Source organism: Hesperophylax consimilis, chromosome 10 (assembly GCF_061612785.1).
Source record: "Hesperophylax consimilis isolate HC1 chromosome 10, BYU_Hcon_1.0, whole genome shotgun sequence".
NCBI lineage: Eukaryota > Metazoa > Arthropoda > Insecta > Trichoptera > Limnephilidae > Hesperophylax > Hesperophylax consimilis.
In genome coordinates this window covers 2,566,187-2,710,365 of record NC_142845.1, presented here as the reverse complement: position 1 = coordinate 2,710,365, position 144,179 = coordinate 2,566,187, and the positions used below count along the sequence as shown (strand labels likewise).

Below are 144,179 nucleotides of genomic sequence, written 5' to 3'. Positions count from 1 at the left end.
AAAAGCGTATTTTAATAAAATAATTAAATCAGCGCCATCTATGAACACGTATATTATAAAGAACGTCGCTTTCAAGCTTAAGAGTGATTTTGGTCATAAAAAGATTACATTGAAAAAAACATATTTATAGTTAAATGAAATAGCTGCTAATTTGACACCTGTAATAAGAGAGGAAAGGTTTTAGAGGGTACTCTTACTCTTTCTAAATCCAAACTGGGAACGGGGGAAGAAGTTGATTTATTCTGAAAACCAGTTTAACCTATTATTAATCACAGTTTTAGCTACTTTGAAAAGTGTTGAAGGGAGAACTCTCGGTCTGTAGCTTAAACCTAGACTTAGATCTTTGCTACTTTTGTAAATGTGAATAATATTTTTAATTTTCCAGTCCGGGGGAATAATACCAGAGTCCAGGAAGATATTAAAGAGAAATTGTTAGTTAAACGGACGATACAGTGTTACTATTAAAATCTAAAGATTGGACTGAGGTGTACAATGTAGCAGAATTAGGAATCACTCAAGTGAAAACATGGTTCGACAGAACTTACCCACACTAAACATATCGAAAACAAAATTCACAACGTACAGCATACATACCAGAGGACAACCAAAAAATTCACAACATACAGCATACATACCAGAGGACAGCGAAGAAAAATCACAAATTCACAACATACAGCATACATACGAGAGGACAGCCAAAAAAGTCACAAAATTCACAACATACAGCATACATACAAGAGGAAAGCCAAGAAAAATCACAAATTCACAACATACAGCATACATACTAGATGATGCGAAAAAATAGACAAAATTTATCATACATACCAGAGGACAGCCAAGAAAATTACGGAATATAGCATACATACCAGACGACAGCCAAAAAATAAGACAAACACCATAAGAACACATGAATGAAAAACCTGACCAATTAAAATTAAAATATCCAGAAAATAAGATAGACACATCATATCAAATACATCACAAATAAACTCCTCAAAACAATACATTTTTTTCCTGAACATAGGAAACATAATGAAAACAATATGTTATGCACTTTGCAAATCCATTATATGTAGAATACTGTATTATTTCTTGGGGAGGAGCAACAAACTCAGCTATCGGACATGTGGAAATAACACATACAGATAAAGATATTCCTTAAAAAACATAGAATGACTGACAGTGACCAAATATTCAAAATGTTTGACGTACTAGACACACGACAAATAAACATAAAAAACACTACTAAAGTACATTTTTGACCAAAATGATAAATTTTAATAAACAAATACTAACAATAATGACCAGTTAAACCAGCGTACATATAACATATAAAAAAAACTCCCTCGCTTTGGAAAAATATCAGGCAGTGAAAGCGTTCAACAATCTGACACTCGACACAAAAAAATGAGGGAAACAAAAAACATTTAAGAAACAAAATTAAGATATGGATTAAATAACAAAAAAGGCTACCAATACTACAAAATAAATGCATCCTAAAAGAATAATAATAATAATATCTTATTTGAAAAATGAAAAAAAAGGAAAGTTTACACATTACAACTATACATACATATTATGGTGTACATTGATTTGTAACTTTTATATTTGAGGTTATAAAATTAACAGAAAAATACATATTGTGAAGGTAAAAAAAAAAAAAGATTTAAATATATTTAAGATAAACATACCTACGTATTATACACAATCGGTCATCAATTATATACATATCGCTTAGTTGTTATAACTGCCTTAATTATTTTATTAAATTCGTTTCATTAGAATATTTTCAATACGGTACATTTTTATTTACGTATATAATTTGTCACATAAAATAGCGCCTTGCCAGCAAAAATACCTCAGCACAACTAAAGCACCCAGTGAGTCTCACATTACCAAATCATCAATATATTAGTATATTATAAAAGTAAGTGGACCCGGTACGATCAAGGGTTTTATATGGTGTGGTAGCCCTCTGTCCCCCATTCACGGAGAAGGTTCCTGTTTTTACCTGAAGGGCGTGCTTTTGAAGATATAAGGGCTGGAAGTTTCGCCCTCTAGATATTTCTAGAAAAGTTCAGACATTCGAGATCATTCCACAACATTCCAGAACATCCCGGAACATTCTGGAATGTTGTGGGATGTTCTGGGATAGTCTGAAACATTCTGGAATGTTGTGGGATGTTCGGGGATAGTCTGAAACATTCTGGAATGTTGTGGGATGTTCGGGGATAGTCTGAAACATTCTGGAATGTTGTGGGATGTTCGGGGATAGTCTGAAACATTCTGGAATGTTGTGGGATGTTCGGGGATAGTCTGAAACATTCTGGAATGTTGTGGGATGTTCGGGGATAGTCTGAAACATTCTGGAATGTTGTGGGATGTTCGGGGATAGTCTGAAACATTCTGGAATGTTGTGGGATGTTCGGGGATAGTCTGAAACATTCTGGAATGTTGTGGGATGTTCGGGGATAGTCTGAAACATTCTGGAATGTTGTGGGATGTTCGGGGATAGTCTGAAACATTCTGGAATGTTGTGGGATGTTCGGGGATAGTCTGAAACATTCTGGAATGTTGTGGGATGTTCGGGGATAGTCTGAAACATTCTGGAATGTTGTGGGATGTTCGGGGATAGTCTGAAACATTCTGGAATGTTGTGGGATGTTCGGGGATAGTCTGAAACATTCTGGAATGTTGTGGGATGTTCGGGGATAGTCTGAAACATTCTGGAATGTTGTGGGATGTTCGGGGATAGTCTGAAACATTCTGGAATGTTGTGGGATGTTCGGGGATAGTCTGAAACATTCTGGAATGTTGTGGGATGTTCGGGGATAGTCTGAAACATTCTGGAATGTTGTGGGATGTTCGGGGATAGTCTGAAACATTCTGGAATGTTGTGGGATGTTCGGGGATAGTCTGAAACATTCTGGAATGTTGTGGGATGTTCGGGGATAGTCTGAAACATTCTGGAATGTTGTGGGATGTTCGGGGATAGTCTGAAACATTCTGGAATGTTGTGGGATGTTCGGGGATAGTCTGAAACATTCTGGAATGTTGTGGGATGTTCGGGGATAGTCTGAAACATTCTGGAATGTTGTGGGATGTTCGGGGATAGTCTGAAACATTCTGGAATGTTGTGGGATGTTCGGGGATAGTCTGAAACATTCTGGAATGTTGTGGGATGTTCGGGGATAGTCTGAAACATTCTGGAATGTTGTGGGATGTTCGGGGATAGTCTGAAACATTCTGGAATGTTGTGGGATGTTCGGGGATAGTCTGAAACATTCTGGAATGTTGTGGGATGTTCGGGGATAGTCTGAAACATTCTGGAATGTTGTGGGATGTTCGGGGATAGTCTGAAACATTCTGGAATGTTGTGGGATGTTCGGGGATAGTCTGAAACATTCTGGAATGTTGTGGGATGTTCGGGGATAGTCTGAAACATTCTGGAATGTTGTGGGATGTTCGGGGATAGTCTGAAACATTCTGGAATGTTGTGGGATGTTCGGGGATAGTCTGAAACATTCTGGAATGTTGTGGGATGTTCGGGGATAGTCTGAAACATTCTGGAATGTTGTGGGATGTTCGGGGATAGTCTGAAACATTCTGGAATGTTGTGGGATGTTCGGGGATAGTCTGAAACATTCTGGAATGTTGTGGGATGTTCGGGGATAGTCTGAAACATTCTGGAATGTTGTGGGATGTTCGGGGATAGTCTGAAACATTCTGGAATGTTGTGGGATGTTCGGGGATAGTCTGAAACATTCTGGAATGTTGTGGGATGTTCGGGGATAGTCTGAAACATTCTGGAATGTTGTGGGATGTTCGGGGATAGTCTGAAACATTCTGGAATGTTGTGGGATGTTCGGGGATAGTCTGAAACATTCTGGAATGTTGTGGGATGTTCGGGGATAGTCTGAAACATTCTGGAATGTTGTGGGATGTTCGGGGATAGTCTGAAACATTCTGGAATGTTGTGGGATGTTCGGGGATAGTCTGAAACATTCTGGAATGTTGTGGGATGTTCGGGGATAGTCTGAAACATTCTGGAATGTTGTGGGATGTTCGGGGATAGTCTGAAACATTCTGGAATGTTGTGGGATGTTCGGGGATAGTCTGAAACATTCTGGAATGTTGTGGGATGTTCGGGGATAGTCTGAAACATTCTGGAATGTTGTGGGATGTTCGGGGATAGTCTGAAACATTCTGGAATGTTGTGGGATGTTCGGGGATAGTCTGAAACATTCTGGAATGTTGTGGGATGTTCGGGGATAGTCTGAAACATTCTGGAATGTTGTGGAATGTTCGAGGATAGTCTGGAACGTTCGGGAAAACACCGGAACATCCCAGATCATAATGAACTAAAAACGGGATTACAGGCCGTTTCCTGATAAACTTGTAGTAAAGTCGTAATCGTGGCAATTTTAAATAGTATAAAACAAAGTCACTATCCGCGTCTGTCTGTTTGTGCGTTTAGTTCTTCTAAACCATGCAACGGAGTTTGATAGGGATTTCACTATCATTTAGAGAATTTCTTCCGTAAGGTTAAGGTTATATTATATATATATTGAAACTAGAAAGTCGAGTAACGCCGGGTACGACAACGACAGCTAATATTTTATAAAAAAATATTCTAATGTATCTATAAAAATATTCTAATGTATCTATAAAAATATTCTAATGTATCTATAAAAATATTCTAATGTATCTATAAAAATATTCTAATGTATCTATAAAAAATATTCTAATGTATCTCTAAAAAATATTCTAATGTATCTATAAAAATATTCTTATGTATCTATAAAAATATTCTAATGTATCTATAAAAATATTCTAATGTATCTATAAAAAATATTCTAATGTATCTCTAAAAAATATTCTAATGTATCTATAAAAATATTCGTATGTATCTATAAAAAAATATTCTAATGTATTATATTCTAAATAAAGAACTACTGAGAATGACGTACTTCGCATTCTGTCAATCCATAATCCAATATGGTATAATAGGATGGGGGGGCGCCTATAAAACTCACACACAACCTCTTTACATTGCGCAAAAACTAATAATTAAAATAATATTAAAGAAATCATTTTTATATTCATCTGAACTCATTTTCAAAGAATTTAAAGTCAGAAAATTAAGTACTCTTTTCCTGTATCACGCAACATTACAAGTTTACAAAGATGATATCCTAAACAAAACCGTACCATTCAAAAACATAGCAAATCTCAGGCAAAAATACATGTTACCAATTCCGATTTGTAAAAAAACTTTGGGTCAGCAAAACTACAAATACTTAGGAACAAATTTCTTCAATAAATTGCCAGAAAATATAAGATCACTAAATGATAGTTTCAAAGAATTCAAAACACAATTAAAAAAATATACTGAAAACCTAAACTAAATTTAAAAAATAAATAAAAGAAAAACAAAAACAAAAAATTAAAAAATTAAATAAAAATCTAAGAAACTAAACAAATAATACTTCATCCCATACACACAAGCAATTGCTTTTTATGGGAGAACATTGAAAAATAATAAATATTAATCATATCATAATATCTTATCTTATTACTAGTGAAATATATATATGTTTATCACACATTGTAAATTTGTTTATTGAATAAATTGAATTTGTTAAAAAAAAAAAAATATATATTTATAAAAAATATTCTAATGTATCTATAAAAAATATTCTAATGTTTATATAAAAAATATTCTAATGTATCAATAGAAATATTCTAATGTATCTATAAAAAATATTCTAATGTATCTCTAAAAAATATACTAATGTATCTATAAAAATATTCTAATGTATCTATAAAAATATTCTAATGTATCTATAAAAAATATTCTAATGTATCTCTAAAAAATATTCTAATGTATCTATAAAAATATTCTAATGTATCTATAAAAAATATTCTAATATATTTATAAAAAATATTCTAATGTATCTATAAAAAATATTCTAATGTATATATAAAAAATATTCTAATGTATCTATAAAAAATATTCTAATGTAGGTATCTATAAAAAATATTCTAATGTATCCATAAAAAATATTCTAATGTATCCATAAAAAATATTCTAATGTATCCATAAAAAATATTCTAATGTATCTATAAAAAAGGAGAATATAGGAAAGGGAATTGCAATCAGTGTTGCGGATGAATTTTTTCAGGATTTCATTGAGTCTTTGAGGTCTTCCGTAGCTCTTTTTAACTCGTTTATGGAAAATGGAGTATCTCACCCCAAAGAAGAATTTCGGATGTAAGATAAAAGAGGTACTTCATCGAGATTAACGTTAAGTAGGAGCTATTGTACCGATTTATAACAAGTTTTTTGTTCACTCTTTAAGTTTTTAAGTTCCAAAAAAAAAAGTTATTTTTGAAAATAATTTCTATAAATTCGTTATGCCGAAACATTAATTATATGAAATTCCCTCGATAGAAAAAAATCGCAAAGTAAGCTCCGAAAATTATTAAAAACACGTTTTGTTCTGTTATTAATATGTTATAGGCATGAAAAAATTCACAGTGTATCTTTAAATGCAACTAAAGAATTTGATGAGAAATTTTTGCTCTATTTTAAACGAGTCGAGTTTTATTAAATATTTTCACCATTTTAGCTTAATTATTATCGTTTTTTAATATTAGCGCGCTCCCTCTAACATTCGTATTTACATATCTCCCTTTCAAATCATCTTTGAACGCATAAATAATTATTTCATTTGAATATGAAACAGAATAAATTATAATTTTAAAAAATAATAACAGGTGTAATAAAAAATTACAATGGCAGAAATTTACATGTACACAGAGAAATCAATAAGTCGTTAAGTTTCTCAGTAAATATTTAAACGGACACAAATCCAATTTCATTTGGTTAACGTGACTCTTGACTGATTATATCGGATGTTAACTACGTTATCCTGTCCGCTTTGATTTGACCGGACACTGATTTGTGGGGAAATGATTCAAGGTGAAACCGTGGAAAATATTTCAAGCATCGATCAGTTCTCTTTTAGATAAATGGTAATTTTATTTATGCCCTTCTGAAAGGTCAGTAAAGTTGCTATCGTTGTCCTTAATCTATATTGTAGCTTTATTGGATTGTGGTCAATTATCTAATTGGTTAATTAGTAAAAAGTGGGTAGTTGAGTGAGTAATTAGTTACTTTTTGTAAAGTGTCGCATAGCACGTTAAGGGTTAAGTGGATATTAGTTATTAAAAACTACTTTAAATCGATGCTCTTGACATTATGGGAGAGGGGTGGTGCACGGAAAAAAGAAATAGAATAATGGAGAGGGGAAAGGGTATGGGAAAACAGGAGGGGAAAATATGCATTCGAAATTCTATCCACCATCCATGAAAAAGGTACCCGTTTTTATCTAAAGGGCATTCTTTTGAAGATATGTAAGTTTCGCTCTCTAGATTTTTTTAGAACAGTCCAGAACCTTCGAGAGTGTTCGAAAGCATTTCACAACATTTCAGAACATCCCGGTATATTCTGGAACGGGATAACAGGCCGTTTCCTGATAAACTTTTAGTAAATTCGTAATCGTGACAATACATTGATATTTCTAAATAGTATAAAACAAAGTCACTATCCACGTCTGTCTGTTTGTGCGCTTAGTTCTTCTAAACTATGCAACGGAGTTTGATTTTTATTGAAAATAGAAAGTCGAGCAACGTCAGCTAGTTGTTAATAAAAGAGTAAAAATGTATTCTCATTAGATATTTATGAACGCATATAAGAAAAATTTAAAAAAAAATTTGACTAAGATTATCTGTGACAGTTTCCTTTGATTAACTTTTTCCGTTTCTTATAAAATTATTCACAAAATAAATAAAAACTTTGTGCGTTTCTCGACTCCATTTGCCAAGCAATTTTTATCTTTTTTCGTAGTGATGTAAGGCTCACTAATAAACATGTTTTAAATTTGACACAACTGATAAACTAAAAAAGTGGGTGTGTCAAGCCTACGCAAGACAGAAGTGAAACTTCTAGTATTCCTCTCTCTCTATTTTCATTTCATCATCTCTATTTTCTCTCTTAGGTTAGTTTGAAAATTAGAGGTTAAATAATTCAACGACGAAGCATGGATTTGCTTTTTCTAATATTTTCTTATAGATGAATGACGTTCGATTAATGTATAGTTCCAAAAATTTTCAATTTATTCACAAGTATACAATATTACATAAATAACAATATTACAATTAAAAATTACAAAGAAATTACAATGACAATTTACCAATCATGTGCCATTTTCATTGTCAATTTCATGAATATCATTTCCTAATGTCGTGATAATTGGGTTATGGTAACTAAAGTGCGAGATATATACATGAGCACTTAAATCCTTAATGAATCGTGCAAAAACTGCATCGATTGTTGTCCCGTGTCGGGAGAGAACGTTCGTGAGCGGCTCCCCCACCTCAACAAGCGCATATGGTGAGAGAGGGACAGTGAACGGTGAGCGGTGGTGGGGGTACCCGCATTTTCGTGTCGATCCTGACTCGGTTTTACTCCGTCCCAGAAAATTCATTACGCGCCTAAAGAAGTTTCACTTCAAAAATGCAAAATGGTTGTTTATCAGATGTGTAAAATTTAAACAACGCTTATTAGTAAGAGGGTAAGAATATTCTCATTTTTGTATTTTGTATTCCTACCAAAACAATTTGAATATTAAAAAGCATACATATATTTTAATATAACATCACAGTATCGCGTGTTGTAATTTGTAAATCAATATTCTGTAAAATAATTTCCACAAATAAATGTTCAACAAATAGCCAATATCAAATAGAACATCCTTATTATAACCACCACAAATAATACAAAAAGTATTTTTGTCTTACATTTATTATCTATATAAAATTTAAAACGTGCACAATTTATTGAAAGGTACCTATAGGTATTCTTTAATAGAAATCCTATTTGCAACAAGAATAGAATAAGTATTGAATGAATTACTCGTTTATCGATGCAGATTTCCCCATACAAAACAATTGGACTACCATTAATCCGTTCCAACCCCCAAAATGTCAATCCAGTTATTTTTGTTACGTGGTTTTGAATAATAAAAACGTATTTATAAATGACAAATATTTACTGTACAAAAAACAAAAAAGAGAATGTAAATAAATAAATTAGATATCCTTACTGGTCTTTGCCTTTTTCGCTACATTTTTCGCTTTCACCTGTAGGCCGTTTAGAAAAAAACATGTCCAAGGAGGTTTGTTTCTTCCTCCCTCTCAGAATGTTCCGGAAATGAGTTAGGCAAGTGTCATTAAAAGATCAGATGCACGACCTGCTGCAACTTTTTCTGGGTGTTTCTTTTCTACGAACTGTGAAACTCTCTCCCACATTCCTAAGATCTCCTTTATTTCACTTGTAGAAATAACCTCCTCCTCCTCTGACTCCTAGAAACCAATTTCTTGCATAACATCCGTATGCTGCTGTGACTGTAACTCTTGTATCTCCTCAGTCGTCAGTTCCTGGGTGTGGTCCTCGACGTGTTCGTTCACCTCTCTCTCTTCCACCTCTAGACACATGGATTTCCCCAGAGATGCAATCTCCTCCTCTATTGACATACCGGGTTCTAATTCTTCGTAGATCCTTTCAGCTACAGCTTACCGGCGCTACCGGCCGACCTGCTAAACCGAACTCGTATCTCGAATTTCGCTAGTAACTCAAAGCAAAAAATCACTCGCTCACCGGCTCGTATCTCGAAAAACTCGTATGTTGGGGCACTCGTATGTCGAGGTACCACTGTATAAGTAATATTCTCGTCAGAAATAATGGAACAATCATGTTACTATATTAACAAACAAAATATGAAAGCTAGCCTACATCTTCAAGACTCTCTTTCATATAATGTTGTATGTTGGTGATCTTGTCACAAAACTACCCTAGAGCCTTCAAATGTTGCACAGAAATTAGTTAAAAAAATAATCTATAAGAAAAGTTTTCTTGTATTCGTCACAGTTATTATATATTGAACTAGCTGACGTGCACTCGGCCTTGCTGGGAGTTATCTTTAGGAGATATACATATACAATCGCAGAATTTTTGTAGGCCTGTTCAAGATATACAATTCCGTAGTACATTATTTTGATGTATCTTATAAGGTGCCAGCGTTAGTAATGTAAGAAATATTTTTTTACAACTTGAATACAAAGCATCGACTTTTATATAATTTCTATAAATATAATTTACATACATTTTATATATAAATCTTCCGAAATGAATTCTCTAAAGGATAGTGAAAATCTTATCAAATCCTTTGCGTAGTTTAGAAGAACTAAGCGCACAAATATACAGACACGGTTAGCGACTTTATTTTATACTATTTAGAGAAGTAAAATTATGTCAATAAGGCAGTTGTACATAATACGAGTTTTCTGTAAATTTTTCAACAACATTGATACTGCCAAAAGAGATCACAACAAGTGCGCATCAGCCGGTGACTAACAGAAATCCCTTGGACACAAAGAGTTTTTCTTATAAAGCTCCGTTGTTTTATAATATGCTCGGTTAAAATATAAAAACTAAAAACTGGAAACTAAAAACTGGAAAAATTCTATACTGGCTGAGAGTGGTGATGTGTGTTGGATTGACCATATCGTGGAGCCCTTACTTTACCTTAGGAGCCCCATATTCGATGTGATCCATCTATTATGTGATTTACTTATTAGATCGAACATAATTGTAAAGCTGCTCATCTCGACACAGGAATTCCCTAGTGAGATAAGCAGCGGAGGAAAAAATAAAAATATATGTAAAAAATAAATAAATGTGACTTCTACCTTGAGACTTGAAAAGTTTGTGAGTCATGCTTGCGACGGCGCACACGACACACGCTGCTATGATTACATATTTGATAAAGCTGCATCCATCAAGTTAAAAAGCACAAAAATATTCCATCTAAACATAAAAGAGTACTTATAAGTAAGACGTATTAAAATTGATTTCATACAAGGTATCCGAAAACCAGTGTTACAAGTAGGGTTGCCAGATGGTCCAGATAAAAAGAGACGAGAACACTGCACACATATTATACCATTTCAACAGATTTGGTGCTGATTCATCGTTGAAAAACCTACACCATATATCAATGGATTTTCCTTCAAGTGAAAGAAAAATACTTTGAAGTGCAGCTAGTTCCTCATAAAGCTCTCCCCCGCAAGTCTTGCTACAACCCGCCAGAATCACGGCTTTTGCTCTGTAAATTCTCTCGTGAGTGCGGTAAAAAAAACCAGACATATTGTCCGGTTTTCCAAAATTTTTTAGACCAGACAACCGTTCAAAAAACCGTACTGACTGGTCCAAAACCGGACATCTGGCAACCCTAGTTACAAGCGTAAGAACGATGAATCTATATACATCATACAGAATTTTTTTTTTTTAATTTCAATCAATTTGTTTTTCTTTTTTTCCCCTTTACTTCGGCAATTTAACTTCGACTCATTAAAATAGAAGAAACAGCTCATAGTAACCCCGTAGCAACCGTTTTTTTCAAATTTGATTAAAATATTCCAACTTCGGATTGAATTTACTCGCGCATCTAATTTAGGGCCATTCACTAAGTCTTTTTCCCACAATACAACTATGTTTATTGTAAAATGTGTTTTTTTTTGTGTAGCTTGAAATATCCCTAATCCCCGACTAAAGTTTAACCATGAACCCTCAGGGTTCCAGAAGTCATACCTCCACCCGAGCTAGTCAACCGTAAGCATACGGGAAACCACCATGTTTACCCCATTTTATGTATCTGAAACTACATCTATGGCGTATCAGAGACGTATCACTGCCGCAAACCCTCTCCTGGTAATGGTGAGGGAAGAATATGGGGAAGAGGAAGGCTAGGAAGTTTCTGGCTATTCAGATCTGGTCATCAACACAGCAACAAACAAAGCCATTTGAAGCCACGTTTTAATTTGATGATACTGAGAGTATCTTCTACTCTGGAAATTTGATTAATAAAATGAGCACGATAGAAAGGTTTATAAAAAAACCAACTGTTTACAAAATCCTTTTTCCTAAAAAGGATAAATTATTCGGGAGGCACTAATCGCAATGTGTAAAGAAATTAGTTTTCTTTTTCCGTGATGCTTTTCTTAACAAAGCCGTAATGTTGGGTTAAGTGAAGCGTTTATTCATACATCATATGTCAGCACCCACTCTCTCTGACCCTTGATTAATGACATGTTAAAACAGAAGGGGAGAGGGGGGTAACTTTGAAGAGCCCATGTATAACAGACCCCACTGTTGAGTTTTGGTGACACAACAATTCACTCGGCCATTTTACTTTGGGGAAATTTGCAGACGGAATTCCATGTCGTATAAAAAAGGATTTATTTTTTAAATTAAATTTTTGAATAATTAGACTTTTCGAAATATGATGTAAGTTTGCCATTTTCCCCGCTTTTACCACTAGTTTCCGGATACCATGCATATTTAAAAAAAAGTCATTTAAAGTCTTTCAGTTTAGGTATTGAATCAATATACCTATTAAAAATGTTCTTTATTACACAGGTGAACTCGGTTCCATGAAAACTCCTCAAAATGACAATTTAACACACCTATAAAAAGTGCTATAAAGTTATGAAAAGTGATGAAACAAAAACTAGGTTAAATAGTTACATGCGTAACCTATTTAACCTAGTTTTTGTTTCATCACTTTTCATAACTTTCCTAGCGTGGAAGACAATATATGCATTATTTTGTAATAAAAAAATCTTGTCTAGTAATAAAAAATATATATAATACATGCCATATATATTACGAAAGCCAACTTTTCAGAAAAGCGATTTCAAATTTATATACTGCGAGTAACTTCTATTGGGTGATTGAGTAACAAATGCCTATTTTTAATTGAAATGTATTTTAGAGATTGTTTTTATTTTGAGATTACAAAAAATTTTGATTGAAAAAATTAAAAATTAAAAATTTCATTTCTTTGATTTATACACCTTGTACTTGGCATGTTCGTTGGTTCGCCCTAATCCTGCGTTATTTGGTCTCAACTATATGATATTCACATTAATCATATCGAATCCGTACAGAAATATCTCAATATCCCTTCCCGTAGACTGAGAAATAATGATTTGCTATTCCTCAATCAATTCAATTCAATTCAATTCAATTAGTTTATTCCTTTAAAAACATTACAAAATTACATTTTATTTCGTTTTTAAGTACATTTGTAAAATGGTATTACATAATAAGTGGTGTATAAACTATACCAGCATCAATAGAGCTTGCCTTATCAACAGTCCACAAATTATGGATACCTTTCACCAATGTCCAAAATGGCCAGACTTGTCAACAAGTCAACTCAGGACCTTGAATTTTTGGCGTAGGCCTAAATTGTCAGTCATTACGCAAGTAATATTTTGTATTGATATGGCTGAAGTCGTGAACTCCATCAAAACCTTGTTCCTGTCTTGACTTGACTGTCTCTGTAGTTTTATGCCCTATTTTTGTCATGGCATCTTTTATTGTAACACTTCTCCTTGTATTAACTTTGTGTAATATGTAATGTGTTAATTGGACTTGGTCCGTTAATTAATAAATAATAATGACAAGTAAATATTAACTTCCATTATTATTAAATATCTCGCCACACCACCTACCTAAATAAAGTCGCATCTACTCCACCTGCTACTTAACCTTTTCAATACCAGAGTTCCATCTGAGGAACACGAAAAATAAATAATAATGGGAAGTAAATATTAACTTCTATTATTATTGAACATCTCGCCACACCATCTAGCTAAATATAGTAGCATCTACTCCATCTGCCACTTAACATTTTCAATACCAGAGTTCCATAAGAGGAACATGAAAAAAAAATAATATCTCTTGATTTTGTCAAACAAATATCCCATATTTTGCGTATCGCTTTGAACAATATTTCTCTAGCGCGTCTATTTTTTATGCTAGGTTACAACTTGCAACCTTTATTCCAGCAACAAACACTGTAAATAAAGTGACAGATCCCGTTTTGGCTGTTTTTCTTGGATTAGGATCCATTATTATTTTACATTTATACATGTTACTCTGTAAATTAATATTCTTTTAAATTAAACAATTGTTTGTGCAATATTTGGTTTTTCATTAATAATAATAAAAAAATAACTCTTTGAGACCTAAAACCTTTAAAAACCAAATTAGAAAAAAATCTAAATTATTGAAGAAAAATAACAACTATATCCACCAAATTTAAAAAAAATAATTGTTTCAGGTGTTATCAAGATTAAAATATGGTCATGTGTGAATGTGCGTTGCTCAAAGGGTTAACTTGAAATAATAAAAAAAAACTATTAATGAAATACCTTGGAGTAGTAAATAACGTATCCATTTGACGTGTTGGTTCTTAACGATATAGTTTAAATCTTCAAACTTGCCTTTAATCCAAAAGAGTTTTACAAATCAATAAGAATGGAGGAATTTATATTGACCGACTGTATATTAAAGCGTAATAAAATGGTGAACAACTCGTCAAGTCTGCGGTCTTTGAATGTATGAAATCTCCTTTTGCGTATGAAAATGTGATAATAATTTTTAATTTGACGAATAAGTATTATATTAATATTGTACGGTCACGATTACGACTGCGATTAATAAAGCAATTTCTTTATTAATCGAAACATTGGTAAAATCTAAAATGTAACGTAATACAATATTTTTTTTTGTAAGAGGTGCTCGATAACTGTCTGACGGATTGATAAAACGTTTATTTATTAACTAACTTAGAGTGATAAAGTATTACTATAAAAAAATGAAAATTAACATAATTTATGATGATTTATTTAAAAAAAATATGAAGGAATTAAAAAAATGAATAGGGAAGGTTAAATTTCAACCATTTTGACTTCTTTAGTTTAAAAATGTAATTTTTGATAATCGTTCTTATAATAACATAATTGTACTTCTAATCCAAAAATAATAATTGAATAACAAGATAATAATTATAAAACTAAACGAAACATGAAACAGAACAATTTATAGAAAAAAAAAAAAAAGTAGCAGTCTCAACGGGGAATTGAACCCTGGATCAATAAAGACACAATATTTTCATGTTCTCTATTGCATGTCGGGTAAAAGTTCCCGCATTCGAAATTTACTCAGAATATTTCAAAATCTCCCTAGATCATTCAAAATTTACCCAGAATTTACCGTAATTTCGTCAACATATCAGAATCGTACCACAATATAAACACACGTACCGCATTATACAATCGTGCATACATATGATAGCACCTACAAATAATCGTACCACATTATATAATGGTGCATACATGTAATCGAACCACATCATATAATCATGCATACATATAATGAGACCACATTATAAAATCGTGCATACATATAATTACCAACAAATAATCGTAGAAATTGATATAATTTTGAATACATATAATCGAACCATATTATATAATTGTGTATTCATATAATCGTACATAAATATAATCAAACAACTATAATTAATTAATTAATTAATTACACTAATTTAACTTAACTTAAAAATGTAACTTAACCGTAAAATGTATAATATACCTCATATGCATATATGTCAGCGACATGTCATTGGTACCAATTATTGTACTAACTTTTATAATTTTGTAACTATTGTCATCTATGTAATTATGTACTGTTTGTTTATGCAATAAACAAAAATATAAATATAAATATATGTAATCGTACCTACAAATAATCGTTACCATGTAATATAATCGTGCATACATTTAGTCGTATGATCGTTCGTATAAGTTTTCTTGCATCATATAATTGAACATATAATTTGGAATAAAAGTATAAAAACAATATAGCCTTACCACCCTCCTGCCGATCTCCTGGTGTGCGTGAGAGGCGGGCTGCTTCCGGGCCCCGGCAGGCTCTCAGCCGAGCGCGACATGGGCCCCCGCAGCAGGGCCTGCGACCCCCCGGCTGGGTGCTGCGCCCCCGGGTAGCCGGACAGAGAACTGCTCTTCCAGGGCATCTTAGTGGAGCGTCGCACCTCAGGGGGGCTCAACGAACGTAGGAGGCTGAGACTCTTCAGAGGCATTTTGTAGAACCTTTATTTTGTTGATTTGTAGATTTAACACGGATCTTTCGCCATATTTTATGTATAATCGTTGAAGTTTATAGATTTGTTGAGAAAATAATCGCTGTAGTGTCGCTAAAGGTTAAAAATTTGAAGTACACCGAGAAAAAATAGTTTTGCTAATTTATTAAAAATCTCTTTAAATTTTTGGTAAAAAATAGGATTGCAGGCCGTTTCCTGACAAACTTTAAGTAAATTCCCAACAGGTGTTAATGCATCAGCCTTTTTGTTGATAATATACAACGACGAAATGCGAAAATATTAGACTTTTTATGAACACGTGTTCTGGCATCCTGATATTACATTTGCATTTGGCTAAAATTTAAATAGGAAACCTATTAAATAATTCATTCGTTGAGGGCCTGCAATCCCGTTTTTGACCGGATTACGAATAATTTGAAGAGATTCTAAATAAATTAGCAATATTCAATATTAGTAATTTTTCTTCGTGTAGGTACCTATAATGCCAGGTCGGTATATTTTGTTGTTACTGCTTGTAAAGTGATTTTTTTTTATCTATATACAAATAATATGAAATATTTGACTTTTTAGTATCAGTTACAGGTTAAAAGTTTGAAGTTCATAAACTAGATGACAGAAACTTGTTGAGTGCTATTTTGTACTGATTTTTAAACACTACAATTTTATCTATTGACATATTTTTCAGTTTTTATCGATTGTTCATTATTATCACAAACAATTTTGATCTGGTGGCAAATAAAAAATAAAACTTGGCAGGTACTTTTTGGGTTACATTTTAAAGTGCTTTTTAATTGCAGTTTTCACACTGGGAATTTAAATCTAATGACATTTATAAATTATAAATAAAGTACTTTTATGTGTCAATATTACTACTTCAATATTTAACCATGGTTTTATTAATAGTTGTAAACAATTAACACACCTTCGAAATTCGTGTTTGAATTCAGAACGTTTTAATTGTTCTATTTTTGGAAGTATTTTCGTATTTCTCGAAGTTTGCAAACGTCATGGCAGTTAACCACTAAAAAAATTATAAAAAGTATATTAATAGATGATTATACACGGTAATTTATGATTATTTTCATTCAAGTACAACAAGAAAATTGAAATTAATCCGCACTATGTTTTTTAAGTCTGTTTTGTAAACAATTTTCACTTGTTATGTTGTATACCGTGGCATTGATAAGTGCTGCCCGTAGGCTGTTTGCGGAGCCACTGAATGACTGAAGAGTTGGTGGGGGTTAGGTGGAACAAGGGTGGACTTTGTGGTCTAGGGTGGCAGGTTAGGGTGGCCCCATATGGTAGAGGGTGGTGGCAGAGTTAGACCGTGTGGTAAAGGGGGTCAGAGGGGTTGGGTTGTCACGTGCCAGGTGACGAAGCATCTATCGATAGTTAGATATCGACCAGTCATTTGTGAATACGAAAAAATGATTATTATACAGATAAGACATAATTTTGCAGAAGTCAACTTGTTCAAAGCTTCTGATGTGTTTGTTTTTAGTAGTATTTTGACAATGATGTTTACATCATTGGCAAAATACAATTATGAACATTCAGCATCATCTAAAATGCTAATTTTGATCGTCTGTATGTCTCGCGTAACTCTGGTTTAACGAACTTAAATTTGCTTTGAATTTAAGTGTCATTTTAAAAATTGGAACTGATTGTGCGAAGAATTCAGACAAGCGATAAATCACCCACGTATTACACAATATATTTAACAGAAAATTATTTCAGCTGTAATTTTCAAAAATTGGAACTGATTGGTCAAGAATTTAGACATTTCCGTGATTTTGCACGATCTAAGCCAAACTATAATAAATTTTAATCACTGGTCGTGACTATGTTTATATTCGACTTTGTGGAGCATAAAAATCATTGCCAACAGATTTAGGGAAAACTGAAAAAAATGATATCTTTTCTGAAATAGCAATTTCAAAAAAAGTTAAATATTAACTTTAAAGCTTAAAAAAGTATGTTGCGAAAAAAATTGGAAATAAGTCCTGCCACAACACTGGTTCAAATAAAAAAATCGCTTTTAGCAAAGCGATATTTGTCTCTCTACTGGAGACAGTGGGGCGCAGATATATTAAGTTTTTTCAGTTTTTCACGTTTTTGCAAAAAAACAAAATGTTATCAATTGTTATTATGAAATTCACAATGAAGTTTCACTCTTCAATCAAGTCTTTACCACAAGATTAACCCCATTTTACATTGTTCAATAGGATGAAAAGTTTTATTGAGAAAGTGAAGGTTTGATTATATCCCATGTGTTTTTTTGCTTGAGTAATGGAAAATTTTTCTAGTAAATCAAGTGTTAAGACGAAGCTTAATGCTAAATAACTATTTTGATTAATCTTTACAACAAATTGGTGTACATTTGAATACCAAAAATATGCTTTAGATAAATTGAAGGTTTTCCTATCGTTTCGCTTGAGTATAATACAAATAAAAATAAATATCTCAATAAAAAATATAAATGTAAACTACTAAAAAAAATATTTTTTAAATAGAAATGTATGAACGCGTAAAGGGAACAACTTAAAAAAGTTATAGCTAATATTATCTGTGACAGTTTCACTTGATTAACGTTTTTACATTCTTATAAAATTATTTACAAAATAAATAAAAACCAGTTTTGTGCTTGAAATCGAACATTTCTAGACTACGTTTGTCAAGCGATTTTAATGCCTATTACCTACAATATAAGGTATACAAAGAATATATACATTTTTGGCTTGTAGCTTCCTCTCAAGCCCCCGAATACCCAAGATAACATTTTGTTATGCCGAAACGTTAATGATATGAAATTCCCCCGATAGAAAAAAATCGCAAAGTAAGCTCCGGAAGTTACTAAAAAACACGTTTTGTTCCGTTATTTAATATGTTATAGGCATGAAAAAAAATCGTATGTCTTTAAATGCAACTAAAGCATTTTTCGAGAGATTTTTGCCCTATTTAAAACGATATTAAATAATTTTATTGTTATCGTTTTGTTAATATTAGCGCGCTCCCTCTAACATTCATATTTACATAATTCACTTTCAAACCATCTTTGAACGCTTACTACGGGGCCTTAAAAACTTAGAGTTAAAGAGAAACTTAATTAAGAATGCGGGGGATTAAACTGTCATAGGAATAATTCACAAGATTATAATGGTTAGGTACCCAATTCAGATCTTAGTTGTTCTTAAATAAAAATATTAACAATTTATTGTTAGTGGAAGTTTATTTTTAAACATTAGTTACACGTAGGAGGCACTGAGGAAAATAATTTCTCTCAGGGCCTAAGTCATCTTTGATCATGCTGTGTGGGTTTTTTTTAAGAAAAGGAAGTTGAGGAAAATTTGTGAAGGAAAAAGATAAATGGCGTGGGTAGGAATCTTGGGGTCAGTGTGACCAAGGCGATGTGTAGAGAGAGTCCAGCTGGAGATGTAAAAATATCTTCCTCAACCAGTCTCTCCGAATTCAGCCCGCCACACAGTAGATGGGCAGACGCATTCGCCGCCAGGCCTAGATAAACCATGAACCCGGGCTCCCCTGCTGATCACCAAACGTAGCGAACCACTTGGGGTGAACTTTGGCAGGGGTGTTGTTGATTGTTATCAAATTGATGGTTCCCTAGGCGTCTATCCTCTATTTACTAAATTCTCTATGTGACCCTGGAACCTGGTACCCTAACCTAATCAATATAAAATAATATTATATGTGCTCCGTCTAATTCCAAAGAATTTCAACGCTCCGTCATTAATGCAAATAATTGCCAAAAAAATTGGTGCGACAAAATTTTGGTGGCCGTTTTATTCTTTTTGATTTGAGAAATTTACGTCCACTAGTGACATCTATTGAAAAGTCAAAAAGTCGCACGTGATTATGGAAGACATCCCCTACTAAAAGCACTACCTACTAACTGTAACTTGATGTTTATCTAGGACCCAAACCAATTACTCCGACTGAAAAACACAGATGTCTCTATACTCATCTCCTGTACGTGAATTATCACGAAATGGATTAAAAATAAGCAATTCAACCTCCAAAGTCAGGCTTTTTATTAGTAGCGAAGCTTTAATTGTTTCATATTCAACGGATATTTATTTTATTACCTTTATTGATTCGAATGGCTTTGGATAATGGCAATTGGTGTTATCGAGAAATCCAATTAGAAATGATTGATCGCAAATTGGTCATCGAAATGAGCACATAATATAAATTAAATGCATTCAAATGAAATATTATAGACTTAATTGAAGCAAATACCGTATGGCCTATAATATTAATTACGTCCAACTCCAGTAAAATATTGACAGTATCAACAACACTGGCCGCTAGAGGCGCTGGTGACATTCCTTTCAATAGATAAAATTGATAAATTGTGTTTATTTAGTTCTTGATGTTGGTGTTTTGCGCGTTCTAATATTTATATAGATGTGTACAGTTTACGGATGTAACAATTACAAACAACAAAAACACTACAAATCGTTGATAGGTTATAGCAAAGAAATGTTTTTGATTACATAAAAAGTTGAATCTACAAAAAATTAAATTAAAGAAAATATCTCACAATTATATAAGTATTTACAACCTTTCTACACCACGTAAGACAGAGTTAATAGTCGCATTGATATTTTTTCATGTATGAGCAATTTTTTTTTCGATTTCTTTAAATTACTAACGTAAAATAAATTAAAGTGTATGAAAGAAAACCAAGGTGCACAACTCACGCCGCTAGGAGATCCTATCAGAATGTACGGGAAATGTCAGAAGTTGGAGGTATTGTTAATATTATAGGTTTATATTTGCTTGAAGGGAACGAATAGATTTAGCCTAAAAACCTGGGCCTCGATTCTCGAAGAAGTCATTTCACTCGAACAACGAGTGGTTCGACCAGCTCGTTTCTCGAGTGAAATGACTTTTGACTTTTGGCGTATGTAATTTTGTACCTTAAACGAGACTTAAGAATAAGAATGTCGACCAATGTCGACAATGTCGACACCGATTGCGAGCGGCCTGGATTGGAGAATCGATACCCAGACGTTATGCCACACTTGCAATATTTAGTTTTAATATATTGACAGCCATAGACATATGAATATTAGTAGACCTGCCCTAAGTGATTAAAAGCGTATTATCCCCACTCCCCATACCGGTTCCATTGAGCCGGCTGGGCTCGCGTACGGCCTCAAGTGATATTTGAAAACGTGACGTCATCATTCTTGTGCGAACTATGGTCGAGGCATCATCGGTTCATTTTACGAAATAACACGGCAAAATGTTTACTTGTACTATGAAAACTGGTAAAAATAGATGCGAAAAAAGAGAATAAACCCAATTGTCGTATTACATTCCATATATAAGCATTATTTTATTTTATTTTAAGCATATTCACATCGTATAATATGAATCAGTTGTTACTATCACATCGAGAAACGTCTGGACGCGAAACACAAAGCTGGTTTGGTTGCTGGGAAGTAAATTATGAACATTTATAAAAGTGTCTTAACTAAATACTCTGAAACTAACTACGACTCTGAATATAGAAGCTGCCTTACTTTGCCGAATTTGGACTTTGCAAATTTGTTCATAACGTGGCGAGTAATTTGCGCTCCCATGTAAAAATGTCTATTCATTCAAAGCAGATTTTACTTTTAAGAAGTAAATGGTGATATTATAATGCGAGATGCCTATTTACTGTCAGATTGATTTATTGACGAATCACAGTCATCTTCACTCCCTTCGTTCTTCAACAGTTGATTTTACCCCTCGCCTTTATCTTCTCGTCTATTAATTCCTATGTCTGTGTTGACAGCCCATTTTTCTTGGTATGCTTTGGCATATAGTTGCCTTAATTTTATTGACTTAACCGTCACCACGACTTGTTCATGATACCACATAGCAGAACACATCTTCTAGCACAGCATAGCATGACCAGGAGAATAGTGCCATGAATGAAATAATGATAACATATTTAATAACTCCTTAAAAACTTTTTTGTACGCCTATCTTACAGATTAAAATAATAAATCTTGTACTGAAAATGTATGAACAATATAAATGGTTAAATTTACAATAAACAATGATAAATGGTTAAATGTAAGGCAAAGAAATACAATATAGGATTGAATCACCGATACAATATTGAATAATTTATATGTCTTTCTTGAAAAAATCGATTTTTTATACGGACGAAACTATTTATTCATATTCGTATTACGTATGTACGGGCCGCAAACAAATAATTCGTCTGCATTTTTTAAAGTATAACTTGCAAAAAGTGATTTTTGATTAATATTTAAACGTTTAATTTAATGTAATTTCAACAATTTATAACATATGAAAATCAAACGGATATTCTATTATAGGATGGGTTGCTTTATGGAATTAAACAATTCATCAAATTTCAACGATAATTTGCGAGTTCTGTAAATGTACTATTCAAGTTCTGTTATTATACCATCATAGGCCAGTTACTTGACAGAAATGAAATAATAACATAACTTGACAAGAACTTTCACAGAACTTGAAAATAAAGTTTGAAATTTGAAGAATTGTTCAAATTCTCTGAAACAATCCGTCCTTAATCATAAAAAATGGATACCAGATCAGAATCTTTATTCAATCAATTAATTAATTCTTTATGCATTGAACTGGATGTTAATTTTTTTTTAAACTGGTTTAATTCCACTTGGCAGAATATAAGAAAGTCGGCCACTAGAGGCTACCCTATAATAAGTATACAGAAAGAAGGAATATTGGGAGGCAAGTGCTTTTCCTCCTTCATATATTCTTTATAATCACAACTCTTCCCAACCGGATGGTAAATATTATGTTAATAATATGACATTCATTGGGTTCTGAATGAAACAACGTGCTTGACTAGGCTAACAAAACGGAAGGGTTTATTACATACCATAGACAAGTTTATCATAGACAAGTTAAGTTTTTTATAAGTACCTAAAGACATGGTATTTTGAGTATATTATAACAATAAAGTTCCTTGTCTTTACACAGTACGGACAAGGGCGCCCTTGTGATGTATAACATACAAATAAAACATAACATACATTAAGTGCCTGAACTTTGGAGGACAAATCAGTATACAGAGGCACTAGGAATTGTTTTAACTTTTTTATGTTACGGTTTATGCCTTATAAGAGTCCCAACTACTTCTAAACGTCTGTAGTCAGTGAGACTATGGTACCCCAAATGGGGAATGAGATGAGGAGGAGGAAGAGGAGGTTGGGGGAGTACCTGGCTATTCAGAGCTGATCAGCAACCGTGGAGCCATGGAGCCTTAAAATAACATTAAAAAAATATATATAATGAAAAATTTACACTATATACTAAATGGAAAGCTTTATATTGTAGGAAACTTTTACAGCCTCCGTGGTCGAGGATTAAAGCTCTCGACTATCAGGTCGTAGGTCGCGGGTTCAAATCCCGAATTTTTTTTGCAAATTTGTGTTATTTCAAAATTTATTCATTTTAAAAATAATGTATAGTATACTTTCGGCACGTTTCAGAGTTGAAGATACTTTCAGTATCTCCCTGGTGTAAGACCACCATTCAGAATTGAAACGTTGCTTGAAATGGCTCTGGCCGTGTTGGTGACCAGGTCTGAATAGTCAGGTAATCCCACACCTTACTCTTTCCATCTCCTTCCCCTCCCGCTACCTTCAGCATCACAAAATACCCCGATTGGGGGAGCCATAGTCTTACTGGTTCCAGACGGTTGGGAGCAGTTGGGACTCTTGTGCGGTATTCGCATAAAGAAAGGCAGATGGCCGGTAGGAGTTAGTTAGGATTAAGTATTGCAGTATTCATGGTGATGACTTAAGGGGATGCCATACGTAGTAATGCAAAATCATGTGTTTTTGGTTTGAAAATTTGATCGCCTAGAAATGTTACAGATGCTTTAATTAAATACTGCGAGTAGAATACATCTTGTCCTTTGAAATAATCGAGAATTTTTTATATAAGTCTTTTTATAAGTCCAGAAAAAAATAATGTAAAGGCCTATGAAAACTGCTTTAAAATTCAAAATCTCCCACTTACGAACCCATTTTCGGTTGTGATTTTATTGTATAATGTGGCAAATTAAGTTATTTATAAAATGATCGAAAAAAAAATTTATGCCTGAACATCCACAAAATAAAATAAAAGACACTTTTTGGCCATGTTTTGCATAAATCAAAACAGGCGGATGGTGTTAAGCGGAATTTAAACCTTATCGCCATCTATGTAAGGGTTGTTATTGATAGCGGCTCAATTTAAAATATTCCACGACGTAGTGCATCGCCTTATCTGAAAACAAGGTTGTTTTAAAGCGATCGAAAAGTTTTCGGAGAGTCAAATCGATGTATATATTAATGAATTAATGACTTGCCATGAGCTCTTATAGGTGTTTGTCCAGATAACGAACGGTATCGCATTATTTATGCGTGTTATAGTTTTATGGTAGCGAACTTTCCACGTTAATTGTAGTGCAATAATTATTTATAGGGTTTGTAAATCAAGTAGGTAGCTGTTTTATTTCACATCGTAAACACCCATAATTATTCTTTGGTTCAGAATCCAACCTAGCCGCTTACCTTCAATAACTAATAACCAAACGTTTATTGATGTCAATGATAAAAGCGACTGTTTATGAGTGTAGTTGACTATTTATTAGTATTTTTCCTAGAAAAACGTTGTTTTTTAATGTCAATACTGTGTAAGAGTCTCAACAAATGTCCGAAGCGAAGTAGGACTATGCCATCAGCTAATGGGAGGTGAGACTAAAGGAAATGGGGAAGACAAGGAGATGGAAAAAAGCAATATGTAGTGTTATTAGGCTGGCCGCATACATACGTTTTCCGTATTCGGAATTCCGTGAGACTAGCGCAAACGTTCGTTTTTCTTCATTCGGAATGTATAAACGTCAGTACCAGTGTTGCCAACAAGGGCGATATATCGCCATTTAGGCTACTCAGAGCGAGAATCGGCGCCGAAAAAATCTAAAAGGCGACTGGTCGCCAATTAAGCTACTTCAAAAACATCAATTTTAAACATGTCCCGAAATTCTCTAGCCACCCCCCCCCCCATGAAATTTATTTTTCTGGGGACAAATTTTATATTTTCCTGAAATTCTCTAGCCACCCCCCCATGAATTTTTTTATTTTCTGGGGACACCATCCCCCCCCCCACGAAATTTTTATTTTCACGTAAAAACATCAAATTTAAACATGTCCCACCTAACAGCAAATTTGGCTACTTTACGCTACCTTATGTATGAGAAACGGCGATATTAGGTCAAGATCCGTTGGCAACACTGAATTACTGAACGGAACTTTCCGAACGTTTGCGTCGGCAGAAACAAAATGTATGCAAGAGCTGCGTTCCACATGACGTCATTAGGTTTTTTCCATTCGGCTTCTCCGAACGCGCCGGCTTGCATTCGGAACGTGCGTAAGGAATTTGTTCCGTTCGGAAACAAAACGAACGTGTGCGGCAGTTAATGTATTTTCTACTGATTCCGTGCATTCGGATGTCCGAATACGGAAAACGAATTCGGAAATCGAATACGGAAAACGTATGTATGCGGCCAGCCTTAAATTAATATTTTTTTACAATCTTTCAAAGTTGTACATGGAGAGAAATGAGTATTGCTAATTTATTAATAATATCTTCAAATTATTCGTAATCCGGTTAAAAATGGGATTGCAGGCCCTTAACGAATGAATTGGCGGATTTTCACGATGTCAGAACACGTCTTCATAAAAATAATAATATTTTCGCATTTCGTCAGAATCTATTTTCAAGACAAACGCAGGTGCATGAACAATGTTCCGATGTGTTAGGAATTTTGTAAAAGTTTATCAGGAAACCACCTGAAATCTCGTTTTTAACCGGATTACCAATAATTTAAAGAAGATCTTAATAAATTAGCAATACTCAGTTTTCTCCATGAAGGTCTGAAGTTTTGTAGAGTTATTCTATGTTGAAGTCTGATGATAACTCCGATGATAGCTAACCTTCAATAGAAGAGGGCACTGTAGTGCATATGATAGATAGATGCTTGCAAGCGAGACAGAATGCTTGCCGTGATCTTTACAGGGTTTGTGCATGGTTAGTTCGGTTCCTTTTGTTATTCGGATACCGACATATAATAAACAATGTTGTAACAGTAATACTCTCGCTTTCAATAAGATCACAATATTACATTGGCGCAGCCGGTAGGAGAATTTTTTTTTGTAATTTATTTATTAAACATAATATTGCTACACCAAAGCTTCCACCCCAAATGTTCGTTGTAAAATCATGAGGGTCTACATCACAGATTCTCAAACTTATCTCGACCACCGCCCACTTATATCAAGTGTCGCCATATTTTTTTAACTTACCTTGTTGCGTATCTTATAAACAGTTATTTAAAATTTAATTTTTAAACATGAATTATTATATGGATAGGATAGATACGGTGTGACCCATATTCTATTTCTGACATCAAAAAATGTTTCAATGCGTGGAAATAAAACTCCCACTTAATCATATTTAGAAGTATTTTTATTGATATTAAAAGACGGCTTTCAATTTAAGACTTATCTAATGTGGTGGATGAATCTGATGCATTTCGACGAGTTTGTTCATATCAGGCTCGAATTTACATTACAAAAACAGCCGTAGTCGCCACATTCAGTAACTTGCAGCCAATTTCTCTTTTTATTTAGCAACGTTGCTACAGCACTAAATCCACCTTCACACAAATACAATGATGAATTGAAGAACTGAAGAGGGATAGTCCGATACAGTTTTCCATACAAAACGAGGAACAATGAGGAACCAATGACGGTGATGGAAAAAATATTAATCCATTATTAGTGTTTTGCTTAATTTAAAAACTAACTAACAAAGTGGAGGACACCCAGTTTTGTTATAAGGGATCATTATTATTTAATTCAACTAGATTCCGTCGGATTTTTATAGATAGAATTTGTCTGCCGCCGCCCCTCTAGAATTTCTATTGCCTCCCTGTAAGCCTCTAGCGCCCACAAGAGGGCGTTATCGCCCACTTTGAGAAAGACTGGTCTATATGATGCATCACTGAGATATCGACTAAAAGTTATGCCTGCATTATAATTAAAATATTAGTATTTTGCAGTTTCCGGTTACTCTCAGTTTTTGTTGTAGACCAAATATAACATAAGAAAAGTATCTTATAATTTTTTTTTCGACTTTATGTCCGGGTTAAATCTTCCCCACAGAAAAAAACTAAACCCTTCCACACACTTTTCCACAAATTATCATCTAGTCAATCCACATTATGCAAGTGCATTATTTAAGCATAATAAATTCAAAATAATACAAGAACAACACGTCAACTCACCAGAGATCAAATGGGAAAATAATTCACCGACTCCAGATATTTTCATATCAGAGGGTTCGGCTCGGTATAACTTCTAATTGGACCTATGAATCCTAATGATCCCTCAATATAAATATTTAAAAAATCTTTCGTAATCCTACACATATTTAAAATAATTTAGTTTTGCATTTGTATATGTAAATTCTTTGACAGATCTAATACGCCTAAATTTTGAATGAGAGAGCCAGGTATAATGCCAGTAGCCGAAATAACAAATGGTAATATTTTTATAGTCTTAGAATGCCAAATTCTTTTAATCTCATTTCCTAGATCTGTGGATTTTCTTACATTTTCATTAAAAGATTTTTGAATATTACAGGAATTTGGAATAGCGACATCAATGATATAAGTTATTTTTTAAATTTTGTCATGTAAAACTATATCGGGTCTATTATGACTAATCGTTCGGTCTGTTAGTATAGTTTTATCATAATATATTTTATAATATTAATTTTCTAAAAATGAATTTGGTTCGTATTCATAATATGGCATAAGTTATGTTTAGTTAAAACTTGGTTGTGCCTAAATGCTTACTCGAACGGTACTAATATAGAACATCCCGATATAATATGTTCTATTGTTTCCGGAAAAGCCGAACATTTTATTAGTATTATTATTATTACTCTATTGCATTAATGTACCGATTTTGAAGTTGTTTTATACTTTATACAATTTTTAACAGTAAACAAAATTATTTTATGTATTACTTAATACTTTTTTACTAATTATTTTTTTTTAGTTATTTTATAATTTATACTTTTTACACTTCATTCTTGTAACTTTATACATATCTTTAAAACGTTATATAAAGTCATAGAATGTGATAGAACAAAAACTTTATTAACTGGGTTATGAAGGTTAGGTTAGATTAGGTTAGGTTACTTAAGTACTTATGATACATGTTTTGCCGTATGTATTAAAATAATCATAACAAATGTGCATCAGAGTTCTTCTATCCAGAGCAACGTTGAAGAATATGTGGGAGTATATACTAGTCCCAACGAGAGATAGTAGGTGATGTCGTCGTTCTAGTATCTTCTGTCCTTTTGTTTCTGCTTGATAAAGAAGAGGACGAACGTCGATGATGTCCGTACGATCTCTCGCTGGGACTAGTATAATGAGAAGTGGAGAGGAATGTTGGGAATTATTTTCTAAACGTGTTCTCGTATTCTGCAGAGATAAAGGTAGAGAAAGGTAAGTATGAAAAGAAAATCATTTTCGACATTGCAACTTTTATTTCAATACTGTAACATCAATAGGGAACTATGTTTAGTTATCATTTAGGGATTAATAAATAATTGTGTTTTATATTAGAATATGGATAATAAAATGTACAAATATATTATATTGAGAACAAAACATTGTTTTAACATCCTAGAAAGAATAATAAAATTTGAAGAAAATGTCTTATCAAAGATAAATGATATTAAAGTTATTGATTGATGTTATAAAAACTGCAATTTAAATAAAAGTTTCTTTGTAAGAATTAGATATAGGTAGGTGTGCTACGTAGAATGTTGGTAATATTAATTAGTCATAAATACGATTTTTCGTTAAAAATATTGACTTGAATATAATAATGTTATAAATTCACATTAAAATTATGTTTAAATATAATACATTTCATATATTTTACATCTTTTTATACAGAGAAAAATAATGACATTCTAGAGAGAATTGGCACATATATATTTATTCTGGATCGAGATGTATTTTAAATAGAACGTCAACCTAAATAATAGTCCAATATAATTTAAGCCAAGAATTGTAATTAATACAACAACACATTTAATCTGTTTCAGACATTAAAACATATTGGAAACTTTAAAAATCTAACAGCACACAATTATTCACAACATATATAAACTCCTTCCTGTGTGGACGACATTATATTATGCTTTTGTAAATTGGTTGGTTCACAAGCTAAGTCTAAAAATATTGTATTTGAGATCACTGCATAAAGATTGCGCGAAAAGCTTTTATTTAAAAAGATAAACTTTTAGTAAATTCGTAATAATATCGTAACACGTGTTCATGCACCTGCGTTTTTATTAATAATTTATAATGACGAAATGAGAAAATTTAAGGTTTTTTTATGAACACGTGTTCCGACATCGTGACAATACTTTGATATTTTACTAAAAGCTTAATAGGAAACCTATCAATTCATTCGTTAAGGGCATTTAATCCTGTTTTTGAAGATATTATTACAAAATTTGCAATATTTTTTATCAGCGTACCCTAACAGAATTAGAAACACTCAAATTTGAACCTAGTTTACTCAAAACTAACCAGAATTGACTTGATTCACTTAGCGTGTTGTAGGCTCAATTATAAAAATACAGAAGTTATTAATTTTAAAGGATCTGGCACAAAACTTGACCTCTGATATTGAATATTGAAATAGAATTTAAGTCAACGGTCCATTTTGTTCAACATTTGGAAAGCCTTAAAGATAGGTCGCGTCTAGTATCTGAACTGCATGACCGGCGCCTTGGCTGACTTGGCGTCGGGGGTCGCATCGCGCTTGACGAACGAGTCGAAGTTGGAGTGGTCGATCTCGTCAAAGTTCCGCTTGGCGAAGCCGACGAAGCCCGAAGAGTGATCGATCTCGTCGAAGTTGCCCCTCTTCATGGATGGCTTGGCGTAGTAGCTCATAGGAAGGTCGGCCAGACGGCGCTTCAGCCCTCCGAAGGTGATTCCGCTGAAACAAACAAAAAACACCGACATTAATTTTTAATATAAGAAGCATACACAATAACTTCTACGACTGGAGATTACGTTTTAAGAATATACCTCTCATTTTAAGATTTTTTTACATTACTTTACAAATACAGGAGGCTTGAAGAAAATAATTTATCTCAGGACCTATGCCTTTGGGTATGGAGTACAGTAAGCACGCCCAATTTCGCCTCTGAGGATGAAGCCTCCGTGCCTGAGCTTGTCAATTAAATTTACACATAGAGTATCAATGGAAGGGTTATTGGGAAGATTGCTTGATTGGTTAATTTATACAATAAGTCGGTAGTTTCAAAACAGTTAAGACGTACGACCGGATACCATTTTCTACGGCACTATCTCTTACCGCATGGTTTCTGATAAAAACACAGTAAACTAAATCATTAAAAGGTCTCTTATTGCATTTGCCTTACAATTTTATAACTTTCCTCCTCATTTCAGGGTACCTAAAGCACGAGTATGTGTTCAATTTATAATAAGTTGGAAAATATTACATGAATTATCACGACAAAAGTAGACTTTTTCTACGTGTATTTAATTAGTAACGGGTTTCAAAATACAAACTTTACAATATATATCAATCGCCCTTTTGACTTGATTTGATTTTAATAGTTTGATATTATTGTAAGAAATGGCTAACTACTATACTTGAGGTACGGTTTACATGCCTTTAAAATTGCCTGGTTAAAAAAATGTTTCATTAATTTTATTTCCATTTAATTTTCATAAATTAAAATATCACGAAAAACAATCTAATTCCTAAGAAGGGCATCAAACTCCTTTTACAATTTACGAATTTGGTACAAACATATAATCTGGTTTAAGGTTAAAAACGAGGAACGCCATTGACAGCTATAAGTAGGTAAGTTTATTAATTATAAATGTATTAGCTGACTTGTACCCGGCGTTACTCGATTTTTCTTTACATTGTATAAATATAATATCCATGTATATATATATATATATAAACCCGATCGAAATCCGTTGCATAATTTAGAAGAACTATGGGCACAAACATACAGACGCGGATAGTAAACTTGTTTTATACTAAAGGGTTTTCCAATAAGAGGTGTTATTTTGATATTCAATCGTAAAAGATCAATGGTTTCGTTGCTTGTGTGGCACGTAGCGCCATCTTGTTGAAAATAAACGTTGTCCAGATCAATACAATCCAATTCCGGCCATAAAAAAATCATTGACCATTTCTCGATAGCGCAATCCATTCACCGTAACTGTTGCTCCAGCATCATTTTTGAAAAAGTAAGGTCCAATGACTCTGCCAGACCATTAACCGCACCAAACAGTCACACAATGAGGATAGAAGGGCTTTCCAACAATAACTCTTGGGTTTTCCGAGCCCCAGATGCGACAATTTTGCTTGTTGACGAAGCCACCGAGGTGGAAATGGGCCTCATCACTCAAGATGATTTGCATTTGATTCACTCAAGTGAATTTTAATAATTTCAATGCGTTGTTGAAGCGTGTATTGTTCCATTTTTATTAATGGCGTAGTTTTTGCTTGTCAAATGTTAAAAACTGACAGCTTCAAAGTAACATCTACCGAAATAGCGGGCTATTTAAAATAACACCTCTTTTGGAAAACCCTGTATTTAGAGATTTAGTTTCGTGGAAAACAAGTCTCTGGCGTACTCGCGTGGTGTAAACTCGATGGTCCCGTGAAATCACGGGGAAACTTCAACAATCAAATTAAATTTGAGAATAATATAGCGGGTACATTATTTCCATCTAATTTGTGATAAAATAATAATAAAACTTTATCAGTTAAATGTTACAGCATGCTCCAACCACTGATTAAAACATTGCTCCAATATAGAAATTCCATTGATTAAGTAAAAATATTGTTTCAAAATGCTTGGCGTTTTGTTCCCGGCTGGCAATTCTTTAACAATAACCAGCAGGCGACTCGATATCAATCTCAAGTAGCTACATCTGAGAGGATGTTCAGGGTCTTAGAATTAACTTTTTCGTTAACTAGGAGCGACCCTAGTTCTACTCAAGGAAAAATAATTATCCTTTACCCCTTAGGCAATGTTGGGAGACATTCTTCACAGTAAGTAAATAACTGTAGTCTTTTTAGGAGATATATACCAGGAGATATATACCAGGAGATATTATACGGTCTCATAAAAGTTATCATATGTCATTTTGTCTTACGGTAAGAAATGTGATTTAAACAATGTTGGAAAGAGAGAATTCCAAGCTTTCAGTTTGAATTTAAAGAGAACACCTTTTTAAAAAAAATTATGTCATGAAATAACATTTGGCATTTTGAAAAATTAATAAATATTTTTATAGTAACGAAAAAAAGTGTTTTTTAGTTCCGTGTAAAGTACTAATGGTAGTTTACATGATAAAAAACTTATCGGTAAGCGGCTTTAAAAACTTTATCTATGTTTGCGTTCAAAAAAAAAAAAAAAAACAATTACATATTATGTCGTATCATTTGTAATCTGAGTCTTTCGTCTGCTTTAAAGAAAATAGTTTTATTCTGAAATACGCTCAAAATCAGCGGAAGTTATCTGGAATCAAATGTAATGCGAAAATATTTTCCGCGGAATCTGTATTCCGAGAGTTCTGCTGAATGATGTACGTTGCAAATATCAGGGGCTTAAGAGGTTAACCTTAAAAATTATGACAGCTAAAAAGACGTTAATTTTAAGGTTACGGACAATTTCTTATATACTTAAGGGCTGGAAAAAAACGATTAAGTTCGTCTCATGGTCACGGTGTCTTGATTTGTCCTAAGTTGGGAGAGAGAAACGAAAATCTCACTCATGTGTTGTGATGAAATGACAACCTAAAGGATTTGAATAGACGAGAACCACCAATAACGGATGATAACTGCACAGGGATAACTAGTAACTTAGTGATATATCAATAATACTACAATACTAAAACAGTAAACAAGCACAAATTTCGCTCCTACAAAAATCTAGTAAACTATATGTAAAGTGTGTTATTTGTGAAACTCGAATTAAAATATTAAATTCAACAATATACATTATCCCAATACAGTGAACAAAAGTGATAAAACTAAAATAAACATAATTTTGTGCTAATCGCCACACTCTGTTATATTTTTCGAGGTTATGTTAGTTGTCAATCCATTAATAACAACAGCAACGAAAGTTAACTGTAATTAAAACAATTTAAACTTAAACTAAACCATAATAAATTAATAATAAACCTTAACAATTATTAAATCACGCCGTAACATTGCGAAATTTTGTGAGGTTAAGTGATCATAACATAAAAAAAAAAACAAAAAACAAAACACCAAATGAACTGAATGTGAACTGTAATCAAGAAAAAATAAAATAAAAACTCCAATTAAATAACAAAAAGTTGCTGAATTACTACAATTAAAACGAACAATTTATTTAAATTCTAAATTAATAAAATTTAACAACTCTTTTAAAAACAGTTCTACAGTGACACCTCTTGGCGCAAACACAAAGCTAATAATAATAATATTATTTAGCTCCATCTTTCAATAATTCTTGGAGGTATAACAATAATATTTTCATATCATTATAATAAATTTAATATAAACTCGACATTCCAAAATGAAGAATACGAGGGCAAACAAAGGCGCTGAAGAACCTTTACAATTAAATGAAATCGTAAACCAACTTACAAAAACCATCGTTGAAAAATTTAAGGAGTTAGAAAAAAACATTATGTGTAGACTTGACACAAAATTAAAGGAATTTACGGAACAATTAGAACCCATTATAAAATCAGTAGAATTCTTATCTACGGAAGTTGAAACATTAAACGGCAAAGTACTAACTTTAACCAGTAAAATCGCTAAAATTGACCCTCTCGAATGTGGAATTATTAATTTAAAGGAGATTATTAAGGAAGTAAATACCAAAAATAATCAACGAGAACAATTTGATAGACTGAGTAATATTGAGATTCACGGAGTGCCAACTTCTAAAAGTGAAAACCTTCTTAATATCGTGGAAAATATATCCCAGAAGGTTGGATTCCAAATACAAAAAAATGACATTGATTTTATCCAAAGAGTGCGACCATGGCCAACTACAACTCCAAAAGTTGTACCAACATCCACAACTACTTCCAATATTATCGTACGTCTTCTTCGGCGGGATTGCAAGGATGCTTTATTGACAGCTGCCCGTCGCCACCGGACCCTGACCACAGCAGACATCGGCCTTCCAGGAGTAGCAAGCCGCATATTCCTCAATGACCACCTCACACCTTCTAATAAACTTTTACTGAAGAAAGCAAGGGATCAAAAGACTCAAAACCACTTCCAATATTTATGGACAAAAAACGGCAACATATTTTTAAGAAAAAATGATGGTTCCCCCGTCATGCGGATTTCTTCCGAGGCAGATCTAAAAAAAAATCTCTTGACATATTCTTTTTAAAATTTCTCCATACTTCTTACTATTTTATTATCATTACTACTTTCCTAATCACCTTTTACTGTTTCTTTATAATTTTTCTCTAAACTTATATACTATTATATTTATCAAAATTTAAAGGTACTTTACATATTATATAAAATTACGATGTTCACAATACATCCATCTCAGATTTTATTATATTACATTTATCAAAACTTAAAGGTACTATTATGTACCTAAGTTAAAAATATTACTTCTGTATTGTTTAGTATTCTCTTTTTAATCATTTTTCATACACACTATGTACTATATTACTTTTTATTAATTTATAGCTTTTATAAATGTTATAAATGGAACTTAAGTGGTTTAAATCATGTTCTATATTTTATATTCAATTATTTTTTGTATAACTGTATGTTTCCTAAATAAACTAAAATAAAAAAAAAAAAAATATATAAAATATTGAAAAATTATTAAAAATCTCTTTAATTATTATTAGTATTCCTGTTAAAAACGGTACTGCAGGCATTTAAAGAATAAATTAACAGATTTCATAATAATGTTATTATTAGTTTTATGGCGATGTAGGAACACATGTTCAAAAAAATTCAAATATTTTCGCATTTCGTTATTATATCATAACATGATAAACAAAGCTGCAAGAACACGTGTTATGTTGTGAAAGTACTAACAGTTTGTTAGGAAATGCTATCATGTTTTTAACAGGTTGTTATTTTCAATAAAATAACAATATTCGTTTTCTTCGTGTGGAATTAACTCCGAACTCTGTGAGGGATTACGCCAGAAGCTTGAAGAAGAAAAATAAAAGAAAGATCTAAATTATTGAAATAAATTACAAAGGTAGCCATTCTGGTTTCCACAATAATGCTAAGTGTACGAAATGACTTTGAACTTCAAAATTGAATCAAATTTCCTAAGGACTAATTTAGGTACTCGTATCTTATCGAATGAAGCGGTATTAATATCGGAAGGCTTGTTACACTTTGACAATTTGAATGTACAAATTAATAATCTCTGTACACTGGAGACTACATGAACCAGAGGCGTAAGGCCGACTTTAGGTGTGCGTTTTTAAGCATGCGAAAATTGTAAGAAAAGTTTAATAATTTGCGTGAATACACACTGAATTAAATAATGAATTATCATAAATTTAGTTTTTTTTCTTTAGGTGCAACATACAGACTTGATAAATGTTGTGTTAAACATGATGAAAAGCTATAAGATTGAAGAAGAAAATAATGCTAATAAATCAATCCCTTTAGGAGTTTAGGTTCGAATCCTACCGGCTGCGCCAAATGTAATGTATGGAGTATTATCGTGCCTTTATTGTAGCGTGTCGGGTAGTATGCAATAATACTCTTAGGTGATCTATATACTGGTATTTATTGGGGAGCTGTTTGTAACAAAAGAGGCACACAACTAACGTGCATCGCCTTTTATAAGATCTTGCAAGCATTTCATCTCGCTTGCACTCATTCACATTCGTACAGACATCACAAATACAGAATAAGACATAAAAAAAACAATCTCAACTGCGATTCGAACCCAGGATCTCTGCCTTATTAAAACAACGCCTCTAACCACTTGGCTAGATTATATACTCAAATCATCGTTCCTTATTTATAGCGTTGATGAGGAAATAACATCATTAAAAGTGTTATCTGAGAAAATTTCAGCATTGTTAAAATTATCCTAAAACATCAATTTTTAACTTGTGTGTTTAGTTAGTCCAAATAACCAATTTACGTGGAGTGATATTTACGGCCTCCAAGGTCTAGGGGTAAGGTTCTCGACTAGCAAACCGAAGGTCGCAGGTTAAAATATATTTGATTAGATGAATATGTGTTACTACACAATTTATTAATTTAAAATGATATATAGTATACTTGCGGCACGTTACAGATTGAAAGATACTCTCAGTATCCCCCTGATGTAAGACCACCATTCAGAATTGAAACGTTGCATTAAATTGCTTTAGCCGTGTTTGGTGATCAGGTACGCCAGATACTCCACCAACTTCCTCTTCCTCATCTCCTTCCCCTCCTCACTACCTTCAGCCCCACAACATAACCCAATTGAGGATGCCATAGTCTCACTGGCTCCAGAGGCTGGGAGCAGTTGGGATTCTTGTGCGGTATTCATATTAATAATATTGTGCAACAGGTGGAAATTACTTGCCAAAAGCATGCGAGTTACGATGTATTTCATGTTCGCATGCTATTAGCGAAGCGCGATTTTGGCATGCGCGCAATTACGCATTTAACAAAGACACACATGTTCGCAGCCTCATGTTAGAAAACCTTGGTACCTTGAGTACAAAGTATGTACTAGGTACACACGTTCTAAATTGATTTCATTGAAAGGGTAGCAAGCAAAGGTAGTTTGGTAGACAAACCCTAATTAGTTCGGAGAAGGAATTATTGAAGCACACAGTCTTCGGAAGGATTGTTAGTTACTTGTATTACATAAAATATGATTATGTTCTCCCAGAGTGGTTTCAAACGGGTGACAATATATGTGTACGTTAAATCTCACGTTAAAGATTTTTAGAAGGTTAATAAATACCTCGAGAGGGTTTCCTCTTGGGGTATGAATAACCAAGTCGAATTTAATGTTCCAAAGATACAATCATGTTTGATTACGTCTAAAAGGGATCGTAAATACAATCTAGTCTCCTTTAACGGAAACAACATGCCTTCCATTGATATGATTGGTGTAACTCCTGCTGACCCTGAACAAATAGCAAGTTCGCCCCACTGTTGAATTAGGCAGCCACCTCTGTTGTGGAGCTCCAAAATTCTACAAAAAAATCCCTACTTTGCGCAGAAACGGGCGGTCCGTTTGATGGATTCCCCTACCTTAACAAGCGGATTGCAAATTTTTGAGCACAGGCGTCAGGTAGGTATGCTGACCTTCTTCTACCGATATTACAATGGAAGATGCTCCAAGGGACTATTGTCATTGATCCCTTCGGCACCGATGAATATTAAACGCGTGCCCAACATATGTACACGGATGACATTAATGGATCTTTTCAAGACCCACATTCACTCCTTCCTCTTCTCAAAAAGACCCTCCACACAGCATCCCCAAAGATGATATAGGCTCTGAGAGAAAAAAAATTCTCTGGACCTCCTGTATAGAGGGAATGCAAAAAAAACAAATAAATCACCAGCATTGTGACTGTTATGAATTTCTTATAAAATCATGAAAAACTAAACAGCTACTTGCCGTGCACCCAAATCTAATGATTTATTTTATCCACGTCCTCTCCTTTCCTTTCTCTGGCGTATTCATTAGAATGTGATTTTTTATTAATTCCTTTTGTTAATAATAGATTCGTTTACTGCTCGATTTCTCTGTTGTTATCAAAAATATGTTTTATTACAGAGTTTTGAAACAATCAGTACGACATCTTGTCCTACTTCTTGAGAGTTAAATGGACATTTGAAAATATCACATTTCCAGATGAAGACATATCTTTTACGAGTTGAACATAGTGATTAAAAATATAACAGACAACAAAGAACAACGACGAAACCTCAGGAAGAATCATTCTATTCTAAAGTGAAATTTTATGCCAATGAAAAAGATGAGATTTGTCAGTTTTTTTTTTATATGGCTGAGAATTCCATCAAAATATTGCATTTGTGATATCTGCGGGTGACGTGAATCGCATTTTATTTACTGCTGGCTACAAACCAGAACAACTCATCGCCAAAATGCGATTTTTATATCTCTGAACCATTGAAGTATATGGATAGAACCAATTTACGTATAAGCCACTTACATTGGTTCATTGTCCGCTGTGAGATACCACGGACTTCAGTCAGTTACAAACGCTCGCCGAGCACAGGTCTCCGGCGATAACTTCGAAATGCCGACAAGCACGCTGAGATATTGTATAATTCGTACTGGAAAACATAGGCAAAGCAATGGTATAACCTTTCATTGATAAATAGGGTTTTTACCGTAATCAGCAGTCGTGTAAATTGCTTTTTTTATGTTAAAAAACTCAAGGAGCGCTTGAAATTGGCGCGGGGTAACCGAATGTTGCGGGCTGTTACCGGCGACTCCCTTCGTGGAGTTAGTTCGAGGTCGGAAGGATTCGGGCGATGTCGACAGCCGCCACACCCCCCTTACTACTTCCCGCATGGGAACCAGATTTTAAACTGATTTTCCAAGGAATATACACTCTATCAATGGTTTCAACAACGTTCCAGTGATATTATCTCTTCAGCGGTTCCAATTTAGAACAAGTATGTTGCATTGCAAAGATAATACGTTATCTGTTTCATCTTCTGCGAGTTTGAACCCGCAGAAAAAATTGTTTGCAGAAATATAAACGTTATAAATATTTATTTTTTACTGGTCACACTACAAATCTGTTACATAAAACTAGTTCTTAACTACTACTTGACTTCGCCTAAGTTTCACAACATATAGGTATCGAAAATTTGACAAACATGTAATTATTTGACGGTTAGCAAGATGAAATGAAGTAGATATCTAGTTAATTTTGGCCACAACATTTTAACCGACTATGAAACTACATAATATGTATAATATTCGTGACATTCCAGTGCATCTAACAGATTAAAAACAAGTATTCATCATTGGAGAAGTTAATACTTATAAATCTAAACGAAACATGAAACAGAACAAGACACAGAAATTAAAAGGTAACTGTCGCATTTGGGAATCAAAACCTGGATCTCTTCGATCAGTTGCAACCGTTACCATTTTTAATTTTATGCATCTTGTTCTGTTTCATGTTTCGTTTAGATTTATTACTATTATCTACTTCTTTAATGATTAAATATTCATTGATGGGCAACCTTCAAAAGTTAATAAATATCCAGTTGCTGAAAACAACTTCATGTAGAAATTGTTCACCATAATGATCTGATGATTCCTTGTGGATTTAAATGTCAAATATAAGCTGTCCTGTAATATTAATGTATTACCATTAACATATTAGTATAAAACTGGATTAAGTTATTCTGGTTCCCAACCGACGATCTGAGTTGGAAATACATAACTACCTTAGCCGGGGAATAGGGCGGGGGTGGCTGGTCACGATAGGGGGTGGGCAGGGGAAGGAGAAACACAGAAACAAGAGAAAGCTCTTCTGCGATGGGTGAAAGAGACCAGTACCGGATCTGGTCTCGCTATTCATAGGAAATGTTTTGCTTTTACAAAAAGAAACTGGATTCCATAATAATTAAAAGCAATCTGCTTCAGCGAGTATGAAAAAATTCGCAGTAAATTCATTTTAAGTCGAATTTTTTTAAAATTTGCTTTTATTTTTAACAGCTTGAAGCCGGTTAAACTACAAAATCTCCAATTGTTATCCACCAGGGAATGTTTTGAGATTCTAAGAAGTAGAGGAGGGAAGTAAAGGTAAATAAATGGTAAAGAGGGATGTTGAAGAAGTTGGGAGATTCCTGGGAAGACTTAGTACTAACAGTTAATCAAATGCTTGAGTATTATCAGAAATCGAAATAATAGATTAGTAGGGTAAACTACACTATGATTGCCCGCAACTAGTGATGGTCAATTCTAATTAGATTGTTATTTTCTCAATAAAGTGGGTATGTAAACATTTCATCGAAAAATAAAATCAGATTTTGTGGAGCGCGTCGAATTTTTTTAAATTTTGAAGGTATTTCTTGTATTACTTTAATGTTTTACCTTTTATTATTGATAATAAAACAAAATAACTAAGTGTATATCATCTTCAGGTTATTTTATTAAGTTAATATAGTCAAGTGGGCAATCATTGTCATTATTGTGGAAATATATATGAATAAGTGGGCAATCGTTGTCATTATTGTGGAAATATATATATAAACATGTGGGCAATCATTGTCATTATTGTGGAAATATATATGAATAAGTGGGCAATCGTTGTCATTATTGTGGAAATATATATATAAACATGTGGGCAATCATTGTCATTATTGTGGAAATATATATGAATAAGTGGGCAATCGTTGTCATTATTGTGGAAATATATATATAAACATGTGGGCAATCATTGGCATTATTGTGGAAATATATAGAATAATAATAATGATATTGGGCTGATTTATTTAGTGCTGTTTTCGTGAAAAATCACCACAAGTGATCAATCATTGTCATTATTGTAGAAATGAATATGAACAAGTATGCAATCACTGTCATTATTGTGTAAATATATTTGAACAAGTGGGCAATTGTACACCTATTTTTTCATCAATTTAAAGAAAATTTCACTTGGTTTTGGTGTAATATTATGTGCTGTGATAGGATTTGATAGGTAATTAATTAAATATTCTGCAATTACACTGGTCAACACATTTTTTGTCCCTTTAACGAAAGTAGCCAAATCCGACAGGAAATTTCACGCTGATTTCAGATATGTGATTAGTTTTTTTCTATCACGTCAGGTTTTTATGGGATTTAAGTTTTACTAAAATGTGTATTAATTCATTTTTATTCGTGAGTAATCATTGATTTTTTTGATGTTTGACCATCCATTCCATTTGGTCATGCTGCAAACATGAAAGAGAACTATGACAACATGAAGCTGCTGTTAACAAAAAATAAATTTGTAAAATACGAATGGAAAATATGTGGTGATCTAAAAATAATAGGGCTCCTACTAGGACTGCAAGCGGGATACACAAAGTATTATTGTTTTCTGTGCGAGTGGGACAGCAGAGACAGGAAAAACCACTATACCAAGAAGGACTGGTCTACTAGAAAGCACCTTAAACCTGGCATGAAGAATGTTCAACATGCTCCCTTAGTAAAATCTAAAGATATCTTACTTACACCCTTACACGTTAAATTGGGTTTATGAAATTTTTCTCTAAGGATGGAAATGGCATGATTTACTTAAAGCAAAAGATTCCTAAGGTCAGCGACGCAAAAATTAAAGAAGGAATATTTGTGGGACCACAGATAAGGGAGGTCTTGACTGATCCGAATTTTATAACAGTGTTGAGAACAGTCGAGCTAGCCGCTTGGTCAGCCTTCAAGAATGTTGTCGAGAACTTTCTTGGAAGTCATAAAAGTGAAGACTATATCAGCATTGTGTCTGAAATGCTCATAGTCTATAAAAATATGGGATGTAACATGTCACTAAAAATACACTTCCTTCACTCTCATTTGAATTTTTTCCCCGAAAATATGGGAGATGTCAGTGACGAGCACGGTGAACGATTTCACCAGGACATTGCGGATATGGAAAAGTGACACCAAGGAAAGTGGAGTCCATCTATGCTAGCAGACTATTGCTGGACCCTGCAGAAAGACTCTCAAAATACTCACAAACGCAAATCAGGAGCAAAAAAAAAAATTGAATTAGTTTTGAAATTTTGCGTCATACTATGGATGAATTATGTAAAAAAACTTTGTTAAATAATAAAAAAACCTGATCTATTAAAATTTTTTTTTGTTTCATTTCGTGTTTATGGATACTAAATACATATAAAAAAATTAGCTATGCTTAAGGGACAGCACTTAAAAAAATAAATGTCGACCAGTGTTATTTATCGTTTTGTAATTTGGTCGGTAGGACAAAACCTTACAAAAATTTCCTTAAACGGGCAGTAATTACTCCATTTTACTCCTCAATGTTCATATGAATGAAGTATTTGCCAATATAGAGTTGTTGATCATCGCTTCCTATCTTTCTTGTCCAAGGAAATAATGGCTTATTGGTTAGTAAGTTAATAGAATAAACAATAAGCCATCTGAATAATTTTTTGATTGTTTTGCATACAGAGAAAGTTATCAAAAGAGGGTTCGCATTAAAGCCTTAAAAGGAGAAACGTAATGAAATGATTTCTGATAAAAAAGAGAAGAAAAAATATTTGTTATTGTGTAAGGGTTTCCAGCGTAGGATGAATTTTTCAGCAACTAAGTACAATTCTGATGGAGAAGTGAAACAAAAGACCCTGTGTCAATAGAGCACGTTTAATTGAAAGGATTTTTCGCGACCAAATATTGACACTGGCATTAGTAATGTTGGAATACTTAAAACGATCTGAAATATTTTCTGCTGCAGGTTCGGTTCCAAGGTTTGAAGTTCCAATGAATTGATTGTGTTAATTTCCATAGTTAAAATGCCGCAACAGGTTAATTAACAATTATCTTTTTTGGTTTTGTACCGTTTCGTTCTCATTACAGACTGAATAGGTAATATATATTTATAAAAACTGATATAACATTACTCTTTGCAATTTTCAAGGGAATGTTTGCATATCATTTCATGGTATTTTTAAATGTGTATACCATACAAGGGTATCAATGCTTTAAGCCTGTGGGATTGTTTCACCCCCAGAAGAAAAGATATGAGAAAATTACGATTTAAACACAGGATTATAGATTATTTATCTAGGGTGATACTAAAGATAATTTCGCATTTGAATGGAGAGCAAAATCACGATTTTTTGTTGTTTTTTAATTGTTAAAATAACGTGTATTTTGTTTGTTTTCGTTGCGTTTGTGCAAGTGACCAGCTTCTAGAGCCAATGATGTTTCCACCCGGTCAGAAAGGTAGCACAATAATCGATGAATTAATTAAAATATAAGTGCTTGATGCTTAATTACGGCTACCAAGGTAACTATTTTAAAATGGGAAACCATTTAAAACTAGAGATTCAATAGTTTTTTATTGTATTTATTTTATTCTAGCTATTATTTTTTATGAAACTAGAAGTATAGCGTTTTAAGTGCATCTTAAAGTAGGTAATGTCTTCTTTACCGTTCAATAGAGTGGAAAATTTTGCTTTCAAGTGGCAATATTATTTTTATGGGCAATTGGAGATACATGTAAAAAAGTATTATAGATAAATATGACGTCATTATTTACCGCCTGTAGTTTGAAGTATAATTTAAAACAAACAATTAATTATTGATATTTATTACGACACATGAAACAGAACAATACAAATAAAAAAGGTAAGGGTCTCAACTAGGAATCGAACCCAGGACTTTGTCTTGTAGGGACAACGTCTCTAACCACAAACAATTAATATTACAAATTTAAAATGGTCACTCGATTATGACATACTTTCACAGGACATTATTAAAAGTAAGTTTGTCTTTCTAATGTTCATATAAAGGAAATGACGAGAGTACGTGCGAGTACTTCAGATTCCTGTTGTTACGCCCTTTTTCGGGATTAATACTTGATGTGTCATATACAGATATCCTTAATGTACCACGGGTAATAACGTCAAATACATCCTTTAAATTTTGAAAAAGTTTCTTTTTATTTAAACAAGATAGACTGTGAGTCATTGCTCTAAAAGCAAAAAATATCAAGGGAAAAACGACTTTGAAGTGAATTTTATTTCTAAACTTAATTAGACTTTTACCCAGAATGAATGAAATGCTTTTTTAAGGGATAAATGAGTTCATTTTTAAGGCTTTTAAATATTTGAGTTCACGATATTTTAATGTCTGTTTGGCATCGAGAATGTAAAATATTGATCTAAATTTCAAAGTAGGTAGGAACCATATTTAACTTCGTACAATATATTTAAAAAAGGAAACAGTACTTACTTAAATACGCTAAGTGTACTTGCAATTCGCGCGTTGAATATGGAAGCCACCTCTGGTCTGGAGCCCCAAAATACCCATTGATTCCTTCGGCGCTGGTACATGCTCGAAAAACACGCCAAACGCACACTAAATACAGGGTTTTCCAATAAGATTATAGAATAGCCTATTATTGAATAGTTATTTTGAATAGCCCGCTATTTCGGTAGATGTTACTTTTGAAGCTGTCATTTTTTGACATTTGACAAGTAGAAACTACGCCATTGATAAAAATGGAACGATACACGCTTCAACAATGCATTGAAATTATTAAAATTCACTTGAGTGAATCAAATGCAAATCATCTTGAGTGATGAGGCTCATTTCCACCTCGGTGGCTTCGTCAACATGCAAAATTATCGCATCTGGGGCTAGGAAAACCCAAGAGTTATTGTTGTTTATGGTCCGGCGGAGTCATTGGACCTTACTTTTTAGAAAATGAGGCTGGAGCAACAGTTACGGTGAATGGATTGCACTATCGAGAGATGATCAATGATTTTTTATGGCAATTGGATGGTATTAATCTGGACAGCGTTTACTTTCAACAAAACGGCGCTACGTGCCACACAAGCAACAAAGCCATTGATCTTTTACGATTGAATATCAAAATAACACCTCTTATTGGAAAACCCTGTATAAGCACACGATTGAAATTCACATGATAACTGGTTGCTTTTACGACTCGTTCTCAAGTTCAAGAGCTCGGCCGTGGAACGATTTGCCGGCCTCTGTGTTTCCTTCCTCCTACAACATGGGTCTCTTCAAGACCTTCCTCTCCTCAAAAAGACCCGCCACACATCAATCTCAGAGATGACATAAGGGCCTCCTTGTGTGGAGTTAATGTAAACAGGGGTACCGGCTTCAATTACTCGTACTGTTTATGCAGTTACTTCAAACACTAAGAAGAACATTTAATTTATGTGACCCGGTTAGTAAAGTAGAATTGATACAATGAAGTTAAAACAATATTATTATTATTTGGCCTTGAATGAAGAATTCCTCTCTCTTGGCTCTCTAATGACTGGATTCCCGCAGAGCGAACTGCGAGGAACTAAAGCGTAATGCAAAACCCTTGTGTTTAGGCAAATTCTGTTGTCCTGGTGACAACGACATCATCTTAGCCAATTTAACCCCAAATCAAATGCGTCATTACTAAAATATTCACACGATTTTTATGTGCAAAAACTTTAACGAGCCCCTTGTAATCATTTTCCATACAAAGTTAACATCTCTATACTGCTTGGTGGACGCCTAAACGTTGCCTATTCGGGAGGCACCGCCACCCCGGGAATCATTTATTGGATAACGGTTTAAGTGGTTCGCTACGTTTGGTGATCTAGTAGGGGTGCCCGGGTTTATCGGGTGCGGTGTGTTCAGATCTTAACGGCGGATGGGCCTGCTCCCCGAATCGGGGGAGGCCGGTTCGGGGAGACCTTTTCACCTCTCGAGCTGGTTTCTCTCGACCCATCGTCTTGCACCGCAGCCGGGGGGAAGGATTTATACGTCCGTCACTCCTGGGCACACCGACCCCTAGATTTCTACCCAGCCCTCATACCTTTTTCCTTCTCAGAACTCTCCTTCCTTTCCGTAAAAATACCTTCCACACAGCATCCCATATTCCATATTCTAAAGTTACATAGTTACCGACCAAGTTCGCCATAGAACTAACATAATTTTCAACAACACACTGTTGATTTCCATTTTTTCAACCCTCATCGGTTAATGTATATTACTTTTACAAACGTGAATTTTGACTTTTTTTTCTTTTTCTTTCAGTTTTTCTTCAACTCTTACTTGACATCCTTAACGGAGAAAACTAAGAATCTCTTAAAATTATTGGTAATTCGGGATCGCAGGACGTTTCCTGATAAACTTTTGTTAAATTTCTAATATATCGGAACACGTGTTGGCGAAATGCGAAAATATTGTAATTTTTATGAAATCTTGATAATTGATTTTACTAAAAGTTTATCAGGAAACCTATGAAATCATTCCATAAGCGCTTGCAATCCAGTTTAAAACCGTATTACCAATAATTTGAAGAGATTGTTCATAAATTAGCAATAATTATTTTTCTTCATGTTGTATCTCTCTCTCTCGAAAGGATTCTTTTTTAATTTAGTACAAATGTACATATCAAAGTCGTTCATTCAAAATCCCTGTTATTTGGACTTACGTCACTTCTGCGCTGACCGCCTCAAATCCTCAATTCCAACATAGATAGGGACAATAGCCTCTATTGACTCTATTTGGTCGCGTTTAGTTTAACGAGAACCTTTGTTTTTCACACAAAGTGAATATGACGTATGACTTCTATAAAGCGAACTCGGTTCGCTAAAAAAACTGAAACCAAAAACAGTCATTTTTGTCAGAACAGGAACAATACCCGTTTTGTACAGCATGTATTTAGGACAAAATTGTGTAGTTAGGTCCGGTATTTCAGTTGCCTTCTAAGTAACTGTATCTCTTGAGAGATATTTACGTTCGTCAAGTTGTTCTTTGTTAGGAAGCCTGAAAATTTAATCCGTCTGATGTAGACTGAAGTACCGGCCCTAAGGGAACTCTGCTGAACATATCAACCGACAGAATTGTGTTGTGGGCGTGTCCCCGTGCCCGATATAAGCTTTTGGTGAAATTGATCAAACTTTTAAAATATCTAAATTCTTTCTTGAAAAGGTAATCAATTTGATTAGGTTATCTGGGACCCAGGAATAGAAAGATTTGATGCAATTATGTTTATATTTTTTTAGCAGAAAGATAAACATCCTCAGGTTACGAATAACGTGACAAATAAATATAAATCTTTTACTGCCATCTCAATAAGCGGAAAATGTTGCTTTTGTCGTGATCCTGGGTGGGAACTAGACGCGATACCAAGATCTGTAAAAGTCTAAAGAATTATTGTTATTATTTTTGCTCTTGGAATTTGGAACTTCGAGCTTCAGCTAGAGGTGGTTGGCTGTAAAGATTGGTGGTTTGCTCAGATTTAGTAGTATGTTTGTTTATAATTTATTTCAAATCGGTTTCATTGTCACCCAAAAGACAATGCCACACGCACACTTCGGAGCGGCGATACTACGCGCTACTCCACGTATTCTTGGCAGAGCGTAATGCCAATTAACAGTTGAGTCCGTTACGTCTTTATTTTTCTGTATCTTTCAAGTTCCGCTTGCATTAATTAGTATTTTCTTATTTTCGATGATAGATTATAGAACCAACTGTGATTATGTTAACTCCACTGAGAAATATAAGGAATTTTATAAAACTTTATTGAAACCATCTCCAATTATAAGTTTTTGCAGCGAGCTTTGAATTGGAACAACGAAAAAATTCTATGCACAATTTTTAATCCGTGTTTTTTTCGTTAGAAGAGAGATATAACTTTTAATTAATTCACAACATTCGGGCGCGATGGGAAAACAAAGCCTATAGAAGTAGGAATATCTGTCTCCGTACTCGCGGTTGTTTATTGAAAACCCGAAGGCATTTATGATGTACATACTCGCACAATACTGCCGCTGCGAGCTCCGTTGTTAGCACTTTTTCTATCAAATGAATCATCTGTGTGAATGACGATGGATGAGGTTGCAATAAAACTATCATGGGTTTACCTTTAGTGAATATCTATATATTGGTATATCTGTGTATACTTTTGGCAGCGATATTCTTGTTAAGCGTTACAAAAAAACCAGTTTATTTGTTTTGCGTACCTATTGGTATTAGCGAAAAAGTTACAAGGTTATGACAATCCGTGGTCGAGGGGTAGGGCTCTCCACTGACAATACGGAGGTCGCGGGTGCAAATCCTAGTAAATTTTATTTGATTAATATGTGTTATTTCACGATTAAAACATTAAAAGTAATATGTTTCAGAGTGGAAGATACTCTCAGTGTAACCCTGGTGTAAGACCACCATTCAGTATTGAAACATGTTACATGAGAAGTAAGAGCTTCATAGATGCATGTACAGATGGCAGTGCATAGAGCTTGCGTGGAAGTCCGCAAGATGGAGCCAGTGGTCAGTAGTCGCCAGGGCCAGTGGGAAGGCTCCCAGAGAAACTTACTGTTTCAGAATCCAATTAGCCAGCTTCTAGTTAGGTCGACTATCGAGTCACCATTATAATACGTGGAGTATTAATAAATCCCTGATTAATCTAAAATAACCATTTATTTATAAACTCCTTCCACGACGAGTTGGAGACCTGTTTGTACGAACACAACAGTTACATACTCTCCAACCTTCCTCTACTCCTACCCACTACCTCCAGCCTTACAACATACCCTAATTGGGGATGCTATAGCTACACTGGCTCACTATAAGTTGAAACCCTCATGCGGTTTCACATAAAAAAATAGCTATGGGTCGCGCAATTAGTTTTGATGCGAACAACACATTACTACTCAGGGTTGTGTCTATTGGTCTATCTGTATGCGCTTTCGGCAGAGAATTTTTTTAATTTATTTTATTTAATATTATAGAAACAAACAGTACATGATTTACAGAGATGAAACAATATACAGGTATAAGATAATTCATGTTTGGTACCTATGATATGTTTCCTTGTAATGTCTGCTAAGTGGTATGTTTATTCCTATTACCAGGTGACGTGTGTAGTTTATAGGTGTGCGCATTGAATAGTTTAAATTATTGACATGATGCTACGTTTGAATTTGGGCAGTGAATCCGAAAAAACGTCAATGTTAGAGTTAAGACAAATATTATTTAGAGTATGAAGAGCTCGGTTAATTGGCGAATTAGATGCTGCATTTGTTTTATAATTAAGCGTGTGGAATAGCACTGCATGTCGTGTACGTCGCAAAGGTATGTTAAAGTTAATAAGGGACAGAAGTTTAGTACAGTCAATGTCATTGTTTAATATTCTGTGTATAAATATTGAGTCAGCTACTGCTCGTCTTCGCTGCAAAGTATCCTTGCAAAGTGTTACTGAAAAACTGTTTTTGCCCTAACTATTGTTATTGACGAAAAAGATACAACAAATAAACAAATTTGAATATTCGAAAAGATTTACAATCCCTTCTTTTTGCATTAATATAAACTTTTTATAAATTTCATTAGAGAAGTGGACAGTTTTTGAACGATCTTCATTAAGAAATTGAACAGCAGAGCAGTTTAGAAAGTGTCACGTTGACGACTAAAAAACAACATTGCTGATAATATTTATAATAGTCTTATTGATGTTAGTTATATTCTAAATTGTTTTTGTATCGCTTTATTATTAATAATGAATCACATCCATAATAGCTAAACAAAGATGGCAAAGACGTTTCAAACTTTTGCTATTATCAGCAATTTGTTTTCTTGACACGTAGGTATAAATGTAAGAAGATAAAAGTATATAACTAGATAACGCTATACAAATGGCTTGTTTCAAACGTTCTGCATTGAAACGTATTCAAAGTTCTAGATAAGATTTTAACGTAGTTTTCTTTTGTAAAAGAATTTGTGATAGGATCATGTCAGGTTTGATCGTCTTTTCACATAATAAATGTGAAAACTTACGCCTACGCTATAATAATGTTACTTAATCCACTGTTAAATAATTAGTTTTCTCGCTACGCCAGTAAACTAACTACATGATAGCCGTAGAAAGTGTTAATGAAATTAAAACTTTTCAAAAATGCAAACAAAAGCTACAATAAAACATAAACCTTTTAAAGCACCCACTAAATCATACAAGACGTGTAAATCTGGATTATATCACATTACTTGTAAATTGTTAAAGAATATTGTAAAGTCAAAGAAGCGAGATGTGTTTGAATAGAATTTCAAATGACTAAAGTTGTAACATGTCATTCTTGTGATGTTTTCTGCAGCAAGATCTACAAGATATTTATTTTTACCCTTTTAGACCTGGCATTGGTAAAACATATTTGGTGTTTGACTACCGAGTTATTAAAAAAATATTTGAAACGTTTTTTTTCAATACTATAGAAGTTATTGTTAAATTCATCTGAAATAATAAAAGGTCTCAAACGGCGTGTTTTACCTAAAATGACAAATTGTACACTGCGTATGAAAAATATAACATTTTACTCAATTTAAAAAAATTACATAAAAATTAACATTTGAAAAATACGTTGAAAAACAAAAATCACATTTCAAAATGTAAAATGGCTGTCGCCTAACTATTAGCTAAAATCCCAATACCAATTGAGAAATGAAAAGTACCAATTTTTATTCGCTCTAGATTGGGAAGGAAAAATCTTAAATCATTGTATTTTCAAATATACACACGGTGTGAAAGGGTTAAAAAATTAGTATTATAATTATAATAAAGCTTTCACATTTATTTATCGATTGAAATACCCATCTTACAGGAATGCGAGCAATCGTTTTTTAACAGCTGAACTTTGAAAAATTGATGAAAAACCAACCTAAACTAATGTATCGTAACTGTTAGAAGTTAATGGTCTGTAGATAGTTCACAATGAAACAGAATGCAGTTTAATATCAAAGGTTGATCGGCGCTTCGACAACCTTTACTAAAAGGCAATTAGGTTTTCAAATTGAACCCTGTATGTGTATAATGTGGTTACTTGCCATCAAAGCTATGGGCTGAAACTGCTTACGAATTACAGCTTCAGATGAACATGAAAGTGGACTGAAAATAATGTAAACGATATGAAATGAATTTGTGTTTGCTGGAATTGAGGGAAAGCGGGATGAGCAATCACTTACCATTGTATCTCTGCGAAGAAACACACAACACAATCACAATAAAGTGAGTTCAACCGCGATACCTTGAGGTAATTATCGCCATAACAAAACGAATGATACGATATTAATAACTTCCAAGATAGTGAATTCCGTTATTTTTATTTTTCAACAACTTGCTTAATCCTTCTTCGGTTTTCAAAACAAATGCAATCGAATTTGCTCTATGTTCTTTCATTTGTTCTAAATTTTAAATTCTTTTCCAGCAAAGCGATCGTTATGGATAGGTAATAACTGATAAATGACATCCCGGTAGGAACTAAGTATATTCTCTTTTCTAAGCCGAACACAATGGGTGTCTAGTATATTGATAAGCGGAAATGGTGTGATCGAGAGGTCTGAACTAACGTGCTAACGATTCTACTTGTAGTCTTACAGTACCTCGAAGTATAGGAACATAGTTCAGTATTTATTTTACTACGATGAATGAAACAATTGTATCTCTTGTATTTCTCGGTTTTCACATTTTTTTTTTAAATATAGCTTGTAGTCAGTATACTCGTAGCGTGAGTCAGTAAAATAATATTTAAAGTTCTGGAGAGAGTTGCATCTTAATATTCTATAATATTACTTTTACCAGAATGCCTCTAATTCTAAATAATTTTAAGGTTCTTGAGTGAGTTGATTAAAACGTTTAAATTGTACGAAAACGTAAACAAAAGTATTCTAAGGGACCTTATAAAAATGGTCTTAACTCCTTAGTCTAATTTGTTCGGTTTTGGGAACAAACAGATATTACCCGTAGTCAATTCGTTCAATTTTCGGAACAGCTCATTTGAGGTCTCATAGAAATCTTTGTTTTTCTCTTACCGTCATAGTTAGAAATATGAACTAAACGGTGTTACGAAGAAAAATACTAAAGACGGGTTATTTTACAGAATTCGAACATTTTGTCCAATTTCAAAGTTGATCTTCAAGTTTTATGAAGGTTCTATTTAAGTTCTGTTATCATATAATTATTGGCCAGTTGTTTCACGAAACTGAAACAATAACATAACTTGAATAGAGCCTTTACAGAACTTGAAAATCAACTTTGAAATTTGATAGATTGTTAAAATTCTGTGAAACAACCCGCATTAAAATTGATATTAAAATATAGGAGTTATCCACAGAATAATTAAAATGCGCACCTCTTTGAATCCAAAGGTTCCGACCGCAATTTGAAAAATTAATGATATTTTTTTAATTCCTTTTTTTTTATATGAAACAACAAAAAAGTGAGGTGCAGTAATGTTTATTATACATTTGCTGGATAAAAAAATGTATTATTTTCGTTATCAGTAATTTTTATTAGTAAAAAACGTAAGGTGAACCATTTTTAAAACATCTTTGTGTTGGGTTTCAAAATTTCTGTATTCAAAAAATTATATGTTTTTTTTTTATAATAAAATTTTAAAGTCTATTTTTAGTTGTCCGATATGTTCAGAGATATTCCATTTATTTGGATATTATTGAGAAGCGGAAATACACATTAATTCTACAAGTTTCCGACACTATGCCTGAAGGGTTAATCAAAATATACATCAATGAGAGGCATCATGTTTCAATTGCTTCAATTGCCACAGTGAACGATCAATTTAGCAATTGTTGACGTCAATTGACGTAGCTATTGACTATTGTTATCGATCGTCCATGGGGAGCTTAAGAAGGGCTCGAGTGAGTTGTAATATAGTTTTATGCTATTCGTTATAATATTATTAATAATGCCAAGTTACCTGAGGGAGTCGAATCGCTTGTTGCCTCCGAAGGTGAATCCGGCCAGGGAGTCCATTCCCCTCGTGTCCCGGATGAGGTTACCTCCTCCGAGGGCGTCCAGATTACGGACGTGCTGGCCTGTGTAGCAAACAAAACAACTGTACAACACGACACAACACAACTGAACAAGACAACCCAACAACATAACTAAACAAGACAAATAGACCATACAACTGAATAATACAAGATAACAAAAAGTACAAGTATTGTAGAAAACTTGAACACATCTTAAAACGTTACAGATAATATACGTCTTTTCCATTGAGTGGTTTTACCAATAAGAAAGTCACTATACAATTTAGCTCAGAATTCCGTGAGGAAAATTGCTAATCTTTTCAAATTATTCTTAATCCGGTTAAAAACGGGATTGCAGACCCTTAACGAATGAATTGATAGGTTCCTAGGAAAATTTTACTAAAATACGAATGTATTAAAAGGATGCGGAACACGTGTACATAATATTTCCGCATTTCGTCACTGTATAAAAGTTTATCAGGAAATGGCCTGCAATTTCGCTTTCAACCGGATTACCAATAATTTGAAGAGATTCTTAATAAATTATCGTTACTCATTTATCTCAGTGTAAATAATAATAGTAATAGTGAGTGCATCTTTTAGGAGAACAAATATATCTGGACAAATAGAAAATTTCGAGAGATATTGTGATCTCAAAAAGATACACGGTAAAAATATCCCCTCAAAAATATAATACATTAAAAAAATATATTTATTTTGGTTAGTTTTCGAAGTATCCATGTAACCAATCAACTCATTCAATGGATTTAAAAAAAAACAAATTAATTGTTCCGAAACAGCAAAAATCTTTGCACGTAAAGTCAATGTGATATCAGAAATCCAATAAATGGAGCGAGGAATTTCTAGACTTCAATGCGAGAAAATAGTTTGCGCTAGTTGCTAACTTTTACCTTCATTTTGGTTGTGGAATAACTAACTTATTACCATGCAAATCGTCCTTCTCGCTGCGTTCTTTCGATAGTTTCTCTCTCCGAGAAGGAATTGTTTTGTAGGGAAGTTGAACACAAAAAAAACTCAGGCATGGAAAACTAGTTTAATAGATGCATTTGGAGAACGTAAGATCGTAAAAAAATATTTTCAGATTGTTGGGATGTTTAATATCTGAAATAAAATCAACGTTTGTTCATGTTAATTTTGAGGTAGGTACTTACACGAGTACAAAGCGGATGTGTTAAGGGAGATATTAAATAAAACACACAATGTTTGCATAACATAAAAACTTTATAAACAGTAATGTTAAGAAAATATCTGTCTTCAGACGTAAAATAAATGAAAAGGTAAAATTAACTATAATTATAAAAATAATGCAAATTTAAAAAAAGTCTTCGTCTTGTTCACTTTGCCCGGATACCCGGGCAAAGCGAATTTGGACTCCGGGCAAAGAGAATTAGGAATCACAATCGTAGCAGAAGTAAGAACCATATCCACTATATGACGTGCATGATTCGTGAACCCAACTTTTACACTGGCTGCATTGAATCCAATCCTCTGTTAATGGTTCAACATAATTTTCGTCACAAATAAGGCATTTCAAATTTTTATTTTCATTTGTTTTTGCTTTGACTTTTAGTCCGCTGGTAGATGGGCCAAGTTTTTTTTTCTTTATGATTTAATTTTTTTTATTTTTTTGGATGTTGGCTTCATTTTTCTCTTTTTGTATGTTTTTTATGGGAGAAGAAGAAAGAACTTCTGACTTTTGGCATTTTCTTTTTCTTGTGGCCAAATTGAAATTTGCTTTGGGCATTGGTCTAATATCATATGGTGACTTTATTTTCGTTGATGATGAGTGCGTAGATTTGACCGGTGTTTTTTGAATTTCGTTGATGATTTCTGTGATGATTTCAGCAGGAGGCAAGGAAGCTTTATCTAAAACAGGCACAGAATGCGGTGGTTGATTCGTTGGAGATGTGCGGCCTTCTGGTTCAATAGGACGATCCGTCACTGTAGCAGGAGCATAATCAATGTCACTAAATGAATTCCGATTGTAAGGCCATATTCCTGGTTTTTGAAAGCCACTGACTGCATTTTGTACAGATGCTCCTTTTGAAAAACTGGGTGCAAAGAGTTTTGCCATGTCATATTGATTGACTATGCGTCCAACATGATTCTTTTGAAACATGTTTAGTTCTTGTTCAAAATATTTTTTGATAGGCCCGTAAACAGCAACATCAAGTGGTTGCATACGATGTGTTGTATGGGGGGCAAAAGACACAAAATGCACATTATTTTTAGAGGCATAATCCAAAGCTGGGTAATATTTGTGAGCTTCATGATTGTCCAAGAGAAGTAATACCTTGCTGTTGGAAGACGGTCTTACAGTTTCAACCAAAAACTGCAGCCATAATAAAAATGAAGAACCGTTAACCCATCCATTGTCCGTGCAACAAGCTTGAGATCCTGGTGGTGCACCATTGAGTAATCGATCTTGCATCCTTTTCCTGGCGAAAATAAAAAATGGTGGAATAAAAGATCCCGCTGCATTGCAGCAGCAAATAACTGTTGTCAGTTGCCCTCTTTCTGTACTGCTAATAACTCCCACTTGCTTCTTGCCTTTTAATGAAAAAATCTTTGGAGGCTTGTTACTTGAGGTTTTAATACCTGTTTCATCCATGTTGTAAATACGAGTGGCCGAAATGTCATTTTTTTCAATTTGATCCCACAAAATATCATAAAATCTATCGACCTGAGGACGATTGAATCCTCTTGCCCTGGCTATTGATGTTGGAACCGGAGAACGTAACGATATCAACGGATTTCTCAATTGAAATCTATGGAGCCAATCTTCTCCAGCTTTTCCATTTTTAAAGGGATGTAGAATTTTATTTTCTTTAGCATAATTATAAACCAATGAAAGGAAATCACAACGCGTTAACCCGTAGAAAACGCTCTCCATTTTCAGCAAGTAATCGCAGAGTTCTTTTTCCTGTTTAGAAGAAAAAATTGTAGAAAAACGGCCTAACTTTTTCTTTGTGGATCCCGATTTGATGTGGCGATAGAGTGTTGCATAAGGAATTTCATATTTTTTAGCTACGGCTGTAATGGATTCCTTGTCTTCGGTCACCTTTTTCATAGCTTTGGCCATCGTTGACTCAGTCCAACTTGCCTGGTTTGTTTTTCGTACGGATGTATACACCATCTATAAAAATATAAACATTGTAAATATGTAATACGCAATTGCACATAATCAATCAGAAAGTTCATTCACTCGGGCAAAGCGAATGGTCAATCCGCTTTGCCCTATTCGCTTTGCCCAAGGCAGTATCAAATAACATTTTGTTAAAAAATACTATGTGGGTGCTGTATTTCATAACTAAACTAAGTTTTTTAAATAGGAAACAAATAAAAATTGGATGATATAAACTAATCTTCACATGAAATATAACCAAATAATAATAATCACAAATACCTTACCTTCGTTTATCGTAAGAAAATTAAAAAAAAACGTTTTTTTATCAAAAAAAGCGTGCGTTCCTGCCAAACGACAAATATTCACTGTCATGGCGTCGGTAGCGCTGCGGTACACCGATTGTGAGACTATTAGCGCCTTCTAGTGGTAATTTTCGGAAATATTCAAGTCATCCGCTATGCCTGGTCCATTCGCTTTGCCTGGGTCTCCCCTATGCCTAATTTATTAATAATCTCTTCAAATTATTTGTAATCTGATTGATTGAAGGTCTTAATGAATGACTTATAAGGTTTCCTGATAATCTTTTAGTAAATTAAGAATATATTATTACGATGTCGCAATAATCATGAAAATCCGAATATTTTCGCATTTCGTAATTTACTAAAAGTTTATCAGGAAACATGTTAATTCATTCGGGCCTTCAATCCCGCTTTTGAAGAGCTTATTAACAAATAAGCAATACTCCTTTTTTCCGTTTAGTCTTCTCCTTTATATTTAATCGAATGTAACATTTTTCTTGAAAAGCGAAACGCAATATAAGTAAACTAGCAGTTAACAACCCGCTCCGCGGGTTTTTTGCTGCTAGGCCCTGCGAGCGGCACTTTGTGGGGCTTCGCCCAGCTTAAGTGATACTAACAACAGTTACATTTAATAAGTAGATATTAGGTCATTCACAGAGAGAGGGTGAGTATATATTGTTAAAACACGGAACAGGAAGGAGTTAATAAATAATAAAATGTTCAATTTAGGAATAAGAATAACAGTTGTTTGGGTAAAACTTTACCTCTCCCGAATAATTGCCTAAATGGGTAAGGGTAAATTAATAATTACCTTAATTACCTAATTATATAAATATATATACATGGCAAAATGATTGTTCTATTATACATATAAAAACATGTCAGATTAGACATTTTTGGCTATTTTTACAATCAACGAAGCGTTTCTAGCTTCCGATTGTGTTTCATGTTTTTTTATTGGGTTGGCAGTGTCTACATTTCCTACAAACAAAAGCGTATTGTGCAAGAACATCATATCGTTGTTCTGTCAAAATGGTGCAAAATTATTATTTACGTAAATAATATTAAATATCAATATTTTTAAAAATCGTAAATGCAAAGAGTTGATGTTTATTGTCATTAAGTTTAATCAAATGTTTGTTTTATTTGCAAATGCGTATTAAAATGGTAGTTTTACGTAAATAATTACCGTTGCTTGAATAGATGAAATTGTACGTATTTGTATATCGCTCTTATGCGCTCTGTCGGCCAATAGGGAACTACTCCAGATTTGAATTCGACCAATCAGAGCGCCGAAACCGTCCAGACGCTAGCGTAATAATACTATCAGATTCTGGTACAAATTTGTATTTGCATTATTATCTCATTTTAGCAACAAATAGATTGTTAGCCAGAAGAAAATTGAAAGAAGTTCAATTTCAAGCAGTTAGTACGGCGTGTATATGTATTTAAAATATAATTTAAGACCTTCTAATTAAAATAATGAAACCAAATAAGTTTTTCTTAATTTTCTTGAGAGCAATTTAAAGAGAAAATTTCGCTTCGTAGATAGATTTCAAGATTCACGTAATTAAAACTCAAACCAGAAAGAAAAAATGTAATTTATTCATATTATTAATATTATAAATCCTCAAAAATTAATTATTAATTTTAATTTGTATGAATAAACATAATAATTAGTTTTCCATACGAATTGAAAAGCCTTAAAAGAATCTTGCCAAATATAATTTTGAAATTTGCCCATTTAAATAAAATTAATATTTAAATTCACCTTTCATTTCTCAATAATTTTAAATGATGGCCAAGAACACCCTTGAAGGGTGAAAGCCAGAAATAATAAGAAAAAAAAAAAATTACAGTAGGTACTTTTATTTTTTTTAAATTAAACAAGCATTTGGACTAGAGCCAGATATGTGCGGTCTAATTGATTTGGTAAAGTTCGGTATCTCGAGAAAGGCTTCACTGATTTATGAATGCGTATTCTGTGGCGATTTCCAAAAGATTATATCACCCGTAAAATATCGATCTTTACTTAACTTTAACTCTTAACATCAATTGAGCTTTGTGAAAGCGTAAACTAGTGGCTTAACTCTTCTGTTATTTATTTATATTATACGAGCTTTTACAAACACTTGTGATACACATTATAGTTTTGTGGAGCAGTAATCATGAAGTAAAACTTACTATTAAAATTATATAGAAAACCAATGGAGAAGAATAGAATTATGTTAACTTTAGTTATTATTTATTGTTTTCAAGTTAATTTGTAGAACTCCATTTTAATTTTAATTATTTATATATTCAATAATCTTGTTATTGGGTTTTTAAAACCAGTTTATTTTTAAGCAAGTTTTGCTGTGTAATTATTATTACGCGTGACAGCTGTTTCGCCCTCTGAAGGCTTTGAAGACTCTGAAGGATCTGACAGTTTGATAATGCCTTCAGAGGGCGAAACAGCTGTCACGCATAATAATAATTACACAGCAGAACTTGTTTAAAAATAAACTGTTTTTATAAACCCAATAACAATTAGTTATTTTTTTTTTTTTTTTAAACTTCCGATTTAGTTGTCCGGGTTAAATCTTCCCCAAAGGAAAAACTTAACCCTTCCACTTACTTTTCCACAAATGATCATCTAGTCAATCAACATTATGTAAGTGCATTATATAAGCAAAATAAATACAAAACAATACAAGAACAACAACACGTCAACTCACCAGAGATCAAATGGGAAGAAAAAAAATTCACCGTCTCCAGATATTTTCATATCAGAGGGTTCGGCTCGGTAGTACTTCTAACAGGGCCTATAAATCCTACTGATCCCTCAACATAAATATTTAAAAAATCTTTCGTTATCCTACATGTATTCAAAATGACCGACTTTTGCATCTTTATATATAAATTTTTTGATAGATCTAATACGCCTAAATTTTTAATGAGAGAGCTAGGTATAATGCCAGTAGCCGAAATAACGAATGGTAATATTTTTATAGTCTGAGAATGCCAAATTCTTTTTATTTCGTTTCCTAAATCTGTGTATTTTCTAATTTTTTCATTAACAGATTTTTGAATGTTACAGGAATTTGGAATAGCGACATCAATGATATAAGTTATTTTTTTAATTTTGTCATGTAAAACTATATCGGGTCTATTATGACTAATCGCTCGGTCTGTTAGTATAGTTTTATCATAATATATTTTATAAAATTCGTTTTCTAAAAATGAATTTGGTTCGTATTCATAGTATGGTACTATATTACGGCAGTCAATCAAGTTATGTTTAATTACCAAATTTTGGTGAATTATTTTTAAAACTTGATTGTGCCTAAATGTATACTCGGACGGTGCTAATATAGAACATCCAGATATAATATGTTCTATAGTTTCCGGAAAAGCCAAACATTTTCTACACAAATCATCAATTTGATTTGTATCTTTGATTATATGCTTTCTATAATTTTTAGTATTGATGACTCTATCCTGAATGGCAAGCATAAATCCTTCTATTTCTGCGCTCAACTCTCCAATACTCAACCATTTGTTTGACGAAATTTTGTCAACATACGTTTGGTTGAGATAATTGAAGTGTTTTGCGTGTAAAATTTTATTTGACCAGGAATCTAATAATTCCTGGTTGGGATTTATAAAAATGTTGGCATTCTCATCGTATAAATTTAAAGGTGTAATATTTCTATCTGCCTTGCAAATTATTTTGTGCATTTCTGAGCTATGAGCTTTCCTATGGAAAAAAGTTCTTAGCATTTCTACCTGATTATGTTTCAAAGAAGTTATTTTGACTATACCTCTACCTCCTAAATTTCTAGGTAAATTAACTCGTTCTATAGCTGAATTTGGATGATGGCAATTAAACTTTGTTAGCGTAGTTCTAATTAATCTTTCTAAGTTATCTAAATCTGTATCAGACCATTTAATTATGCCAAATGAGTACGTTAATAGAGGTATTGCCCAAGTATTTATTGCTTTTACTAAATTTTTAGCAGATAGATTGCATTTTAAAATTTTCCTGATCCTATTGTGAAATTTAATCCTAATATCATTTTTAATACTACTATGGTCTAATCTATTTGATTGTGGGTATCTTAAATACTTATAAACCTCATTATTATTATTATTGATGTGTGTTATTATAGCCTTCTTGTAACTATATTCCTTGCAATTCAACACTTCTACTATTTCTGCGAAAGTATTGACAACTGCATGCAATTTAGGTACAAGCGAGAATCTAAATGACGATAATTTGCGATCGAGTGGTTTTAGTTGGTATTTTTAGGATATTAGGCTCAATAAATCAGGGCTGTCTATAGACCAACTTAATAATCTAGATAATACAAATTGAAAAGATTCAAAGGTGACTTATTGATTCATTTTCCTGTCCATATAGATTTTTCTAAAAAATACTTCTGTTTTGACGTGATTATGGTGATGACCTTCAATGTCCGTTTGGTTCCCGTAAACATTGGACGAGGCCCGATGTGCCACTTTCCAGGTTTCTCGTTATTCCTTTGACAGCAGTCCAGTCACTTTGATAATGGTTACCAAGGTTGTTATTGGGTGTTAAGCTTCTTGGTCGACAGCTTGGCTCGACGGGTAACTGAGTATTAATCTCACCGAGGTGGGATATTGGCAGCATAGGCGAATCGGTGTTTCTTCATTCTTAGCACATTACACACAGCTTGTCCTGTTCATATTCCTACTTGCACCCTTAGTCACGTGATATAGATATTGGGTTGTCTGGTTCAGTTTTATGAATAGGTTTTTTGTTTTTTTAAAGAAAAAAATGCCGTTATTAATTGTGGTAGAAGTTTAGGACGGCTGTATCAATCACCATGATTTTTAATTCTTCGAAAGGATAATAAAAGTTGGTGCACGGAGAAAAATGAGTATTGCTGATTTATTAACAATCTCTCTAAATTATTCGTAATCCAGTTAGGAACGGGATTACAGGCCGTTTCTACTAATTCCTAATATATCGGAACACGTGTTCATGCACCTGCATTTGCCTTGATAATAATAAATGTATAATGACGAAATGCGAAAATATTATGATTTTTATGAACACGTGTTAATAAATTACACGTTAATACACCGTGGTAATAAATTCCTCTTTTAATAAAAGTTTAACAGGAAACCTGTCAATTCATTCGTCGAGGGCTTGTTTAGTAATCAAGCAAAACTCATGTTTCTCCGCGTGGTTTTTAAATTCAAGATGAGCTATGTTCGAGGAATAATTAATTGTGGGCATCAAAAATACGTAAACATCAGATTTTTAAAATTCTTAACATAATTGTTGTGTTTGTGTCCTGAATCCCTCAAATAAATTTCTTGTCTTGGTTGTTAAAATACCCTGTTGGCATAAATCTAAAAAATTAGGACGTTTTCAAAGATAAATATTTCATCAAAACATTAGTATTCAAAGCCGTGCAAAACTTACGAAAGCCATTGTAAATACTACAGGCTTTTTAATAGAAATCAGAGGGTGAAATAATTAAAGCCTTCATTTTGGTAACTCCGAAATTGCGGAAAGCTTATGGTCTCTGTAGTCTAAGATCGTGTTTGGTGCACTGCTCATAAAATTTACATGAAGGTATTTTCTGTAATAATTGAACTGTAATAGGTACAGCCTTCTTTCTTTGGTACTGAGGATGATGATGTTGAATTTCAAATGTTCAGACGTCTGAACATGTAGATCAATAACCGATTTGGATCAGGTCAAGATGGTATAAATGGCGCTTCGGTGGTATCAACATATCCAACTTCAGGAACCCTGAGATATAGAGAAGCCTTACCAAGACAGTGATTACAACTGAAAATCATAAATAAAAGACACGTTTAAATTGATGAGAATAATTTTATTTTGACATGTTGCCTCTCCAGAAGTCACAAATTGATAAATTAACAGAGGTAAATAATAAATACATTAAATTAGATAAATCATGGTTTTTCATATTGTCTTCGCCGTAGTCTGTTATATAAAATGGGGTTTACTTTTTGCCAGCCAAGTTCCCGCTGCCTACACTGTCTAAGTTCTTATTGAGATTTCCCCCGGCTATGCTGTCAAGGTTTCTGTTCAGGTAATGTTCCAGATAGTACTCTCCACGTGGTGTGTGAAGGAACTTAACGATGTTTCCGCCTGAGATTGAATCTAAATTCCTGACCAGATTACCCCCACCGATGCTATCCAGATTCCTTACCAAGTTACCTCCACCGATGCTATCAAGATTTCTTACCAAGTTACCCCCACCGATGCTATCGAGATTCCTTACCAAGTTACCCCCACCGATGCTATCGAGATTCCTTACCAAGTTACCCCCACCGATGCTATCCAAATTCCTTACAAGATTACCCCCACCGATGCTATCCAGATTCCTTACCAAGTTACCTCCACCGATGCTATCAAGATTCCTTACCAAGTTACCCCCACCGATGCTATCCAAATTCCTTACAAGATTACCCCCACCGATGCTATCCAGATTCCTTACCAAGTTACCTCCACCGATGCTATCGAGATTCCTTACCAAGTTACCCCCACCGATGCTATCGAGATTCCTTACCAAGTTACCCCCACCGATGCTATCGAGATTCCTTACCAAGTTACCCCCACCGATGCTATCGAGATTCCTTACAAGATTACCCCCACCGATGCTATCCAGATTCCTTACCAAGTTACCCCCACCAATGCTATCCAGGTTTCTTACCAAGTTGCCACCACCGATGCTATCGAGATTCCTCACCAAGTTACCCCCACCGATGCTATCTAAGTTCCTTACCAAGTTACCCCCTCCAATACTATCGAGATTCCTCACAAGATTACCCCCACCGATGCTATCCAGGTTCCTCACTATGTTTCCCCCACCAACTGTGTCTAAATTCTTGCTCGCATACGCGTGTTGATTGATCATGTTCCTCGATGAGTGACTTTCCAAGTTGTTGTGTCCATTGCGGTAAAGTCTGTTTTTCAGAGATTGCAAGTAGGCTTCTTCAATTGGATGTCCTGAAAATATGCATAATAAAAAGATTTAAACAAATACAAATCTCCCAGCAATGTCTTATAATATTTAATAGAAGCGGTGCAAACTGAATGATAAACAATTTTTATATAATATACTCATTTATTTGGGAATGTCAAACGCTTTTTAATACGCATTTGTACTTTCTCGAAAAACATTGCTAACAATGAGGAGAATTTACATACATATTTAATAATGTATGCCTAATACTAACTTGTTAAGTGATAACAGAACGAGAATATGTACAGCACGTTATCTGTATTCACAGTAAAAACCACAGGACAACGTTAATTTCGGTACAACACAACAATAACGAAAAATACTTGAAAGAAGTAATTTTCGTTTCACTTGGACAAGCCCGATAATTCTTCCCACACTTTAGTTACTGCTCCGAATAAACAACAGACTGTTTTGATATTAAAAGCTTAAAGAATGGGAGTCCATAGCGCGGCTGGTGTCATTTTCAAGATCTTGATTAAAAACTCGTGCAATCAAAAAAACTTTCCAGCCGCCATTAATACAGCACAGAATAAAACAAAGATACACTTACCTTGTTCCGAGTATTATGAACAGCACGAAGATGTGACACAAATAATGTACAAGTTACTCCACGGATAAAAACATTATATTACAACGTACACAAACTAGAACAGATTCACTGAACCACATGATAATGATAATGTTGTATTTCATAATTGATGGAAACAAACACACACACAATTTGTACGAATTCCTTGATTTTGGAAACAAACACACAGCAATTTTGTAATTTACATATTTACAAGAGATGAATTCCTTCAATAGAGCTAAGATAGTGTATAATTATCTTGGCAGTGTAGATATAATTATTATTATTATGTTTAGTAATAGGAGGTTCAACAGCTCCTTTCAAAACATGTTAACAACCCTTTACATTTTGTTGAATTTTGCGGTAGGTTAAAATAATAACAAATTATTATAAGCATTAATTACTCGCCTAAAATATCAATACAAATTAAAAATATCTCCCGAGTAAAAATAAATTCCGCTGACGGGAATTGAACCCGCACATTCTGATGTTCGGTCAGGTGCTCTGAACCACTGATCTACGTCGGCATATTCCCAACCTGCCAAATAATTCAATATGTACTAGTATTTCAACAAAAAAAATATTGCTTATTATAATTTGTTATCCTTTGTGGCAGACTGATTAAATTATCAAACCAAAAACATTTTATTTTGCATTGCTTCGTACTGCCTCACTTTAATGTAAATATTCATTTGACAAACGTGTTGGCAAAATTCATATCAACAACATTGTTTTCACAAGACATGGGAGTTAATCTTAATCAAATAGAAATTAATATTACTATCATCTGATATGTTATCTTCTATTTCAAAAGCCATGTTATGGCGTGGTCTTTTGCGTATATATGCTTCATTCAAATATCTCTAGTAAGGTCGAACACTGTTTATTTTATTTTTTTAATGATAAACTAATGTTTATAAGACAAGGTTTTTATGCATAGCACAAAGGATAACAAATTATTATTTGTCTTTTGAAATCTTTGTCTATTGTCATGTAAGACATCACAAATATGAGAATTTCACCAGCAAATTAGTTTTAAATGGTGATTTGTTTTTGGGGTAATATGCCATGTTGCGCTACTCCCTTCTTTAGCCAACGTTTCGGAAAGCATTGCAGTGTCCAATCATCAGAAGGAGGAAGCGCAAAACGGCATAATAACCCAAAAACAAATCACAATAATCCTTTTGGCCGTGAAAAGCTCAAATCGTACCTGGTTTTAAATGAGCTAAAACCATGTACATTCATAGATAGTTTACCTAATGTTATTATTTAACTATCGAAGTTGAAGAAATAAGTTTAATATCGATGAATTCTTTTTGCGCAAAAGTTGATGCCTCATTAAATACGGTTACAGGGATAACGTGTATGTATATTGAGGCCGTTAGTATGTCCTCTTCTACTGTGTTCTAACCAGATAGATACGGTGACATTTTTGTCGTATAAGTGCCAATAATGTGCAGTATTTTATGGTAAAGAAACTATCAATTGATATTTTGCTTCGATGATCGAAAAGGTCAAATAAATAAAACCGTAAACCTCGAGGTAAAGTGAGTGTTAACCTGATATTGAAGAACTCGTTTCAAATCTTATTGGATTTTGTTTGCGGCGAAAGCTTTTAGGCTTCTACACCTGTGGAGCCAAAATCCCGATTCAATATTATTAAATCTCAGGCTAGGATCTGATATCAAATGACGAAAATATATTACAGCATCGAAATTATGCTTTCTAGTTCATGAACAAAAAGAACGGATTTCGTAAACATATCCAGTGAATCAAGGTAGTTTTACTATATACCGGTTCTAAAAACTCTGAATTTTTACCACAAAATCTATAAGTCTTTGTATTTGATACCAGTCGGTATATTGGAGAGGTACTTTTTATATTGAACGAGTTACATAGTTTCTTTGTTTGTGCCATATAGACTCCAAAACTACTGGACCGATTTAGCTTAAAATTTCAAAGTTTGTTCTTATTAGTGCCAGAAGCGTTTAGAGAGTAGTTTAAATTGTAGAAGAAGTCGAGGACGCCCGAGGAAGGCTTAACTCTTATTTCTGCAATGTAATGAGATATTGTGTCGAATTACAGTCGATATAATGATTTTGTGAATTTCATGAAAATATTGGGGACGCCCGAGGAAGACACGAATCAATTTGAATTTGAAGAAAGACGTGTGAGGATAGTGTATGACTTGAAGTGGATAGTTGAAGAATTCAAAGACGCCCGAGGAAGATGTGGCCACGATCAAGTGAAACAAATATGTATTCACAATCAAATTCACCCACAAACTCAAAACTTTACCAAACCGTCATAAGTCTCCTAGCAAAGCCGGGTACACGTCTTGAGAAATAAAAAAGGTCAAAGATATTCTTAGAAGTCTTTTCGTAGAAAAATATGGTTAATCGAATTTCTATTCAGGTTTAACAAATTGCATTAATTTATGAGCAGGTAGGTACTGGCTTTTAACAAGCTACATATCTTTTAGTAGCTTTTATCAGAGCTCCGTGATTTACTATGTTCAGCATTTTTTTTAAATTTTATATCGTGTACGGAATAAGAAACCTACTGATTCAAAAGACATATCCCTAGAGAATAAACTATCCAAATGTATGCTAGCAGAGCTTTACCAAAATGAAGAAATTAACTTTTTCAAAAGTGAATAGGAATTCAACTAAATTTAGTGTTTGTTATGATAATAACATCAAGTTTCGTACAATATTCCAATTTCAATCAGTTTGAGTTTGCTAAGTTGAAGGGACACTGATTTTATCTAACATTTGTTTTATTTGAATCTTTCGAAATTCTCGAAAATAATCTGCATTTTCATTAATCAATTCCTCTCATTCCTTCTCGTCTCGCATTATTCTCGATGTTTGACATGCAAATGAGACTGATTTAAACGTAACTGTGATTTTATCGCAGTTCCAGGCTTGGCGGTTCCAGAATTCCAGCAAACCCTAACTTTTCACTTCTGATAACTCGTTATAAATTCTAGGTTCAAAAATCAACGAAGAAAAATTTATAGGAGAGAACTTATTGGTCAAATATTATTTGGTCTAGTTAAGTTATTCAAATAATTCTCTGTAGAATTGTGATTTCTAAAAAAACTCGATTGAGTCCTTGGAAAACAAATCGTAACACAATGGATTAAGAATTTATTTATAACTTTATAAATCAAACACATTATACTACATAAGTATTTAATTATGGCTTTTTTAAAGCACAGCACGCCCAATTTCATCACTAATTTGGGGAACGTTGGAGAGTCTCTATCACTTGAAAATGTTGCAAATTTAGTTTCCATGTGCGTAAAACCCATATGCATAAATTAACAACATTTTTATTTTCTCTCATCAGGATTTGAACCCTTTGACCTTTGGGCCCAGAGACATGCAATGCAACGCCATACCGCGAGATTTGAACCCTTTGACCTTTGGGCCCAGAGACATGCAATGCAACGCCATACCGCGAGATTTGAACCCTTTGATCTTTGGGCCCAGAGACATGCAATGCAACGCCATACCACGAGATTTTAACCCTTCGACCTTTGTGCCCAGAGACATGCAATGCAACGCCATACCGCGAGATATGAACCCTTTGACCTTTGGGCCCAGAGACATGCAATGCAACGCCATACCGCGAGATTTGAACCCTTTGACCTTTGGGCCCAGAGACATGCAATGCAACGCCATACCGCGAGATTTGAACCCTTTGATCTTTGGGCCCAGAGCCAACCAGTGCAACACCATACCGCGGGATTTGAATCCTTTGACCTTTGGGCCCAGAATTAAGCAATGCAATGCCATATCACGAAATTTGAACCCTTTGACCTTTGGGCCCAGAGCCAACCAGTGCAACACCATACCGCGGGATTTGAATCCTTTGACCTTTGGGCCCAGAATTAAGCAATGCAATGCCATATCACGAAATTTGAACCCTTTGACCTTTGGGCCCAGAGCCAACCAGTGCAACACCATACCGCGGGATTTGAACCCTTTGACCTTTGGATCCAGAGTTAAGCAATGCAATGCCATACCACGAGATTTGAATCCTTTGACCATTGGGCCCAGAGCAAAGCAATGTAACGCCATACCGCAGAGGCCGTCAAAAATAAGTATGAAGTTTGCTATAAAAACATTTTATTAGCAGCTGTAAAACCACTTGAAAAGCTATTGATTATTCAATGTTATCGATGTTCCTCAGTGGCTGAATATCTGACGTGTGAACTGTTATTCCTGTAAAAGTGCAGTTAAACAGGTGAAAAACTTCGCATACAAACTGCCAATTGAATGGAAATATCGACGCTTTACCCCCCTACGACCCCGAGGCTGGCTAGGTACCGGGTGCTCCAAGGGGATCACCACCCACTCGCCACGACCCTTACAGCTCACAGGGTCAGGCAGAGTTCTCGAGGGACAACATTATTTAAATTATCACACACTTTATTTGAAGAGAGTACTTTCTAAGGGCTGAACAAATGATAAATTTATTAAATGATGACATGAAAAACACTCTGCGTACATTTTACACGTTGTTATTTATCTTTCGCTCTTTTGCATGTGTTTATCCGTATATCAACGTTATAAGAAACATAAACTATGGTAACTACTGTAAAAAGAACTGTGTTTTTAAGTGTTGTAAATAAAATTTATCACTTTTGATATGAGGCACGAAAATACAACGTTATAATAAATAATATACGTAAACATGTCAAAATTTTAATACGTAACAAATAATTGTTATACACATTGTATGTTGTAGGCGTCATATGCTATGTATTTTCATATACGTTCCACACAGTAGGCTCTGGTCGTATTTAATCTTTGGCGATCCTGTGTGGAGGGTTTATTTTAAGGAAAGGAAGATCTGGGAAGGAAAAGGATACGAAGGGTGGATAGGAATCTGGAGTTCAGTGTGTCCAGGAGTGACGGATGTTTGAATTCACCCATTCCACTTCGGTGCAAGAGGATGTATAGAGAGAGAGAGAGAGTTCTGCTGGTGAGGTATAAAGATCTCCTCACTCCTAAATACTCGCAAAACGTAGAAAACTTGGCCAACTTATCCGATAGAGAGATCGAGCACAGGTTCAAGTAACGAATAGTCAACTCGAAGTTGAATAATATGAATAAATAATGGTAAATAGTAAATAGAAGGCATAATTATCCTATTGTAAGTTATCAAGAGGATGGTGAAATACTCCTTCAGTCTTATACTTGAATTATGTTGGAAAGTAAGTTAGCTAAGAGCTTTACAGATGCACTCATAGAGGGCAGTGCAGAGAGCTTACTTGGAAGTCCACAAGATGACAGCTAGTAGCCAGTAGTCGCCAGGACCAGTTAGAATGCTCCCAGACAAACTTGGTGTTTTCAGATCTCATTTAGCCAGCTCCTAGTTAGGTCGACTATCGAGTCACTATTGTAATACGCAATGTATATAATAAAACCCTGATTTAACACAAATAACTTATTATTCATAATCTCCTTCCATTTATCTATATTTGCACATATACATTTTTCTTGCTTAATATATCGATTTATGAATCAATTTCAACCAGGAAACTTGAATAACAAAATAATTTCCAGTCACACAAGTGCAGTAAAAGCTCCTGTAAATGAACCAGCGATAATAATGATAGTCGTTATTTTTGCACTTCCTTAATGAGGCGAAATGGCATTTTTAAATTCGCTTCGTGCTTTACATAATTATTTTGAACGAGAGAAATTATGAAAATTCGCGGGTCCTGTTCAAATTTCATAATTTACGCAGCAAACAGAGCAAGCCCTTTGAACAAACTCTATCGCCAAGAATCTTAATTCAACAATTAGTGGGCAGTGGACAGCCGCTGAGGTACCATCTTCTCTCAAATTATGAAGTTAATTTAATAATACTTTTAGGCACCCTTTTTATTTCAAGAGGTCCCAAAAAGTTAACGTGGACTGGGAAAAAACCTTTCACACCTTTTTTCTAACTTTTTGTAATTACTAGAAATAGAGTGGTGGACTTTCTGCTATTTTCTGGCAAAAATGAAGAATGAATTATTTAAGAAGAACGACGAATTGACTTAAATTTAATCTATATGGTAGCAAAATGATCCCACAACACAGTGTATTTTACAGAGAGTACAGAGAGTAAGTAAACGAGAACTTATATACATTTTTACAAAGTGTCTCTTTGAGTATGATTGATTTTATTGGAATTACGTATGTTTTAAAAAGGGTCTTACCAAGTTCCTCGTAGGCGGCCTCCCTGGCCTCATTCTGCTGTAACCTTTCCAGGAGGGCGTCGATTTCCTAAATTGACAAAGAAAAGAACAATGTGAGAAAAACATTAAGCTACATACAATAATATTGAAATTATTCAGCTGCCTCATTCAACGAGAGTGGAATACGAACACACAGACGAATTTTTATTCAATGTTATGTGACGTGTGTTTGAACGATAAAAAATCTAATTTCAAGTGTCTCGGTATATACCATCAAAAAATAGCTAGAAGCCATTATTATAATATATAAATATTAAGTGCTTTATAGAGAAAGTTATTTATAGTACCTATCCAATACCCTGTTCTAGTGTCATTTTCTGGTGTAATCAAACACAGATAAAGAAATTGCAAATAATTCAATATAGAAGTATGCGAGCAGTATTCAATTGTAGTAGGTATTCTAAGATAATTATTATGCAGAATAAACCAGGAATGTTAAGTGTGAGACAGCGAATAATTTAAAATACCCTAATATTTATATTTAAACTAAAAAGTAAGATGCTCCCAAAATACATGTTTAAGAATGTTTGAATTTTGCAATACAAAGAGATTTTAGACTTTCAAAAACAAATTTGTCGGGAACCCAAAATAATGTCTAAAGGATTTAAGATTTTTAATGAATTACCGACAGATATTAAAGAAGCTAAAAGCCTTGCTGCTTTTCTTGGGTTATGCATAAATACGATAAAGAATAAGTTTTAGATGTATTATAAAGTGTCCTTAATATAATGCAGACGATAAAAAAATCTACTTAGTTATCAAATCAATCGAAGATTGCATTAAACTTCAAGAGGATCTCAATCGTCTTTTCGACTACTGTGAATCAAATAAACTTGTAGTAAATACCTCAAAGTGCAATAAATTATCATTTACACGTAACAAAAATAAAATTTCCTTTGATTATACATTAAATGGGACACATATCAAAGAAGTAGAATCTATCAGAGACCTTGGGGTAATACTGGATGTGAAATTAAACTTCATTCAACACACTGATGCAATCATCAACAAAGCCAACAAAATGCTAAGATTTAGAATACGTTTAACTAAACCTTTCCGCAACCCTAAGACTCTATATTCCCTTTACACAGCGTTCATCCGTCCCCACCTAGAACACTGCACACCGATCTGGACTCCTTTTTACCAAGCTCACATTGAAAGAATCGAAAGAATTCAAAACAAATTTTTTAAACACATTAATTATAAACAAAACTTACATTTCTTAAATTACACCGATACTATTAAATACCACAACTTGTGATGTTTTGGACACTCACATAAAATAAACGATAAATAATAAACGAACGTGCTCAAAAAATTTTTTTGTTTAGACAACGACGGAAGATTTATTGACAGACAGGCCTGGAGTAAACACATTCACACGGGACAGGGCGCAGGGACGGACAGTCGAGTTTTGAACTTGGGTGCATTGACAGCCCCGAGAAATGGATACAAATCAGAAGTGTTGTTTGAAATTACAGTTAATTATTGAATTCAAATGGTATTAGAGAATATTGCGGAATATTGAATTTAAGTGAAAGATTATTGATCCGGTGTTTGTGTGAAGTGAAAGTGGTTCGACTCAGTGGGAAAACAATTAATAATAATGACAATAATAATAATTGGATAATTTGTAGAGCGCCGTTTTGTAAAAACCCACCTCAGGGGCGCCAGGTGTTGTGCAATCGCGATTGTGTTATAAAGTTGTGTTGATTTAAACGTGATTTCGTATACAGTTCGAACTAGATTGCTTGTCTTAAAAACATGAAAATAATAAAATAATGATTGCGTTTTTAAAACAGAGTGAATGTACTTAAAGGCAGGAAGTGTTTAATCGGGCTAAGTTATTGATTTGGCGAGATGGCATTCTATCCACGGAGACCGAAAACCAGAGAATCAAATAGATTATTAACTGTGGGTTCGAATCCTAACAGATTAGGGAGGTACAATTTTATTTACAGGAATATTTAATTACCCTTTTATATGCGTAGGGAGGAGGTCGAAAATTAAAGTGATTTAGCTATATAGTGTAACCAGGTAAGCTTCACGCTGAGAATGAGAGGTGCCTAACTGGGTGAGTTTTTTATATTATTTATTAAATTTCAGAGGACCTTTTTAAAAGACGGATACAACCGAGGTACAGGAACTAAGTTTACGACACCTGCCGCCCAAATAATGTTATCATTAACAGGGATGTGCTAGGCGAACCGTCAATCAGATGTGAGCGAGAGACGAGTCAACGACCTTTTCATATATAGGACAAGACGCAGGTACAGTCAGTCAAAGGGGGAAGTTTTGCTAGCGTATGCCGTCCCGAATTGAAAGCGATCGGATGCAACCAGACGGAACAAAATGAAAACTTTTCTTCTGTTATTTGACTTTCTAATTAAATACTTTTCATCTATTGTTTGACTTTCTAAGTTACGAATTGGGATGCACAAAAACAAATCTAAAGTCGAAAGAGGGAGATGGTCATCTCCGAAATAAAACTACCAACCGAACAACTTTTCTCAACAGGTACCTTTCGAGAGGTAGGCAGCCTCTTTAAATTAAATGCAAAAAATCAAACCAATTATCCGTTTATACCTTACCTGAGAGGATAGGTATTCAGTAGAAGTTACCCATACCTAATACACGAGGATGCTAGTAACCTCATAAAATAAATACTGGAACCAAATATTAAAATACAGACAGTCCTCATCCCAAATTTGGCATATCGAGTAGACCTTACATATATCTCACATGATAATTGGCTGAATGGGTAGGCACACAACCTATCGTTAATAAGCAGGCAAAATGTCGACAAGATCGTCGTGTGTTATCTATGTATTGACCTAGAAAGGGATGTAAATCCCCGACGACGTGGGAGTTACAACGTTTTCTAGAGGTGGCACGTAACTTAGGACCTTACGTGTCACATTTTCGCGACTAGATTCGTGATAAAGGGATGTTATGGTTTTCCCCTTCTACACTCAGTAAAGTAGAGTATCCTGGAGGTGTTTGAGATTGGGGCAATTCTGAAATTGGTGGAGAGACCTGGTTTTCTTTATTCTGGCGTGAAGGTTGCCGATTTGGAACAAGGGGAGACCCGGCCGGTTGTGATATCCAGACACGCAGATATCGATTGCCTTGTTCGAATTATCATCCATCAGTTTTGTTTGGTAAGCGGAGGAGCCAGTCTTAACTTGAAAAAAATTCATTTCCTTTCCTCTCCTTCCCCTCCCAAAATATATACATGGATGGCGCCGACAACTAACACCATAAATTTATCGTATGTTTATCACATATATAAAATCTAACACTTTATTATACTCACATAACCCTATGACAGGTAGAATCACGTAGCTAGTTGGGGGAGCAGGCGACTTAGAAGATAGGGTTTATAAAATGGTTTTAAAACACAGCGGTAATGAATTCAACTCACTCTATCTCAAAAGAACCAAGGGATACCACACATATATAGATAACTAGGTTTCTAAACCGAGAAACAAAAACCCAACACAACGTTCGGTGAAGCCTTTTTATACTGAACCGTCACGTGAAATGAGTACGTTCAAGGTCGTACGTCACGTAGACAAACTAGGATGTACACACTTGAAGGGGTGTGTAATAAAGAGAGAGGCAAGGGATTGAAAGACGGCAGGGAGGACCTTCCTACCCCGGATATATACATAACCAAAGCCTTATGGAAAAGTTACCTATGGGACTTAAAGGAAAATTTATCGTAGAAAGAAGAGAAGAAGGAGAAGTTTGAAGTAGAAAGGGCAGATCATTACAAACTTCAACTCCCTTCACACACGACGTTTGATTTTTGATCAAATCTTATTATTTAAAATTCTTAACAATGGCCTCGACTCACCAGAGCTAACCAATTTAATAAATATTCATATTCCAACAAGATCAACACGGCAGTCCCATTTGTTTCATTTACCTACATATAGAACTAACTTTAGAAAAATTCACCCATTCCACGTATATGTGCCCAATATAATACTAAATTTCAAAACATAGACATTTTTAGCAATACACTTCACAAATATCGATTAGAAGTAACTCGTACGATCAAAAATTAATGAAAGAGACTTTTTTGGCTTGACTATAATTAACATATATATATTTATATTTGCTCTGTTAAAGCTGTTTGTCTCTCTACAAAAATAAAAATAAATAAATAAATAATAGAAATAAGTTGAAAGGTTTATACTAGATATAAAAATGTTATTTTATAATTAAATAAAAACATAAAAAAAATAATACGACTATAAGCACTATACACACGACAGCCCTGATTTATCGAGCCTGATTACCTTTAACATGCCAACTAGAACTACTCGATCGAAAATTTGTTTTAATTACAACAACAATATCAGGATTGAGTCATTTAGATGCTCACTTGTACCTAGATTACACGCAGTTGGCAATAATTTCTCAGAAATTGTAGATGTGTTCAACTGCACAGAATAAAGTTACAAGAAGGCTATGGTAACATAGCTTAATAATATTAATAACTAAGCTAAAAATAATACCATTCAATTGTTGAATTATTATTGAATTTATTTAATTATTGAATTTCTCTATGACTAATGGCAAACTTTTATTTCTTGATTACTGTTGCACTAAAGTATTATACATACCAGATGTGCCTAAATGCCCGCATGGGCGTAAAATACATAAATCAATATGTATTTTGATTTGATTGTATTATTAAATTGTCGATTAATTTACTTTTTGGAAATTGTAATGTATTAGCTTTTAACGCTGTATCAAATCTTCGAATGCGATTAGCTTTAAGTTTGTGCAAAACTGAACAAGATATATATTTTTTAATGATACACCTATGTTTAAAAGACAATATATTTTATGCGTAGCACAAATGACAATAAATTATTATAAGCAATAATTATTCGCCTGAAATACCCATTCAAATTGATAAAAAACCTTCCGAGTAAAAATAAATGCCGCCGACGGGAATTGCAATATGCTAAACCACAAAGCTATGTCGGCTTATTCCAAATCCGCCAAGTAATTCAATATACGAGTATTCTAGTACTTCACTGAACAAGATAGAGCGTAACTTTTTAGAATGTTTATGAATATATTGTTTTCAATAAAAGATATAAATTTGTTTTAGACCACTCTAATATTAAAGTGGTCTAATTAAAGTGGTGTAAAACAAATTTATATGTTTTATTGTAAATTATGACGAGCCAAAAAGTAAATGCTTTTTACAAATATTTTTTTCACTCTGAAAAGTTTGCTAAGAATAATAATATTTTAGATTTTAAAAACAGCTATAAAAAACAGAAAGTTGTACAAAAAATACAAATAGTTTTGTGATGTAAAAATACCAATATTAATTTTAAGTTTTAGAAAATTTGTAAAATGTCTATATAGGAGTCCCGGAGGAAGGTCGTACGTACGACTATTCGTCCTCACACATCTTGTACGAAAACGTAAAAGACAAAAGATACCAGAACAATTAAGTCACGTACGTCCTGTCTCTGAGACTACTATCATACGTATGCAATACCGATTTGGAAAACCATAAAATTAAACATGCTAATTGTATGGTGGGTTAAATTGTTATATTGTTTCAGTTGAAATTAAAAATAATGCCCAATTATAATTGAATTTACCAGTAGTTAATGAAATGAATCAAATTGAAATTCATAATAACAAAGAATAAATACTTTCGAACTCTGCGATAAATTCCAATAATATTTCTAGCCTTTATTGACTTCACTTTATCGCATTCCGGTCTTAGCAAGTTCCGGTGTCATAAAGTCCCCATTCCAAGTTTCAGTGTAGAGTAAATGCTCCAACTATTTATAGAGTTTTAGAGCGTTTCCCCATTACGTGCGATCAACTGACAAAGTACCCATGCAACCCGGAGGTCAAGTAATATTGAAATAAATGCAGTAATATTTACTAGCGGACCGGCGTCGCTGGAGGTTATCCTTAATAGATAGACATATACCATTTCAGACTTTTTTGTAAGCCCTTTTAAGATACATAATTCAGTAGTACATTATTTTGATGTATCTCATAAGGTTTAGCCAGCGTTAGCAATGTAAGCGGCCAATAATATTTTTTTGCGTCTTGATTACAAAACGTCGACTTTCTCTATTTTCTATAGATATAATATTCATGTTATATATATAAACCCTCCGGAAAAAAATCTCAAAATGATAGTGAAAACCATATCAAAATCCGTTGCATAGTTTAGTAGAACTAAGCGCACAAACAGATTTTGACTTTGTTTTATACTATTTAATTAATTAATTAAAGATAAAGAAGAGGTTGAATATTGTAAATGGTAGTATAGACAGCCCTGAATTACTTAACCTCATTGAATTTCATATACCTACGAAAGCTACTCGTTCCAAAATCATGTTTAAATGTAGCTTGACTAGGACTGATCATTTCAAACACTCGCTAGATTACATGAAGTTAGTAACAGATACGTAGGTGCGGCGGATCTATTTAACTTTACGGAATGTAGATACAAGAAGGCTAGAATACCATATCTTATAAATCAATACTATTTTAACCTAAGTCATTCTATGTAATCAATTGTTTATGGTATATTTATACCATTGATATTAAATAAACAAATTAATCTTTTTTATTTCCGGTAATTACAAAAACAATAGAAGAGGAAGAAGCCCGGTTAGTGTCCGAGTGGTTTAAAGCGTGCAGTTCCCACCCAGTCATCGTGGATTCAATCCTCTGCTTTCTAACTCGTTCTTAATTGTAACATTTTATGCTTATAATGACGGTAGTAGTCAAATATTGTCTCATGGTTCCGTCCAAACGATGCCCGCACAACGAGCTGAGCCGCTTCCATCTAGCAAGTAAGTTAATAAATAATACTTGAACACTGATGTGAAGTCCTCGGTACTTACTTTAAGAAAATTTTTGTACTTATTACTCAGCGTATCATAATTATTTTAGCCTATCGAAAAGTATGGGATCACCAAGAAGTTTGTCTTACTTTTGTCAGTAAAGCGAATATATCCTATTTCAAAATAATTTCATTGACTTAGACAATTGGACATTTTTTTACTACTATACGACAGATTATTACTCCAATTACAGTACAATATTATTAATAATTAAATACATCTATTTTTGTTTAATATAAACATCACTATTTCTCGTGTCATCCAATGTAAATTACATAAATTTCAGACAGTGAAAGCTGTACAAATTTCATGACGACAGAGGTCACCCTTCAAGAGTTTTTTGCCATGTAATACGGTGGTACTCACCTAAGCTACAAAATTAAATTGCAAATGGCACACGTTCGCAAATCATTAATATAAAGATATGCGAGAAGAGATGAAAACAGGAAATAATACAAAGTAGAAATGTAGTACCTAATGGTGATAATGTGAAAGAAATTCTATTATTGTTCTTTCCCACTGTTTTGACAACCCTTTCAATGTGATTATCCCATGGAAATGCTCTCTGTGGAATCAATCGACCTAGAATGAACGTGTTAGAATTATGTTCTACACCAAACTCTTGACATATTGTGCTAAGTACCTTATTTTAATAAAAATAAGTACCCACCCACTTCTTACTTCAGGTGAACACACCACTGATAACGACGTATGGTCGTTAATAGTTATTTCTGAAGCGTTATTATGCCATGAAACATAATTTTTTTCGTCTAAGAAGACGCGTAAAATTTGAATGTCTTTTCTACCAAAAAATTAGTGTACTTTCGAAATATTATTTTCGTACATATTCTCTGGGATAAAATATTGTTGAAAAATCACAGCGCTATGAATGTTGATAAAAAGAATATTGTAAACAATTTAAGTACATAACAGTATCATACACAATGTAGATACTTTCAAAGGAAATACTGTCTAATTTAAACTATTTTAAAGAACAAACAAATCTTGATTTATAGTTAAAAGACACATGGGAAGATAACTGAGAAACGAGAAGTCTTGTTCATAAGGAGCCTGCAGGACGAAGGATTGTTGGGAGATTAAAATTAGAAGGCTGGACGATGTGGAGGTAAACACTTGATACTTTGGTATAAGGATCAGGAGGTAAACAGCAGAATGAGTGAAGGATTTTCAAAAGGCTGCTAAGATTTTCCAAGGGTTGAAGCACCCATGATATACTCGTAGACGAGAAGTTACACGAGGGGAGTTAAAACCTGCGTAAATATGTGTAGATTTTAAACTTTGAAGAAGATAATATCAACAAGATAACTGTCGCAACTACTCAATTATGCGATTGATGAAAATGACTGAATTAGGTGGAAATTGCTCAATCGTTAGAGAAGCCAGTCTCGGTAAGAGTAGAGGATCTGGGTTTGAGTCCCAGTTGCACCCGTTACCTTTTCAGTTTCCGTGTCTTCATTTCTTTAATATGTTCATTGCAAGTCAATGATATCATATTCATTAATTCTTAACTATCCCAATGAAATTAATAATAAGTTAACCTTAATAAATTGAATGTACAGTTTTCTTGGTAACTACATCTCAAAATGTTGATGTTCTAATTCCGATATTTTACATAAATTTACGGTTACGAGCCTGGATTGTATTTCAAACCTTGATTATTAAAGAGTTGATGTAATCTTTACTTGTCAATTATTTGCAATTATAAATAATTATCTTTTGTCTTTCGGTCTTTAGAGAGGCCGACTTGCTTCGTAAGGTACATAATTAAGCAATTAACTAATTAAATAAGAGAATTACTCTTACATTACAGTAATAATGGCTGGCACCTTTGGGAGATTCAATTTCAAACAAAAACCCAAATACATTGAAAATGTCTACATTTATTTTTGGACAAAGTAAACTTTTTCGTCAGTTATCAGCAAAAGGGCCACCAAGTTGTATTTTACTTAGTAATTATTACAAAGTTGGCGTTTGATTTAAACTCTTTTACAACATCGTTTGACGACAAGTTGTTAGTTGACACGTTTGTTACTACATGTATTATTAATGAGAAGGTAGTGAGACACCGCTGATAGCATAGAAATCAACTTTGATAGATTAGCCCAACAGGAAAGAGGACCAAACCAAGTTGTGAGGAGCGCGGAAGGGGCGTGACCGTGTCCCTTTCTGTAATTTCTCAACAAATTAATATGACAACAAAAAGGCAGCCCGCATTGCAATATAACCATTTAGTCTGCGAAAATAAAATTATCTTTAAAAATAACTAGTCCTTTTTACAATGGCGTGAAAATTGCTGGCAGCGTAAAAAACTTTACTTCAAATAGCAAATCAGGTAAACAAAAGTTCAGGCTTGTTTCCAAAAATTAATATTTTTTTTTACCTTTTTACAAATTTGTCATAATTTACCCACCTCACTCATTTATAGCGTCACTACGTAACCGATATTAAGGCGGAATATGTGAAGAACATAAAATCGGAGCGGAACTTACGAAGCTGACCGATGCACTGGAGCGTAACGGTTACCCAGCACGTCAGACAAGGCAAATCATAAGAGCCAAATCTGCACCAAACGAAGACAGAATTGAACAAGAGTCGAAAGGCTGTGCCTTCCTGCCTTATGTGCACAATGTGACAACAAGAATTGCCAGGCTATTGAGAAAGGAAAGTATCAAGACTGTCTTCGGAACAACAACAAAGATACAGGACTTACTGAGGTCTGCAAAGACTAAGTTTCCTCTGGAAACAGATGGAGTGTATAAACTCAGCTGTTCCGGATGTGACAAGGTTTTCAGAACACTTCAGAGCTTGTAAACTCGGCCACCCTGACAAATCGGCAATTGCCGAGCATTTGATTGACACCGGGCATTACTTTGGATTTGTCCCTGAAATCCTGGGGAGACCCAAAACTTATAGAGCACGGCTGATTACGCTTAAGCCATTGAAATTCATAAATATCCCGTAAACATTAATAGAGACGATGGAGCTAAGCTCAATAGTTCTTGGTATCCGGTAATTGACGGATTCACCTGAGCTAAACGAAGAAAACCACTTTAAATAAAAAAATTAAAAAAATATATACGTTAATGTTAGCTCAGAGGGTTGGAGCTGGCAACACGGTATCACAACCTCATACATAAGCTCACATTTTAACACAACCTCAAATAACACATCTGCCCTGATGATGGACACTGCAATGTTGTCCGAAACGTTGGCTAAAGAAGGAGGAACACGGCATAACACCGCAAAAACAAATTACAAAAAAAAAATATTAAGGCGGTTTGAAAAGTTCCTCACAGGACTGTTCTGCAAACCTAAGCCTTACTTTAGCGTACTTTACTTTTCCGTGCAGGGTCAGGTTATTTCAATGTGCGCTCTTCGGCGGCCAACGAACGACTTAATGTCATAGATTATTAAAAGCTTTCTTGAATCCTCCTGGTGCTAAAAATACGTTTTCATGGTTTGTCTCCAGCACGTGATAATTCTTCTTTCTTATGGTGGGGGCGTCAGAGAGGAACATAGAGGTTATTGAGCCAGTCTAGGGCCACTCTTCAAAATGATACCGGAATTTCATGTTAGGGCAAGTCTATTAATTCGGATGTCGATGGCTGGAACTGAAAACTTGAAGAACCAAAGTTGTTTTATTCATTCATGATATCCTTGGTCTTTGTTGGGGCGTGCATTCTTTGAAAAACCACGTAGAATCGACACATAAATTCAGCTAACAGGATTATTCTGTTTGCATAATGTATTACTCAGCCTGACAATCCCATGTTGGTTTCATATCGCTACTTATTCCTATGAATTACAGCTACTGTTAGATTTTTACTAATGTTACAGGTTATTTGTAAGATTTACTAACTATGCAGACGTATCTTCAGACCAACGTTAAAATAGATTCAATGAGTTAACGATGGCATCACATAGATGCTTTTGTTGATTCTTTATCTATGATAAACCACGTCACATATATACCCAAGTCGTATATAATAACGGGCTTAGTTTCGTGATACCTCGGAACGTTTAGTGACGTCTAGGAAATGACACGAAAACGAGACAACTGTAGATCCACCAGTTTTCCGTTTGTACCACTAATTTCCAGACACCGTGTATAAGGCATCTCTTTATTATCACAAGTCATCTGAGATTTTTGGTAAACCGTGTTAATTGCAGTCCAATTACTATTATTCCGTCATCTTAATATCACAGTAAAATCTTAACGTAAAGGGCCATTATATCAAATACCAAAGACATTACGTACAATAACGTAAATGTTTTTTCAAGCAGTAGATAGGTCAGGGCGTGGGTAAAGTTATGGCGCCCATTGTTAAAACCAGTAGACGCCTGGGTAGGTTACCACTGTAATCAGTAATATTGGGATGATTTGTATTTTTGTGTAGCGGGGTGTTTATGAAAAATATTCTTAAGGGCTAGATAGGTTACCTATCACATAGGGCCGGCCCTGGGTAGGTACCTACTAGAATAATAACAACTGAAAATTTTTACACCGTTGATTTTACTAAAACTTTTCTGGGTAATGGATGCGGGTTCAACGAACAGTATGTTGAAAAAAATGGGCAAGGTAGGTATTTAATTCTTCAATTAAACAATTAGGTTATGTATTACATTTATTCTCGTTAAAACGGTGAGATCGACAGGTGTTTTAGATACGTAATAATGAAAAAAGGGCACATTGGAGGAGGTAAGTATACCTAAAGGTAAAAAAGGCATTGGAATGATTTGAAAGAAATTTATTAGAATTCAGAGCAATCAAGTATTTGATATTTTAAGACACGATGTAATTGGAAATGAGAATTTGTTTTTATTTTTAAAAGTATCAAATGGAAGTTGCGCCTTAAATTTAATTTGAATTAAATCCTCTGTAATTAATATTTTCTGTATGCTTATTCAATTAATTTTAACCGAGGGAGCGTTCATTGATTGCTAGTACATACTTACTACCCGGTTTCTCCCAAGTTTCAACTCAATTATTTAATATTTTTTTTTACTAATTTAAAAAATAATATTAAGAAACAACACGGCGTTTTTTGATAGTTGAATTGATATTTCAAAGCTCCGTAGCTCATGATGGATATATATATATTTGCTTTGACTAGGTACACGGAGAAAAATTAGTATTGCTGATTTATTAAAATCCTGTTAAAAACGTGATGACATGCCATTTACTAATAAAATATTTAGTACTTTCAGAATATATCGAAACACGTATTAATGCAGCTGCGCTTATCCTGATAAATATATATATTGACGAAAAGCAAAAATAATAGAATTTTTATGAATCCGACAACCTCACAACAGATTCGTAGGCTTGCAGTCTCGTTTTTAACAGGAATACGAATTTGACCAGATTTTTAATAAATTAGGAATATTTTATATCAGTAAGTTTTCTCCGTGTAGAAAAGGTGAGCAAATGTCATGACGCCAGAGCGTAAAGTCTTCCTTGGACACACAAACAGATGACTCTAAATTTAACACTGATAACTAACACTGTCTCATGTGTCCTCTAATCACACGAAATAAATAATATAACAAAATATAGAACACTTCAATTGTTCAGAATTGAACAATGCCAAATAAAGTTTTAGTCAAATGCCTAAATTGTTTTTGTAATTTATTATAGTTTGACACCACATGAATTTAGTTTCACACGTTTTATTTGAGTTGCTGATTAAGGTTTTTTTACTCTGTTTGTAGGTCTGGTTTGTTGAGCACATTTACAACATGTATTTTAATAAATAAAATGTCATTGGTAACATCGTACGAGAACCAACAAAAATGAACTCAATGGAAATTTTTGTGTAACGGGACTGTTCTTTTCATTTTCTAAAATATACATAATATGTACCAAATCTACAAGATATTAAAAATTAACGCACCAGTTAGTACAAAAATGGTTAAGTTATCGAAAATGTATTTTTTCTGTGCTAAGTAAATATAACTTTTTCAGGAACCTTTAAGGCGATGCACTACGTCGTGTAATATTTTGAATCGAGCCGCCATCAATAACACTCCTTACGTAGATGGCGATAAGGCTTAAATTCTCGCTTAATACCATCCAGCTGTTTTGATTTAGGCAAGAAAAAAACATGACCAAAAAGTGCCTTTTATTTTGTTTTGTGGATGTTCAGGCATAAATATTAAAATATTTTCCGATCATTTTATAAATAACTTAATTTGCCACATTATACAATAAAACCATAACCGAAAATGGTTTTGTAAGTAGGAAATTTTGAACTTTAAAGCAGTTTTCATAGGCCTTATAATTTTTTTTTTCTGGGCTTATTGAAAAACTTATGTAAAAAATACTCGATTATTTCAAAGGCCAAGATGTATTATACTCGCAGTATTTATTTAAAGCATCTGAAACATTTCTAGGCCACCAAATTTTCAAACCAAAAACACATGATTTTACATTACTACGTAGTGCGTCGCCTTAACTTTTCTCTTTGGAAATTCTTCAAGGGCTCCTTAGTTCAATAATTAAGTTCCAAAAATGAGTTTCTTTCGTTTCATTAATTGGGCACAGTGCTGAATGAATATGTAAGGCTATCTTTAGTCGTAGTATTGTTTTCGTTAAACTAATTTGTTATCTATATTCAAGCACTGGTGCAGAATAAGCTATATCGAACCTTGTGGCAATGGAAATGATTCCCAAAGGGTAATTTTAGTTGGTTTGTAAACACACTGTCGCTTAGTAACTTGTTGTAAGGCGTATTCGATTGCGAGAAATTGAATATCGTGCAAGAGTCCCATTTGGCAACTGACATCATAAGAGAGGTATGTTGTGAGGCTAATGGAGGGGAAGGAGTTGAGGGAGAGGAAGGTTGGTAGGAATCAGGTTATTCAGCACGTCAAAAAGCACGACTATTGTCATGTCTGAATGGTGGTCTTTCACCGGGGTGATACAGAGAGTATCTACCGTTCTGCAATGAGCCGTATACATACGGCATATTTTTCATTTGAACCCGCAACTTCTGGATTATTGGACGAGGATCATAATTAATCTATCACGGAGTCCTGCACCATAGAGTAAATGTATTATAACCTTTCAAAATTCAGAACAACAAAAATATCTCTAAATTCTACACTCATCCAAGAATCGTCCATCGTTTCATCTAGTGTATAAAAAAACCATCTCACGAAACATCAGTTCCTTCTTAGTTCCCGTGTGTATTTGTTTACCGAAGAAAGTTGTTCCACTCCACTCTGCGATCATTATTAATGTGTGGTGTATGGCCAACTTAGCTAAGCTTACTAGAGTACCATACCATGCAGGTCCCAGGTTGATAAAACTTTAATACAAATACACGGTTTCTGGGCTGGGATGAAACCTTCATATTCAAACTTCATAATCAATTTCTATGAACTTAGTAAATAATGTAGTAATACATTCTACTATAGAATATTTCTCTTATTCGTTATTTTTAAACTTAAAACCTTGAGATTAAAACTGGAAATAAAGACGTTGTGCTCCTGAGTGGTAGATACTGTCAGTATTGTCCCGGCGCCTTGTTGGCTATGATGGACTGTACTGTAATCAGCGTAGTAATGATTTGGTGCACACGACAGGAGGTCCTCGATGTGCAATGAAAACAATGTCGGCGACAGAACCGATCCTTGTAGGACGCCGGTATTTATTGAATGTAAGGAAGGACGAAACCGTCAGCTACCGACTGAATCGACATCTTCCTCAAAAAGTCGGCAGTCCATGTACACAAGGATGCGGGAAATTCGTAAGAAATTAAGAATGCAGTTTGTTGACAAGTCCTCGCTGCCAAACCTGGCCAAAGGACTTTTAAATGTCTTTGCAAGTTGGAGAAAGTTGCTACTCTAAAAAAACAAAATGTTTGAAAGAAAACAAACAAGAGTGGAAGATACTCTCGATGTCACCCTAGTGAGAGATTAACTTCAGAAAAGAAAAACTGTTGATCCTGAAAACGCTTTGTTTGAACTCTATTTGGTGATCCGTAAACAGCGGTAAACTTAGACGAGATAAACAAGTTTAAATGGACGGAATCGCATGGCAGTCCAAAGCCGGAACACCAATTTTATGAAACAAGTATCTACCACTGATCCTCAAATTTAAAAACAGTTTCCAACGACTTTCGTTTTGCAAACAGCTTAAAACTGAGCCCTGCTTTTGTAAACAGGACACTGTTATGAAATTGAAAGAAAACATTCATTCGATTGAAAGGTCGGAACCTCCCACTGTATCTCAATACTTAGCTCTTTGTTTAAGTAGAATTTTTAATGCACTTCCACATACGGGATGTATAGACTTTAGTGTGGTATTAACTAAGTGTAGATTGAAGTTTCCTCTAAGTTAGATGGACTTGACTAACAATTAGTTCACCGCTAACAACTACGAAACTGAGTAGACTAACAGGTGACGTTCGTGTAACTCACGTAATTGAGTTGTTAGAATGAGAAACTCAATTTTAATTTGGCAAATGAATGAGAGCTAATTTTAGTAACAAGAATTTAATCATAAGTCGTTAAAGCTATATCTTAGACACGAATATAGTGTGACTGGGAAGATAGAGTTGTTCTGGGCTGCAGTGTGTAGGGTAGAAGTTACCTGATGATAGTCAACCTCCGAATGGGATAACCAAAAGAAGTAGAAAAAGAAGTCAATAGTATATATATTTTTTAAAATGCTTGTTGTATCCTGTTATTTAGTTTGTTTGACTAATTAATATTTTAAAAAGTTATACTATTATCCTATTCCACCATCGAATTCGAAACTATCGAACTTTTGAATAAGTTTTCAGACTCGCGTAAAATTCAATATCGTGACGGTAATTTTAGTGCCATGTGCGAAAATTTTTACACAAGCTTATCAAGTTAGTGTCTGCTAAAATATTCAATGTAATTAGAAATCGCGGTAAAAACCTTTGCTGTTCCAAATATCTTTGTGCCGAATAGTCGATATTAGCATATATTATTTTGATAATAACCTTTTCCAATGCTTTTTTCTTTTGAGCATGAGTAATATTTAAAAAGTATTTACATTTAATATATTCAAAACTGAATTTTCATAAATAAGAGTCCCGTTTGAGGTCTGATCTTCAAAATAGTTCTTTGCCGTGTAGAAACAATTTTTCACGTGACAGAGTGTGAGACAGGAAAAAGGATAAATACACCCTAGAGGTGTTGTGTTGGTGATGAATCATCAGGGTACAATTGACAACCAGGGGTGCCTAACTATCTATCACTTCTGGAAGAGTACGTCTTTGTAGACGAGTAAGTCTTTCTTAGACCTATTTTCAAAATGAAATCTACTCAGGAGCACACGATTTGTAAGTAAACCTGGGTCTTAAAGATACCCAGGGAGAGAGGAAAAACTAATTATTCCACATCCATAGTCCCACAGTCCATATGTTGATCTTAGGAATTGTTAGCTTACATTGTAAAAATGTTTAAACGCGCTTTGGCGTGTCTCTCGACTGTGCACCGATGTCAAAGTTACCATTAATACTTTAGAGCATTTTTCATTGAAATAGTCGTAGAACAAGTACAGCATTCCCATCTGACATCAATATTCTAAATATTGCAATCAAATACGAACAAAGTATCATGGGATAATTGGGACACATCTTTTGCTAAGTGGAAAGCTAAAACTTGAAGACACTTTTGACTCCTGGTCAGAAGACGCTTTGGAAGTTCGCCGAAGCTTTGAACAGATGAAGTTTCACAAGTTTCTGATACAATGATGTTCACATGAACCGTGAGGAATGGAGGTGCTTGGTTTTCAGGGTGTCTACCTAATTGACTTTCGGATCACGAGCCTACAACTATAAACATCTATAATTTTATAGGTGGTATGAATGCAATACATAAAATTCATAATAATGGCGTCTAGAATCAAATTTTAATAACTGCGATTAATAACGACAGGAATTTTATGGAAGGAAAATGCATTTATGCATCGTGTGGACAATAATTCTAATCTAGAGAGAAGACGAATAAATTCGTGTCTAGACAGATAAAAGAACAGTAAAATTATTTTAGATGAAATCGTACTTCTCAGTTATGGTTCTCGAGAGAAAATTTATTATCTTTAATAGAATGTTATTCTGACGCCTGTATGGTCATCTTAAGTATTATTAGAGGTTAGTCTGTCCTTAGATACAGTCGGAAGTAATTTGTTAAATATTCACTTGTATCGTTTTTACTTTCAAATAATGTATTCGTCTTGCACAAGTGTCATACTGAGAGCATCTTCTACTCTGAAACGTGCAAGAATACTATATATTATTTTTATTTAATAAATTCGGCTTGATCTTTACAACTGTAACCTTCCGTAGGAAGATTCGAAGGCAATCATTCTTAAATGTATGTTTTATTAATAAAGCCTGCTAATTTATTGAGTGGATTTTTCTTCTCGTAAATTTAAAGAAAATGTCGACATGATTGCATGTTTATTTATTAGAAGTCGGTCTTCCAAATTGAAGTACTAATTATGGTATGTCATCGAAAGTACTTCTCTTTGTTAGTAAAAAACCCACCGTGAATTGCAACAAGGAATAATTACAAACACGCGATCGGGATGTAAAGTTGCGTGTGGCGTGCACTCACTTCAACAGCCATTTTTGCGATACATTACATTTATCAATTAGTTATTTTGACTACGCAGTATATCATAATATAGTACCTATCGTACATTTTAAAAGTATACCCGAGTATTCTTTGGAAATATATATAAGTATAATAAGTGTATACAAAGGGCGTGGTGTTAATTTCTTTGAACCAACCCAGATCCATAGTGAAAATTAAATTATGTTGCGTTTTCAGCATAATTAAAAAAAAAAAATGTTGTTTCACACAAGAGTCCTAAGTAGAGAAAAATGATCAGGAATAGGGAGGTTAATTAGAAGCCTGCAAGGAGAAACGTGAGCCTATAGCTAATTTATAAAGAATGTCATCAAATTGATGAATGAATTGATAGGATTCCTGTTAAATTATTAAAAGAGTAATGTATTATCACGATGTCAGAACACGTGTTCATAAAGATTCTAATATTTTCGCATTTCGCCATTATATATTAAGCAAGTCAAGGCAGGTGCATGAACACGTTTTCCGATATGTTAGGAATTTACTCAAATTTTATCAGAAAACGGCCCACAATCCCGATTTTAAGCGGATTATCAATAATTTGAAAATATTCTTAATGAATTAGCAACACTCACTTTTCTCCGTGACACTAATGGGTCGATGGTCACTCCGATCCCCAATTTTGGGAATGTTAGGAAGATGAAGGAAGTGGATACATAAGGAGATGGGGAGGGGCAAGGTTAGGAAGAGATTGGCTTTTCAGATATGATTTTAAAATACAGCTGGAGATATTAAAGTAATGATTTTGAATGTTGGTCTTACACTAGGGCAATCGGACTGAGAGCATCTGCTGTCTGTATTTACCAGTATCTAGAAATATCTGATTGTGAAATAACACATTTACCCGTAAACACTAGATCCACGGGCTAGACTTGAACCAGTTTGACTAAAAAAATCCGTGTTTTCGGAAAATATCATCATCATTATTCTCAGAATAATTATAATGACATTACCACGAAAACGTTGACAGCTGAATATATCATAATAAAATTGAAAAATCAGTTATTAGTTAGTATGGTATAATGCAGGACTAAAACATAGCCTCCACAGAGCTTTTGAGAATATTACTTTAAATACCAACTGCGTGTTTTAAATAATTATTGGTTTAGCGAGAAATGTAGAGTTTTCATTAGAGAAAGTAGTTCAACCATTTAACAAATAACCGGCAGAAAACGAAGATAAAAAACCTAGAATAGTTTACCTTTAATAAATATTTCAAATCAATTGAATAAGTTCCACCCTTCAAGATAGAGGAATTGAACTCATGACGACTGGTCAGTTAAGGCGATGCCATACGTAGTAGTGCAAAATTATGTGTTTTAGGTTTGAAAATTTGTTCGCCTAGAAGTGTTTCAGATGCTTTAATTAAATACTGCGAGTAGAATACATCTTGGCCTTTGAAATAATCGAGTATTTTTTACGTAAGTCTTTTTATAATCCCAGAAAAAAATTATGTAAAGGCCTATGAAAACTGCTTTAAAGTTCAAAATCTCCTAGTTACGAATCCATTTTCGATTATGGTTTTATTGTTCAATGTGGCAAATTAAGTTATTTATAAAATTATCGAAAAAAAATTAAATATTTATGCCTAAACATCCACAAAATAAAATAAAAGGCACTCTTTGGACATGTTTTTTTCTTGCATAAATCAAAACAGGCGGATGGTGTTAAGCGGGAATTTAAACCTTATCGCCATCTACGTAAGGGTTGTTATTGATAGCGGCTCAATTTAAAATATTACACGACGTAGTGCATCGCCTTAAAATTAATTCCTGTTTTCTAGCCCAGCAAACTCTACACAAATACACGCGACGTTTTCATTTCATCATTAGATGTTCGATTCTTCGATGCGTACAGTATTACGTGACCCCTTGCACAATCACGCCTTATGGGAGCACTCACTACGTTAATTATTGTTGACGAATAATTAAAAAAAGGCTTTAATATCACGCGAATGATTTACTGAAATATTATTGTTTTACAATTCAAATTGATCTTATGATCACAACTGGAAGACAAAAGCGTGGCAAATTCTGTTGTTGTTATTAGAGTGGAAACTAGTTTCAGTGTTTCTCTTAAAAATGTACCTAGAAATGACATAATCTATGTATGATATGATTTGAGATTTTCATGGCAAAAAGTATTATAGTGATTTGTTTTTATTCTTTTGTAAACGATTCGGACAACAATGCAGCGTCCATCATCAGGGCAAATTTGTAATCGAAGTCTGTGCTAATGTATATCCAGATGTGATACCGTGTTGCATACTCCAATCCTCTAAGAGCTGGTATTACAGTATAATTAAATTTGGTTTTCTGCATTTAGTGTGTAGTCGTCAATTATCGGACACCAAGAGCTATTGAACTTAGTCCCGTCGTCTTTTTAAATATTATTGAGATTTTTATGAATTTCAATTGCCTCCATAATTACGGGTGCTCTGTTTTGTCTTCCCAGGACTTCAGGAAGCAATTACAATGCTCGGTAATTTCCAATTTGTCAGGGTGGCCGAGTTTACTTGCTCTAAAATATTAAGATATCCTTTTAGAGATCATTCTGTCTGGCCTACATAAACCTTGTCACATCCGGAACAGCTGAAATTTATAAACTCCATCTGTCTCAAGAGGAAACTTGGTTTTTGCAGGCCTCAGTAAGTGTCTATGTTTGTCGTGGTTCCGAAGATATCCTTGATGCTTTTTGTATCAGTATTTTAGCAATTCTGTTGGCTAAAGAAGGAGGTAGGCAACACGGCATAATACCCTAAAAATAAATCACAATATTATGTATGTTTGAAGACCAGATATGTACAGGTTCCCCAGAAACGATTTTTTTCCCTCCCCCGATTTAATCCCAACTCACACCATCCCCTACATCTCGTTAGTATTCTGGGATGTGGTGGGGCGGTTGGTATTGTAATGACATTAAAATATGTCAAAGGTGCGACATCATTAAAAAATCTATAAGGCAACTTTCATACAACGACGAAAAAAATCAAAAAGTTTTTGATGATGAAACATAATATTATTAACGTTTCATCTTTTTAACGACGTAAGTCATTAACATATTTCACATATCAATACCTCTGGTGTCTGCTATGTATAATGTACTGGTATACTGCCCACACCAACGTTGTTTGACTTTATTAAAGTTGTATAAAGAATTGACATCGTTTCGATTTACGTTATATAATGTTTCGCTCTTTTAAAAGTCACCCAGTCATTAAAAGTACTTGCACTACTGTTTAAAAAAACTAGTGCCGATCCGCATATTTCAAAGCAATCTCTTGAACTATACTAAATCAACTTATATTGAAAAAGGTTAACTTATATGTGCCTAACGAGTGTACTCGTACAAGAACCAATGCACTATTTTATACTCCGAACGCAAGGAACTGCCCATCAGAACTCGCTAATCAACAGAGCGACTCGATTCTGTATTGACCATCATCACTTACAGACAGTTAAGCATCTTTCTTTTGACGCATGTCACAAAATAGTAAAACTTCCTTCATGACCTTTTATACTTACATGTACCTCAAATTTGTAATCTTTTCCGTTATATATTTGAGGATAACCGTTTTATGGAGAACATGAATAAATAGGTAAAAATCGTGGACTAGTCTGAATTCTTGACAAATCAGTTACAATTTTGAAAATGACACTAAAATTCAAGATGCAACAGTTTCCCATGCATTCTGCATTTCTCTTATTGCGTCAGAAGATTGTTGCTCTGCTACTTCTTCCTTATCCATTAACAAACTATCCTCCATAACTTCTTTCTGGGAATCACAATGCAACTCAATAGGATCTTCGGTGGTCAGCTGTTGACTGTGCTCTTCCACAAGCTCATCAATATCGTTGTTATCCACCACCAGTCCCATGGTATTGGCCAAACGCACAATCTCGTGTGGAGTCAAGAACTGTCAAACAACTTTAAATAATATTTTTAATACGGAAACACTGTTTTAGGGATCGCCACCCGAAAACAGAGCTCTCGCGTAGTTCCGTCAACGGCCGACATTCCTGTTTCTCAAGTCCGGCCTGACAGTTGACATCTCTTAGCTCCTACAAAATCCTTCTGATATTAATTTCGTGTTATAGTGTAACTTATTTTCATTAAACTACATCTTTTTACTTTACCACAATCTACACTACACACATTAAATGGTCGGCTATAAAGGTAAGCTATAGCCCCATATTGTCGGAATCACGTCGGGATCACGTCGGGGTCACGGGGTTTGTAGGAGCTAAGAAATGTCAACTGTCAGGCCGGACTCGAGAAACAGGAATGTCGGCCGTTGACGGAACTACGCGAGAGCTCTGTTTTCGGGTGGCGATCCCTAAAACAGTGTTTCCGTATTAAAAATATTATTTAAAGTTGTTTGACAGTTCTTGACTCCACAATCGTTTATTACTAAATCAGATTTACGCAGGACGTACATACAACGAATTTCAGGGAATTTATTTATTGAAAATCTTCAATTATGTTGGAGGCATAAAATTTTGGTAGTAAGCACCGTAAAAAGAAAAGATTTAAAAAAATAATTGGGTCGCCCCGTTCGGTAAATTGGCAATAAATATTGGGCGGTCACAATTTTACAAAGAGTATTAATATAAAATTTGAGTTGAAGTAAGTAGATACTTATTTGTAAAACTAGTTGGAAGCCTGTCAACAGTGTTAAGGAAAATAAAAATTTCTCTCAAGTAACAAAGTAGAGCTACCTCAAATAATCTTATTTCGAAAATTTTATAAAAGTTCTTATCTTCGTCATCTTACGAATTTCGCAAATTATTAGCATACCCTTCAATATACTCTAATTCCTATCAAAATCAGGTCTTGGAATCTAAAGCAAAACTTTTTTTTGTTACGACTTTCAAAATAAATAATTTATCAAAATTCTTGCAGAGAGTCTACACATTCAGACAAGAGATAATATATTAGATTTCACACATTCAAGATTCTAACGTTCTGATAAATAATTTCGAATAATCTATATTATTTGAAATTGGTTAGGATATATTCGTATGTATAATGATACAAATAGAAACGTAACTTCACTCTTCGAATTACACAACATGGATATTTATTATGTTGAAATAATCAATAACCACGTTGACAGTAGGATAATGAAGTCATGTCACAGTATACTATTGTACATGAATATAAGCATATTATTACCTTTAGTGTGGCAATATTGATAACAGTTTATTGTTGGTAAATGCTTGAATAAGTAATGTGTTATATAAATTGTCAGGCAGTACGTAGATAGAATTATTATGAATATGAAAGAATTGAATTCTTCACCAATATTCGAAATTATCAGCTCTGTGTTGACAATGTCAGAAGTTGAAATTATACATTAATATTTATATTTATTCTGCATTTGAAAGTTAAAACTAGACACCATATTTTTCTTACTTGAATGTATAAATTGCGCGATTCTATTTTATAAATCTGAAATTGCTCATTGATTAAATGTTAAAGATGAGCATTTTTGTGAATTCTATTTTTGAAAATTCAGCGTTTGAAAGATATACGAGTATTTATGAATATCTATTCTATTTTTGAAAGTTAATATCGCATCTATGATTGAATGTTAAAAAGTGTAAATTATTATTCCATGTTTGAATGTTAATAATCAATCATTTTTCTATGTTTGAAAGATTAAATTGTTCATTTTTATTAAAAATGTAGTTTGTTACTCAATGTGTGACAGCATTGTATATTATTGTGTTAAAATTGAACATAGCCATTCTGTATGACTTTTAATGAAATTCAATTCACAAAATGATGATCGAATCAGTACAAAAGCAACAAACTCAGACATCATCCCAAAGAACCGGATTGTCCTCACCGCTTACCCACTATTAGAAATGCCTAGAATATTTTATACACTAACAATAAATGAACGTCGTAACTAAAATAACATCAAATTTATTTTCTTAAAATTAAAAAATACATATGTAAAATCTTCCATCTTGGCCAAATCAAACGTCTGCTAAGAAACCTCGAAACTTTACATATTCCTTTCTAAAGAACCAACTTAACCTTCTCCCAACCTCTTGTGCGAATGTGCCGACTAAATAAAATCTACTTTAGTTGTAAGATTTCAAACATAACGTAACTACAGGTGATTTTATACCGATTTCCCGAGCACGGTCGCGATGATTGATATCCAGACCGATGTTGATAACGCAACATATCAGAAATCCATATACGCTGGCAACACTGGCGCATATCTCTGTGAATTGACATTCCTATACTCGGTCCAAGATTAGAACAACCCGTGGACGCGCATGTCTCCGCCCCTTCACCCCACTCCTAAAAGGTCGAGCGTTAACACATTCAGACCCACTATTTTAATAAATTAATTATTTAATTTATTTTCCTACCGATAAATAAAATTAAAAATTAAAACATTTTAATACATTCAAATAATGATGATGATAGTATTACAATACATATATTGTACTTTATTAGGCATCAGATTTATCAAATCGGCTAAGAAATCAATCCAAAGTTGAAAATATCATCATTGCCATTAAAAAAAAAATTAATTTTCCTCAGATGATTCATTTGAAATTTCAAAAGCTAACGAATTATCATTATTGTCCTCTAGTTCATCAACAATGTGATCGATATTCCGAAATTTTTTTTCGATACATATTTATTATCATTGTCCGTTGAGGTTTGTGCACCACCTATAAACATAAAAAAAACCGATCAACACCAACATTCACAAATTTTATACATATATTACCTATCTATATCCTTGAATTATAAAAATGCATTGTTGTAAATCGAATAGTCATACAAATAACACATAAATAATGTTTACCTGTCCTTTTTTGTTTTTCGTAATTGGTGATAATGAATTCGGACATATCGGCTGAACATCCATTTTATAGCAGGGTCTGAATGGGTTAATTTCTCTAAGCGCAGGCACTAACGTATAACGAATTGTCAGCGAAGATTGCCGGAGATAGCCGAGCGATGGCGGAGGAAAGGAGCGGGGGGGTGGTATGCGCAGAACGAACCTAATTTGGTACTCCAACAGGTCGTTCTTATCGTGGACAGAGTATAGACATCGGACGGCTATTTAAAAGTTATAAATTCTCACAAATTGATAATTTTGAATTCAAATATTAACTTTTATATACACTGGCAGTCCCCATGTACTTTTGACACTAAAAAGAGAGATAATTAGTTCATGAGGTCGTTAATCATAAAAACTTTTGTTCTCAATGCTGGAACGGAATCAATTGAAACACGTCTTAGGTGAATTCATTAAGGATCGTGTATACAATTTCTTTTGGTTCTAGAGTTCTAGAGCCTAGTTAGATCACCCTTATTCATTAATAAGCCTGTTATTTTGCATAACGAACGACATTATCCAAAAAAAAGGGGGATATTGACAGTCTATATGATATCTTAAGAGCCACGCTAAAGTAGAGGCTTTTGCCTACCTACTGTAGGAGTCATATTCTGACCGTGCTCGCAAATATCGCTAACTGACCATAGATGACAGATTTATTCAATATCGTATTAATATAAGGCTTTATCGATCGTTCGTGCAAGACCTTCAGAACTTTTTTCTAATCAAAAATTTCAATTCAACAATTTTTTTTTTAATTAATTAATGTTTTCAGCTGACTTTACTTGGCTCAAGCTTAATTATCTCTGGTTATTTTTTATTTCCCATTTGTCTTTTACCTATTGTTGTACTTCGACATATTGTCGTATACCGTGATTAAATGTTTGGTATTGTTTATTCTTTGTATTGCAAACATTATAAATTTAAAAAAATCAGTTAAGCAATTTAATGTGACTTACCCTGTAGGGCATGGAGTGAGAGAGAACAAGGATGGAAGCGATGATAGTCAGGATAGCGAAGGAACCCATTTTGATGTCGGTTTTCTGAAACAAACAAACAAATATTACATTAATATTTACGTCGAGAAGAATTATCTTTCACACTCAATATCATAATCGAATTGGCGATATGATTGTCAAATACGTAAGTATATTATCTCGTAAAAAATAAGAATATGATATACCCATCGTATTCAGGCAATAAGGCCTGAAATGTCGAGGACGATGTTTGGTTTATATCCATTATCTTCAAATCTGTCTTACTAAAAATTACACGGAGAAAAACAAGTATTGCTAATTTATTAAGCATCTCTTAAAGTTAAAAAAAGGATTCAATTCAAACGCAGGTGTATGAACACGTGTTCTGATGTGTTAAAAATTTACTTAAAGTTTATCAGGAAACGGTTTGAAATCCTGGTTTTAACGGGATTACCAATACTTCGAAGTGATTTTTACTATATTAGCAAATCTCATTTTTCTCCGTGCAGATTATAGATTAATCTATTCACATTAAAACTAAAGAATTTTATTGTTTTAACTCCTGAAAAAATTTAGGTAGATTACCTTTTTTTAAAAATTACATCCGAATTTTTTCAATTGATGATAATATAAAATTTTTACATTGAGAACAATGGGAAATTTCGTCAGAAAAAATGTCAAATCGAACACATTCCAAACAATATGAGAGGATTTCCCTCTTTCACGATGAATTTTGAATCGCAATATAGCGAGAGTGGTATCCAAAATATCTACATATAGGATATGTGCCGGCAAATGAAAATAATCTCTAAATAGTATAAACTAAAATCGTCATCCGAGTCTGTTCGTTTGTGTGCTTAGTTCTTCTAAACTACGCAACGGATTTTGATAGGGTTTTCACTATCATTCAGAGAATTTCTTCCGGAAGGTTTATTAGTCCTTAAAAGGATTAGATCAGTCCTTAAAAGGATCCAGAAATCAAAACCTAAGTGAAATCACATAGGTTTTGATTTCCGAACGATACGCGAAAGCGATCAGTTTGAGACAAAACTCAAGAAATAAGGCCTCTGAAGATGGACAGTGAGATCTGTTCGAAACGTCTAGAGTTCAAGTCCTTTTAAGGATTTCTTTAGGCGGATAAACCGAGAATATTATTCTTCATCTTATATCCGCGATAACCTAAACAATAAATAAATAATAACAAAATATATAAATATATATACCTACAGGTTTTCCAATAAGAGGTGTTATTTGATATTCAATCGTAAAAGATCAATAGTTTTGTTACTTGTGTGGCACGTAACGCCGTTTTGTTACAAGGAAAAGCGTTGTCCAGATCAATACCATCCCATTTCAGGTATAAAAAATTATTAATCATCTCTTGATAGCGATCCATTCACCGTAACTGTTGCTCCAGCCTCATTTTCAAAAAAGTAAGGTCCAATGACTCCGCCGGACCATAAACCGCACCAAACAGTCACACGTTGAAGATAAAGAAGCTTTTAAACAATAACTCTTGGGTTTTCCGAGCCCCAGATGCGACAATTTTGCTTGTAGTCGAAGCCACCGAGGTGGAAATGAGCCTCATCACTCAAGATGATTTGCATTTGATTCACTCAAGTGAATTTTAATAATTTCAATGCGTTGTTGAAGCGTGTATTGTTCCATTTTTATTAATAAAGTAGTTTTTACTTGTCAAATGTCAAAAAATGAGAGCTTAAAAAGTAACATCTACCGAAATAGCGGGCTATTCAAAATAACACCTCTTATTGGAAAACCATGTATATAATATTTATAATGTTAATAATGTATTAGTATAATATATACATTACCCAGGGCAATATATAATATAATATATTGTATATTATATATTGCCTTTATATTATATTAGATATCACCCTGGGCAAAGCCGGTCTAAGGCACATTGCTGAAGGATTCAATATGTATTTAGGAATGCAATAAGGTACAAAAGCCCGTTTTTATGTAATTCTTATAAAGGTGAGATTGATAAATATTTTTCATCAGTAACCGTTTAATTGAAGTTCTATTGTGTGCAGGACTAGCTTATCCATTTATTATAAAAATTGGTAATAAATAAAATTATGAACACGATGTTTACATCATAATAATTAGAAAAGCTAAAGATGGACGAATATTGGAAAGCCTTATAGAATAATGCGGATACAAAAGAGAACTTTCATAACACATTGATAACGACTGGAAATAATAGAATTATTATCTATTAAGATCGATAATCCATTGTTTCCATACTCCTTTGTTAGCGAAGCAGATTAAATACTTTTAGGAATAGTATATAATTGAAAAAAAAAAAATAATATAAATATTAATATAAATTACCATTTGTTATTTCGGCTACTGGCATTATACCTAGCTCTCTCATTCAAAATTTAGGCGTATTAGATGTGTCAAAGAATTTATTTATGAAAATGAAAAAATCAGTCATACATGTAGGATTACGAAAGATTTTTTAAATATTCATATTGAGGGATCAGTAGGATTCATAGGTCCAATTAAAAGTTCTACTGAGCCGAACCCTCTGATATAAAAATATCTGGAGTCCGTGAATTATTTTCCCATTTGATCTCTGGTGATTTGACGTGTTGTTCTTGTATTATTTTGTATCTATTATGCTTATATAATGCACTTGCATAATGTGGATTGACAAGATGATCATTTGTGGAAAAGTGTGTGAAAGAGTTTAGTTTTTCCTGTGGGGAAGATTTAACCCGGACATAAAGTCGGAAAATAAGTAAAAAAAGATTTATATTATGTGTATTCTATTTAAGTTCGCCCACCTTTGGTTAATACTAGAAACTACAGCATTCCGCATACAATATCACGGTTCCCCATGAAAATTCAGAGTCTATTAAGCAGTGAACACAATAACCGGCGTTAAATGAATGTGTGAATTAAAGTAGACCCATGAAATTTACGGCGTGGCACAATCTCAGTTGGCTGATCTGTACGTGAGGGAAGGAGCTAGCAAAAGGTAACCTATGGTCCTGCCGCTGAGAGCTCCGTTGTTACCTCTTCTTCTGGTACCTAGTGCGCCGTATGGAAGAATTTCAATACTGAAGCATATAACACACGAGTGAGCCTTACCGTTTGAATTCAAAGGCTCGGAACAAAAGCATTTAACTCATTGGATACATTTTCATTGTATGAACTGCGACGTGCCGTGCAAATTGATACTATTGCAAAGTTTTAATAATAAGCCTGAAAACTTTTAGAGGCTACCGATAATGTACAACATTATTGTGGTGTTGTCCCTTTTCCATGTCACGGTGTTCCCATAAAAATTGTTTTCAATAAATTCAAATAAAGTAAGAAAAAATATTTTTTAAACATAACTACAGGAAATTCTGCATTTTTTAAAGGATAATATAGTTCAATAGGCTTTAAAATTTTAAGGATGGATAATTCTTAAATACGCGAGAATATCAGAGAATTTCGGTGTATTTTCGCTTTGCAATAAAGTCTAAATAATTATTTGTGAACGTATGCAGAAATAAAAACTGTTTTTTTAAGGTGACAAAAACACTAATTTAAACATAAATTTTATTATTGGAAAGAAACATATAATTTTTGAAATATTAAAATTTCGAATGCATACACAATAAGTTTTCAAAATGACGATTTTTCTACTAAACACTGAACAGATGTTACTGATAGCAAATGTATTATAAACATTAAAGACATCATAATTTATTGTCAATTCATATAAAAATAATTAGTAAAAATATCAAAAAGGTTAATATTATTTTCTCAAATTGGGGTCGAAATGAGTGTCGGGACCCTTGTTTTTGGTGTACATTTTAATTATAATGTGGTTAACTTCTATATTTGAATATTAATAGTTTCTCTATCTAAACACTTATATTTCTAACAATGACAGTAAGGAGAAACAACGAAGAGATGTTCCCAAATGCGAACAAATTGACTCTACGGGTAATAGCGGTTTGTTCGCAAAACCGAACAAATTAGCCTGTGGGGTTAATGAAAATAAAACCATTGAGATCCACACTTTACCTGCATTAAGTTTAATCTTTTATTTGAAAAAATACGCCTTCACCGATAATTTTAAGCACACATTTGGGAAAAATGAATATTTTGGAGCAGATAAAACATTTTAAAATCCACTGGATTATGTCAACGGTTGATTATTTAGGATATTTCATTACTAAATCTGCATTGTAAAAGTAAAAGGGTGGAATCATAATATTAATATAAGAAAAAGCAACAATAATATGCTACGAAAATACGAAAGAAAAATGAAATGAAATATCCTTGCTGGCACCTCTGAAATACAGTTTAAAGGAAAAGTGTATGGAAGGACATAGTAATTGGACCATTTCATTTGAATTTGACTGGTTTCGCAGCAGACCCTGCTTAGATTACGGTCCTTACAGGTATACTGATTAAATCCTTGACAGCCATAAAATTTAAATATCGTCGCATGATATTTTTTTTATGAGAAGATGATTCCTATATTCTAAAATAGTTTACAGCTAACACGCTTAGACTAGATATTTTATTTTTTTGTTTACTGGCTTTGCTACCCTTAATATTTGGCTATCAATACAACTTTTTCGTCATATTTCTTCACATATTTCAAAGCTAAGAAACTCATGACATGAACATGGTAATGATCTTGTAGGCGGAAAACCGTCGGGTTAATCTAGAAATCGATTAACGAGTTCGCTGCTTCCAACAGACAAACTGTTCTGCTTTTTAAGTAATTATTATTCCCCATCATTGTACTTAATAAAGTACTTAAATTTTCATTGATTTTCACTATAAATAGGTAACTAAGTAGGTGACATTATTATAGTGGTAGTTTTGGAGAAAACCTTTATTTGATTGACATTTTCGTGAATAATACTGTGTTGGACTCTAGTTAGATCCCACAACGGGTATTACAGCAAACCCAACAAGAAAACTTTATCTAGGAATTAACAATTATGTGACATTGTAAAGCTTCATGGCAATCATCTGTAATGATCAGCTCCCTTCCGTAATTTACGATAATATATTGCGGTGATAAAACAACTGTGTAAATGTGTTATCTTATATGTGTTGAAATAATTCCATCTATTCTTAGATTTGGATATAAAACATGAGACAAGCCAGGAAGTGGATAAAGTTCAAAGTTGTTCAAAGTGAAGTAAAATTGTTAAAAGTTCTTTTTAATTTTTATACGAATATTTAAATTTTATTTTTATTCTATAACGATTTAAAATGTGCCTTTTTTGATTTGCCGCCAAAACAACACGTTTGTTTTTATTCGTTAATATGTCGTACTGATGTTGTAGCCAGTTGAAACCGTTTCGGAATGTTTCGTTTTGGATGGTTTTTGAAATCAATCATTATGAATGAAAATATTAAGTAAGTACGATAATCATAATCAGAAAAATGAATTTTAAATCATTCACACATTTAAAAAATACATTTTCATGGTTTGTGAAAATGCCCCATTCGATTCACTCCCCCCACCCCTTTACAAACAACGTGATAATTTAGTTTTATGGTTCTAAGAGCCCTCTGTTATATTTTTAAAAGCCTTATAGTTTTATTTGTGACATGAAAGGTGTGTATTTCTATTTTTGTTAAACTGTCTCATTGTTGAAAAAAGCTTAAGTTTAAAAATATTTACTAATAAAAAAATAGAGTTATATAATAATCAAATTTGTAAACATGATAAAATGTTGCATCGCATGCAGTTTGTAAATAAAAAAGGTTCACTGCATTGAGAGAAGATAGTATAATATAAGATTTATGTGATTTGATATACACGATATTTCGCACTGTAAATGAGCGTTGTACGAATCTGTGTTTGTAATAAGATGGCGAAAAGAAGAAAAAAATTTGTGGCGGAAAACAAAAACTGACTAAGAAAATAATTCTAGAAAAGAATTATCATTTTATCTAATTATCGTTGGGATTAACGTTAGGGATAACTAAAAGGTTACGTTCCAAAATGAGATGATCCAAAGGAACCTTTCCGTACAATGTGTAAGGAGCACGCGTGGCACATGAGGCGGTTGAGCTATTGTTTTTAATGACGTTTCTTGGTCTGCACTTGTGGTAGGTACTAATGGTTAATAAGAATTTTCCAATTGGTATTACTAAGGGACGCAAATATTCATTCGAATTTTCTTAAATGAACAAAAAGGGTGCCAAGTAAACAAACTTTAATTAGGGGGTTTATATTATTTGTTATAGGAAGTAACTATACGTTGCAATAGGAAGGAACTGTACGTTGTAATAGGAAGTAGCTATACGTTGCAATAGGAAGGAACTGTACGTTGTAATAGGAAGTAGCTATACGTTGCAATAGGAAGGAACTGTACGTTGTAATAGGAAGTAGCTATACGTTGTAAAAGGAAGTAACTATACGTTTAACTCATTACACGCAAAAAAATGATAATTCCTCATTCATTAACAAACTCTTTCAAATTTTTTGTAATCCGGTTATAAAAGGGATTGCAGGCAATTAACGAATGAATTTATTGGTTTCCTGATGAACTTTATTAAAATTCGAATATATTATCACAATGTCGGAACACGTTTATAAAATACTAAAATTTCAGCGTTTCGTCGAGCAAAATGAAAGTTCTTGAATACGGGTTACGAAATAATTGGAATTTACAAAAAGTTTATCAGGAAGCGGCCTGCAATCCCGTTTTTAACTTTACTACCCATAATTTAAAATATTTTTAATAAATTATAGGCATACATAAAAATGTTATAAGTTGAGTTATTCCATGACAATTCTTTATATTATTGTCACAAGACAATAATGAGGATCATCTATTTTACAAGAGTTGAGGGCAGTCTAGACAGTTGCACAAGAATTGCAAAATAAATAGCGTTTTCACTTTATTGGCTCAGCGCCAATAATTGGCCCTCGGGAAAGTCCACCGATGACTTTCTGATAAAACTACAATAAAAAGGTAGTAAGTACTAGGGGACAAAAACAATAAATAAACACTTCAGATCATAATAACTATGTTTAGATCATTAGAACACAACCAAATAATAACCAAATACCTGGAACTCGCAACAATAATATTTTATTCTCATTGAAAAACTGGATAATACTAATAAATCTGAACGAAAACATGTGAATATGATTTGCTGACGAACTGCTTTATATTGATTACAAAAATGAAACAGAACAAGACACATCAAATAAGAAAAATTACGGTCAAAACATGGAATCGAATCTTGGATCTATTTATTAAACGTCATATTTGTCGAATAACTCAGAATTGACAATATCATCTTGTTACAATTATTTTTTTCTTCATATTTTTGGCATCTATCTTTCTAATGATGATATTGTTCATTCTGAAATTGAAATATGACGTATAATAACTGGGTTCCAATGGTCGAATGGTTAAGGCCCCGTAGTAAGCGTTCAAAGATGGTTTGAAAGGGAGATATATAAATACGAATGTAAGAGGGAGCGCGCTAATATTAAAAAACGATAATAATGAAGCGAAAATTGTGAAAATATTTAATAAAACACGACTCGTTTGAAATGGAGCAAAAATCTATCGAAAAATTCTCTAGTTACATTTAAAGATACACTGCGAATTTTCTCATGCCTATAACATATTAAATAACAGAACAAAACGTGTTTTTAATAATTTTCGGAGCTTGCTTTGCGATTTTTTTCTATCCATGGAATTTCATATAATTAACGTTTTGGCATAATAATGTATATATATTATCTTCAAAAATAACATATATATTTTTTGAAAATTTAAAAACTTAAAGAGTTAAAGAAAAACTTGTTATAAATCGGTAGAGATTGGGTATATGGAGGCTTAAAACGCCTGTTCCGGTAAAACAAGAGATCCTGGGTTCGATTCCTAGTTGTAACTGTTATCCTTTTTTGTCTTGTGTTTTGTTCTGATACATGTTTCGTTTACATGAATTAGAATTATCTTCAATGATATATTACAGTGATGTTAATAACCTTCAAAATAATTTAAAAGAATAAGTTGTTCGTGAATAATATTTTACGTTAGACAGTTTTTTGAAATACCACAGAATAACCAAAAGCTAGGAATATATGTAAACACGCCGACTGTAACGCTATTTATAACGGACAGATGGGATGGGCTTTCTGAAGTACATTCAGAGAACATATGTTATAATAAAAGCCACTTCAAATTCGCAGTAAATCTCTTAGTGAATAATCCACGTTCCACTTGACAACAACGAGCCTTAACCCTTACATATAGAAAAAAAGGTCTTCCATTAAATTAATTTTAAAAATTATTCAATAAACCAACGAATGATTCTAATATTACATTAAGACGTCATTAGACTCTGATAACGGGGGTTTGCTCTACGCTCACATTTTAATAATTTCTGATGAACGCATTACTAAAATCTCATGTTTCTAGAGGGAACCCTACAAATGTAAGTTATTTATATTTAAGACTAGCTGACGTATGCCCGGCGTTGATAGAGGTTGTGAATGTTTTGGAGTAAAGTTTTGAAGTTTTGAATTCTATCATAAACATAGACTTTTATATGCTATCTATAAATATAATACACATGTATTATATATATAAAGCTTTCGGAAAAAAATCTCCAAACGATAATGAAAACCCTATCAAAATCCGTTGCGTAGTTTAGAAGAACTAAGCGCACAAACATACAGAGGCGGTTAGCGATTTCTTTTTATAGTATTTAGAGATTGATAAAATCAGGATATTGCCATAAAAATATTTTGTGTAAAACGGTTTTAAAATTATATTATGCTTTCATACAGCCCCTATCTTAACCCGTCTCACAATGCTGCTCAACTGGGTGTTGATATAGCTCTTTTACCTTTACAATGTACAGACAGGGGCGCTATTGTGAAGTGTCACATAAATATAAAAAAAAGTTTTTCCCCACATTACTTCATTTCCACATATTCTTCCCTTTTCAACTACCTTCGGCCTCACAACATACCCTAATAACTGGGAATGTCATAGTTTCACTAGCTCCGGACAACTGGGAGCAGTTAGGACTCTTTTGCAGTATATTAAAAATCACAACCTGTGAGAAGGTAATAACCTATTACTGTTAATTAGAAAAAAGGAAAAGCGTCTCTGTTTTGTTTGGTTTGTCGAAATATTTTCATAAAACTAATTACCCACAAGGAACCAATAGAATACAGAAGCCATAAAAACAAAAATTTTGCTATTTAAATTTTTTTCAATCCATTTTTCTATGTATTTGGTAACGTGTCAAAGCAATTGTAGATTTCTTAACCACTACGTAGGGACAAATAAAAAATGTTTACGCGACTTGTTCAAGAGTAATACAGCGGGGATATTTTCTAACTGCGGCCGTTCATATTTATGATGTATTTCAAAAACCGCGACGATTCTCTCGACACTCGAATGTAATTGGTATATCGATGGTTCATTATATTTTCAATGATATATTAGCATAACGTGTCAATCACCGACACCAATAAATATATTGCTTTAAAGTTGGAAAACGATTTTCAAATAATTCTACAAGTGAATACTATAAAAATATTAATTTATTGAAATAAAAGGAGGGCGGTCCGTCAGATTCCCTTTCCATTGTTAACAGACTGTTTTTCCGTCTCTATTGCACAATGCTGAGTCTGTTATATAGGTATTTTAATACAGTTGTTCACACATGTTAGCTTCATGAAAACGGGCCGCTTCTTCGAGTCGTTTTTGTGTTTATTCCTTTTTCGTATAACCCGGGTCTCTTCAAGACGCGCATGAATAAATCCCTTCCTACAGCTCCTACCTTAACCCGTCTCACAACTCTGCCCAACTGGGTGGTGACATAGCTCCCTTGCCTTCATACTGTACAGACCGCCTGTCTTGTGAGGTTTCACATTAAACAGGGAAATAAAAACATGCGACCTAATAGTTTTTTACGAGTGACAGCTATTTCGGATATCGACTAATGCAAACAAAAATAATACGAAATAACTCATCTTCCTTTAAGGCAAAACTAAACTAAATACTGGTACCTAAGTCGAAAATGCTTCTAAGTACTATAAGTTATATAAGTTTTTTACAACGTATTTTGTTGAAGTAAGGAAACAAGTTATAGATTTAGTTGTTTTAGATGTGAGACCTATTTTGCTATCTGAAGTATAGAACATAAATAAAAGTATTCATTTTTGATTGTATCCATATTGGAAAATATTTAGAATATCCATGGAGGAATTTTCTATTAAGGAAAACAAATTACGCACATCCCAATTTGAACATTTTTTTTGCGAGGAGGAAAATAAAGTTCCACTTCAAGAAGCCTAGGATCAACGTCCAAAGCTATTAATCCTAGAGCGTCGCATAATCGTCAATATTCTTAAAGGAAGTGATACATCAAGATGTATTACACGCTTGCTGGCTGTTTCCTCTCTATTATATATTATATAAGCTTGCCTATGTAAAAGGATTTATAAAAGCTATTAACAAATTTGATACTCTATATTAAAAAGAACGTTAATCTTTTGGAAAGCAGAAAGCAGATTAATTCGTGAACACTGGAAAGAATATATTTTTGACTAAGTGAAAATAAATTATGAAACCTTGATATAATAATTATGCATTGGAAGCATTAACGCGATACCTCAACGACTTGCGAGCTTTTAATTAAAAGTTTCATTAATTGAATTAATTTAAAAATTATTAAGATAAGGTTTTAATTAAATGATACAGCTTCAACTTGCTTTACGAATGTATAATATTTTTATAAAACGATTTCCGCGTGATAATATATTTGAAAAAATGTTTAATAAATTATTTATAAAAATAATTACACAATTATTTGAAACTAAAATATGAATATTTTATTCACTTTAAGCAACATCAATTCTGACACTTTCAAAGGTGGTAGTAAGTAGTAGGGTGTAAATTAATTAATGAACAATGCAAAAATTTAACGTTACACGGTTTAACATTAAAGTTTAACGTTTCTAATGAAATTTGAATGTGAATGATCTCTGAAACCAGAGTTGGTTATCAACAATCAGCATAGGTTTTTACGCATAGAATAATTCAGAAAATACTTATTTATAAAAATGCATGTTTGGAAATGTCCGGAAATTGTATGCACTGGGTTGCTTAAATAATCACACATTTCGAATTGCTCACTTGTGCATATAAGATTATCTACATATCAGGAAATTAAAATCCTTAGAAGGCAAATCGTTAATACCAGAAGAAATGAAGAGAGGGAATAATTTTCTTTAAATTTATAAAAAATTCTTATAATTTATTGAAACTTTTTAACACTTTTTTTCGTAAATTTATCGGAAAACTTTTCAACCTTCTCCCTTTGGAACATTCACAAGTTAACAGTGTCTATAATAGACTTGGTGCCTCTGCTATATTTCAATACCACGCAACTAATAATGCAATTTATAGAAAAAATACTTAATTTCACACCATGCGCTTGAAAGTGACACACTTGATCAGATTTGACACTTTGTAAAAAAAATTCACACGTCAAATAAAGTTAATTCACAGACACTATGTAACAGGACGTTTCTCAAAAAATCTATAATGCGTAACTATATAAAATAATGGAACTTGTTTCGGAAACTTTACGAAAAATAACACTTCACTAGTCCAAGGAAGGATCAGAAATACACCAAAAAATGCTTAATTTTAGTAATGTAAAAATTGGATTTTCATGTACATAGTTATGTAACTATATGTTTTAACTATGTAAATGGTTGTTTGAAAATGCTAAGCTTTTAAAGTTGGAAACAGTTGGCTGGTACTTACTTGTTTTGAATATGCGCTGCAACTGGTGGTGGGCCTTGAGGCTTGTGTGGATGGCTGCGCTTGAATGATCCTCCGTTGGCTCGGGCCGGCTATATAAGGGGATTCGGAACCCCCTCTCTCCCCACCCCCACTCCCTCAGCCATACACCCCGGGAAAGCTCTCCACATTTGCAACCCACGGAGTCCGCATTACAATCGAGTTCCGGCTTGTTGTTTGCAGACCTTCGTGGGTGCCTGTTTTTTAATAGTGCAGAAAATTTTTGATGAAGGGAAAATTCAAGGAAAAAATGAAAATCGCAGTGAAGACATAAGTGCTGCTAGATAATAGAAGTGGAATAGCCAATTAGAACATTACTAACAAGCTTGCTCGAGAATTTTAGATGCTAGATGTTAAATTCTCATTTTGAAAAAAAAAATATTTTAAAACCAATCACCAATCGTTAGCAAAGTGTTTGACTTCACATATACGAATAAATACATCAGTTTTAAAATCATCATATCGGCGTAGTAATTGATTAGAAATTTGAGCTTTTGCTTACGTAACATAAAAACTTTTTGATTAACAAAATAACTAAAAAGTTAAGTAAATGCCAAAAGTATTTGGACATCGGATTTAGTTCTCATCATTTTCCCATATTAAACTAAATAAAATAAAAAAACTCAATAAGTTTTATATCAGTGTTTTCTTAAAAATTCTTAGTGAATTATTTGACAATTGACGAATATTTTCATAAAACTAAGACAATTTTTTTTAAATCGTACTTTGTTAATTGATATTTTTGTGTTTGTACAGCTAAGACGGCCTCCGTGGTCGAGGGGTAAGACTTTTGACTATCAAGCTGGAGAGGTCGCGGGTTCGTATCCCGGCGTGGCTAGTAAATTTTATTTTTGTTATTTCACGATTTGTTCATATAAAATAATATATAGTATATTTGCGGCACGTTCCTGGGTGGAAGATGCTCTCAGTATAGCCCTTGAAACTTTGCTTGAAATGGTTTTGGTTATATTTGGTGACCACATCTAAATATCTAGGTACTTTCCAACCTTCCTTTCCACCATCTCCTTCCTCATCCCCTTCAGCCTCACAAGATACCCCAATTGCGGATGCCATATTCTCACTGGCTCCAGACAGTTGGTAGCAGTTGGGACTCTTGTGCGGTTTCATCCATAAAAAAGATATTCCTACAAACTGTACTTAAACATAACCAAGATGAGAATCGATTATCATCAGTCATTGAATAATGAGATATGTGAAAGGTACTGAACGAAAATGAGTTTAAACAACAAAATTACTTTAAAATCCTCTAGCATTATTATTAAACGTGAAAGGAAATAATAGGCAAAGTTTTTTAAATCCCACGTGTTATTTATGTTCAATATTATTTATGGCCGTACTTAATTATTAGGTAAAATTCCACTGGCCCTGACACTTAAAACATATTTAATTCTGTAAATATCTTATTCTGAATTCTAACTTTCATAAGTTCCCTTATTTCTAAAAATGTTGTAAAGCATGTTGATCAACATTAATATTGAAATAAATAGATTTATTTTTTTATATCGCTTTGCATCACCGTGGGGTAATTTTAACCAAGACAAATACCCCTAGACAGATTAACCGTATAAATATATATAACTACTTGTTACCCATGAAAAATTACGGAATGTAACTTGACTTGCAAGGTTGAAAGCTGAGGTATTTTGTTCCACGGAATCTAAAATAAAAATACACATAAAATGTTGTGTGAAATATATTAAGGCAAGTGGTTACTTTTCGCTAGTCTGGATTCTAAACAATTATTTTTATATATTTATTAATTTAATCATTTAAGCCTTGAAGGAACATTTATACACTGTTACAGGCAAGTTGTTAAGGGGTACAGTGAAAAGTGTATGGTTTATAACGTATTGTTTAACATGTAATACGTTAAGGAAAAATAATTTTCTTCAAGGCTTATGTCATCTTTGGGGGCGCTGTGTGGTTTGGACGGTCTAAATAAAATTAAATAATTATCTTAATACAACAAGCAAGCTATGTATATATTCTTTAATATTAAGTTGATGGGATGAAGAATCTGCGAAATAGGTTATTGTAAATATAATAATAATAATAATATTGGTCAATTTTATAGCGCCGCTTTTGTTCAGGGGCGCTTTAAACTAAACTAAAAAGTAACTAATTTCAATCAACACAGAGCATTAAAGTTACAAAAAATGTCAAAAATATATGATTTCAAGAAAAAAGAAAAGTATTGCTTTTGTTAAATTTCTGCAAAATAATTTAATTAGGGTGAGCGTAAAATTTATCTTATCAGTACAGGACCAGTTTCTTGCTTGTAAAATGTACATTTCACGCAGTCAATTTAATTTTTTTAATGTTAAACTACTGCACAAGAGTCCCAAATGCTCTCAACCGTCTGGAGCCATTGAGACTATGGAATCTCTAATTCGGGTATATCGTGTGGCTGAAGTTAGTGAGGAAAGAAAGAAGATAGGAAAGAGGAAAGTGGGGAAGTTCCTGGCTATTCAGATCTGGTCATGAAACACGGCCAAAGCCATTTCAAGCAACTTTTCAATTCTGAATGGTGGTCTTAAACAAGGACGATACCGAGAATAGGTGTTTTTGCACAAAAACGGCGCTATACAAGTCATCCAAGTATTATTATTATTATCATATATTCCACGTGGGAACGTGCCACAAATATACTACATATTATTTAAAATGAGTAATTCTTGAAATAATACAAATTAATCTATAAAATGACCCCTCGACCACGGAGGATGTGGTCTTTTTTGGTATAAATTGTAAACTTTCAAATTTGTGAATTTCTCAAATTCAAAAAGTTTTTTTTCTGTTTCTTTGCTAATATATTTTTTAAATTTTATTTATTCATCTTAACAGTGTACATATCATTGTATGTTAAACAGAAACAAAGTTACAAAATATTTACAGTATTTATAACTGCCTGTACAGAATATAAATAAATCATAATAAATGTTCGTTGACGCAGCATCACGTTAATTGGTTAAACGCATTGTGCATTATATAGTTTAGTATTATTGATCGACGAATCGTTGGATGCAATCTGTCACACGGAGAAAAATGAGTTTAATATATTAAGACTCTCTTCAAATTATTATTACATATTATTTCCTGATCCTAATACACTTTTAGTACTTACATTCGTATTACATCGGAACACGTGTTCATGCACCTTCATTTGCCTTGATAGTATTCAATGACGATATGCTGAAATATTAGGATTTTTACGAACACCTTAACCATATTCATAGTATGAACACGTGTTCCGACATCAAGATAATACATTCATATTTTACTATAAGTTTTTTAGGAAACCTATGGATTTAATCAATCGTTAACGGCATGTAATCCTGTTTTTAACCGGAATACGAATAAATTGAAGAGATTCAAATTAGCAATATTCAATATAAGCTTTTTTTTCTCCGTGAAGATAAGTTGTTATAATGGTTTGTTCAGTCTATGGGTAGTAATAAGAAGAGCATTATGAGGTGATACAAGTTGTTAAAATGGTTTGTTCAGTCTATGGGTAGTAATAAGATGAGCATTATGAGGTGATACAAGTTGTTAAAATGGTTTGTTCAGTCTATGGGTAGTAATAAGATGAGCATTATGAGGTGTTACAAGTTGTTAAAATGGTTTGTTCAGTCTATGGGTAGTAATAAGATGAGCATTATGAGGTGATACAAGTTGTTAAAATGGTTTGTTCAGTCTATGGGTAGTAATAAAATGAGCATTATGAGGTGATACAAGTTGTTAAAATGGTTTGTTCAGTCTATGGGTAGTAATAAGATGCGCATTATGAGGTGATACAAGTTGTTATAATGGTTGGTCCAGTCTATGGAATAAGATAAGCATTATGAGGTGATACAAGTTGTTATAATGGTTTGTCCAGTCTATGGGTAATAATAAGATGAGCATTATGAGGTGATACAACTTGTTATAATGGTTTGTCCAGTCTACGGGTAATAATAAGATGAGAATTATGAGGTGATACAATTTGTTTTAATGGTTTGTCCAGTCTATTGGTAATAATAAGATGAGCATTATGAGGTGATACAAGTTGTTAAAATGGTTTGTTCAGTCTATGGGTAGTAATAAGATGAGCATTATGAGGTGATACAAGTTGTTAAAATGGTTTGTTCAGTCTATGGGTAGTAATAAGATGAGCATTATGAGGTGATACAAGTTGTTAAAATGGTTTGTCCAGTCTATGGGTAATAATAAGATGAGCATTATGAGGTGATACAACTTGTTATAATGGTTTGTCCAGTCTACGGGTAATAATAAGATGAGAATTATGAGGTGATACAATTTGTTTTAATGGTTTGTCCAGTCTATTGGTAATAATAAGATGAGCATTATGAGGTGATACAACTTGTTATAATGGTTTGTCCAGTCTATGGGTAATAATAAGATGAGCATTATGAGGTGATACAACTTGTTATAATGGTTTGTCCAGTCTATGGGTAATAATAAAATGAGCATTATGAGGTGATACAAGTTGTTATAATGGTTTGTCCAGTCTACGGGTAATAATAAGATGAGCATGATGAGGTGATACAACTTGTTATAATTGTTTGTCCAGTCTACGGGTAATAATAAGATGAGAATTATGAGGTGATACAATTTGTTATAATGGTTTGTCCAGTCTATTGGTAATAATAAGATGAGCATTATGAGTTTATACAAATTATCCAAATATAATTATTTAAAATTACAAAAAACCAAATTACTTCACAAATTACAAAAAATAAAAATTACACTTCAAATAATACGTTGATGATGTCCTACTCTTACACAAAATCGTGAACAGTCTTGTTGATTTATCATATCTGCTAGAAAAGATTGCATTTCGTCGCCCTGAACACAACACCAGATCGAATGACTCATTCAGAACACCAAACTTTAAAGCCAAATATGCGCAAAACTCTTTAATAGGACGTATCTGTAAAACTCACAATGCCTCTAGAGATATAGAAATTTTCAAGTGTAACTTGCGAAGATATAAAATGCAACTTACTCAACTGATAACTTAATTTTTCATTTTGTGAAATAATCCTATCATCTTAGTTTATTTTATTTTTATAATCATGCAAAAACTGCATTCCTACTAACAACTGTCTTATAAATATATTGTATAGGTGCAAATATTGAATCAACGACTAGAATTAATGGAACATTATTGGTATAATATTGTAAATAATTACTGTTTATGCTAAATATATAAATGTCTGTTTGTTTCCTAAATAAAAAATAAAAAAATAAATAAAAATGTTGTCATTTCTTTTTTAAATTTGAACACATTTTCCACATCATTTCCATTAGCGGTGTTTCTTAGAAAATCTTCACCCCTCTATACAGTAATGAGTTCTGTGATTATGAATTTTTTTGAAAAGGAAGACTTACTTATTTTTTCTTCTTGATTACATTATTATTGCTATTTATTAAGTTTTACCATAAACTCTGAACTTTTTTGGATTTTATTTTATTAGTAAAGAGATGGTAACTAACTACGCAGAATATAATTTAAAATAATTATAATGTTAAGAGTTTAAAGAGTCGGTCGGTGGTAGGTACATTACGCAATCAGCAATGTTATATTTAAGTATTAAATACTACTAGTGGGCCTCTATGTAGGGAAATTAAAATTTGTGGTTATATATATTTTTGGATGAGAAATCTGAAAAAAAAATCGACGTTAAAATTGATTATTTTGTTAGATCTTGGCAACAGTGATATCTTTTCTGTATTTTAAGCTGAAACTAATCATACACATTAACAAAATTTCATTGAAATCGGTTGGGCGGTTTCGTAGATTAGCGTGTACAAACACGTGACATGTGATTTTAAAATATGAATATAATGCCCAAATACGCTTTACTTCACCATATTGTGTGTGTTATTTATTATCAGTATGTTGAATGCAGATAAGATTATATTATTAATCTGCCCAAAATATTCAAGAATATTTTACCCAATTCGATTGTTTTTTTGGGGTTTTGTGCAGAGCAGGTTAGACTTATATACAAACTTACTTTTTTCACAAATTTATTTATTTGTATTTAATTTTTTTGTACCCTTTTTACACAACAGAACTTTAACTACATAAATGAACTGTTTTATTTATTTGTTGAAAACAATGTCAGCGGTTCTGAAAAGAAAATTTGAAAGAGAAAATCAGAAAATAGCCATCAGCATCTGGGTCGTGACCCAAGAACCTTCGCCTAATCCGATCCTTTTCCTTCGCCCATATCTTCATTGTCTTAACGCATATTTTTACTGGCTACCATCTTCATGTATAATAGCAAGATTCAACTCGAACTAAATGCAATCTAGATAATGTCTTGGATAAATAAACACATAAAGTTATAAGCTCAGTTGGAGTAGCAGCACCGGCAAAGTGAATGTCTCAGGGCTTTCATATCTGAAATAATTCAGTAAGGGCTTTTATATAAACTGATATAATTCAGTCAGGGCCATTATATTAACTGATTTAATTCAATCAGGGCCTTTATATTAACTGATATAATTCAGTCATATAATTAATTTAATTATGTCAGTTAGTATAAAAGCCCCGACGAAGCTTGAGATATGCAAAACCTGGTTGGCTATTATTTATATATTCAATTAACGTGGTGTATTACTAAATGTTTTTTTCTTTCATTTAATAGGTACTGTTTGTCTGGATTGTTCACCGATGGGGGGTTGCGGTGTTTGTAAGACAAATTAAATGACTTTAACAGAACCCGAAAATGAAAGTTTAAATTTAATGAATTGTTTAAATTCTGTAGAACAACCTATCCTTAGATTATGAAATATTATATTCATGAAAACAAAACACAAAAAAATGCTTTTAAAGTAAGACGACAATTTTTTGTGTTAGTTTCAAAGTAATTTTTTTTCATCAGCTTACGGACTCCGTTGTAGGAAGGTAAGTTCTTTGGCTCTGGACCCAGAGATTGAGGGTTCGTAAACTGGGTTTTATGTACAAAATATTTGCCATCCAATTATATTAAAAATACAAATATTATTTTTGCACCTCGTTCCAGAATGACAGATACTTTCACTATCGCCCTGGTGAAAAACTACAACTAAACTAAAATGCCCTTGGTTAGGCTTGGTGATAAGATCTGAATAGTCAGGTACTATCCATCCCCCCAATTCAACTTCTCCATTCAGTCCCTGAAATCTTTCAGGTTTAAAACATTCCCCTAATTGGGTTATACCATATATCTCTTGGCTCCGAACATTTGGGACTAGTGCGGTATTTATAATAGACTAGATATGATTAGTCAGATACTCTCCAGCCTAACTTTTTACTGCATCTTCCACTATCACAAATCTTTCAACTTTACGGAATTCCCCTGATTGGGTGATGTCATAGCCCTCTTGGTTCCGGAGAGCAGCGAATCTTGTGGGGCATCACAAGGAAAATCAGTAAGAAAGAGAGAAATCTGCTATGCACTTGGTTTGTATAATGGTTTATTTTTAAGGTTTCTTTTCTCCGAATCAATTATTTTCAGTAAATTGACTTTTAACCCCCTTTTCAGACATCAAATTGCGGGAATAAGGCAACCTCTTCTCCTACAGCCTCTCTTCAGTGGATATAATGAAAATCGTATCGTTCCTTACTTACTTCCTCTAACGCTTGAGAATAAATCTATGAGAAAATGAACCTTTTCTTACGGTATATGTATTTTATATTCCTCTATGAAAAACTTGATACATAGGTTACATATATTCCATTACATTCAGGAGATGCCTTCATCAACAAAGAGAAAGAAAATACAAAAAACCATCATGAGAAATTATTATCCTTTTCCTAATCTACATGAATTTCTTCGAAGCCACAAATATGGAGTAGCACAAAAAACGCAAATATGTTTTTGCGGGATGAGTAGAAATTTCCCCTTTTTAGATGTACATTTTTTTTGTTTCACTGACGCAATTATTTCACATCATATCACATTTTATCAGTTTGTACTAGTATAGCCAAAATTGACCAATTATGGATTTTTTCTTTGTGAGGTACCTCTAATAAAGTATTGAGAAATTTTAAGGAAATTTTTAAATTATATAAAAATAAAGGATTGCTCGTGAAAAGCAAGAAAAACATTTATTATATGTTGCTTATTCTAGTGTAATTGAAGGTGTCATATTAAGACAAGATATCAAATTACAATTAATATAAGACAGGATATAAGGTAAATTAAGTGAAATACAGAATTATATAAAACTACCTCGATTATAGGATGTGTATAAAACAAATTCAATTCATGACAGAATTATGAATATAAACAATAGAAATGTTACATTAACTTTTCAAATTTGTTAAGCTCGCAAGTGAAAATGTCCACTTTTGATAATACGTTATTGTAATAACTAAAACAAGAATTTTATTTATAGTATGTTTTGTATAGAGATCTACTTTGATAGAAGAGCGTGTGGAGCGGGCGGGTACATTAAATTGAATCATAAATTATGGCGTAGCAGTAAAAACACTGGCTTTGCGTCCTTCCACCAAAAGGCCTAGTTGATGACAATGTTACATTTGAATTTCTGTGAAACAATTCGTCCAAGTCAAGTTACACATCGTGATTTTTCATGTGTAACAAAAACTTCTGATACGGTCAGTATCTGAGTTGGTAAATACCTCGGGTCGTCGTGAATCTGATTCCTCGGCTGGCTAAGTTCTCCATAATCGCGAGAATAATATGTATTCCGCGAATACAATTTTAAAGGAAAAAATTCTTAAAATATAAAGAAGGATAAAGAATAAAATAAAAATTTTGTCTACCGAGAATTTAAAATTCGTATCAACATTAAATAAAGTTCTAAATTTCATTGAATAGATGATAAAAGTTTTTTCGTGATCAATCATGGGAATAGGCTAATAATAATAGAAAACATATATTTTAAAAATTCTTCGCAAAGAATATAAAATGATCTTATAATTTTTTGTAACTTATTAATATTGTTCCTGGTAGGTTACTTACGCCCAGTCGTTTTCCAGAAATTCACCTGTGACAAAGTCATCAAATTTTGCTTTGTTGACAGTTGAAAATGCCGATCTAAGTATGTTTCAACTTTGGAACAAATGGTGATTAAGAGAAGAGGACAACTATTATGTCGTGTAGCTTGTCAGCTTATAACAATCTGGTACAAATCCGAAACGCATATAAAATCAGCGTTTAACGGCGACCTTTCAAATGTGAAAATAATACAAAAGGGCGCTGATGGCTATTTGATGACAATGTTGCATTTAAATCTCTGCGAAACAACTGGACCTTAATATTGTTGCTTTTTTATCATTTTTATACAAATTTTATTCAATTATAGCAGCCACCATCCTCCTTTTTAGAGTTTTTTGAAATATAGCTTTGGAAATAAGACTTTTTTCAAATGTCTTGACTTTTTCCCATATCATCTGTGGGCGACCTCAGTCTCACTTGGCTTTGGACGTTGTGAAGAACATTCCCTTGAGAATCACCTAAAAACACAACAATTAAACGTTTTTAAAAATTGTATGTACCCACATTGTTCGCCTTTTTAAAAACCACATTTCATGACAATTACAAATAAAAACATTAATAAAATGAATATTAAAATATTTTTTTAATTATATTTTCTTATTGAATATTTATATTACATTGTTTTGTTTATTTGTTAAATAAAAAAAAATGTTAAAGGAACCATATTGACTTATAGTGAAACAGATAGTGACCTTGAACGCTACGATATTTATACATAAAGTAATAATAATAAACAACCTATTACCAAAATACGTTTCAAACAAAATTGTATACAACTTTGTTTAAAACAACAAAAGACGAAATCGATTGACAAAGTAGATTACTAAAGAAAGAAACGCGATATTACCAGAAAGTATAAAGTCTGCACCAATAATTGATAGATTCAAGCTGGATTATAGGAGCCATTTTAATCACAAGAAAAAGTAATAAATAATAAAAATGTAATAATGTATGTACGTAAGTGATAATAAATTGGACATTTGTAAACTTGTAATAATGTATGTAGGTACGATAGTAAATTGGACATTTGTAAACTTGTAATATTGTATGTACATAAGTGATAGTAAATTGGACATTTGTAAACTTGTAATAATGTGTGTACGTAAGTGATAGTAAGCCGGACATTTGTAAACTTGTTATTACAAGTAAGTACGTTAAGTGATGTAAGTGCGTAAGTGATAATAAATTGGACATTAGTAAACTTGCAATAATGTATGTACGTAAGTGATAATAAATTGGAAATTTGTAAACTTGGATGTACAAAGAGCTAAAATAAAGAAAAAGAATGAAAAAAAAAATTCACTTATCAGTTTAAAAAATAAATCTCTATATTTTTTACCTCTGTATATTTTTTAATTGCCTGCTAGTTTCATCAACAGTCTTACATTTTCAGGGCAAATTAAAAATGATAATACATGATTTGAAGCAACACTTTAGTCTTTTAAAAGAAACAAAAGTAAATGTTTATAAATTAAATCATAATACGTTGACTTTAAATGTTTCGCGAAATGCCTTATTATAATTACTTAGATAAAGGTAGTTTCATAGTTTTCTCAACTCTCTTCTATTCACTGCACTATAACAGCATAGTGTATCCTCGTGAGTTTAATTGTTAAGAATTAACTTCCCTAACAAACCACCTCTCTACTAATCTCACAGTTTGTGGTTTGTTTCTACCATCTCCTGATTTATTCATTTACTAATTACTGCATGAGGGAACGCGTCGCTTTTTGCATACGATTTGTAAAGATCAAAGAAGTTGTGCCTTACACAAAAACCTTAAAAAACACGTTCCCAAAAAGAAATCTATGAATATAAAATTTATTATAAAGTATGCTGAAAAAATTTGCAGTAACGTAGATATATTATGAGTAACGCACAGATTTTTTTCTTGAAGTCGACGCAGTATTCTCAAAATTATGGTTTATTTGATCAAGGTTTTTCATTTTCTGTAATCGAAAACTGATCTTCTGATTCATCATTTTTTTTTGCTTATTATTGTATTTATATATCTCTTTACTACCAGTATTGTCTGTCTTATCCCAATTAGGTCCTCTGTAGAAAACTAACGATGGACATAATCGATTTATTCATTTCGAAATAATCGATTTAATTTTAATCGAAGTATTGTTAACAACTGTAAACAAATATCTTTAAATTCAGTGGATTAGTAAAATACCTAATCTAATTCCCTCGAATACCTGCCTGTGACCTGACTGTGACGAGCTCTGATATAATTTAAGATCTTCACGGCCAAAAGTATTATAGTATTGTATTTTGGGGTATTATAATACGTTAAGCTACCTCCTTTTTTTAGCTAACGTTTCGGACAGCATTACAGTGTCCATCTTCAGAGCAGGTGTGTAAAGGAAGATTGTGGTGATGTGTGTGCTTATGTATCTAGATGGACTAAACTTCACCACAATCTTCGATTACACATCTGCCATGAAGATGGACACTGTAATGCTGTCCGAAACGTTAGCTAAATAAGGTGGTAGCGCGACACGGCGTAATACCTCAAATTTCGAGTTAATAAATCATGAATATTCGAATGCATTATTTTAGTATTGTTTTCTATGAATGCAGCAACAAAAGTTTCTATTTGTAATGTGTGGCGACGGGAATCGAGTGAAGCTATTTAAGGGACTTTTTGGTGTACTAGAGTGCTAGTATTACAAAAAAATTGCATTATTGAAGTTGTTGTAGCTGAAAACGATTTTTTTAAGAATATAATATTTTTTGTATGAAATTTTTTAGGAAATTTCAGTTTGGCCGTGCGTCGTCGCACCGATTTCCTGAAAATCCCCCTACAAAAAATTGAACTAAAAAAAAATAAAACATCGTTTTCAGCTATAACAACATCTATAATGCCATTTTTTGTAATATTAGCACTCTTGTACATCCAAAAGTCACGAGCCGCCACTGACACAGGAAGAAATTTAACAAAATTTTGCTTTACGAATTTTATGTTAAAATTAACAGTTCAAATAGGCATCATCATATCGGACCGATAATTCATAACAATATTCGATTATTGTAAACCTTTCAAAAACAGATATTACAATTTTTGCCAAATCATTGATAGCAACCCGACCATTAACTATAACATTACATACTGGCTGACGTGTACCCGGCGGTGCTCTGGGAATTATGAATAATTTTAGGTAATGTTTTGAGGTTATGAATTCTAGTATACCCATCATGTATCACTTATGTATTGGGTGCATTCTAAAAGTGGAAATACTATAATTTTATTATAATAAGTATTTGTTTCACCTGATCATGCCATGTCTTTCTCGGGTTTTCTAGTTTTCTTCAACTATTCATCCCAAGACATACATTGTCCTCTCACATCTTTATCAGTTTATTAATCCACATTTTAACTGTTAAACAACTACATTATATCATTATTATATCGAAGACTTAAAATACAATTTCTTATTAAATACTCTAAAAATACATACATTAGAAGATAGACGTAAAATAAACGATTTAACGTTCTTATTCAAAATACTTAACTCTAAATTCGACTGTTGTGAACTCCTGCAACTTATTAACATACATACACCCACAGTAACAACACGACAAAATACAATATTCTACAGCAGCACACATAAGCGTAACTACATTGCCCACTCTCCGATACAACGACTTCACACTATGGGAAATCATTACTTGGGTGATGTTGACATATTCAATACCAACTTGGCAAGTTTTGTGGATCATTTAAAACATTTATTTCAACAATACTCCTAAACACATCATGTAAACCAACAAATAGCTGTAATTTTCTGTTTTTGTTTCTTGTGTTTGTATGACTTGTTGTATAGCTTTTTTCAAATGTAATTTTATTCTTATTTTTTATGTTTCAAAGTATTTGTCAAATTAAAATTATACTACCAACCATGTAAAAGCCCTCTGGGCGTTGAATAAATAAATAAAAAAATAAAATAAAATTACAGTTCAGATATAAAAGTCAGTCTTCCCCGAGCATCTCCGACTTTTCCTACCATTCAATACTGCATACCACACGTTTAAAAAAAATCTACATCGTTTCGACTTTATTTGGACTTCGTATATCATTCCCGTTCAGAGATAATGAATAAAGTCTTCCTCAAGCATCTCCGTCTTCTTCTACAATTCCAACTATTCTCTAAACACTCCTGGCACTAATAAGAACAAAGATTTGAAATTTTCTGCGAAATCCGTCCAGTAGTTTTGGAGTCAATAGGAAACAAGTTAAGAAACATTCATTTTTATATATAGATTTATGGAAGTTTCCCGCGTTGCTTGTAAATTAATATTTTGAGAAGGGAAAATCGATATCGTTCGATTTTTCTTATCACAACAAACCGGATAGGTTCTAAGCAATGACAGTTTTGTAATCAATCAAATATAGTTTAAATACAAATCTAAGCAAATAAAAGTTAAAAAAGGAGAGTGTCAGTATATTTGGATAGAGGGGAATGAATGTATTTTTGTGTGTCCAACCTAATCACAAATATTTCCTCAATAACTACATCTACTGACCAACTTTAAATACTTTTTTAAATTATCTAAATGTCGAAGGTTAGAAAATAATATCCTAATTATTTTAAGAGACATCTTATTATCGTATTTACCAAGTTAACTATTCGATCAGATATTATTTTTATCAGACCCACATTGTTTTAAGTGATCAAGTCAGTCCCAACTGCAAGTGGTCAGAGTAAACGTAGAATTCCGATTTAGGGGATGTTACTTTATTGAGAATCTTTTCAAATTATTGATAATAAGGTTAAAAATGGGTTTGCAGGAATAACCGAAGAATTAACAGGTTTCCTGACAAACTTTTAGTAAATTACGAATATGTAATCTCGATGTCGGAACACGCGTTCATGAAAATCCGAATATTTTCGCATTTCGTCGTGACATATTATCAAGGCGAAGATATATTTCCTTGTTAATAGATCATGGTCCAAAATCGTGTTAATTATTAATAATTCATTCGTTGTTTCTGCAAATCCCCCTTTTAACCGGGTTACCAATAATTTGAAGAGATTCTTAATAAATTAGCAAAACTCATTTTTCTCAGTGTGTGATATTGAAATTCAAAGAATGTAAGAAAGAAACACTTAATAAATGGTCGCGGGTTTTTAACGGAGAAATGAGTGAAAGGAGTGACGGAAATGTGAATGGTGGAAGAAGTCGGGGACGCCCGAGGAAGACATGGCACGATCAAGAGAATCGAATACTTGAGTTGGGCCATGTCAAGAGTAAAATTACAGAAAAGTATGTATGAGCTATTCCACACGCTTAATTACAAAAAAAATGCAGCATCCAATTCCCCAATTAACCTTGCTTTTCACACAATCAATAATATTTGAATAAATTTTAATATCGACATTTTTTCGGATTCCCTGCACAAATTGAAAAGTGGCGTCATGTCAATAATATTATAAGCTGTTCAATGCGCATGCATACCTGTACATTACACATATCACCATCAAACCTAACATAGGTACCCACATCGAAATACTTAATATCTTTAAATTGTTTCACAACTGTAACCAATATACTGTTTGTTTCTATAATAAATAACAAATAAACATAAATGAGACGCTGTATGAATGTGAATGAGGCTAGGAGTGTGTGCCAAGACCGAGTTGTTTGGTGGTGATGGTTGTTTAGTTAGTTGTGATGTTGAATAAATGAGAGGTAGGAGAAGTAGGAAAAGAGGTAGATGGAGAAGTTTCTGGCTTTCCAGATCTGGTCTCCATAGATAACTAAAGTCACTTGAGCATCGTTTTGATCAATTTTATTAAAACATCCATTTAATAATAATATTTAGATTAGATACAGCACTCTGGCGGGACACACTTTTTTATTGTACAACAGATAATTCATTCCAGTTACAATACAATTTTACATCATGTCAGCATTTAGCTAAGTGACTCTTCAATAATTGGTTTAGATCATTTAGAAAACAGTCAATTACATCTAAATTCTTTGCTAGTTCGTTCAACAGCACCACTTCCCTCGTCATGCTATGCTTTGCCAAGACGTCGGTTTTGCCTTTTGGTACTCTGAATAAGTCATGGTATCGACTTCGGCTGTAGTGGTCTGGTACATATAAATCATAGCATCCCAAGAGGACATAATAGCTAGACTTGCTTTTGCTTGCTCACAGAATTAGTTTCCTCAAGTAAGTCGATATGGTGCATGAACCTAGGATAGGTTCTATGCGTCCGCATATAGACATACCCGAGGAATTTCTTCTGGATTTGTTCTATCATATCAATGTACTTCTGGTGGTATGGTGCCCAAACATCGTTCGCATACTCCAGCTTGCTTCTCAGTATGCCATCGAACAATGCTAACATAGCATTTTGGTTATTGAACTGACTTTATGCTTTATGGAAGTGATTGTGATTACCAAAACGTCCATTACGTGGCGTCTAAACAAAAACTTTTTTTCGTTCATCGTAAAATACTTAAAATTCATAAATTACCATTATTTTTATGAATGGAGCCTTTTGTTTTATGCCATAACTAAATAAGATGGGTTTTATGAAGCAAAGAAAATTACTAAAAAAATAAATCTTAATAAACTGAAGAAGATTTGTGAAAATAATAATTTTATCGTTCTGTAAAAAAGAATTTAAAAAATAAGGGAAACAATTGACTGGGGTCACTCTAGTTCAGCAAGAGTTCAATATTGATATTTTAAAATGAAAGAAATTCCTAATAAAAAAAGGATGTTTTTACAAAAGTAATGTAAACCATACCTACAGAGAATTCATTTATTCAATCGGTTCAGATTTTTTTATTCAAATAAAATAAAATGATTATTTTTGATAATGGCGGCCTAAGCAAGTAAACTTTATTTCATTAATTTGTGTTATTTCACAATTTATTCATTTAAATAATATAACGTATACTTGCAGCACGTTGCAGAGAGGAAGATACTCTCAGTATCGTCATGTTGTAAGACCACCATTCAGAATTGAAAAGTTGTTTGAAATGGCTTTGGTCGTGTTCGGTGACAAGATCCGAATAGCCAGGTATTCTCACATCTTCTTCTTCCTATCTCCTTCCCCATCTAATATCTTTAGCCTCACAACATACCCCGATTGGGGATGCCATAGTCTCACTGGCTTTGCATTCAAATACACATTTTTTTATACGGTGTCACCTGTGATAGGTAAATATGTTTTTTTAAACTGCACCATCTGTTGGACGTAAAAGCAACACAGGTTATTGATTCACTATCTACACAGATAGACCGAGCCACATTAACGCGTGGCGGGGTACAGCTAGTATTAAAAATGTTACCAATTCTCATTGTTTAAGACGCCACAGCATGTTTCCAATGAATACATTAAAAAATAATATCGCCTACTTTAGCCTTCTGACACAAGTTTGTCGACTATATAATAAAACAGAGTGTGCTGAAGTAGACATTTTCATCGATAATTTAAACGGACTCAAATTTTTTTCTGTTATTACTAAAAAATACGTTGCGCTGATTATATTATGTATTATAATTTCATAACTTTGTATTTTTATTTGTTTTATATTTTAATCGTTATTTGGATGTATGAAAATGAATGTGTCCTATGTCTGAGTAGATTTTTGTATTTGTTGTACCTATTTGTGTATTAACTGAGTTTTGAAAACTAAATTGTTCTCACCCAAGTGATATCGTCTGTAAAATCCTAAAATATAGTCTGTAACTCTCCCACTAGATGCGTCTAGACCTACATACGCGTGTTTAGCGTGCGTAAACCTCAATTGATTAGGATAGTACTCGTTTCTCTTGGTCTGAATAGCGCCATTGATTATCAAAAGGCAGTGTTAATTCACCCTTATATGAATATACACCACTGACGCAAAGTATTTGCCCACTAAACCATATTAAATTTAAAAGTGAACTTTGGAAGGCAGGTTTGGGTATCGCCGAAATTATTGGATAATCAACACCCCTGCCATAAGTTACCACAAGTGGTTTGCTACGTTTGGTGATTTAGTAAGGGTGGCCGGGTTGATAAGGTGAGGTTTGTCTAGGTATACTCTAGGAGAGACCAGTTGAGCAAGACTTTTGATTTCTCCAACCAGACTTTCGACCCGTCGCAGTGGGAGGGATGGATTCATACGTTCGTCACCCCTGGACACATTTCCCCCCAGACTCTTACCCACCAGAACTTCCTCTTCTTCATTTCCTTGAAAGTATTTTCAAGGAACACACCATCCCCAAAGATGACATGGACCTTGAGGGTTTTTTCCTCATGGTTTCCTGTGTGGATCTAATATAAAACAATTTCATTATGATATTGTTTGTTGAAATTAGCCCTTTGTACATCTAAGTTTACAAATGTATAATTAACCATAACTTACGTACAACATTATTACATTTTTTGATTAATTTTCTCCTACAATCCAGCTTAAATCTATCAATTGATGCAGACTTTATGGTTTCACGCAGCGCATTATAATATTGCACTCTTTTGTATAATAAAAGGTTTTGTGTATTGGCTTTGTCCTTTTTTGTTGCCTGATTTTATTGCAAGTTCAAGTGTTACGTCAGTGAATGCCCTCTTTGTATATAATTGTGTTTGAATAAATGTAGGTAATATGTTATTTATTATTTTATGCATAAATATCATCGCGTTCAAGATCAGAATCTATTTCACTATGTGTAATTATTTGATCTGAACATATAAATACTTACAGATCTTACTCTTCATCTTCTTCATCCGGTATTTCCTTCAAACTCATAATATTTTTAATTTGTATGGTGCAATAGCTCCATCGGCACCAGGCTGTTGGGTTTATGGTTTTTAGTCATCTGGCAAGTGATATATTCTCTGAACTATTTACGTACAAAGTTTTTGCGTACTATTGACCAATTTCGTAAAGTATTTTATCAAATATCTTCACTCACAATCATTTTAAAACTATTTATTCAAACATACTTGATGGCATATGGTTTTTTTCTAGTGAATATTTTCGTGTCGTCCAGTAATTAGGATCATTCAAATATTCCTATTTATAATGTACAGAAATTCTTCCACAAAAATCAGCATTAAAATGATTTTTTTAATTTTTGTTACTTTATTGAGGGTTTGGCTATAAACTTTTTGTCGTTAGTGTATAGTTAATAATTTAAACATCCGACTGATTAAAATAATTGCTTGCCAATAATATTTCCTAGTAAATTGGTTTGATCACCCGTTGGTGTTGAATGTAGAAAGATAATTATTCCACATCGGAATAATTACACATGCTTTGATATCAGAGATGCTGTGGTACAATTAATAACGAAATAATTATTGTTTTGAATGTGTACTTTACCAACATCTTAATATAATGCCTACTATCAATTTGCAAAATCAACTCAGTGTATTTTATAATAATTATTAATATTATATTATTAGTTCAATAATCAGAAAATGTGGATTTATTAACGTCGGCGAAGTCGATGCGAACGCAACACGAAGTCGATGCGAAAGTAACGCGAACATATCAAATAGTCTCGGCCACTTGGAAGAGTCCTACATGACAAATTGGTTTTACAATTTCACGCGGCGGACAAAGGACAATTTTTGTCTAGAATATTATACTTGAAACTTGAAATTAAGTCCCCTTAGTAAGCTTTCAAAATACAAATGTTAGAGGGAGAGAAAATGGTGAAAACACTTTACGCTTTAGGCGACCCCCGTAGTAAGCGTTCAAAGATGGGTTGAAAGGGAGATATGTAAATACGAATGTTAGAGGGAGCGCGCTAATAACTATTAAGCGAAAATGGTGAAATATTTAATAAAACACGACTCGTTTGAAATAGAGCAAAAATCTCTCAAGAAAAGCTTTAGTTGCATTTAAAGATGCACTATGAATTTTTTCATACCCAAAACTTATTAAACAACAGAACAAAACGTGTTTCAATAATTTTCGGAGCTTACTTTGCGATTTTTTTCTTTCGAGGGAATTTCATATAATATATATGAGGGATTTCATATGAATTATAAATTATCTTCAAATATAACACATGTTTTATTTTTTATTTAAAGAGTTAACGAGAAACGTTTGCAGTGAAATTTTAACAGTATTTTGATTAAAAAGCATTTACTCATTTTTCTCCGTGTAAGAAGCCTCAAATATGTTCATTTTAAATAAGTCCTATTCATTTAAATGTTTTAGTTTTGAAATAAATTGAACATCTACATTTTCAAATGAATATTTGTCACGTTCGTGTGTAGTGGTGGACGCGACACAGGGATACAGTGACGCTATACGATACGCTACAGATACGCAGCGAAGTGAGTGTGAGTGAGTGAAGGAGTGAATTTAATCCTGCAAGGAGCGAACGAAAATATCATTATAATTACAGGAAAATAAATTTATTTTTATATTTATTTATACGTCTAAAAAGGCTTTTACGTAAAAGTCATACACGATGCAGTGTACATAGGAGAATATCTGTATTATATTGGAAATAATAACAGTATATAGATGTAATCCATTATAAAGTAGGTACAAAATAGATCTATGTATAAACAAATGTAAAGTTGTCATTAAAAGTATAATGATAATATATTAAAAACTAATAATAAAAACAAACTAAATATGAAACAATATTAGTAAAACGTAAGACTAACATAAAATAAAATAAAAATTAGAACAATACCACATACAAGACAAAACACTAAAACTACATTACCAACGCTACTATAATTTGTAGTATTCAACAAAGTTCTGGTGTAGATTATGCTTAGTTCTATAAATGGAGTCATACTTGTTACCCAGATGATGTATCCTACTGGTCAGTGAGTGTGTCTGATAGTTGGTAGTGTATGTATTGCAGAAGAATGTTATATTTTGCCTTGTATTCCTAGTTGGCACATGGAATTGAATAGTGGTAATGATGGTAGAACTGTAAATTAAGTTGTTAATGACTCTGTGTAACACAACCAGGTCTGAAATAATTTCCTGTCAGACAGTGTTATTATATCATAATTAATGTAATCAATAATTTTGCTGACAAGAACTGTGGACCTGAAAAGTTTAAAACTCACAGCTTGATTGCTTCCCAGGTGCTTAGATGCTTCCTAAAACAGTTAAAATTTTTGCCAGAACATTAGAACTGCTTTCTGCAATATATTCAAATTGTTTCATTTATTTATTAATTAACGGACTTACGTTAAAAATATGTTTCAAAGCAACACGAGATTTGGGACAATGTACAATGCAAGAGGAAGGTATATAAAAGCAGAGACAAAGAGGGAAAAAATAAGAAAATAGAAATGAAATAGTGTCAAGTCAAGTCAAGACCTTGCTAAAACTAAAATGATACAAAATATCCTCAATTGTATAGTGAGCGACTTTAAAACATTCGGACTTATACCAAAAAAATCAAGGTCTTGACTTGAGTTGACCATTCTACATATTATGGACAATGGTGAATTTTAAGCATAATTAGTCGAGTGTTGATTGAGGAAGAGCAGTTCTTTATTTCTGAGTCTACGAGAAAGTATATTGAATGAGATTCTAGTAATGTAGGTGAGTCAATAAAATTGTTGATAATTTTAAATAAACAAATGAGATCAGATTTTTTCCGACGGTCTTCTGAAGGAGAAAGGTTTAGAATTTTTCAATTTCATAATACGAGTAATTTCCTCTTTCGAATCCTAGCCTCCTAGCAATACCTTTTAGGAACCGATGTTGAACGGACTCAATATGACGAATATGGATAGCATAACAAGGAGACCATATAACACAAGCATATTCAAGATGGGGGCGAACCAAGGTTCCATAAAGAGTTTTATTTTAAGTAAATATTTTTTTTCCATCACGATCAAATGTATCAATGGGTCATATATCCATTCACAAGATTTGACGATACAAACCTGGCACTAACAGAGGTGGAAATTTTAATAAATCTAAAAACGACCCTGTGAACAAAGCCTCAATTTATGAACGAGAATAGTCAGCATTTTGGATATTGCTTTGGATTCAATATCCTCGATCAACTACAACAGCAATTAAATCTCTGTTGCTGTTTGGATCGTCGTATCTTTGTGAATTTTGTTTTTTGAATGAAATCCAAAAAATAAACAGAAAAAAATACAGATAGTAGACGAGGAGTTACTTTGATTACGTTTGTTTATCTAGAATCATCTAGAACTGTATTTTGAAAAAAAATTTTCAATGGCTTCCTTCTCATTAATAAAACTTTTACCACCTATGTACACGTATGTTCATAAAAAGATAAAACATTTAAAAAAGATTATTACTTTCTGTATGATTTCTTTTAAACAAATTAGTTAAGTACATTTACCTTTTAAAGGCTTTTTTATTTGGTGTGTCGCGAAATAAATCACCCAGTGTGTGCCGTGAAGTAAAAAAGTTTTGTTACAACAGGATTAGTTTGGCAACAAACAAAATATAAGGAAATGTAAAATATTCACTTTTGCTCTGAAAACGGATAGGGTTTTTTTTAATAACATGTATAATGTTATGACTTTAGGAAAAAAATATATTGAAATAAATCAAAAGCATGCTAAAATTAAATTGTCCGGCCAAACGGCTTGCTTAGGGTAATAATATGGCATGATACCGACTGAAGCATAGTTTATGAACAACACGGCAGACAGTAATGAAATTCGACTGAATTTCCTAAAAAATAGAGTGACTTCCAGAGTGAGAGCAGCCAATTTAACCATGGTTCCATGCTAAAAAGCCCGCGAGTGTACAAAATAGGAAGATAATTTCCGATTACAAATTCTCCAAGAATACAGTCTTCAATCTCAGGTAATGATGGCGTTATTTGGGAATTACGTATTCGTCTTCCTTCAGTCCAGAGGTGGAACAATCTCTCGGTTGTCGTACAAGGAAAGAGCTCTTCCTCAGAATAGCCTTCCCAGGCTCTGTCCTAGTTCGCAGGATTGGCAACCGCTATAAATAAATTATTAACGCAACCGCAAAGTGTAAACGTATTCATTGTCATCAATGTGGCCGAAACACAATTGAAAATTGAATAAGTACTATAGAGGTGCCACACACCGAAACCATAGATATATGTAAATCTATTGGAAAGAGTCACACACCTTGTTATAAATCCTTTAGGTAACATTTTTTTTTGTGTACCGATGCACCGGGGATCAATGCTGCTAGATCCATAAAAATACCCGTATAACAGATTACAGTGCATTACAGAAGGCAATCGGTCTGTTAACAATGGATTGTCAATCAGACGGTCCGCCCACGCTTTACACAAAATCCCAGCCCAGAGGTGGCCTCAAAATTCAATTGTTGAGATTACTATTGAAGAACCTGCTAAGCCCCGTACAAGACGTTAAGAGTACAATTAATAGGCCTCAGCGAAAATGTTTTATAAAGCATGACTTATTTGAAATAGAGCAAAATATCTATCGTATGTACCTATAACCACTACGTTAAGCCCCCGCATACTCAATTTCTACCGGTTTAGAACAAGTTTCTCTTTAAGTATTTGAATTTTTAAAAAGTGTTATGTTTGAAGATAATATCTCTGCTGAAAATGCCGAAGCGTTAATTATATGAAATTCTATCGACAGAAAAAAATCGCAAAGTAAGCTCCGAAAATTATTAAAAACACGTTTTGTTCTGTTATTTAATATGTTATAGACATGAAAAAATTCACAGTGCATCTTTAAATGCAACTAAAGCATTTGTCTAGAGATTTTTGCTCTACTTCAAACGAGTCATGTTTTATTAAATATTTTCACAATTTTCGCTTAATTATTATCGTTTTTAAATATTAGCACGCTCCCTCTAACATTCGTATTTACATATCCCCCTTTCAAACCATATATGAACGCTTACTACGGGGCCTTAAGGGGTCGCCTAAAGTGTAAACAAATTGACAAGAACCTACAAAAATATGTATAATACATCTTACTGTGTGGGCGATTGACAAATCGTCAATAGAGCAAGTCAAAACAATGTTCCCGTTATATAAGCTTTGAAATATTTCTGTTTAGTGAATTTTTTTTTAATTTTTCGAAGCAAAAAAAAAACAGTAAATGTATTTACTAACAATCACTGTCTTCTTTATTTCGCGAAGATATGTGTCGAAGTCACAAACAAGTAGAAAATCGGTACCCACCCATAGAATATAGCAATGTAATCCGCAATATAATTATTCTATCTCGTCCCTACTTTGAAATCCAGCCGGTTTCCATTGAAAAAAAATCAGCATAAATTTCGAAGATTTATTAATAAACTATTAATTCGGTCTACCTATGGAAACTATAAATTAAAACCACTTGAAAAAAAAATAAAATTACTAAAACTCTCAAATAGAAGACTTATTTCAGACTAAACTTTCATTATTGTTTTTTAACGATAAACTAATATTTATAAGACAAGCTTAGCATAAAGTTTAATAAAAATTATGAGCAACAATTAGTCGCCTGAAATATCAATACAAATTGAAAATATCTCCCGAGTAAAAATAAATGTCGCCGACGGGAATTAAATCCGCGCCTTCTGATGTCCGGTCAGACGCTCTGGACCACTGAGCAACGTCGGCATATTTCCAACACGCCAAATAATTCAATATATACTAGGACTTCAGTCAACAATTACTGCTTATTATATTTTTTTCACCTGTAAACCTGGTTCGATTATTTAAGTGTCTTCTCAGTGATGTAGATTCACCAGTTTTCCTCTTGTACCACTAGTTTCCTGACCCCGCGTGTAGTACTTACGCATTTATTGTTGTAGTGATTACATATTTACTGTTGTAGTAATTATATATTTAATATTGTGGTGATTACATATTTACTGTTGTAGTGATTATATATTTACTGTTGTAGTGATTACATATTTACTGTTGTGGTGATTATGTATTTACTGTTGTACTGATTACATATTTACTGTTGTGGTGATTATGTATTTACTGTTGTAGTGATTACATAGTTTCCACTGACCCCGTGTGTAGCACCAACGCATTTACTGTTGTAGTTATTAAATATTTATTGTTGTAGTGATTACATAGTTTCCTGACCCCGTGTGTAGTACCTACGCATTTACTGTTGTAGTGATAACTTAGTTTTCTGACCCCGTGTGTAGTACCTACATATTTACTGTTATAGTGATTACATAGTTTCCACTGACCCCGTGTGTAGTAGCTACGCATTTACTGTTGTAGTTATTAAATGAACCATCTAAATGCGTTTAAGATCGACGATTGATTTTATTCATTAATTTCATTCATTTAATATATATATCCAGCTAACAATAAACTAACTAACTACTATAATAGAACTTCCTTCTTCTTCTGGCGTTAGTAAGATTAGATTGTTAATTTTAGTTGTAAGTTGCTAAATATGTAAATACTCGTATATATGTAATTGAGATAGAAGTTATAGGTCTTAGTCGTAAGTCCTAGATATAAGTCTTAGAGATAAGTCACTAGTTTAAGTCAGTAGTTCTAGTATTAACTATTTAAGAAATATATTTGTACAGCGCCCTTGAGGTGATTTCTCACAAAAACGGCTCTAAATAAATTAGCAAAATATTATTATTATTATTCACTGTTGTAGTGATTACAATTTCCGACCCCGTGTGTAGTACCTACGCATTTACTGTTATAGTGATTATATATTTACTGTTGTAGCGATTACATATTTAATTACAGTTAATATTCATTGTAAAACAAAAGAGCATAAAATATTCCTTGTTAACATGAGAACATACTCCAAATAAACGAAGAACAAGTGAGTCTAATAACACAAATAATCTCCAGGATAGTTAAAACTTTGTAGGAACAGCAAGTACCCTCTCGGTAACAGACGTATTATGGCAATAAATGTTTACGGGGGTAGGACAAAGGCAAAGTAAAGTTTCTGCATTTCTTAAATAATATTACTTGCGTCAAGTCACAAAAAAGTTGCCTCTTAAAAACCCTTTCCTTAATTAAACCCTACGAGAAGGTGATCTCGCATAAAATTATTTACGATCTGTGTGACAGAGTTATAAGTTAACAAATTATTATAAGCAATAATTAATCGCCTGAAATATCGTACAAATTAAAAACATCTGCTGAGTAAAAATAAATGCCGCCAACGGGAATTGAACCCTCACCTTCTGATGTCCGGTCAGGTGCTCTGGACCACTGAGCTACGTCGGCTTATTTCCAACACGCCGAATAATTCGATATGTACTAGTACTTCAATCAAAAATTACTGCTTATTTTACTTTTTCACCTTTATACAACCAACTTTATTTTGTAGGAAAGGATTTGTTAGTGCTAAATTTTCCACTAGATGGCGTCGAGACATGTTATATCTGAAATATTTTGACTTGTCAAATATTATAATATTTTTTTAATGATAAACTAATGTTTATAAGACGAGGTATTTTAAAATATTTTGACTTGTCAAATATTATAATATTTTTTTTAATGATAAACTAATGTTTATAAGACGAGGTATTTTAATGCTTAGCACAAAGGATAAAAAATAATCATTGCTCATAATAATTTGCTTTGTGCTATGCATAAAAAACCTTGTCTAAAAACGTTAGTTTATCGTTAAAAAATAGAGTTATAAGTTTGTGGGACTACTTTAACTCATCCCACATATGATAACACTAAAATAATTACTCCGCCGCCTGAAGCCCCGGAGGAGCTAGGCGCGGACGGGAAGACGGCTCTCCGTCATTCTAGTTTCAACTTTCGACCAGACCACCACTCTCTACTACCACCGTCTCTGCGTTCGCATAACTTGTAAATTCATTTTCGCAAATAAATTCAACAAAGATCGCAGACCTTTATCTTTCAATCATCCGAATTCCTTGAACACAGATTTACGATACCGGCAGCCGTCGTAAATTACACTCCACACATCGCTATCATACTGGCGACTCCACGCTGCCATAAGTTCTTTGGATCAGGGTGTATAATTAGCAGGTTTATAACATTGAAATTTATTTATTTATTTATTGATTATTCCAATGCTTGTTTTGTCTCAAGATAAAATGTGACAAATGAGAAACATTCTGATGATGTCTGTAAATTCTTAATTCAAACGTTGTTAATGTATGACAAGGATAGAAAATCAAAGAATATGTGAGTATAAACGAAATAGCGGGCGGCGTTTTCGTATTTGCGTCGAATACACCACATCATGAGTGTGACTGAGATAATAAGATTGGCTTACTCGCTTACACTATAAGACAAACGCGGGATACTGTATGAGACGACCTATTGCTATTACATTGTGTCCTTCTTATACTGATGTGTTGCTACATTAACTATCTCACTTTTTCCGAAATTTTCCCAAATCTTTGTATGTTTTATAATAATATAATAATTTGTGTATATTTAAGAAATAAATCTTATATAAGGTATTTTAATTAGAGGTAGCTCATACCTAACCTAACCTTACCTAACCTAACCTAACCTAACCTAACCCGCCGCGTGGCAGTTTAGAAATGAAACTAAAATCGAAAGCAATACAATACTTCTGGCTTGCCACTTTTGAGATTTCTACAGTGCGTACATATATTGTAACTAGTGATGGGTCATGACTCATTTTATAAAGATTGGGAGCCACGACTCAAAGAGTCGAATCAATTGAACGGGAGCCGTGAGATCAGAGCTTATGAAAAATGAAAATATTGTGCTTGCCCGATACGACTTATATATAAGATATTATCTCCTGATAAACAAAGAATAACCGTTCAAATTAGCTGTGGTACGGTTTACCGGGAGTCGTACGAATTCGGCTCATCAAAAAGTGATAGCTCAATTGTACGGCTCGCTCCATGAACGACTCATCGCTAATTGTAACGTATAAATCCATGTCATATTGAAATTTACACCGTGTAGAGTACAAGCAGGGAACTGGTGAATCTACATGGCATTTGAAGTCGATTTTGTAGTATTTACGTTTTTGATTTTTTTTTAAATTTTGAAATTAAAGCTATAGTTTTCGAGTAAGTACGAAGTTGTATATCGGTTACTACTGTTACTAGGGGTTTCATATCAGCTGTTTTTTTTTTATTTTTAATGCGTCGAAACTTAGTCCTGGATCCAAAAGTTTTTTGAACTCTTTAGTTATTATAATAATTAAAATAAAAAAGCTGAAATGCTAAGATCTATTTTTTTTTATTTCTCTATGTGATGTAGCTAGTTTTCAGATTGTACTAGGAGTTAATAATAATTATATTTGGCTAATTTATATAGCGCCGTTTTCGTGAAAATTCACCTCAAGGGCACTGTACAAATAGTTCCGTACATCGTGTAGACGCGGGGTTAGAATGCCTAGGTATATAATTTATTTATTTATGTAATGGTGTAAATTGCAAGTACCTTTGATGAATTCATTCCATTTCCGGGAATACTTGTCTAATAAACTAGGTCTCGATTCTCGACAAAGTCATTCCATTCGAACAACGAGTGGTTCGACCCGAGTGGAATAACTTTTGAAGTTTGGCGTATATAAGTAAGTACCTTCGACAAGACTCATGAATGAGAATGTCGATAAATATATGTACTTTTGACAGCGATTGCGAGCGGCTTGGATTGGAGAATCGATATGGTCGTTTTTAAGTCTCGTTATTGTGCCCGATGGTCGGTTGTGGACATGACTTGCACTTCCCACCTCCTTCATCTTCCCAAAATGACCTTTCACCAAGCTTCCCCGAATCAAGGTGCTAAACAGGCTTTGAGAGAAAACTCCCGTCTTCCTGTATGAAGTCAATTCACAAAATACAGGATTTTCCAATAAGAAGTGTTATTTTGAATAGCCCGCTATTTCGGTAGATGTTACTTTTGAAGCTATCATTTTTCGACATTTTACAAGTAGAAACTACGCCGTTAATAAAAATGGAATGATACACGCTTCAACAACGCATTGAAATTATTAAAATTCACTTGAGTGAATCAAATGCAAATCATCTTGAGTGATGAGGCCCATTTCCACCTCGGTGGCTTCGTCAACAAGCACAATTGTCGCATTTGGGGCTCGGAAAACCCAAGAGTTATTGTTGAAAAGCCTTTCTATCCTCAACGTGTGACTGTTTGGTGCGGTTTATGGTCCGGCGGAGTCATTGGACCTTATTTTTTTGAAAATGAGGCTGGCGCAACAGTTACGGTGAATGGATTGCTATCGAGAGATGATTATTGATTTTTTATGGCCGGAATTAGAATGTATTACCTGGACAACGTTCAGTTTCAACAAAACGGCCCTACGTGCCACGAAAGCAACGAAACCATTGATCTTTTAAGATTGCATATCAAAATAACACCTCTTATTGGAAGACCCTGTATAAGTTTTTAAATTTATTTTCAGAACGTACGTATGCATTCGTTTTGCAAGTTGCGAGAAGAATACATAGTTATATAAATATATGCAAATATTTAACCAACTTTTATAATAATTAACTAGCTGATGTGTACCCGGCGTTTCTCGAGGACTTATAAATGGTTTGGTGTAAATTTTTGAGTTTGTGAATTCTAGAATACCTGACAACTGGGTGTATTTTTAAGATGGAAATAATATTATTGTATTGTAATATTTTTTGTTTCACTTGATCGTGCCTCGGCGATCCATTAAAGCACGCAATTCAAAGGCATACATTCTCCATATTTAATTCACTTGATCGTGCCAAACGTCTCATTTTACCACAAATACCTGAAAAAAGCCCTTGACTCTGTGCAGAAACGGGCGGTCCGTTTGATAGATTCCCCAATCTTAACAAACGGACTGCAATCTTTAGAGCACAGGCGTCAGGTAGGTATGCTGTCCTTGTTCTATCGGTATTACAATGGAAGATGCTCTGAGGAACTAGCGTCATTGATCCCTTCGGCACCGGTGCGTAGTCGGGATACACGCCAAACGCGCGCCCAACATTTGTACACAGTTGACATTTGTCACATGAGAACGGGTCGCTTCTACGATTCGTTCTTAAGTTCAACAGCTCGGCTGTGGAACGAACTGCCGGCCTCTGTGTTTCCTCCCTCCTACAACATGGGACTCTTCAAGACCCATGTTTACTCCTTCATCTCCACAAAAAGACCCTCCGCACAGCATCCCCAAAGATGACATAGGCCCCGAGGGAAATTATTTTCTTCAGGGCCTCCTGTGTGGAGTTAATATAAAAATAAAAAAAAAATAAGTATTTGATTCATGTCTTCTTCGGTAATCCCCGACTATTTATACAATTCACTTCATGTAATATCATGAAATTGACATTGTCACTGTTAAAAAACTACATTATGTAGACTTTGATTCAACTCAGTATCTCATTCCAGTGCAGAGATAATACGTTAAGTCTTTCTCGAGCGTCCCCGACTTCTTGCACCATTCAAACCACTCTCTAAAAACTCCTGGCACTAACAAAAACAAATTTTGAATAATATAGAAATGCGTACGGGAATGTCAAAGACATCCAAGTTTATATACATAGACAAGCAAAAACCTTAAAAATATACGTGTGTTTTATTTTGACACGTGCCAACGTATATTTTTTAAGATTTTCAAGGACCAAAAAGCTCTGTAAATCTCATTTTTCAGGATATTTAATTAGCTTTATCTTACGTATAAAGAAGAAAATCAGTTGTCTCAAACAAAAAAAACTCTTAATCGTACTCAACGTAATAAAATCTACATAGCTTCTTTTGTTTGGAATTTCTTTGCTAACGCACCTATTTTGAACTCGAGAAGTCATAAAGCCCAAGAGCTGTGAAGCTTGGAAACATCCATTTAAATGTCTTAAAATAACATACCGTAATTTATTTATTTATTCATACTGGGAAGTGAGACTGATTCAGTTATTTATTTATTTTGTAAGAAACAAACAGCTTTTACATAATATACAATGATAGATATAAATATACAAGTTAACTGAAGTCAAGCAACAGAAGTTTCTTATGCTAAAGTTCATTGGAAATGAAGTTTTAATATCTTAAAATTAATTTGGTGTTAAAGGAAGGGGAGAGGAAGAGGAAAATAGGAAGAGGATAGGAGATGCTCCCGATACATTCCATACTCTCATATTAATAATCGATCGTACGCATTACTTCGTATCGATATTTCTTTACGTTATTACCAAAAATGTCAATGCTGTAAAATTTTGTATTATATTGTGCACAAATACGAGGAATTGGGGAATTTCTTCGAATGTTTGTTCTACACGAGGGTAGATAAAATAAATCAGATTGTCGGGTTGATCTAGACGGAATATGAAGATTTATTAAATTGGTAAGTTCTGGTGAGTCCAGACCATTATTTAGGATTTTAAACAATAAGATTTGAGCAAAAAATTGGACGTCGTGTTTGGAGGGAGTTAAAATTATGAAATTTAATGGATTCGGTATAATTTGAGAAGTGTAAGTTTAGTTTATAATTTATGTGTTTAAAAATTTGTTTTTGAATTCTTTCCATTCTTTCGATATCGGCTTGGTATAAAGGAGTCCAGATCGGTATACAGTATTCCAGGTGCGGGCGAATATATGAGGTGTAAAGGGAATATAGAGTGTTTATGTTGTGGAAGGGATTCTGATATAAAAGTTATTGTCCAAAAAGGTACATAAAATATCTACATATATAAAATGAAATCTACTCTGTTCAAGAAAACGTAATAGATACACAAAATTATGAAATTATGAAAAAACTCACTCAAATGACAAATAATACACAAATATACAAGATACATAAAGAGAGACACAATTAACGCATTGTGAAATAACTATAGACTTTAACTGCAAACTATATTTAACGATAAACTCGATCTACCAATAGAATCTATACATTTCAACAACTTGATGAAATAATTAAAATTCTCAGAAAGAAGACTCGTTTCTAACTTAACTTGTATTTTTAAAATTATTAATGAAATTATGGACAGTCCTGATTTATTGAGTCTAATCACCTTCAACATACCAATTAGAAATACTCGATCGAAAATTATTTTTAATTGCAAGAATAATATCAGGACTGAGTCATTCAGATACTCGCTAGTACCTAGATTGCATGCAGTTGACAATAATTTCGTGTTCAACTGCATGGAATGTAGTAACAAGAAGGCAATAATAACATAATTCAGTAAAAAAACAATTAAGGTTACAAATGCGACACATTTGGGTCAGAGCTAAAATATGGAATAATATTTTGAAATGTATTCAGATGACACACGCTATGCATCTTAAACAACAGGAATTGTGAACATTTATTTCAATACTCCTAAAGCTAATCACGGCTGAGCGATATAATGTCAAAATATAAGTGGGTGTATTATGAGGTTAAATATCTCGTCTGTGATTAGCTTTAGACAAAATGTAATACCGAGTTTACCGTAATGTTTATTAATTATTATTCAATCACAGAGAAAAAGGTTCGCAGTATACTTAATAAAATGCATGCAGTTGGCAATGTTTTCTCAGAAGTAGTAGATGTATTCAACTGCAAGGAATATAGTTATAAGAAGGCTACAATTACATACCTCAATCACAATAATCAATGCTAGGCATGATAATATTCTTCTGCGTGGGCCTGTATCATATTTTACTGCATCTAAACTATTTATTTCAGATATTTTATAGTGTTAGCTATCATATGTATTATTTTATTAAAAAATATTGTTTCTCATCCAAAAGTATCATTAAATCGCTGACAGCCCTGAATTATTAAAGCCAAATTGCAATACCTGTCCAGCTATTCCAAGTAGAATTAATTTTGAAGGAAACAATAAACTCACTACTAATTACTTTACTATAATATTTTGCTAGATTATACATGTTAACAAGTCACTTTTTACTATACATATTAATATTTTATTCAAATAAAATATTCTCTGTTATTTTAAAATTCTATACCTTAAAAGAATTGATTCAACTATTATTACTCTAGTAGATATTTCTTTTGATTATGTATTGTCTCACTGTACTTCTATTAACAACTGTATCACTTGCAATAATATTTTTGTGTACACATTACTTGTTCTGTAATTTATTACTAATATTCTACTGTGCACCACTAAATGCTTATAATCCGATGTATCATTCTATTATAAAAGCCATTTTATGGCGTTTAAATAAATAAATTAAATTTCACCAGTACATGGAGAAAAATGAATACGGCTGATTTATTAAAATCCTGTTGAAAATGTGATTGCGATCCATTTCATAATAAAATATAGTTCGTTCAGAATATATCGGAACTCACGTCCTTTTCCTGAGAAATATAGAAATGTTACAATATTACAATTTTTATAACGACGTATTCGTGTTTTACCGACAGTTTATAACGAAACCTGTAAATTCATTCACCTAAGGTCTGAAGTCCAGTTTTTAACAATTTGACCAGATTTTTAATAAATTATCAATATTTTTAATCTAGTAATTTTTTTTTCGTATAAGGCGGGCGCCAGAATGTTTGGACTGCGAATAAATTGAGCGGTATACATTTCGTTTTCAATTGTTCTACAGGGTTTTCCAATAAGAGGTGTTTTTTTTAAATTTTTTATTATTTTTTTATTTGGTACATTATTTTTTACAATTTATGTTTTCCAGTAATGTAGGCCTCACTGGGGGTGGCTTGCCCGTGCTGAGGCCTTCATTTTATAATTTGAAAATATAATCTACATATTTCATTTAAAGAAAAAATAATACATTTAAAAAGAAAATAATACATTTAAAGTTAAAAATACGAAATACATAATAATACATTTCAAATTAAAAAAATAATACAATTAAAATAATCTTGTGTGTTTGTGAGTGATGTGTGTTTATATTGGTTCTGTGTGTTACATTTAGGTTTTATTTTTGTTTTATGCTATGACATTTTGGTAATATTGTCTTTTTTGTTCTTTAATCCATTTTGTAATTTTGTGTGTGAATTTATTTTTATTTTCCTTAATTTTAATTTCAAGTTTTACACTGTTGAAAGCTTTTATAGCATGGTATTGGTAGTGTCTTTGTCCAAAGCTTGAATTTACTGACGGAGTTTTTATGTTTTCTTCGTACGCTTGTCTAACTGGTCTGTTAGTGTTATTTTGTGTATGTTGAAATTTTTTTTTGTCAAAAATGTAGTTTAGTTGTGTTTTAACGTATAATTGGCGTATATCTTGTACGTCACAGCTGTTGAATATTTGGTCTGTATCAGTCAGTCTATGATTTTTTAGTATTACCTTTAAGATCGTTTTCTGTGCGGTTTCTATGTAATTGATAGCCGAGTTTGTTGCTCCTCCCCAAGCAATAATTCCATATTCTATTATATTGTAACAAAGTGCAAAATATATTGTTTAAAATTGTTTTATTTTATATTTGTTTCTTATATTTAGGAAAATGTGTATTGTTTTGAGAAGTTTATTTGTGATTTGTTTGATGTGAGGTATCCATCTAAGGTTATGGTCAATTACGATTCCTAGATACTTTATTTGTTCTGTTTTTTCTAGAGAGTTATTTTGAATAGCCCGCTATTTCGGTAGATGTTACTTCTGAAGCTGTCTTTTTTTGACATTTGACAATTAAAAACAACGTCATTAATAAAAATGGAACGATACACGCTTCAACAACGCATTGAAATTATTAAAATTCACTTGAGTGAATCAAATACAAATCATATTTCCACCTCGGTGGCTTCGTCAACAAGCAAAATTGTCGCATCTGGGGCTCAGAAAACCCAAAGAGTTATTGTTGAAAAGCCTCTCTACCTTCAACATGTGACTGTTTGGTGCGGTTTATGGTCCGGCGGAGTCATTGGACCTTACTTTTTCGAAAATGAGGCTGGAGCAACAGTTACGGTGAATGGATTGCGCTATCGAGAGATGCTTAATGATTTTTTATGGCCGGAATTGGATGGTATTGATCTGGACAACGTTTACTTTCAACAAGACGGTGCTACGTGCCACACAAGCAACGAAACCATTGGTCTTTTACGATTGAATATCAAAATAACACCTCTTATTGGAAAACCCTGTATAACACAGTATCTTTTGTGTAAACAACACTTATTTTATTTGTAAAATAGAAGTTATGGCTTAATAAAGTCTTCTATTTGCCTAAAACTTACAGGCTGTACCCTTACATAAAACACATCTGTTCAGATGACAAATAGCCGAAACGTTCATGAATGGTAAAGTTGACATACTCTTATACTGTATTGTCGAGTTATAAATATTTTTTTTGACTTCAATTTGAATCCTTGTTTCGTTGAAGAGAATATAAAATAAGACCATCCTCTAAATCCTACAAAAATATTTATTTAATGCTTAGTTGCGCACATTGGGATATTATTGCAGAGTTAATTTTTCAAGTGTGTTCTCTTTAAACAATTGACCCACTTGTCAAATATTTAAATTATAAATGCCAGACCCTATATATCTATTTATATAAAAATGGATGTTTCTTTGTTTTTCCTCTATAAGACTAAAAAATTACTGGACCGATTTTTGCTAATATTTCAGAGTTTGTTCTTATTAATGTAAGGATCGTTCAGAGAATGGTTTGAACAGTCGGTGACGTCCGAGAAAGACGCATTATCTCTGAATTGAAATGAGATACGGAGTCGAATTAACTAACTAACCATCACGCCGTTTCCCCGCAGGGGTAGGCAGAGAGGACTGACCGCCAAACAACTCGGTCTTGGCACACACTTCTTGCCTCATTCACATTAATCCGTCGTCTCAAACATACTCTTCTATTATTCTGACTCTTGACATGGCCCGACTCAAGTATCTGATTCACTTGGTCGTGCCATGTCTTCCTCGGGCGTCCCCGACTTCTGCTACCATTCACATTTGCATCGTATATTCTCCCTATACTCATTTCTTCGCTAAATCGCTCTACATGCCCAAACCATCTAAGCGTCCCTTTCTTGATCTTACGTCATTACCCTTACATCAGCCTTGCACTCTTTGCGGATCTCCACATTTCTCACACGATCAAACATGATTTTACCACACATACGCCTCAGGTATCTCATTTCTAAAGTACTCAGTCTACTTTCATCCTTTCTCTGCCAGTTCCATGCCTCACTTCCATACATCAGGGTAGGTACCAGAACTCCATTGTGGACTGCTAGCTTCGCTTCTTTGGACAATTTATTTAATTGTTAGCGCCAACTGCGTTCAGTCAAGTCTATGTAATGAAGTTTTTTTAACCCAGATACATGGTGTGAAAGGTGAAAAAGTTGGGGAACCCCGAGAAAGGCACGAATCAAATAATTATTTGTAGTAAAATGAAACGGATGCGACGAGTGAAGAAAGAAGTGTAAGGAGAATTTATGACTTCGAAGTGAATGGTTGAAGAGGTCGAGGACGCCTGTGTTGTATTTAATGAGTATTTGTTTCACTTGATCGTGCCATGTCTTCATCGGGTACCCCCGACCTCTTCCAAGTCATACAGTCTCTTTAAGCCCTTTTCTTCGTTCTCATTTCACCAGAAATAATTATTAGATTCATGTCTTCTTCGGGTATCTTTTGTTGCCATTTACTTCATGTAGTGTCATGAAATCCGAATTGTTACTGTTATATAGGAGTAGATACATTGGCAAGGTTAAACATTACAGAAATAATACAAAAACTTCAAATTACAGCAGTAAATATCAGGTACATTAAAAAGCAATTATTTTTGGTCTGATGCAGGACGGAGAGGTTGAAATGTCATGTCCAAAAGTCCTGTATTGGTATTCGTAATTCGGTGAAAAAGCGTTAGTGGTGAGTTATGTGAATAGTTGTGATTTAATAGGGACACGAATCTGCAGCATTTAATATTTGAAGGCAGTCTATGGAGTTATTCTGTTATTTAAAAAAAGTATAAGGATTTTGAGTAATTCACCAAATTTCAATTGATTTCCAAGTTCTGTGAAGGTTCTATTCTATATATTTTAATATGGGTATAGTAATGAAATCTATCTTTAATTTCTGGGGTCAATTACACATGCACATATAAACCAACAATATTTTAAAACTGTTTTTAACCAAATAAAAAAAGTTACGATGGTTTAATCAACACCGTTAGTAAAATACAGTTAGTGAATGGAGTATGCTTAATTACTTATCTTTTGATTCTTGCAGACGAAAATATTTTTTTAATGTATCTTTTGTATGAAAACAGAGTATTCATTTCTTAATCTAAGCAGGAGATATTTTAATAATTTTTGTTCTGCGTTAGTGGCAGTATTGTTACAATAACTTGGTGATATGAGTGCGGTTGGTCTACTGGTAATATCATTGATTTAATAATTTATGAACGAGACTAGTTCAGGGGAGAAAACCAGATACTGTTATTTTAAATATGGTTAAATTTAATCATGATTTTAGAACGAGTTGTACTCGTAGTTATATGAAATATCAATTTAATATATAAAGTCGGATATAATACTTTGTTCTGAGAGTTTTAAGAAATTTAATTATAATATTATATATTTATAATAAATACCTAAATATATAATTATAAAAAAATATATATATGCAAATATAGTTTAAGGATGGGTTGTTTTACAGAATTTGAACAATTCATAACATTTACGGGTTCTGTGAAAGTTCTCTTCAAGTTCTGTTATTATATCATTATAGGCTAGTTGCTTAACAAAACTGAAATAATGATAGAACTTGAAAAAATCCTTAACTTAAAAATCAACTTTGAAATTTGAAGAATAATTCAAATTCTATGAAACAACCCGTCCTAATCCTTTCAATGGGAATACCGAGTTTAAAATTAATGTGTCTTAGGGTTTTTTCGATTGTATCATAATGAATTTTAAACTGGGGACTCGACTTGACTTCGTACTAAACTTTCAAGGTTGATATATTCCTAAAGCCTCTGGAATTTGGAAGAAAGATACCAAGCATTTCCATTA

The 144,179-nt window shown here is 33.3% G+C and overlaps 1 protein-coding gene across 1 annotated transcript; it reads right to left on the bottom strand.

The window, feature by feature from the left end:
- Positions 1-28,995: 28,995 nt before the first annotated feature.
- On the bottom strand, positions 28,996-107,326 carry LOC149420168 (uncharacterized). The gene is made up of 5 exons (XM_089636024.1): positions 107,276-107,326; positions 95,451-95,534; positions 70,024-70,090; positions 52,706-52,823; positions 28,996-30,205 (listed from the first exon to the last, which is right to left on the bottom strand). Exons 2-5 carry the CDS (start codon positions 95,517-95,519, stop codon positions 29,968-29,970), a joined length of 492 nt encoding a protein of 163 aa, XP_089492150.1. The 5' UTR covers positions 95,520-95,534; positions 107,276-107,326; the 3' UTR covers positions 28,996-29,967.
- Between the last annotated feature and the right edge of the window lie 36,853 nt (positions 107,327-144,179).

Excerpts from the sequence above, each read along its gene's own strand:
- LOC149420168 (XM_089636024.1), bottom strand. The coding sequence starts at position 95,519 with ATGGGTTCCTTCGCTATCCTGACTATCATCGCTTCCATCCTTGTTCTC. Across the intron at positions 70,091-95,450 it reads CTCACTCCATGCCCTACAGG|GAAATCGACGCCCTCCTGGA; the intron begins GTAAGTCACATT and ends TTGTCAATTTAG. Across the intron at positions 52,824-70,023 it reads GGCCGCCTACGAGGAACTTG|GCCAGCACGTCCGTAATCTG; the intron begins GTAAGACCCTTT and ends TTTGCTACACAG.